At 44.4% G+C, this 144,179-nt stretch overlaps 2 protein-coding genes across 2 annotated transcripts in view; one reads left to right on the top strand and one right to left on the bottom strand.

Annotated features, from left to right (window-relative positions):
• LOC138672724 (cingulin-like) overlaps positions 1-10,717 on the top strand; it is a 24,759-nt gene extending 14,042 nt beyond the window's left edge. The window contains exons 7-9 of the mRNA XM_069761015.1: positions 1,248-1,320; positions 10,104-10,166; positions 10,400-10,717. Coding sequence (XP_069617116.1) covers positions 1,248-1,320; positions 10,104-10,166; positions 10,400-10,585 — 322 coding nt within the window. The 3' untranslated portion in view covers positions 10,586-10,717. The remainder of the gene's footprint in view (positions 1-1,247; positions 1,321-10,103; positions 10,167-10,399) is intronic.
• Positions 10,718-46,980: 36,263 nt separating this feature from the next.
• On the bottom strand, positions 46,981-142,833 carry DCBLD2 (discoidin, CUB and LCCL domain containing 2). The gene is made up of 16 exons (XM_069761014.1): positions 142,534-142,833; positions 110,371-110,598; positions 99,639-99,779; positions 89,460-89,511; positions 87,386-87,458; positions 78,068-78,201; positions 75,192-75,232; positions 74,881-75,096; positions 73,702-73,826; positions 70,793-70,940; positions 70,192-70,317; positions 68,153-68,246; positions 61,875-61,924; positions 60,448-60,573; positions 51,204-54,923; positions 46,981-50,181 (listed from the first exon to the last, which is right to left on the bottom strand). The coding sequence occupies exons 1-15, from the start codon at positions 142,625-142,627 to the stop codon at positions 54,487-54,489; spliced, it is 2,085 nt and encodes a 694-aa protein (XP_069617115.1). The 5' UTR covers positions 142,628-142,833; the 3' UTR covers positions 46,981-50,181; positions 51,204-54,486.
• Positions 142,834-144,179: the final 1,346 nt, after the last annotated feature.

Below are 144,179 nucleotides of genomic sequence, written 5' to 3'. Positions count from 1 at the left end.
CTAGCCCTAATTCCAACCCTAAGGCTATGTGCCCACGTTGCGGATTCGTGTGAGATATTTCCGCACCATTTTTGAAAAATCCGCAGGTAAAAGGCACTGCGTTTTACCTGCGGATTTACCGTGGATTTCCACAGTTTTTTTTGTGCGGATTTAACCTGCGGATTCCTATTGAGGAACAGGTGTAAAACGCTGCGGAATTCGCACAAAGAATTGACATGCTGCGGAAAATACAACGCAGCGTTTTCGCGTGGTATTTTCCGCACCATGGGCACAGCGGATTTGGTTTTCCATAGGTTTACATGGTACTGTAAACCTGATGGAACAGTGCTACGAATCCGCAGCGGCCAATCTGCTGCAGATTCGCGGCCAATCCACACCGTGTGCACATAGCCTAATTCTAACCCTAGTTCTAGCCCTAACCCTAGTGGGAAAAATAAAAGTAAATATATTTTCTTTATTTTATTATTGTCCCTACCTATGGGGGTGATAAAGGGATGGGGGGTTTAGTTCATTTACTACTTTTATTTTTTTTTTATTATTTTGATCACTGTGCACGGGGGGAGCGGACAGGACGACGGAGGGGAGCGGAGCACAAGACGGAGGACTGGGGAGGAGATCGGTGGCGGTGGAGGGGGGCAGATCAGGGTTTCCAGCCATGGCCGATGATATTGCAGCATCGGCCATGACTGGAGTGTAATATTTCACCAGTTTTCATAGGTGAAATATTACAAATTGCTCTGATTGGCTGTTTCACTTTCAACAGCCAATCAGAGCAATCGTAGCCACGTGGGGGTGAAGCCACCCCCCCGGGCTGAAGTACAACTCGCTGTCCCTGCGGATCGGGTGAAATTGGAGTTAACCCTTTCACCCGATCTGCAGTGACACTATCCCTCCATGACGCCACATAGGTGTCACAGGTCGGAATGGCACCGACTTTCATGACGCCTACATGGCGTCACAGGTCAGGAAGGGGTTAACGCACCCATTGCCATCCATTATCGTAACGCATGTCAAAATCTGCATGTGTTGACGATGGTACGTTACTTTGTGACCTTCGAACGTGGTCTACCGCATTTCGGGTACGTTGGGTCTAACACACAGCGAACACACGTGTTTGCTGTGCATAGACCTCCATTACGAACGCATGCCGACGCAATGGTACCATGCGTTAGACGGATGGCACTAACGCGATGTGAGCCTAGCCTAACAATGTGTTAAACATTGGTTGTCTGTGTTCTTTCATTCAGAACTCTGGCTTTGAAGGTGGGATCCACTGAGCAGCACGTCAAGGAGGTGCAGCATCGAATCCAGCAGCTAAAGGTGTGAAGTGGTTTGGTTATTCCCATTCCTTATTTATTAACTTGTCCGTATTAAAGGGTTTGTGCAGTGTTGTTCACTTCTGCAGCCAGATGCGAGGGCATGGTTGACCACAAGTTTTGATGTACCTGATGGGGAAGTGTGGACGATCCGTAAATACTGTTCACCGGTCGTGTTTAATAGAATTGGACGCTAGCGCAATGGCTGACAGTTGTGCATGTGTCCCGGCAAAGTGATAGACTCCCCTCCTGATGTGGGCATGAGACGCATTGGCCAAACCCTCTAACCCTAACCCATGAAACTAGAGGGTGCAGAGAGCTTTTACTGCACAGTTTAGAAGGCTGTATACTGAGGACAACCATGTCAGCAATTCGCTTTCAGCCAAAGGATACCCCCTATTAATACTGACTGACAGCAACTCACGATCCTGAGGGCAGTTAATACAGTAGGTTTGCAAAACTGGACTGAAAAGTGCCTTTTTTTTTTTTCAGTTTTACCGTGAAAACTGTACTGCCGTTAATAAACAAATTGAAATCTGCACCATTTACTGTACAATTGCATGTTGTGGTTTTTGGCTGCATAATTGCCATTCTAGGACCCCTTAACACGTGGCCATACGCCATCTGTAGAGAAGCAGTGAGGGTGTGATGCTGAGGTTCCAATGATGGCAAGGTCTGATATTTCATATGTAGGCTCCTCCTGTGCTACAGTCAACAATTGAGTGCCTTCAACCCATGCACAGTAAGGCCGGCGTCACTCAGCGTATGAAAATACGGTCCGTGTTTTACGGCCGTAATACGCAGTAATTGTCCCAAAACACTGTTCCATATTCAATGCGAGGATGCGATTTTTAGGCACAAATTTATCTGTGTGTCATCCATATGGCTTCCGTACGGCGTTTTTTTTTCTCTTCCACGCAGGCTTGCAAAATGGACATATCATGGATCCGTCAGCTCAAATATTCTTGAAAACCTATATACAGTATATAGATAGATAGCAGAAAAGCCGGTAATTCAATTGCTGGCTTTTCCTTTGCCGGCTTTTCCTATCTCCTTCACAAACCCGACAGGATATGAGACATGGTTTACGTACAGTAAACCATCTCATATCCCTTTTATTAGATATTCCTCTTTACTAATGTAACAAGTGTCTGTGTAAAATTTGGAGTCTCTAGCTATTAAAGGGTTAAATCCCAGAAAAAATTGGCGTGGGCTCCCGCGCAATTTTCTCCGCCAGAGCGGGAAAGCCAGTGACTGAGGGCAGATTTTAATAGCCTAGAGAGGGACCATGGTTATTGCCCCCCACCCCCCCGGCTAAAAACATCTGCCCCCGGCCACCCCAGAAAAGGCACGTCTGGAAGAGGCGCCTATTCTGGCACTTAGCCTCTCTCTTCCCACTCCTGTGTAGTGGTGGGATATGTGGTAATGAAGGGTTAATGTCACCTTGCTATTGAAAGGTGACATTAAGCCAGGTTAATAATGGAGAGGTGTCAATTATGACACCTATCCATTATTAATCCAATAATACAAAATGGTTAATAAAACACACAAACATTATTAAAAAGTATTTTAATGAAATAAAGACACAGGGTGTTTTAATATTTTATTATACTCTTAAGCCACCTGAAGACCCTTGTCACCTGAAACCAGGTAAAAAAACCCAAAACAAACAACAATATTCCATACCTTCCATCGTTCAGTCTTGTCCCACGCTGTAAATCGATCTGAAGGGGTTAAATCATTTTACACCCAGGAGCTCTGCTAATGCAGCTGTGCTCCTGTCTGTAAAACTTGGTGAATGAATGGAATGCAGGGGAATGTACTGTTGTTACCTCGAGTCGCGGTGATGCGCCCTCTGCTGGATGAACTCGTATGAACTCGAGCCTGGGAAAATATTCTGAAAAGTTCCCAGGCTCGAGTTCATATGAGTTCATCCAGCAGAGGGCGCATCACCGCAACTCGAGGTAACTACAGTACATTCCCCTGCATTCCATTCATTCACCAAGTTTTACAGACAGGAGCACAGCTGCATTAGCAGAGCTCCTGGGTGTAAAATGATTTAACCCCCTCAGATGGATTTACAGCGTGGGACAAGACTGAACGACGGAAGGTATGGAATATTGTTTGTTTGTTTTTAAAATTTGTTTCAGGTGACAAGGGTCTTCAGGTGGATTAAGAGAATAATAAAATATTAAAACACAATGTGTCTTTATTTCATTAAAATACTTTTTAATGTGTGTGTTTTATTAACCATTTCGTACTATTGGATTAATAATGGATATGTGTCATAATTGACGCCTCTCCATTATTAACCTGGCTTAATATCACCTTACACTAGCAAGGTGACATTAACCCTTCATTACCACATATCCCACCACTACACAGGAGTGGGAAGAGAGAGGCTAAGTGCCAGAATAGGCGCATCTTCCAGATGTGCCTTTTCTGGGGTGGCTGGGGGCAGGTGTTTTTAGCCGGGGGCAGGTGTTTTTAGCCGGGGGGGTGGGGGGCAATAACCATGGTCCCTCTCTAGGCTATTAATATCTGCCCTCAGTCACTGGCTTTCCCACTCTGGCGGAGAAAATTGCGCGGGAGCCCACGCCAATTTTTTCCGGGATTTAACCCTTTAATTTAATAGCTAAAGACCCCAAATTTTACAAAGAGACACTTGTTACATTAGTAAAGAGGAATATGTAATAAAAGAAGGGATATGAGATAGTTTACTGTATGTAAACCATGTCTCATATCCTGTCGGATTTGTGAAGGAGATAGCAAAATCCAGCAATTGTATTACCGGCTTTTCTGCTACCTAGCGCTGAATAAAAAAAAAAAAAATTATATATATATATATAATCTCAGACAGTCTCACTTCAAGAGACTGTCTGCTCTCCTCCCAGACTTCACCTCCAAGGAGGAGGAAGAGAAACTACCGATAATACGGGGGGAAGAGGAAAGTGCAGTGGCCGTAGCAGCGGAATATGTCAGTGCCTGCCACAGACTAAGAGGAGCCTGATATGTCATGGATTCCTGTACCCCAACACTGGACATATCCCTATCCCCCGACTAAAGAGCCTGATATGTCATGGACTCCTATACCGCACCCTGGAAACATCCCCTATCCTCTAAAAGGAATTTGATATTCCCTGGACCTCTATATGCCTCCCTCCCCCACCCCCGTATTTTTACCATATGCTTTGGCAATGCTAACATGTACTTAGTCCTGCCAATAAAGCTCATTTGAATTGAATTGAGAGCGGGTGTGAGAACACAGAGAGAGAGAGCGGGTGTGAGAACAGAGAGAGAGAGCGGGTGTGAGAACCGAGAGAGAGAGAGCGGGTGTGAGAACCGAGAGAGAGAGAGAGCGGGTGTGAGAACAGAGAGAGAGAGCGGGTGTGAGAACAGAGAGAGAGAGAGCGGGTGTGAGAACCGAGAGAGAGAGAGAGCGGGTGTGAGAACCGAGAGAGAGAGCGGGTGTGAGAACCGAGAGAGAGAGCGGGTGTGAGAACCGAGAGAGAGAGCGGGTGTGAGAACCGAGAGAGAGAGCGGGTGTGAGAACCGAGAGAGAGAGCGGGTGTGAGAACCGAGAGAGAGAGCGGGTGTGAGAACCGAGAGAGAGAGCGGGTGTGAGGACAGAGAGAGAGCGGGTGTGAGGACAGAGAGAGAGCGGGTGAGAGAACAGAGAGAGAGCGTGTGAGAGCGGGTGAGAGAGCGGGTGTGAGAACCGAGAGAGAGAGCGGGTGTGAGAACCGAGAGAGAGAGCGGGTGTGAGAACCGAGAGAGAGAGCGGGTGTGAGGACGAGAGAGAGAGCGGGTGTGAGGACAGAGAGAGAGCGGGTGAGAGAACAGAGAGAGAGAGCGTGTGAGAGCGGTTGTGAGAACAGAGAGAGAGCGGTTGTGAGAACAGAGAGAGAGCGGTTGTGAGAACAGAGAGAGAGCGGTTGTGAGAACAGAGAGAGAGCGGTTGTGAGAACAGAGAGAGAGCGGTTGTGAGGACAGAGAGAGAGCGGGTGTGAGGACAGAGAGAGAGCGGGTGTGAGGACAGAGAGAGAGCGGGTGTGAGAACAGAGAGAGAGAGAGCGGGTGAGAGAACAGAGAGCGTGTGAGAGAGCGTGTGAGAGAGCGTGTGAGAGAGAGCGTGTGAGAGCGGTTGTGAGAACAGAGAGAGCGGTTGTGAGAACAGAGAGCGGTTGTGAGAACAGAGAGAGCGGTTGTGAGAACAGAGAGAGCGGTTGTGAGAACAGAGAGAGCGGGTGTGAGAACAGAGAGAGCGGGTGTGAGAACAGAGAGAGCGGGTGTGAGAACAGAGAGAGCGGGTGTGAGAACAGAGAGAGCGGGTGTGAGAACAGAGAGAGCGGGTGTGAGAACAGAGAGAGCGGGTGTGAGAACAGAGAGAGCGGGTGTGAGAACAGAGAGAGCGGTTGTGAGAACAGAGAGAGCGGTTGTGAGAACAGAGAGAGCGGTTGTGAGAACAGAGAGAGCGGTTGTGAGAACAGAGAGAGCGGTTGTGAGAACAGAGAGAGCGGGTGTGAGAACAGAGAGAGCGGGTGTGAGAACAGAGAGAGCGGGTGTGAGAACAGAGAGAGCGGGTGTGAGAACAGAGAGAGCGGGTGTGAGAACAGAGAGAGCGGGTGTGAGAACAGAGAGAGCGGGTGTGAGAACAGAGAGAGCGGGTGTGAGAACAGAGAGAGCGGGTGTGAGAACAGAGAGAGCGGTTGTGAGAACAGAGAGCGGTTGTGAGAACAGAGAGAGCGGTTGTGAGAACAGAGAGAGCGGTTGTGAGAACAGAGAGAGCGGTTGTGAGAACAGAGAGAGCGGTTGTGAGAACAGAGAGAGCGGTTGTGAGAACAGAGAGAGCGGTTGTGAGAACAGAGAGAGCGGTTGTGAGAACAGAGAGAGCGGGTGTGAGAACAGAGAGAGCGGGTGTGAGAACAGAGAGAGCGGGTGTGAGAACAGAGAGAGCGGGTGTGAGAACAGAGAGAGCGGGTGTGAGAACAGAGAGAGCGGTTGTGAGAACAGAGAGAGCGGTTGTGAGAACAGAGAGAGCGGTTGTGAGAACAGAGAGAGCGGTTGTGAGAACAGAGAGAGCGGTTGTGAGAACAGAGAGCGGTTGTGAGAACAGAGAGAGCGGGTGTGAGAACAGAGAGAGCGGGTGTGAGAACAGAGAGAGCGGGTGTGAGAACAGAGAGAGCGGGTGTGAGAACAGAGAGAGCGGGTGTGAGAACAGAGAGCGGGTGTGAGAACAGAGAGAGCGGGTGTGAGAACAGAGAGAGCGGTTGTGAGAACAGAGAGAGCGGTTGTGAGAACAGAGAGAGCGGTTGTGAGAACAGAGAGAGCGGTTGTGAGAACAGAGAGAGCGGTTGTGAGAACAGAGAGAGCGGTTGTGAGAACAGAGAGAGCGGTTGTGAGAACAGAGAGAGCGGTTGTGAGAACAGAGAGAGCGGTTGTGAGAACAGAGAGAGCGGGTGTGAGAACAGAGAGAGCGGGTGTGAGAACAGAGAGAGCGGGTGTGAGAACAGAGAGAGCGGGTGAGAGAGAGCGTGTGAGAGCGGTTGTGAGAACAGAGAGAGCGGTTGTGAGAACAGAGAGAGCGGTTGTGAGAACAGAGAGAGCGGTTGTGAGAACAGAGAGAGCGGTTGTGAGAACAGAGAGAGCGGGTGTGAGAACAGAGAGCGGGTGTGAGAACAGAGAGAGCGGGTGTGAGAACAGAGAGAGCGGGTGTGAGAACAGAGAGAGCGGGTGTGAGAACAGAGAGAGCGGGTGTGAGAACAGAGAGAGCGGGTGTGAGAACAGAGAGAGCGGGTGTGAGAACAGAGAGAGCGGTTGTGAGAACAGAGAGAGCGGTTGTGAGAACAGAGAGCGGTTGTGAGAACAGAGAGAGCGGTTGTGAGAACAGAGAGAGCGGTTGTGAGAACAGAGAGCGGTTGTGAGAACAGAGAGCGGGTGTGAGAACAGAGAGAGCGGGTGTGAGAACAGAGAGAGCGGGTGTGAGAACAGAGAGAGCGGGTGTGAGAACAGAGAGAGCGGGTGTGAGAACAGAGAGAGCGGGTGTGAGAACAGAGAGAGCGGGTGTGAGAACAGAGAGAGCGGGTGTGAGAACAGAGAGAGCGGGTGTGAGAACAGAGAGAGCGGTTGTGAGAACAGAGAGAGCGGTTGTGAGAACAGAGAGAGCGGTTGTGAGAACAGAGAGAGCGGTTGTGAGAACAGAGAGAGCGGTTGTGAGAACAGAGAGAGCGGTTGTGAGAACAGAGAGAGCGGTTGTGAGAACAGAGAGAGCGGTTGTGAGAACAGAGAGAGCGGGTGTGAGAACAGAGAGAGCGGGTGTGAGAACAGAGAGAGCGGGTGTGAGAACAGAGAGAGCGTGTGAGAGAGAGCGTGTGAGAGCGGTTGTGAGAACAGAGAGAGCGGGTGTGAGAACAGAGAGAGCGGGTGTGAGAACAGAGAGCGGTTGTGAGGACGAGAGAGAGCGGGTGTGAGGACGAGAGAGAGCGGGTGTGAGGACAGAGAGAGAGCGGGTGTGAGGACAGAGAGAGCGGGTGTGAGAACAGAGAGAGAGAGCGGGTGAGAGAGCGTGTGAGCGGTTGTGAGAACAGAGAGAGCGGGTGTGAGAACAGAGAGAGCGGGTGTGAGAGAGCGGGTGTGAGAGAGCGGGTGTGAGAGAGCGGGTGTGAGAGAGCGGGTGTGAGAGAGCGGGTGTGAGAGAGCGGGTGTGAGAGAGCGGGTGTGAGAACACAGAGCGAGAGCGGATGACAAAAGGTGAAATCCAGAAGATGCTACACAAAGTCAAAGAGGAATATCTCAGCATCTGGAGGAACGACATAAACAAATCCCAGAAACTGACAATATACCGGAAAATACAGAGGGAGAAAACTGGCCCCATATCTAGAGACACTAGAAAACCCCAAAGATCGACAGATCCTGAGCCGGTACAGACTGAGCGCCCACAGCCTACTCATCGAATCCGGGCGGCACCGACAGAACTACAAGCCTCGAGAGAACAGACTCTGCCAGCAGTGCCCCCAGGAGGCCGTGGAGGATGAGGCCCACTTCCTGCTGAGGTGCCCCAAATACTCCGCAGTGAGGGACACTCACTTCAAGAGACTGTCTGATCTCCTCCCAGACTTCACCTCCAAGGAGGAGGAAGAGAAACTGCCGATAATACTGGGGGAAGAGGAAAGTGCAGTGGCCGTAGCAGCGGAATATGTCAGTGCCTGCCACAGACTAAGAGGAGCCTGATATGTCATGGACTCCCGTACCCCAACACTGGACATATCCCTATCCTCCGACTAAAGAGCCTGATATGTCATGGACTTCTATACCCCACCCTGGAAACATCCCCTATCCTCTAAAAGGAATTTGATATACCCTGGACCTCTATATGCCTCCCTCCCCCACCCCCGTATTTTTACCATATGCTTTGGCAATGCTATAATTAGGGTACCGTCACACTATACCATTTCGATCGCTACGACGGTACGATTCGTGACGTTCCAGCGATATCGTTACGATATCGCTGTGTCTGACACGCAGCAGCGATCGGGGATCCTGCTGAGAATCGTACGTCGTAGCAGATCGTTTGGAACTTTGTTTCGTCGCTGGATCTCCCGCTGTCATCGCTAGATCGGTGCGTGTGACACCGATCTAGCGATGCGATGCGTTCGCTTGTAACCAGGGTAAACATTGGGTTACTAAGCGCAGGGCCGCGCTTAGTAACCCGATGTTTACCCTGGTAACCCAGGGACCTCGGCATCGGTGGTCGCTGGAGAGCTGTCTGTGTGACAGCTCCCCAGCGACCACACTACGATTTACCTACGATCACGGCCAGGTCGTATCGCTGGTCGTGATCGTAGGTAAATCGTATAGTGTGACGGTACCCTAACATGTACTTAGTCCTGCCAATAAAGCTCAATTGAATTGAGATTAGAGAGAGGGAGAGAGAGAGAGATACCAGCTTTTCTTTAGAACACTGCTGTGTATTTCTCGCAAGTCACACTGCTGGTCCGTGTGTAATCCGTAATTTTCTCGGCCCCATAGACTTTCATTGGCGTATTTTTTTTTTTTTTTTTTGTGCAATACGGTGACAAACGCAGCATGCTGCAATTTTCTATGGCCGTACAAGACCGTATAATACGGATCCGTAAAATACGGCAGATAGGCCATAGAGAATCATTGGGCCGTGTGCAATGCGTATTTTCTGTACGTATTTTCTGCGCTCATACGTCCGTAAAACTCGCTAGTGTGACACCGGCCTAAAAGTGAGAATTGGCGGCATTAAGAGTATGCATGTCATGAGTATCATCGGACTCTTCCTGGGCAGCGTTCACACTGGTTGTAGGCCGTATGATAGAAGCTCTACAACACTTCTGCACAAACTAATACTACTCCCAAGTTTTCCTCTGAGTGCAGAATAACGGATGGCCCTTCAAGTATCACTAGTAGTGTGCATGTGACAATGCTGTGCGGCCTCCTTCACTTTGCAGGTTTCAAGACAAAACCAGAAGAGAAAATATATATATATATATATATATATATATATATATATATATATATATATATATATATATATATATATATATATATATATAAAATCTCATCTGTACTTTTTAGGTGATGGTTTTTATGACTAAGATGTGAGTTTCCAGGGCGGTTTATGAGTAGTCTTGACTCTTGTAAGCCTCCTAATGAAACGTCCTGAAGTCTTTTTCTGAGCGTGGTGTATATCAGTGTGTTTCTGTAATGGTTTGCTAATGTCATTGCTGCAGCTCCTCAATGTATTTCTCTTCTTCTACACAGGAAGAACTGATCACCCTGATAGCGCAGATCAAACGGGTAGAGGAAAATGAATCCGAATTACAGGCAAGTATCCACGCCTCTTGTTAGTCCTCTGTCTGGAGATACACATGTGTGACATCTCTGGATAAAAGAAGAATGTAATACACAATAGTGGAGATGGCGACGCCATTCATCTAGATTTGATATGGGCACAGATGTCATGGTGGCTTGGGTGTTGTACAGTAGGCCTGTCTGATCAATTAAATGATTTCTTTATTGCCATAGACATATAGTTATTTTTATCCCCGACTCACCAGGTGACTGTGCAGATGAAGAGACAGCAGATCAGTGACTGTTTAAAAAACGCAAACCGGAACATCGAGCTGTCTGAAGAAGAAGAGAGCGACACAATGAAGCGGAGACTGCAGAGGATTCTTCATAGGAAAGACAACTATCTAGAGCGAGAGCGGATCCTTCAGAGGCTGAAAGAAACCCTAAAATGACTCCAATAGCAGATTGTCTCTTACAACAGAGGTTTTCTCACTTATTGAGAACTGTATATGATTAATATAAAATACTAGATGGTGGCCCGATTCTTACACATTGGGTATTTATTGCCCAGCCACGTATGTAGCAGGTTAAAAAATACTTAAAATAAAAAATATACTCACCTTCCGAAGGGCCCCTTGCAGTCCTGTCTCCTGTGTGCGGTGCACGCGGCAGCTTCCGGTCCCAGGGTTGGTATGAGCGCAGGACCTGTGATGACATCACGATCACATGACCGTGACGTCATGGAAGGTCCTTCTCGCATAGCATCCTTGGCACCGGAGCCTGCCGCTTGCACTGCCGAGGACACCGCGCATGTCAGAGGGTAAGAATAACTTTATTTATTATTTGTAACATTAGATCTTTTTACTATTGATGCTGCATACGCATCATCAATAGTAAAAAGTTGGTCACACAGGGTTAATAGCTGCGTTAATGGAGTGCGTTACACCGTGGCATAACGCGGTCTATTAACGCTGCCATTAACTCTGTGTGAGGGCTGACTGGAGGAGAGTATGGAGCGGGCACTAACTGCGGGGAGGAAGGAGCGGCCATTTTGCTGCCGGACTGTGCCCGTCACTGATTGGTTGTGGCAAAATGCCCAATCAGCGACTTGGATTTCCATGACACACAGAGGCCACGACCAATGAATATCCGTGACAGAAGGACAGAGACTGAAGTGACCCTTAGACAATTATATAGTACTAGATTGTGGCCCGATTCTAACGCATCGGGTATTCTAGAATATGCATGTCCCCGTAGTATATGGACAATGATGATTCCAGAATTCGCGGCAGACTGTGCCCGTCGCTGATTGGTCGAGGCAACCTTTATGACATCATCGTCGCTGTGCCCGTTGCTGATTGGTCGAGGCCTGGCGGCCTCGACCAATCAGAGACGCGGGATTTCCAGGACAGACAAAAAGACAGACAGAAAAACCCTTAGACAATTATATATATAGATAGATATTGATTCTACTGAAAGTGGGCAAAACCCAGAAGCGTCACAGACGACGTGTCTTAGGTATACCTATACTGACCTATTTATCCCTGGGTTGTAAATGCTGAATTTTGTCCTCATGTCTTCTACTTCCTGCTGTGCATGGATTTATAACCACTGTAAATTTAATTAAAAAAAAAAAAATTGTAACTGAAATTGGTCCGGGAGCTGCTATCCTTGAACACTAACAATATTTGCATGAATTTTCACACCACCTGCACACAAACCAATAGGTTTAGACGAGTAATAAGCAACCAACAATCAGTCATGAAAGGCACTCTAATTTGTTGTAATTGACTCTTAATAAAATGGGAGGGGCATCTAATGAATAGTTCAATTAGTAATGTCAATTATGGCCCTTATTTAAAGGAGGGCAGCAAATGTACCTGCTAGTTTTAGCCCTTGCTCCATGAGCAAAATGGGCTGCAGTCCATCAGATGTCGTCACAGCACAGAGAGGTTAAGACAGTACATGAGTAGTTCAGCTTTCTTAACAATTATAGCTCTATCCTGGGGGGGATAGGACTGCTCATTAACTTACGAGAAGCCGTTCTCAGCTAAGCGGCCGCAGGGTGACAACACTGGATCTCGAAAAACACGTGTAAGGAGTCCGGTTTCTTGGGTCTAGTCATTGGGTGAATTGGGCAGATCAGCAGTGAGAATTGGTTTGTAACACAAGGGTACTGGGCATTGAATCATTCATGGGGGGGCCCTGCACACATTTTCCTTTGAGCAATCATACCCATCAAGTGGCCATCTCTAATTTGACTTCTATCTCTAGTACCTTCCTCTTCCAATTGCCTGAAAAACACTTATCCCACGTGTCAGTGTCTCATCTGTGGGTCTCCATACCCAAACTTGACAGCATTATAGACAAGTAGAAGTGAAGATGATGGCACTCACTATATCATGGAAACATTTAGTATTTCATAGCAAGCAATAGAAATCAGGTGGAAAGAGTACAAGCAAGCACTAGGCTATGGCAGTTTTGTGTCTTCTAACACCATTATGGACCCATCGACACACAACGGCTGTAGCCTGCTGCTGTTTGCCCATACTATCCTACCGTTTTTTTTTTTTTTGTATTACAATGAAATAAAGATTTTATTCAACATGGTGAATGCAGTCATCTTCACTTCTACTTGACTTTTTTTTTTTTTTGTATAAATCAAGTTTATTGAAGCAAATTAACAATACAGAAATGGAACAACGCTGAAACACAGTTAGTTAAAACATTAGGATACAACCCATAATTCAGACATGAAGGTAAAGTCCCAGCGGTTTCCGAGTGCTATTGGCCAATGCCAATGTTATCACTTTCGAAATAGTAATAATAACTTTCATTATTGTAACAGGTAAACAACAACGAAGAAACTATTCATTACTCACTATACTGAGTCATTTATTTTAATAGAGAATGTCACTAAATAGAAAAGGCAGTTAGAAAGAGAGAAAGTTAAAGAAAAGAAGAAAGGAGGGAGAAAGGGGAATGCGGGTAAAAATAGAAGGGTGCGATAAGTACGGGGAATGTGGCCCCCCTCTGGGGTGGGTCCCAGTCCCCATGTAGCAGTGGAGAAGCTAATATATTGTTGACATTGATTTCAAGCCATGGTAGGAAGTTGGGGTAAAGGGGCAGCATCCACATTATGGACACATCTGGAGCGGTTTCAAATGTAGGTTAGGATCTGGATAGCCACGCGTCCAGCTCTGGGGTCTCCCTGAATACAATCCATGGAGCCCAAACGTTATAAAATTTTTCGGGATCCCCAGTGGACTGGTTTATCAATTGTTCCAATCTGTAAATATCGTTCAGTTCCGCAACAAAATCGGAGCATGAGGGGTAGCAATCCTGCTTCCAATATCGGGGAATCAAGTTCCTGACTGCCGTGAGAAAATGTCTGAGAAGACTCCTTTTAAACCCAGAGATCGATAGGTCACACAGAGACAAAAGGGCTAGTTCTACCGTGGGCTGTATTTTGCGAATAGATAATTTATTATAAAGATCAAAGACTAACGTCCACAGTTTCTTTATAGGCGGGCATTCCCACCAGATATGGACATATGTCCCCTTTTCTGTTGCACATCTCCAGATATCTGGGAACATAGCATGAACCTGGCAAGGGCATCTATACCACCTCGACAGAATCTTGAAGCTCCTCTCCTGTGACACAGAAGACGAGGTCCTAGAAGTAAATAGAATCTTGTCCCTCTCCTCTTGAGACAAGGATATCCCCAAGTCACTCTCCCATCTTGAAAAAAAACGTTGGAAAATCATGTGTTGGGGTTTGACTCTCCTGAAAAAGGTTATATAACAGGGAGACCTTGCAGACCGGGGGCGGGACTCTTTATTTTCACAGCAGTTAGATGTATAATGACTACACTTGTGTGCAATTTTTTTTGGCATTTTTTAGCATCCTAGACATGATGCCGTTAAGATACAGGAAAGATATCTTGGTACCGTGTTAGCCAGTAGATAGAAAATTATTTAGAATTGAGAGTCCTCAGTGGTTGATACCTTTTAATGGCTAAATGAAAAGATGCTAACAAATGGCAAGCTTTCGAGACTACACAGGTCTCTTCATCAGGCAAAGACTAAAAGAAATTCTGAAGAATCACATAAAAACCATGGATTAGACAGGTGACATGAAGCAGAATTACCATGAGTGATATACAGTTATGTCCATAAGTATTGGGCCAGTTCTTAGATAAGGATTGTTTTATTGTCCTCTGATTAGGGTCTCTGTTGTGATGACCCCTTATAGTCTGAGGGGCAAATTCCTTAGCTGATGTAAAAAGACATAAATCCGTGTGACACATTCATTCCTGCATTAAGACTGTCAAAGGTTGTCTCTTCTGTCTCTCTGAGATTTGAAGCTACCTTTTAAGGCTATGTGCACACGTAGGAAATGTGCAGAATTTTCTGCACTAAATCTGCATCTCCTGGCAGAATCCGCAGGTGCGTTTCTTGTGCATTTTTTATGCGTTTTTTGTGCAGATTTTACCACTGTGGATTTCTATAACGGAGGGGTGCAGAAACGCTGCAGATCTGCACAAAAGTGACATGCACTTCTTTGAAATCTGCAGCGTTTCTGCGCAGATTTTTCTGCACCATGTGCACAGCTTTTTTTTTTCTTCACATTGATTTACATTGTACTATAAATCACAGTGCAGATCAGCAGCGTTTCTGCTGCAGAAAAATCGGCTGCAGTTCTACACTAAATCTGCATTGTGTGCACATACCCTTACACAAGTAATTTCATGTTATGATTTGGGAGACAAAAATGTATTGCCACAGGTAGATCCATTCTTTTTTCTCTTATTGTATGGCGATGAGAGTTTATCCTTGTTCTAAGCTTTTGCCCTGTCTCCCCCACATACAGACCCCCAGTTGGACATTTAGTACAAATAATTAGGTACACCACATTAGAAGTGATGCAGCTGAAAGTACCTGGTGTCTTGTAGTTCTGATGTGAATTGGGGATCTTTATCTTGTCCGTGGTCATTATAAATGGACAGGTTTTACATTTTTTCTGATTGCAAGGGAAGGTTCCTGCAGCTGTAGAAGAGGACAGGGAGCTTCTGACAATGATGCTTCTTAGATTTGGGGGCTGCCTAAAATACAGTAGTGGGGGGGGGGGGGGTCTGGGAAAATGGATTGTAAATGGGCATCTTTTTGTAGTAAAGGTTGTAATTCCCATGCAGCTCCCCTTAGCACCTCCAAATTCAGACTAGAGGTACCCGGTTATTTTCTTTTTTTAGCTTTGTAATGTAGCAGGTGATTCCTTGATATTCTGGTGGCTCTTGTAATCTGGTTTTCAATTGTTCTTGGATGGTAGCCCGGATTCAAAAAGGTCCAACAGCTGCAGGTATCTTTCCTTGCAATCAGAAAAAATGTAAAACCTGTCCATTTATAATGACCACAGACAAGATAAAGATCCCCAATTCACATCAGGACTACAAGATACCAGGTACTTTCAGCTGCGACACTTCTAATGTGGTGTACCTAATTATTTGTACTAAATGTCCAACAGGGGGTCTGTATGTGGGAGAGACAGGGCAAAAGCTTAGAACAATAAGAGAAAAAAGAATGGATCTACCTGTGGCAATACATTTTTGTCTCCAAACTCATAATATTATGGACCTGAAATTTCTTGTGTTAAAAGGCAACTTCAAATCTCAGAAAGACAGAAGAGTCTGGGACTATAAACTGATGACGACCTTTGACAGTCTTAATGCAGGAATGAATGTGTCACACGGATTTATGTCTTTTTACATCAACTAAGGAACTTACCCCTCAGACTATGAGGGGTCATCACAACAGAGACCCTAATCAGAGGACAATAAAACAATCCTTATCTAAGAACTGGCCCAATATTTATGGACATAGCTGTTTATCACTCATGGTAATTCTGCTTCATGTCACCTGTCTTATCCATGGTTTTTCCTTTTTTTTTTTCTGTGCTATGTTGTGCATAAATATGTGATTCTTCAGAATTTCATTTAGTCTTTGCCTGATGAAGAGACCTGTGTAGTCTTGAAAGCTTGCAATTTGTTACCATCTTTTCAGTTAGCCATTAAAAGGTATCAAACACTGAGGACTCTTAAGTCTAAATATTTGCCGTCAAGACAGTGAGTCTATCCAGGTATCATAGCCTGTACTGAGGCCACATTCATACATCTGTTTGTGTCAGGGACTAAAGGTAGGTTCACACAATAGTATAAACAATAAAATTGTTCAGCATTGCATCCAGAAAAGTCGGAAAATTTTTCTCGTAGGGGAAATAATGGTATGCACTCAGATCGGAAATACTCGAGATGCTGGTAAGACAGACCCGAAGGCCCGAATAGTCATATCAAAAAAATACAGCACTTAGACTTGATGTGATGCAAAAAGGTTTTTCAACACATTTATTGTAGCCAAAAAGAGGTAGTCATAGAAATATAGGAACAGATGTGTTCAAATCAGACCAAACCCAACGTTTCGACCCACCAGGGTCTTACTCATGGGGTTGCTGGGGAGATAAATAAACAGTGTAAATAGCTGATAATAGTATGGCCATAATACACAAAGTACAGTGCAGGAGGGTCAAAGAATAAATAAAATATCACCAAAATATATACATAAGTGGAACAAGTACAAAGACATAAAACCAAATATAAACACTATATACATTAGAAAAAACATGGAAGTTACTAATGAGGTTCAAGCAAGGTGTAGATGGATTTGGCAGAGTATATCCAAGAGGGGGTAAGAGGAAGGGAGAGAAAGGTGGAGAGCGAAGGTTGCAGAGTGAGATGATTACCTTGGTTTCCAGTGATATGTACATATACGGCAACTAAAGGAAGCAGAAGGGCAACTTCTCTAGTGCGAGTCCTGTCTCTGTGATAAACAAACTGGCGTTATAAAATTGTATACGCCTAGAAGTCCCAACCGTAGGTAGCTGAAGGGGGGGATAGAGGGTGGGATATCCCAATGGAGTGTAATGATGACGTACCCAAGTATGTAGTATAATGAACAGACTATGTAATATAATCAAGTTAAATATACCTGTAATGTCTAGGGAGGGCGCTCCAGTGTCGAAGTACTTGACTGCACAGTGTTGAAGTAAGTGGTAAGTGGATTCTATGTCTAAGGAAACTCAGTCTTACACACCGTGGTCCTGAAACACGAAGGAGCCATATAAGGTATACAGATTGAGATATGTAATGGGAAATGGGGAGAGTGGGGGGAGGGTGTTTACCTAAGGTATCCTGTAGCAGTGGTGTCGGGTACGGTCCAAAAGGGTATACGGGAGATGGTAGATCTATATGCCCTATTAGATATAGCCGGACTAAGCGTTCTGGAAAAATATGGAAATAAAAGAGGAAGCCTGTATGAATAGAGTGGAGTGTGAGATGCTGCGTATAGTAAATATATCACATACGGTACCTGAATAGTCCTGTAGAGACGGCGCACTAATGCCAAGTAGGTTAAGCCTCAATAGAGTGATGGTGGATGATGGACAGTTGAGTCCTAATGTTCCTGTGGAGCCTGGAGTACTGGACCTAGAACGATGTTATGTAGGGTGAGGGTCGGTGGATGGGAGACCCATGGTAGCGCAACGCATGGGGGCAGTATAAACACCTGTGGGGTCCCAGGTTAGCCGTGAAATAAGGCGGTGGAGCAGTAGCTCCTGCTATGTCTGGAGTACTGGGCCTGAAATAAGGTCGTACACAAAAAGCAATGTGGGTGGGAGACCAAAGGTGGCGCAGCGCAGTGGGGCGGCATAAAAACCTGAGAGGTCCTGGGTTCGTTGTGAGAAGAGGAGGTGGAGCGGCACTCCCATGCCTTGCTCAGGGCAGTGTGTCGGACTGGGACAGGTAGAAGCTTAAATAGCGCCAGCGGTCCAGGGAACCGGAAATGCGGCTGCCATACCGGAAGTGACGAATCGCCACTGAGTTAGTGCGCTGGCGCATGCGCAGTGGGCGCTGATGATAGCGTCTGAGTGAGGGCAGGAGACTGCCAGTAGAAGGTGGTGTGAGGGCGCATGCGCTGTCAGCGCTGGTGTAAACTGCTATGAGGGGGCTAGGCAACAAATATCAGAGACCTGGCGAACGCACCGCGGGCACCGCTGTAAGAGTAGATAAATGCAAGGTGATGGATGACATAATGTAAACAGGGGAGTACTATGTGTATGCGCGTGCGCAGGGGAGAGCACAGCTCAATGAGGGTAGGACTCTCAGGACATGTTGATGAATAGACGGCGCTACTAGAGAGCACAGAATGGTCTATGGTACCGTACGGGGATGTGAGAAGGGGTTGGGACAAACAGGGATAATTTGCACAGGGCACTGGAGTTTAATTGAGCAGACATAGATAGATATCAATTGGGCAGAGGACGGAGGAGGGCAGGATAGGACAGAATAATGGAAGGCTAGAATGTCTAGGTGGTGTGAAGAAGGTAATAAGAAGAGACTCACCTAGTGGAGTGTGGACTCAACGTGTCTGGAAAGAAAACCGAAATGATTAGGGCGGCATTATAGCAACCAGTTGATCTCCCTATTAAGACCCTTGGGGGCTAACGTCTCTAGTTTGTGGATCCAGTAAGTTTCCCTAATTTTGAGCAATTTGATGTGATCCCCGCCTCTCCTGGGTGTGGGTACCTGTTCAATGATCTGATATTTTAATTGCGCTATCGTGTGTCTGGATTTAATAAAGTGATCCGGAAAGGGCAGCCACGTTTTCCCACAGCGAATTGTAGATTTGTGGCTGGCTATTCTGTCCTTGACATGCTGTGTCGTCTCACCCACATATAGTAGGCCGCATGGGCATTTTATCATGTAAATCACAAAATTAGAATTACAGGTAAAATAGCCGTGTATGGGGTATGATTTACCGGTTCTGGGGTGAGTGATATTGTCAGATTTGATAATGTTGGAGGAGGAGGCACAGCTTAGGCAGGGAAATGTTCCGTGGCAACGTGTCGAGAGTACACTTTGATTGGTGGTGGGATGTGTGCTGCCCATGTCAGCCCGCACTAACCGATCTCGGATATTGGGTGCCCGCCTGTTACACATGAGAGCTGGACGGGAAAAACTGTCAATGTTAGGGTATGCTCTAGCCAACAAGGGCCAGTGCTTCTTGATGACCGCTTCGACCTTTGGCATAAAAGGATGGAAGGTATGGACGAAAGGCAAACAAATCAGTAGAGAGGTGACCCTGGTTATCTTTGCATATGAGGGTGTCAAGAAAGGAAATCTGTTTAGAGTCATATTGCATTGTGAACTGTAGTTCTGGGTATATCCCATTTAGAGACTCATGAAATGCTATCAATGTTTCTGTAGGTCCCTTCCAGACGAAGAAGATATATAAGGCAAGCCTTAGTAGGTCCAGGCAAAGATGTATGGAGTCAGTAGATAGAGTAGATGACTCTAGTAATGATTTGGTTGCTGTGATGCCCTTTTCATGCGAGATGGAGGTGTAAAGACTGTTGACATCCATAGTGACTAAGAGACTGCCTGGTGGTATGGTGTTTAGCTGTCTAATGACATTGAGAAAGTGGCCAGTATCCAATAGGAAAGATCTGGTAGTCTTAACGAGAGGTGTCAGAATCTTTTCTAAATAGACCGAAAGTGGCGAGAGTATAGAGTCAGTGGACGCTACAATAGGGCGACCTGGGGGGTTGCTTAATGATTTGTGGATTTTAGGGAGGACATAAAACACTGGAGTTACAGGATGGGGGTTGGAGAGAAACTTGACTGTCTGTTGATCAATAGTGCCGTTGTCCACACAGGTATTGAGTAGAGACTGGATTTTATTACGAATCTTAAAGGTGGGGTCCCTCGGGATAACCCTATATGTATTGGAATCCGCTAGTTGGCGTAGTATTTCCCCTGAATATAGAGAGCGGTCCATCACGACCGTGGCCCCACCCTTGTCCGCTGGTTTGATGACAATAGCTTTATTATTACGTAGGGATGTAAGTGCCTGTTTTTCAGATAGAGTAAGATTTGTACGTGTCGGAAAAAAGCCTAACCGGTGTTGGTGTGATAAATCCTTAATCTCCCTATCCACAAAAGAAATAAACGTTTCAGTGGCGTGAGACGATTGAGGTGGGTTGAAGGAACTAGGGTTCCTTAGTCCCAATGATGAGAGGGGAATCTCCGCAACAGAGACGTCCCCTAGGGGAGACACTCTGTTCTCGGAGTTCCCCGCTAGAGTCCCGAAATGAGTCTTAAGTCTCACCAGACGGTAGAATCGTTGTAGATCCCTCTCCAGCTGGAAGCTGTCCCAGTTGGGAGTGGGACAAAAGGAGAGTCCTTTCTGGAGTAGGTTCAATTCCGCAGGGGAGGGCGTATAACCCGAGATATTGATCACTAAGTTAGGTGTCTTACCTGTGAACGGGTTGTCATTCTTTCTTGCTCTTCTTGTCGGTCGGTACGCTGGTAACCTCCCCTGCAGCCTTTCAATAAAAAATGAGGTCTGGTGGAGCCTGTGGAGGAGTCGCTCTCTGTGCTGAATGAGCCGGCTTTGCGCTGGTATGGACGGTGCCAGGGATTGTTTCCTGCAGTATCGCTCCATTTGTAAACCCTGTTATGGGTGTAGTCGTTGTTATCACGTTGAAACTTCTGGAGTTTCCTCTCTTGTTGAAATTTCTGATGGTCCGCAAGGATTTTGTCTGTTTTTTCTTTGAGGTTGGTCCAGTCGGAAGATGCTAAAGTTGAGGACAGTTGAGTTTCGATAGCCTTAATCTTGTCCTTAGACTCCGTGAAGGATACTTTAGGACCACGGTGTGTAAGACTGAGTTTCCTTAGACATATAATCCACTTACTTCAACACTGTGCAGTCGAGTACTTCGACACTGGAGCACCCTCCCTAGACATTACAGGTATATTTAACTTGATTATATTACAGTCTGTTCATTATACTACATACTTGGGTACGTCATCATTACACTCCATTGGGATATCCCACCCTCTATCCCCCCCTTCAGCTACCTACAGTTGGGACTTCTAGGCGTATACAATTTTATAACGCCGGTTTGTTTATCACAGAGACAGGACTCGCACTAGAGAAGTTGCCCTTCTGCTTCCTTTAGTTGCCGTATATGTACATATCACTGGAAACCAAGGTAATCATCTCACTCTGCAACCTTCGCTCTCCACCTTTCTCTCCCTTCCTCTTACCCCCCTCTTGGATATACTCTGCCAAATCCATCTACAGTCATGGCCAAAAGTTTTGAGAATGAGACAAATATTAATTTTTCCAAAGTCTACTGCTTAATTTTTTCTAATGGCAATTTGCATATACTCCTGAATGTCAGAGTGATCAGCTTAACAGCAATTACTGTACTTGCAAAGTCAATATTTGCCCAGAAAATGAACTTTAACCCCCAAAACACATTTCAACATCATTGCAGTCCTGCCGTAAAAAGGAGCAGCTAACATTGTTTTAGTGATTGATCCATTAACACAGGTGTGGGTGTTGATGAGGACAGGGCTGGCGATCAATCAGTCATGATTAAGTAAGAATGACATCACTGGACACTTTAAAAGGAGGCTGGTGCTTGGTATCATTGTTTTTCTTCAGTTAACCATGGTTATCTCTAAAGAAACACGTGCAGCCATCATTGCACTGCACAAAAATGGCCTAACAGGGAAGAGTATCACAGCTACAAAGATTGCACCTCAGTCAACAATCTATCGCATCATCAAGAACTTCAAGGAGAGAGCTTCCATTGTTGTCAAAAAGGCTCCAGGGTGCCCAAGAAAGAACAGCAACTGCCAGGACCGTATCTTCAAACTGTTTCAGCTGTGGGATTGGACTACCAGCAGTGCCGAGCTTGCTCAGGAATGGCAGCAGGCTGGTGTGAGTGCTTCTGCACGCACTGTGAGGTGGAGACTCTTTGAGCAAGGCCTGGTTTCAAGGAGGGCAGCAAAGAAGCCACTTCTCTCCAGAAAAAACATCAGGGACCGACTGATATTCTGCAAAAGGTACAGGGAGTGGACTGCTGAGGACTGGGGCAAAGTCATTTTCTCTGATGAATCCCCTTTTTGTTTGGGACATCTGGAAAACAGCTTATTCGGACAAGAAGAGGTGAGCGCTCCCACCAGTCTTGTCTCATGCCAACTGTAAAGCATCCTGAAACCATTCATGTGTGGGGTTGCTTCTCAGCCAAGGGAATCAGCTCACTCACAGTCTTGCCTAAAAACACAGCCATGAATAAAGAATGGTACCAGAATGTCCTCCAAGAGCAACTTCTCCCAACCGTCCAAGAGCAGTTTGGCGCCCAACAATGCCTTTTTCAGCATGATGGAGCACCTTGCCATAAAGCAAAGGAGCTAACTTAATGGCTCATGGAACAAAACATAGAGATTTTGGGTCCATGGCCTGGAAACTCCCCAGATCTTAATCCCATTGAGAACTTGTGGTCAATCATCAAGAGACTGGTGGACAAACAAAAACCAACAAATTCTGGCAAAATGCAAACATTGATTATGCAATAATGGACTGCTATCAGTCAGGATTTGGTCCAAAAGTTGATTGAGAGCATGCCAGGGAGAATTGCAGAGGTCTTGAAGAAGAAGGGTCAACACTGCAAATATTGACTTGCTGCATTAACTCATTCTAACTGTCAATATAACCTATTGGTACTCATAATATGATTGCAATTATATTTCTGTATGTGATATAAACATCAGACAAACACTAATAAAAACCAGAGGGCAGCAGATCATGTGAAAATATAATTTTGCTGTCATTCTCAAAACTTCTGGCCATGACTGTACACCTTGCTTGAACCTCATTAGTAACTTCCATGTTTTTTCTAATGTATATAGTGTTTGACCCTCCTGCACTGTACTTTGTGTATTATGGCCATACCATTATCAGCTATTTACACTGTTTATTTATCTCCCCAGCAACCCCATGAGTAAGACCCTGGTGGGTCGAAACGTTGGGTTTGGTCTGATTTGAACACATCTGTTCCTATATTTCTATGACTACCTCTTTTTGGCTACAATAAATGTGTTGAAAAACCTTTTTGCATCACATCAAGTCTGAGTGCGGTATTTTTTTGATATGACTATTCGGGCCTTCGGGTCTGTCTTACCAGCACCTCGAGTATTTCCGATCTGAGTGCATACCATTATTTCCCCTATATGATTTTTTCTTGGTAGAGCACCGATCCACCAAATGTCGTCTGAAACCTTCGCATACGACACTGCAACCAGCTCAAGCATTCTTTCCCAAGTTACGAATTCAAGTGAGTTCCTCAAAACCCCTCTCCACGAACTGTGGACAAGGGACTATGAAAGGGAACGAAGGAAGCTAATTTCCTATGATCTACACAGTATTACGCTGGCAGAATACCACAAACAGGGCAAAATCCCCAGGGGTCTCAGATGCAATCTGCGCCCTACCCTTTTTTCCGAGAACACTGATTTCTGTGATAAGTACAAGAAGATTTTGAATAAATGTCACAAAATTGTCAGGGAGTCACAAAAACACTGAACTTTAGGAAGGCAAAGTTTGACCAGCTTAGAGATGCCCTTAATCTGGTAGACTGGGACAATATCCTCAGAAATAAGAATACAGATAATAAATGGGAAATGTTTAAGAGCATCCTAAATAGGCAGTGTAAGCGGTTTATACCTTGTGGGAATAAAAGGACTAGAAATAGGAAAAACCCAATGTGGCTAAACAAAGAAGTAAGACAGGCAATTAACAGTAAAAAGAAAGCATTTGCACTACTAAAGCAGGATGGCACCATTGAAGCTCTAAAAAACTATAGGGAGAAAAATACTTTATCTAAAAAACTAATTAAAGCTGCCAAAAAGGAAACAGAGAAGCACATTGCTAAGGAGAGTAAAACTAATCCCAAACTGTTCTTCAACTATATCAATAGTAAAAGAATAAAAACTGAAAATGTAGGCCCCTTAAAAAATAGTGAGGAAAGAATGGTTGTAGATGACGAGGAAAAAGCTAACATATTAAACACCTTCTTCTCCACGGTATTCACGGTGGAAAATGAAATGCTAGGTGAAATCCCAAGAAACAATGAAAACCCTATATTAAGGGTCACCAATCTAACCCAAGAAGAGGTGCGGAACAGGCTAAATAAGATTAAAATAGATAAATCTCCGGGTCCGGATGGCATACACCCACGAGTACTAAGAGAACTAAGTAATGTAATAGATAAACCATTATTTCTTATTTTTAGGGACTCTATAGCGACAGGGTCTGTTCCGAAGGACTGGCGCATAGCAAATGTGGTGCCAATATTCAAAAAGGGCTCTAAAAGTCAACCTGGAAATTATAGGCCAGTAAGTCTAACCTCTATTGTTGGTAAAATATTTGAAGGGTTTCTGAGGGATGTTAAACAGTTATTCTCATTGAGATAATCCAGAATAACTCCATATCAGCATGGGTTTATGAGAAATCGCTCCTGTCAAACCAATCAAATCAGTTTTTATGAAGAGGTAAGCTATAGGCTGGACCACGGTGAGTCATTGGACGTGGTATATCTCGATTTTTCCAAAGCGTTTGACACCGTGCCGCACAAGAGGTTGGTACACAAAATGAGAATGCTTGGTCTGGGGGAAAATGTGTGTAAATGGGTTAGTAACTGGCTTAGTGATAGAAAGCAGAGGGTGGTTATAAATGGTATAGTCTCTAACTGGGTTGCCGTGACCAGTGGGATACCGCAGGGGTCAGTATTGGGACCTGTTCTCTTCAACATATTCATTAATGATCTGGTAGAAGGTTTACACAGTAAAATATCGATATTTGCAGATGATACAAAACTATGTAAAGCAGTTAATACAAGAGAAGATAGTATTCTGCTACAGATGGATCTGGATAAGTTGGAAACTTGGGCTGAAAGGTGGCAGATGAGGTTTAACAATGATAAATGTAAGGTTATACACATGGGAAGAAGGAATCAATATCACCATTACACACTGAATGGGAAACCACTGGGTAAATCTGACAGGGAGAAGGACTTGGGGATCCTAGTTAATGATAAACTTACCTGGAGCAGCCAGTGCCAGGCAGCAGCTGCCAAGGCAAACAGGATCATGGGGTGCATTAAAAGAGGTCTGGATACACATGATGAGAGCATTATACTGCCTCTGTACAAATCCCTAGTTAGACCGCACATGGAGTACTGTGTCCAGTTTTGGGCACCGGTGCTCAGGAAGGATATAATGGAACTAGAGAGAGTATAAAGGAGGGCAACAAAATTAATAAAGGGGATGGGAGAACTACAATACCCAGATAGATTAGCGAAATTAGGATTATTTAGTCTAGAAAAAAGACGACTGAGGGGCGATCTAATAACCATGTATAAGTATATAAGGGGACAATACAAATATCTCGCTGAGGATCTGTTTATACCAAGGAAGGTGACGGGCACAAGGGGGCATTCTTTGCGTCTGGAGGAGAGAAGGTTTTTCCACCAACATAGAAGAGGATTCTTTACTGTTAGGGCAGTGAGAATCTGGAATTGCTTGCCTGAGGAGGTGGTGATGGCGAATTCAGTCGAGGGGTTCAAGAGAGGCCTGGATGTCTTCCTGGAGCAGAACAATATTGTATCATACAATTATTAGGTTCTGTAGAAGGACGTAGATCTGGGGATTTATTATGATGGAATATAGGCTGAACTGGATGGACAAATGTCTTTTTTCGGCTTTACTAACTATGTTACTATGTTACTATGGACATTATCATCTTAACTATTGAATTTCTACAAAAGGCAATCACGGAGTCTAATGACAAGATTAAGGCTACCGAAACTCAACTGTCCTCAACTTTAGCATCTTCCGACTGGACAAACCTCAAAGAAAAAACAGACAAAATCCTTGCGGACCATCAGAAATTTCTACAAGAGAGGAAACGCCAGAAGTTTCAACGACGACGACTACACCCATAACAGGGTTTACAAATGGAGCGATACTGCAGGAAACAATCCCTGACACCGTCCATACCAGCACAAAGCCGGCTCATTCAGCACAGAGAGCGACTCCTCCACAGGCTCCACCAGAACTCGTTTTTTATTGAAAGGCCGCAGGGGAGGTTACCAGCGTACCGACCGACAAGAAGAGCAAGAAAGAATGACAACCCGTTCACAGGTAAGACACCTAACTTAGTGATCAATATCTCGGGTTATACGCTCTCCCCTGTGGAATTGAACATACTCCAGAAAGGACTCTCCTTTTGTCCCACTCCCAACTGGGACAGCTTCCAGCTGGAGAGGGAGCTATAACGATTCTACCGTCTGGTGAGACTTAAGACTCATTTCGGGACTCTAGCGGGGAACTCCGAGAACAGAGTGTCTCCCCTAGGGGACGTCTCTGTTGCGGAGATCCCCCTCTCATCATTGGGACTAAGGAACCCTAGTTCCTTCAACCCACCTCAATCGTCTCACGCCACTGAAACGTTTATTTCTTTTGTGGATAGGGAGATTAAGGATTTATCACACCAACACCGGTTAGGCTTTTTTCCGACACGTACAAATCTTACTCTATCTGAAAAACAGGCACTTACATCCCTACGTAATAATAAAGCTATTGTCAACAAACCAGCGGACAAGGGTGGGGCCACGGTCGTGATGGACCGCTCTCTACAGGTCCTTCTCAAAAAATTAGCATATAGTGTTAAATTTCATTATTTACCATAATGTAATGATTACAATTAAACTTTCATATATTATAGATTCATTATCCACCAACTGAAATTTGTCAGGTCTTTTATTGTTTTAAAACTGATGATTTTGGCATACAACGCCTGATAACCCAAAAAACCTGTCTCAATAAATTAGCATATTTCACCCATCCAATCAAATAAAAGTGTTTTTTAATAACAAACAAAAAAACCATCAAATAATAATGTTCAGTTATGCACTCAATACTTGGTCGGGAATCCTTTTGCAGAAATGACTGCTTCAATGCGGCGTGGCATGGAGGCAATCAGCCTGTGACACTGCTGAGATGTTATGGAGGCCCAGGATGCTTCAATAGCGGCCTTAAGCTCATCCAGAGTGTTGGGTCTTGCGTCTCTCAACTTTCTCTTCACAATATCCCACAGATTCTCTATGGGGTTCAGGTCAGGAGAGTTGGCAGGCCAATTGAGCACAGTAATACCATGGTCAGTAAACCATTTACCAGTGGTTTTGGCACTGTGAGCAGGTGCCAGGTCGTGCTGAAAAATGAAATCTTCATCTCCATAAAGCATTTCAGCCGATGGAAGCATGAAGTGCTCCAAAATCTCCTGATAGCTAGCTGCATTGACCCTGCCCTTGATGAAACACAGTGGACCAACACCAGCAGCTGACATGGCACCCCACACCATCACTGACTGTGGGTACTTGACACTGGACTTCAGGCATTTTGGCATTTCCTTCTCCCCAGTCTTCCTCCAGACTCTGGCACCTTGATTTCCGAATGACATGCAAAATTTGCTTTCATCAGAAAAGAGTACTTGGGACCACTTAGCAACAGTCCAGTGCTGCTTCTCTGTAGCCCAGGTCAGGCGCCTCTGCCGCTGTTTATGGTTCAAAAGTGGTTTTACCTGGGGAATGCGGCACCTGTAGCCCATTTCCTGCACACGCCTGTGCACGGTGGCTCTGGATGTTTCCACACCAGACTCAGTCCACTGCTTCCTCAGGTTCCCCAAGGTCTGGAATCGGTCCTTCTCCACAATCTTCCTCAGGGTCCGGTCTCCTCTTCTCGTTGTACAGCGTTTTCTGCCACATTGTTTCCTTCCAACAGACTTACCATTGAGGTGCCTTGATACAGCACTCTGGGAACAGCCTATTTGTTGAGAAATTTCTTTCTGGGTCTTACCCTCTTGCTTGAGGGTGTCAATGATGGCCTTCTTGACATCTGTCAGGTCGCTAGTCTTACCCATGATGGGGGTTTTGAGTAATGAACCAGGCAGGGAGTTTATAAAAGCCTCAGGTATCTTTTGCATGTGTTTAGAGTTAATTAGTTGATTCAGAAGATTAGGGTAATAGGTCGTTTAGAGAACCTTTTCTTGATATGCTAATTTATTGAGACAGGTTTTTTGGGTTATCAGGAGTTGTATGCCAAAATCATCAGTATTAAAACAATAAAAGACCTGACAAATTTCAGTTGGTGGATAATGAATCTATAATATATGAAAGTTTAATTGTAATCATTACATTATGGTAAATAATGAAATTTAACACTATATGCTAATTTTTTGAGAAGGACCTGTATATTCAGGGGAAATACTACGCCAACTAGCAGATTCCAATACATATAGGGTTATCCCGAGGGACCCCACCTTTGAGATTCGTAATAAAATCCAGTCTCTACTCAATACCTGTGTGGACAACGGCACTATTGATCAACAGACAGTCAAGTTTCTCTCCAACCCCCATCCTGTAACTCCAGTGTTTTATGTCCTCCCTAAAATCCACAAATCATTAAGCAACCCCCCAGGTCGCCCTATTGTAGCGTCCACTGACTATACTCTCGCCACTTTCGGTCTATTTAGAAAAGATTCTGACACCTCTCGTTAAGACTACCAGATCTTTCCTATTGGATACTGGCCACTTTCTCAATGTCATTAGACAGCTAAACACCATACCATCAGACAGTCTCTTAGTCACTATGGATGTCAACAGTCTTTACACCTCCATCTCGCATGAAAAGGGCATCACAGCAACCAAATCATTACTAGAGTCATCTACTCTATCTACTGACACCATACATCTTTGCCTGGACCTACTAAGGCTCGTCCTATATGAAATTTTTTTTCTATATGAAGACACTTTTTACATTCAACAACAGGGGACCGCTATGGGCTCAAATGTCGCGCCCGCATACGCCAATGCATACATGAATGCATTTGAACTAAATTTCATCTACACGGATGTCAGATTCACACAACATATACAGTGTTACCATCGTTACATAGACGATATCTTCTTTGTCTGGACGGGACCTACAGAAACATTGATAGCATTTCATGAGTCTCTAAATGGGATATACCCAGAACTACAGTTCACAATGCAGCATGACTCTAAACAGATTTCCTTTCTTGACACCCTCATATGCAAAGATAACCAGGGTCACCTCTCTACTGATTTGTTTTCTAAACCGACTGACTGCAACAGCCTGCTACACTACTCTGGCAGTCATCCGAAGGCAACACGCAATAGCTTGCCCCGCTCACAATTCACCAGGGTATCCAAAATTGTCTCTGACCCCAATATCCTCCCCACACGTCTTGAGAGCATGTCAAATAATTTCAGAGAGAGGAATTACCCCCAACGTTTACTGGACCAGGAAAGACTAAGGGCACTCAATCCCCAACCACAACCCCCCAGGCAGACCAACACAGACAGGGTGCCTTTCGTCCATACCTTCCATTCTTTTATGCCAAAGGTCGAAGCGGTCATCAAGAAGCACTGGCCCTTGTTGGCTAGAGCATACCCTAACATTGACAGTTTTTCCCATCCAGCTCTCATGTGTAACAGGCGGGCACCCAATATCCGAGATCGGTTAGTGCGGGCTGACATGGGCAGCACACATCCCACCACCAATCAAAGTGTACTCTCGACACGTTGCCATGGAACATTTCCCTGCCTAAGCTGTGCCTCCTTCTCCAACATTATCAAATCTGACAATATCACTCACCCCAGAACCGGTAAATCATACCCCATACACGGCTATTTTACCTGTAATTCTAATTTTGTGATTTACATGATAAAATGCCCATGCGGCCTACTATATGTGGGTGAGACAACACAGCATGTCAAGGACAGAATAGCCAGCCACAAATCTACAATTCGCTGTGGGAAAACGTGGCTGCCCATCCCGGATCACTTTATTAAATCCAGACACACGATAGCGCAATTAAAATATCAGATCATTGAACAGGTACCCAGACCCAGGAGAGGCGGGGATCACATCAAATTGCTCAAAATTAGGGAAACTTACTGGATCCACAAACTAGAGACGTTAGCCCCCAAGGGTCTTAATAGGGAGGTCAACTGGTTGTTATAATGCTGCCCTAATCATTTCGGTTTTCTTTCCAGACACGTTGAGTCCACACTCCACTAGGTGAGTCTCTTCTTATTACCTTCTTCACACCATAGCCTCCCACCTAGACATTCTAGCCTTCCATTATTCTGTCCTATCCTGCCCTCCTCCGTCCTCTGCCCAATTGATATCTATCTATGTCTGCTCAATTAAACTCCAGTGCCCTGTGCAAATTATCTGTTTGTCCCAACCCCTTCTCACATCCCCGTACGGTACCATAGACCATTCTGTGCTCTCTAGTAGCGCCGCCTATTCATCAACATGTCCTGAGAGTCCTACCCTCATTGAGCTGTGCTCTCCCCTGCGCACGCGCATACACATAGTCCTCCCCTGTTTACATTATGTCATCCATCACCTTGCATTTATCTACTCTTACAGCGGTGCCCGCGGCGCGTTCGCCAGGTCTCTGATATTTGTTGCCTAGCCCCCTCATAGCAGTTTACACCAGCGCTGACAGCGCATGCGCCCTCACACCACCTTCTACTGGCAGTCTCCTGCCCTCACTCAGACGCTACCATCAGCGCCCACTGCGCATGCGCCAGCGCTCTAACTCAGTGGCGATTCGTCACTTCCGGTATGGCAGCCGCATTTCCGGTTCCCTGGACCGCTGGCGCTATTTAAGCTTCTACCTGTCCCAGTCCGACACACTGCCCTGAGCAAGGCACGAGAGTGCCGCTCCACCTCCTCTTCTCACAACGAACCCAGGACCTCTCAGGTTTTTATGCCGCCCCACTGCGCTGCGCCATTTTTGGTCTCCCACCCACATTGCTTTTTGTGTACGACCTTGTTTCAGGCCCAGTACTCCAGACATGGCAGGAGCTACTGCTCCACCGCCTTATTTCACGGCTAGCCTGGGACCCCACAGGTGTTTATACTGCCCCCATGCGTTGCGCTACCATGGGTCTCCCATCCACCGACCCTCACCCTACATAACATCGTTCTAGGTCCAGTACTCCAGGCTCCACAAGAACATTAGGACTCAACTATCCATCATCCACCATCACTCTATTGAGGCTTAACCTACTTGGCATTAGTGCGCCGTCTCTACAGGACTATTCAGGTACCGTATGTGATATATTTACTATACGCAGCATCTCACACTCCACTCTATTCATACAGGCTTCCTCTTTTATTTCCATATTTTTCCAGAACGCTTAGTCCGGCTATATCTAATAGGGCATATAGATCTACCATCTCCCGTATACCCCCCCCCCCCTCCCCATTTCCCATTACATATCCCAATCTGTATACCTTATATGGCTCCTTTGTGTTTCAGGACCACGGTGTGTAAGACTGAGTTTCCTTAGACATTTAATCCACTTACCACTTACTTCAACACTGTGCAGTCAAGTACTTCGACACTGGAGCGCCCTCCCTAGACATTACAGGTATATTTAACTTGATTATATTACATAGTCTGTTCATTATACTACATACTTGGGTACGTCATCATTACACTCCATTGGGATATCCCACCCTCTATCCCCCCCCCTTCAGCTACCTACGGTTGGGACTTCTAGGCGTATACAATTTTATAACGCCGGTTTGTTTATCACAGAGACAGGACTCGCACTAGAGAAGTTGCCCTTCTGCTTCCTTTAGTTGCCGTATATGTACATATCACTGGAAACCAAGGTAATCATCTCACTCTGCAACCTTCGTTCTCCACCTTTCTCTCCCTTCCTCTTACCCCCTCTTGGATATACTCTGCCAAATCCATCCACCTTGCTTGAACCTCATTAGTAACTTCCATGTTTTTTCTAATGTATATAGTGTTTATATTTGGTTTTATGTCTTTGTACTTGTTCCACTTATGTATATATTTTGGTGATATTTGATTTATTGTTTGACCCTCCTGCACTGTACTTTGTGTATTATGGCCATACCATTATCAGCTATTTACACTGTTTATCTCCCCAGCAACCCCATGAGTAAGACCCTGGTGGGTCGAAACGTTGGGTTTGGTCTGATTTGAATACATCTGTTCCTATATTTCTATGACTACCTCTTTTTGGCTACAATAAATGTGTTGAAAAACCTTTTTGCATCACATCAAGTCTGAGTGCGGTATTGTTTTGATAGGAAAATTTTTCTCAACATAATTGGGCAGGTGCTAGAGTGGCTTCAAAAGCATGGACTGAAGATAAAGCCCTGAAAGTGTTACCTGTTTTAGAGGAAGATTGAGTACCTGGGACATTTAGTCTCCAGTAAAGGTAGAAAGTGGCTGTCGTGCAGAGGTGGCCTAACCGCCTTGAGAGAGCAGAGAGCATTTTTGGGTTGGTCTAGTTATTACAGAAAGGTTCATAAAAAAGAAACTTTATAACTCACCAACTACTACACTCACCTCAAACAAAACAGAGTGGGACAGTAATAAGCTTAGTCTTTTCAGAGAACTTTTGTTCCTTTGTTGTTCACGATGGAACAGTCAAACAAAATACAGAAGTGTAGTTATGACATCTGAGTGCTTACTTCATGATTCAATAGCTGTTCTTTTGTTTAAAAAAAAATTGATTTCACTGATAAAAACAGACATCCTAATAAGTTAGAGCAAGGTCTACTACTTCTTGGATGGGTTTTATGCACCATATAAAAACTAGGAGAAACCTTATAAATGCATGCCATCGCAAGAAAGGTTTTGGAGTGGAAGCGGAATGGCACTTTAGGTTGGGGAAAGCTCCATGAAGCTCCTTACAGCTCGAGCTTGCCTCCAGAATACATATTCACACCAAATCTTAACAGCCATGGAACTTTTCAATTGAAACAAAAAAAATATTCCTAACCAGTTCATGTACTGTACAAACCAGGACTACACAGGAGAGGAGTTTGTTAACATCGGTTACAGGAAGCAGAAGTCATCAAAGGGACTCAGCCTTACTACAATGTCATCCCATGTACAAAACAAAAACAAGGATATTTTCTTTCATTTAGCAACAACAGTAAAGTTCATGAAGTGATTGAAGTGGCACAAGATTGGAAGTGGATTACATAAATGGTTATGTGGTCTGTGAATACGATCGGCACTGCTGACTAATGTACACTCCAGAGATTCTGATAATGAAGAATTGACTTTTCTGGTCCATCACCGTCCTTCGTGTATCCAAGAAAACCAGACTTTATAAAAGTAAACAAAAAATCAGATAACTCAAGTGGATCCAAACCTCATAAAAGCTGGACATACTAGTCTCTTACTAATAATGGCCGTTTCCTTTTGTGTCAGAGAATGCAGAAGAGATGAGATTTCACCCAGTAGAAGGGACAAATTGATAAAAAGGTCAGTGTAAAGTCTTACTATTAATTGTTTAAGACAAGTTCATATTTTATAGCTTCATGATTTAACCCCTTAAGCCCCGAGGGTGGTTTGCACGTTAATGACCGGGCCAATTTTTACAATTCTGACCACTGTCCCTTTATGAGGTTATAACTCTGGAACGCTTCAACGGATCTTGGCGATTCTGACATTGTTTTCTCGTGACATATTGTACTTCATTTTAGTAGTAACATTTATTCGATATAACTTGCGTTTATTTGTGAAAAAAACGGAAATTTGGCGAAAATTTAGAAAGTTTCGCAATTTTCCAACTTTAAATTTTTATGCCCTTAAATCACAGAGATATCTCACGCAAAATACTTAATAAGTAACATTTCCCACATGTCTACTTTACATCAGCACAATTTTGGAACCAAAATTTTTTTTTGTTAGGGAGTTATAAGGGTTAAAAGTTGACCAGCAATTTCTCATTTTTACAACACCATTTTTTTTTAGGGACCACATCTCATTTGATGTCATTTTGAGGGGTCTATATGATAGAAAATACCCAAGTGTGAGACCATTCTAAAAACTGCACCCCTCAAGGTGCTCAAAACCACATTCAAGAAGTTTATTAACCCTTCAGGGGTTTCACAGGAATTTTTGGAATGTTTAAATAAGAATGAATATTTAACTTTTTTTCACACAAAATTTATTTCAGCTCCAATTTGTTTTATTTTACCAAGGGTAACAGGATAAAATGGATGCCAAACATTGTTGTACAATCTGTACTGAGTACGCTGATAGCCCATATGTGGGAGTAAACCACTGTTTGGGCGCATGGCAGAGCTCGGAAGGGAAGGAGCGCCATTTGACTTTTCAATGCAAAATTGACAGGAATTGAGATGGGACGCCATGTTGCGTTTGGAGAGCCACTGATGTGCCTAAACATTGAAACCCCCCACAAGTGACACCATTTTGGAAAGTAGACACCCTAAGGAACTTATCTAGATGTGTGGTGACCACTTTGACCCACCAATTGCTTCACAGAAGTTTATAATGCAGAGCCGTAAAAATAAAAAATCATATTTTTTCACAAAAATGATCTTTTCGCCCCCAATTTTTTATTTTCCCAAGAGTAAGAGAAGAAATTGGACCTCAAAAATTGTTGGCCAATTTGTCCTGAGTACGCTGATACCCCATATATGGGTGTAAACCATTGTTTGGGCGTATGGCAGAGCTCGGAAGGGAAGGAGCGCCATTTGACTTTTCAATGCAAAATTGACTGGAATTGAGATGGGACGCCATGTTGCGTTTGGAGAGCCCCTGATGTGCCTAAACATTGGAACCCCTCACAAGTGACACCATTTTGAAAAGTAGACCCCTTAAGGAACTTATCTAGATGTGTGGTGAGCACTTTGACCCAACAAGTGCTTCACAGAAGTTTATAATGCAGAGCCGTAAAAATAAAAAATCTTATTTTTTCACAAAAATGATCTTTTCGCCCCCAATTTTTTATTTTCCCAAGGGTAAGAGAAGAAATTAGACCACAAAAGTTGTTGTGCAATTTGTCCTGAGTGCGACGATACCCCATATGTGGGGGGTAAACCACTTTTTGGGTGCATAGCAGAGCTCGGAAGGGAAGGAGCGCCATTTGACTTTTCAATGCAAAATTGACTGGAATTAAGTTGGGACGCCATGTTGGTTTGGAGAGCCCCTGATGTGCCTAAACATTAAAACCCCCCACAAGTGACACCATTTTGGAAACTAGACCCCATAAGGAACTTATCTAGATGTGTTTTGAGAGCTTTGAACCCCCAAATGTTTCACTACAGTTTATAACGCAGAGCCGTTAAAATAATTTTTTTTTTTTTTTCGCAAAAATTATTTTTTAGCCCCCAGTTTTGTATTTTCACAAGGGTAACATAATAAATTGGACCCCAAAAGTTGTTGTCCAATTTGTCCTGAGTACGCTGATACCCCATATGTGGGGGGGAACCACTGTTTGGGCACATGGCAGAGCTCGGAAGGGAAGGAGCGCCATTTGGAATGCAGACTTAGATGGATTGGTCTGCAGGAGTCACGTTGCATTTGCAGAGCCCCTGATGTACCCAAACAGTACAAACCCCCCACAAGTGACCCCATATTAGAAACTAGACCTCCCAAGGAACTTATCTAGATGTGTTGTGAGAACTTTGAACCCCTAAGTGTTTCACTACAGTTTATAACGCAGAGCCGTGAAAATAAAAATTATTTTTTTTTTTCACAAAAATGATTTTTTAGCCCCCAGCTTTGTATTTTTACAAGGGTAACAGAATAAATTGGACCCCAAAAGTTGTTGTTCAATTTGTCCTGAGTACGCTGATACCCCGTATGTGGGGGGGAACCACTGTTTGGGCGCATGGCAGAGCTCGGAAGGGAAGGAGCGCCATTTGGAATGCAGACTTAGATGGATTGGTCTGCAGGCGTCACGTTGCATTTGCAGAGCCCCTGATGTACCCAAACAGTAGAAACCACCCACAAGTGACCCCATATTGAAACTAGACCTCCCATGGAACTTATCTAGATGTGTTGTGAAAACTTTGAACCCCCAAGTGTTTCACTACAGTTTACAACGCAGAGCCGTGAAAATAAAAAATCCTTTTTTTTCCCACAAAAATGATTTTTAGCCCCCCAAATTTTTATTTTCCCAAGGATAACAAGAGAACTTGGACCCAAAAAGTTGTTGTCCAATTTGTCTCGAGTACGATGATACCCCATATGTTGGGGTAAACCCCTGTTTGGGCGCACGGGAGAGCTCGGAAGTGAAGGAGCACTGTTTTACTTTTTCAATGCAGAATTGGCTGGAATTGAGATCGGACGCCATGTCGCGTTTGGAGAGCCCCTGATGTGCCTAAACAGTGGAAACCCCCCAATTATAACTGAAACCCTAATCCAAACGCACCCCTAACCCTAATCCCAACTGTAACCCTAACCACACACCTAACCCTGACACACCCCTAATTCTAATCCCAACCCTAATCCCAACCGTAAATGTAATACAAACCCTAACCCTAGCCCTAACCCTAGCCCTAACCCTAACCCTAATGGGAAAATGGAAATAAATACATTTTTTTTAATTTTATTATTTTTCCCTAAGGCTAGGTTCACATTGCATTAGGGAAATCCGTTTAGCACTAGCGGATTGCGCTAACGCAATGTCTTTTTAGGTGTCGTGTTTAGTGGTCGCGTTAACGTCCCCGCTCTGGAAGATCGGGGATCGGACCTCGGGCGCGCCGCGGACGCTGCAAGCAGCGTCTGAGGCGCGCCACAAAAGAACGGCACCTTGCTAGCGCGAGCCGAAAATGGCACGCTCTAGCGATGCGCTACACCCGAAAATCACATTGCTGTCAATGGTTGTGCTAACGGACCCGTTGCACGGCGTTAATTGTGACATTTTCGCCGTGCAACGCTGTCCGTTAGCGTTAACCCATTAACGCAATGTGAACCTAGCCTAACTAAGGGGGTGATGAAGGGGGGTTTGATTTACTTTTATAGCGAGTTTTTTATATCGGATTTTTATGATTGGCAGCCGTCACACACTAAAAGACGCTTTTTATAGCAAAAAAGTTTTTGCGTCTCCACATTTTGAGACCTATAATTTTTCCATATTTTGGTCCACAGAGTCATGTGAGGTCTTGTTTTTTGCGGGACGAGTTGACGTTTTTATCGGTTACATTTTCGGACATGTGACAGTTTTTGATCGCTTTTTATTCCGATTTTTTGTGAGGCAGAATGACCAAAAACCAGCTATTCATGAATTTCTTTTGGGGGAGGCTTTTATACCGTTCCGCGTTTGGTAAAATTGATGAAGCAGTTTTATTCTTCGGGTCAGTACGATTACAGCGATACCTCATTTATATCATTTTTTTTATGTTTTGGCGCTTTTATACGATAAAAGCTATTTTATAGAAAAAATAATTATTTTGGCATCGCTTTATTCTCAGGACTATAACTTTTTTATTTTTTTGGTTATGATGCTATATGGCGGGTCGTTTTTTGCGGGACAAGATGACGTTTTCAGAGGTACCATGGTTATTTATATCCGTCTTTTTGATCGCGTGTTATTCCACTTTTTGTTCAGCGTTATGATAATAAAGCGTTGTTTTTTGGCTCGTTTTTTTTTTTTTTTTCTTACGGTGTTCACTGAAGGGGTTAACTAGTGGGCCAGTTTTATAGGTCGGGTCGTTACGGACGCGGCGATACTAAATATGTGTACTTTTATTGTTTTTTTTGTTTTTTTTTTATGTAAAGAAATGTATTTATGGGAATAATATTTTTTTTTTTCTGCTTTATTTAGGAATTTTTTTTTTATTTTTTTTTACAAGTGTGGAAATTTTTTTTTTTACTTTTTCACTTTGTCCCAGGGGGGGACATCACAGATCACCGATCTGACAGTGTGCACAGCACTCTGTTAGATCGGTGATCTGACATACAGCCGGGCAGGATTAGAGCTGCAGCTGCAGCCTGATCCTGACCCGGAAGTGCTCCCTGCAGGACCCGGATGCAGCCCGGCGGCCATTTTGGATCCGGGGACTGCAGGGAGAAGACGCTCGGTACACGGTGAGCACATCACCGTGTACCGATCGTCTCAGGGAAGCCCGCAGGGAGCCCTCTCCCTGCGCGATGCTTCCCTGCACCGCCGGCACACCGCGATCATCTTTGATCGCGGTGTGCCGGGGGTTAATGTGCCGGGAGCGGTCCGTGACCGCTCCTGGCACATAGTGCCGGATGTCAGCTGCGATAGGCAGCTGACACCCGGCCGCGATCGGCCGCGCTCCCCCCGTGAGCGCGGCCGATCGCATATGACGTACTATCCCGTCCATGGGAATTAAGTCCCAGGTCACCTGGACGGGATAGTACGTCATATGGGATTAAGGGGTTAACTACTGTACTATTTTAAGTTTTTTTTTTTAAAAAGCAAAGGATATTAGTGATGTAATAAAAAAATTTACATGTATATATAAAAAACATGTTAAAGTATTCTTTTAATTTAACACAGGGATTTTTGTGTACTCACCTTAAAATCCTTTTCTCCGAGCCAATAATTGGGGACACAGGACCATGGTGTTATGCTGCTGCCACTAGGAGGACACTAAGCAAATACAGAAAGAATAGCTCCTCCCCTGCAGTATACAACCTCCTGCTGGCTCTAAGTGAACCAGTTCAGTAACAAAGCAGTAGGAGCTTAACATTTAACAAGGATGAACTATGTCAAAACCAAGTCAACACACAAAACCAAAGCCAATAGGCTAATAGGGTGGGTGCTGTGTCCCCCAATGATTGGCTCGGAGAAAAGGATTTTACGGTGAGTACACAAATAGCCCTGTTTCTCCTACACCTCATTGGGGGACACAGGACCATGGGACGTCCTAAAGCAGTCCCTGGGTGGGAAACAATCAACTGCAATTGCTCCTTGTACCCACAAGTTACAGATGCGGCACTGCCGCCTGCAAAATTCATCTACCGACGGTCGCATCTGCCAAAGCCTGAGAATTTTGTAAACATATGCAGGCTGGACCAAGTCACAGCTTTGCAAACTTGTGCTGCCGAAGCTTGGTGCCGGATGGCCCAAGACACACCCACTGACCAAGGGGAGTGAGCCTTAATCCCTGCTGAGACAGGAAGACCTCTGACGAGGTAGGACTCCTGAATAGCCAAAGGAATCCATTTGGCTATTGTCGCCTTGGAAGCGGGAAACCCTTTCCTTGGTCCTTCCGGGAGCACGAACAGGGCTTCTGACCTGCAGAAAGACGCTGTCCGCGAGACATATCTCCTAAGAGCGCTCACTAAATCCAGTGTGTGAAGGGCCTTCTCGATGCGATGTACTGGTGCCGGATAGAGTGACGGTAAAACAATCTCCTCATTGAGATGAAAAGAGGAGACAACTTTCAGTAGAAAAGACGGGGATGTTCTCAACACCACCTTATCCTGATGAAAATTCAGGAACGGAACTTGAGAAGACAAAGCCGCCAGCTCGGAGACTCGTCTAATAGAGGTGACCGCAACTAGGAAAGGAACTTTCCATCAAAGAAAAGACAGAGAAACCTCCTGTAGAGGTTCGAAAAGAGCCTGTTGCAAAACTCCGAGGACCAGATTAAAGGTCCCATGGTTCCAACGGCATCTTACAGAGCAGCACCCTATGGGAGACTCCCTGAATGAACGTCTTCACTTGTAATCTGTTGGCAATCCTGCATTGGAACAGAACGGACAGGGCTGAAATCTGCCCCCTGAGAGAACTAAGGGCGAGACCTAAGTCGAAACCCGTTTGTAAAAATTTGAGGATGGAAGGAATGGAAAATTCAAGAGGAGAACGTCCCCGGTCGTTGCACCAGGAAAAGAAGGTTTTCCAAGTGCGATGATGAATGAGCATAGACGTAGGCTTTCTAGCGCTGATCATGGTAAAGATGACTTCTGGAGAGAAACCTGCCTGGGTTAGAACCCAGGATTCAACGGCCATGCCATCAAACACAGGGCCTCGGAGATCTGATGGTAAATGGAGCCCTGTGATAGCAGGTCTGCGCGATTCGGTAATCACCAGGGAACAACGGCGACTAGTTGAACTAGTTCCGCGTACCATGCCCGGGGCGGCCAATCTGGCGCAATCAGGATTACCGGTACCCTCTCTGCTCTGATCTTCTTGGCTGTCGGATCGTGGGACCGAGCTATGAAGTCGGGAACTTTGGAATTTAGCCGTGAGGCCATCAGATCAACATCCAGAATTCCCCAATGACAGTGGATCTGGTGGAAGATCTCTGGATGGAGAGACTACTCCCCAGAGTCAAGGCCTTGATGACTGAGGAAATCTGCCTCTTTTTGTCCACTCCCGGCATGTGAACTGCAGAAATCATTGAGCGGTTTTCTTCTCAGTCCATCGGAGGTTGTGGCCTACCTCGGTCATGGCTGCCTTGCTGCGGGTTCCCCCTTGGCGGTTGATGTATGCCACTGCAGTGGCATTGTTGGACTGAATCCTGATTGGGCGACCCACCAGGAAGGGATGGAATTGGAGAAGCACCAACCTGATTGCCCGAAGCTCCAAGATGTTGATCGTAAGGTGTGATTCCTGGAGGAACCAGCGGCCCTGAGCAGTGTGATGAAGGAACACCATTCCCCAGCCTAGAAGACTGGCATCTGTTGTCAGAACTAACCGATGTACTGGAAGAAAGGACTTCCCTTGACTCAGGGAGGATTTCAATGTCCAGCACCTGAGAGACTGTCTGACTCGCTGGGGAAGGAGGAACCGACGGTCGAGGGAGAACGGGTTCCTGTCCCAGCCAGGAGGGCATGCTGTAGGGGGTGGAGGTGTAATTGAGCAAATGGAACCGCCTCCATAGCTGCTACCATCCTGCCGAGAACTCTCATACTGAAGCGCAGAGTGAGTGCAAGGCTGAGAGCGCTTCTGAGCTCGCTGTAAGGCCTCTTTTCCACTTGCGAGAAACACATCCATGTCTCACATGTGAAAACCAAGCTGTGGCGCCAGCACTCCAGAGCGCAGCGTGCGGCCACATAGCAACACATGGAGCCGCATGCTCCGCTCCCAAGTGCCAGAGCTTGGTTTTCACATGCGAGACACGGACGTGTTTCTCGCAAGTGGAAAAGAGGCCTAAGACTGAGATCTTTTCTGGGGGAAGAACCACCAACCCCCTGGGATGAGTCGAGTATCATTCCTAAAAAGGAAATTCGCTGAGCCGGTACTGGGGAAGATTTTTTTTTTTTTTTTTTTAAGTTTATCTTCCAACCCAGGCGAGAAAGAGTATCTATTGTGATGTTCACAGCCTCCTTACAGGTGCAGAAAGAGGGGCCTTTGATGAGGATATCATCTAGATATGGTAGCACCACCACTCCTCGGGTGTGGAGTATAGCCACGGCAGCCGCCATGACCTTGGTGAATACCCTGGGAGCGGTGGAGAGGCCGAAGGGCAGAGCAACGAATTGAATGTGAGCTTCCTGAACTGCAAAGCGAAGAAAACCTTTGGTGAGAAGGTAAAATAGGAATGTGGAGGTACGCGTCCTGGATGTCTATAGATGCCAGGAACTCGCCTTTTTCCATGGAGGCGATGACAGAACGAAGCGATTCCATTCGGAACCGTTGCACCCTGACAAACTTGTTCGGCAGTTTTAGGTCCAGTATTAGCTGTACCGTACCGTCCTTCTTTGGAACAATGAAGAGGTTTGAATAAAAACCTTGAAACCTTTCGCTTTGAGGGACCAGAATAATAACTCTGTCGTTTCTCAGAGAGCCACGCGGCACTGAAGGAAAGTAGGCAGCCGCATACTTTGAGAGTGGCCCCCGAATACCACAGGGAGTCATTGTGTGGAAGATCTGCCAGTTCTGGAACCTCTGGATCCAGACTGCCTAGGCCTGCCTCTCCATGAAGGGAAGGTTTATAAGAGGCCTGGGAACCTCTGTCTCCGCATTGTACCTGTCCGGAACCAGGAGATGAGGAAGTAGAGGACCAGTTTGAGTTGTAACGAAAAAAAAAAAATCGGGACTGAGCCTGCAGGTTCCGAAAGAGCAGAGAGGGTCCCTGTTGTGGAAGAAATTTACTCCTCCCTCCAGTGGCGTCGGAAATTAATTGGTCGAGCTTTTCGCCAAAAAGGCAACCGCTCTGATATGGTAGAGAAGTCGATGACTTTTTGGAAGCAGAATCCGCACCCCAGTCCCTGAGCCATAAGGACCTCCGGATGGTGATGGCGTTTGCTGCTGCTTGAGAAGCACAGTTATCGGCATCCAGGGACGCGGTCACTACAAAATCTCCAGCTCTAGCTATCTCAGTAGCAAGGTCTGCTATCTCGGGGGGAAGATTGGTATCCAGCACAGCTGAAGACAAGACCTCAGCTCAGTGGGTCATGGCCATAGCCACCCACGTAGCGGCAAAAGATGGGGAGAGTGCGGCTGCTCAGGCTTTAAAGGCTGAACACGCCATATTGTCGATCCGACGATCGGTTGAAAATAGAAATTGAAAATAGTCGCCCTCCGAAGAGGATAAAACAGATTTAGTCACTAGGCGCAATACCGGAGGATCTACCCGGGGAGACTGCGACCAAATCTTTTCTTAGATCCTGGGCAAAAGGATATTTTGACTCCATGGGCTTTTGCCCTGTAAATCGTTTATCTGGACAGATCCTGTGAGATTCAACGTTTTATTTAAATTTGGGATGAGTTGCGAACACTCTGAGCTCGCTTGGTCCTCTTAAGACACAGCATGATCCGTTTTAGATAAAAGGTTCCTCCTCAAGATTCAAAGCCTTATTCACTGACTCAATTAGAGAGTCGAGAGTCTCCTGATCGTGATGAAATTCCTGATCTAGGGATGTGTCAGAATCATCCTCTGAAACAGGTTGAATGGAAGGGGAGCGAGAAAAGGAGCTCTCAGAACCCAAATCCCGGTGATGGTCTGGGGATATGGCATGAGTCCTTTTCCTGGAAGGGTGAGAGCTCCTTGGCAAGGTACAACCCCTGGAGTACGAGGGGTTCTGGCGATCGTAAGCGTCGTCCGTAATAGTGCCCTGGTTAGAGGAAGGGTCTCGGAACGAGTCTAATGCTTTGGGCAGGGATGCCATAGACCAGGTAAGGGAGGGAGCCCACTCAGGGGGACTAGGCTCACTGGGTTCAGTATCAGTAACAGGTGGTTCCTGAGCAGTCACCGGTTCACAAGCTGTGCACAATGCAGTATTGTGACCCCGGGGTTATGACACCTTACAAGAGGTACATGTAGCGAAGAACAGTGTGGGTTGTCCCAGACTTTTTGTGAGGCTTTGATTGAGGCATAGCATAGCATTGAGGAGAGTGCTTACTAGCAGGGGAAGGGTTAGGCTATGTTTCTGCAGCTTTCCCAGGTCCTGTGTCTTGAGTCCCCAGGGGAGGTCCGCAGTGTATCACAGAAATCGCTAGTCCTGAAGGCTGTGATTCAAAAACGGCTGGAGCAGCGCTGCAGCATCAGCCCTGTAGGTGTCCCAAGATGGCAACCGAGATCAGGAAGTGAGAGCACTTCTCAGGGAATGAGAAGCGCCAGAAAGAGTGGGCGGCGGTAATTGCCGGTGGGCGTGGCCAAAACTCTGGCCTGTATGAAGGAAAAGCCGGGGACTAAATTTTAAACCTGCGGTTGCGGCCTGCAGCGCCACGACCGCTATTAGCGCCATCCTTAAGCCACACTCCGTCATTGAACTGTCGCACTGCGGACCAGCCACGGACCAGGGCTTTAAGGAGCGGACCTCCCATACCCCGGGGACCAGGACCCCTCAGCACCTCGGCCCCCACAGTGTACTCACGGTAGATGCGGTGGGCCAGTGCTCAATCCACCGTCGCCATAGTCAGGGAGGGGGTGGAGAGCTTCTGCGGCGTCATCCGCTATAACAGTGGTGATGCAGTGGGGGGCTGCACGGACGCCATACATATTATGTCCGGCTATGCACCTGGCTCCATGAGAGGTAGATGGAGGGCTACTCCATGTGGTCGCCTGCTATGGAGGGGGGAGATAGGAACGCAAAGGAACCGTCGCCCTTAAGGTGAGCTCAGGGCTGGCATCCAACGGTGCAGGAAAGGATACGGGAGGGACGCTCCACGTACTTGCCTGTTGATTGTTCGAGGGAGATCGGAACCTAGAAAGGATCTGTCACCCCTGTTCGCTCAGTTAAAGGAAAAAAATAGAATAAAAAGTAAGAAACTAAAAAAGAACAACGGTGGGGTCTGAAGGCAGACCCAAGTGTTTCCTACAGCAGGGGTGTCAAACTGCATTCCTCGAGGGCCGCAAACCATGCGTGTTTTCAAGATTTCCTTAGCTTTGCACAAGGTGCTGTAATCATTATGTGTGTAGGTGATCAAATTATCACCTGTGCAGTAAAAGGAAATCCTGAAAACATGACCTGTTTGCAGCCCTTGAGGAATGCAGTTTGACACCCCTGTCCTACAGACACTAAGCAAGGACTGGTTTACTTAGAGCCAGCAGGAGGGTGTATACTGCAGGGGAGGAGCTATTCTTTCTGTATTTGCTTAGTGTCCTCCTAGTGGCAGCATTATAATACCCATGGTCCTGTGTCCCCCAATGAGGCGTAGGAGAAATTAAACATGAATAGAATAAGACTGTATTTAGAAAATCACGCTTTGAAGTATGATCTTAACTTGAATCCCTGCACAAATGTAACCAAGAACACATGCATTTTTTGAAAAATGTATAACCGGTTTCCCAAAATCGCCCATCAAAATGTAGCCTGTACAAATCTGAACAAAATGGTGCTTCACTCATCTTAATTCTAGTTCTAGCCAGATATATGATTAACAAATATAAAATCATACAAGCCCAAAATTCAGGCTTTAGAAATCCATAAAAAATGTTTTTAATGAAGTTTAGAATGTTTATCTTCTCTTAAATTCACTAAAGTAGCACTTCAAAAACACCAAAGAAAATAAATATCTTAAGATGTCAGGTGAAAAAAAAAAAAAAAAATCAGATTTGGATCAGTTGAAATGGAATGACCCTATCATTGACAGGACACACTATAGATAGGATATCAATATTCTAAGCCAGCAAAACCACATTAAAGCCGCTCTTTAACCCTTCCCACATAGGAGTGTAACTGTACGTCTGGCACTGGGGTGACTTAATGTGAAGGAGACTCCGGAGCGGAGCTCCCTCAACAGGCGGCTGATAGCAGCCATCTATTTATATAATTACTAGTGATGAGCGAATATACGCCTTACTCGAGAATGCTCGGGGGTCCGAGTATTTTTTAGTGCTCGGAGATTTAGTTTTCTTCGCCACAGGTGAATGATTTACATCTGCTAGCCAGCATAAGTACATGTTGGGATTCCCTAGCAACCAGTCAAACCCCCACATGTACTTATGCTGGCTAACAGATGTAAATCATTCAGCTGCGGCGCTAAAAACTAAAACTCCGGGCACTAAAAAAATACTGGGAGGACATCCAAGCGTGCTCTGGAAATCTCGAGTAACGAGTACATTCGCTCATCTACTATATAATTGTCTAAGGGTCACTTCCGTCTTTCTGTCTGTCCTTCTGTCATGGTTATTCATTCGCTGATTGGTCTCGCCAGCTGCCTGTCATGGCTGCCGCGACCAATCGGCGACGGGCAGTCCGGAAGAAAATGGCCGCTCCTTACTCCCCGCAGTCAGTGCCTGTCGCCCGCATACTCCCCTCCGGTCACTGCTAACACAGGGTTAATGCCAGCGGTAACGGACCGCGTTATGCCGCGGGTAACGCACTCAGTTACCGCCGCTATTGACCCTGTGTTGTAAAAAATGTAATGTTAAAAATAAAAAAACAAAACAAAACCTGCTATACTCACCCTCCGTAGTCGCACGCGCTGGCCGCCATCTTCAGTTGCAGGTTCCGGTGGCAAAGATGGTATGGGAGAAGGACCGGCCATGACGTCACGGTCATGTGACCGCGACGTCATCACAGGTCCTGCGCTCATACCAACCCTGGGACCGGAAGCTGCCATGGACTACAAGGGGCCCTCGGAAAGGTGAGTGTATGTTTATTTTTTAACCTGTGGCAAACCTGGCTGGGCAATATACTACGTAGCTGGGCAATATACTACGCGGCTCTGTGCTGTATACTACGTCACTGGGCAATATACTACGTGGCTGTGCAATATACTAAGTCACTAGGCAATATACTACGTGGCTGCGCAATATACTACGTGGACATGCATAATCTAGAATAACCGATGCATTAGAATCGGGCCACCATCTAGTCACTAATAATTACCTTAAATTGTCTGTCATCCACTTCTGTCTGGACGTCCTCGAATCCCACAATGCACCGCACCCGGAAGTACGCGACCGCCATACTGAAATACCCAAGTGATGGGTATTTCAATATGACACCCGCTGGTGGTACCAGTCTGTCCGTCGCTCCCTGTCTCCCTCCCGCTCCTCTCCGCAGCCCCCCCGTCTCACATCACTACTCCCGCCAACAATCCTAGCGGCGGCCATGTTGGCGGGACAGAGTGCAGATAACCATGTGAGCGGTGAAGAGCAGGTGTGGCAGATGGATCCCGGAGATGCTGCTCTCCACGCTGCTGATCTCGGGGCTCCAGAGTGCGGAGATGCAAGGAGCAGAGAGCGGCGGAGACAATGCCCCAGAGAAATACTGTATACTATGATGGAGGCCCGATGCTATAGCATCGGGAGGGTTGCTTTGCAGCATGCCCCCATCGGCACGTCACCACCCTCCCGATGCGATAGTATCGGGTCTCCATCTAGCATTCCATAACCAGCATCTGTCCCTAACTGCCAGAGCTGCGCTCCGGCTGCAACTGTTAACCATTTAGATGGCACTGTCAATGACTGTGGCATTTAAATGAAGTCACAGCCAGTGTGTGCTCCTACCCTCTTCAGCCCCTTCTGATGCAATCATAGGGAGACGATAAGTTCCTAGGATAGCCAGGGCTCTGCTAAATGCCTCATTTGCTGCCATCTTGGTCCTCCTATGAAGCTCAGTAAATGCAGAGCAAAATACATTTACAAAAGGTTTATACCAATTTAAAAACAAACACATTTCACAAAAGTTTTATTTTTATGTACATTTTTTTTTCTCCAAAAGACATAGAACTTTCTTCTTTTATACAATCTACAGTCTAACAACATATACAGATACAATGTGCCTACAGTACATGCGGATTTCAGACAAATTACATTCAGAGCACTGTGGATTTATATGAAAAATAGGAGAAGTTGTGTCCATTTTATGTGCCGATTCCAAGCAGATAAATAATACAAAAAACATCTAACATTTTGTAGCCATTATAAAAGTTATTACAGTGAACGCTTCTAATTGATGCAGTACCTGATTGAGTAAACGCAATCTATTCTGTTCACATTCAACACCAGCAGTATCGGATACAGTATTGTGATTGCCGATGACTGTACAGAAGTCCAGAGGAACCACATTTGCTTCGTTAAGGTTGCAGTACATTGGTCAGTGCTAAGTAGATGGGCTATAGAAAGCTGGCAAGGACAGGAAATGCATTTCAGCATGTGAACAAGAAAAGAAAAAAAAAAAAAGGAAAATTTTGGACTAAAGTTCAGAAAAGATATCAGATATTGTTCTATATTTGCATAGGTTACAATCTATTCTAACAGGACTGCAGATCTCTAAAAGCCAAAGTACTACGGTAAATGGATGGGTCTACACACAAGCACGACGGTCGTACCTGCCCATTTAGCCAGTTTGCTAGGATGGCAGCAATCGCCTATTTTTCGAGAATATCAGAATAGATCATTCTGTCCATAATCACAGCCAAAATGACTGGAGCTCGACAAGAAAAGCTCTGAATACCAGGTATCGTGTACAGGTAAGACAAAGTCATTACACAGTACACAGCTGGGACACATTTATAAGATTCTCAGCAGAGGAAAAAAAAAATTTCAAACATCCATTTCTGGAAAGAATTATGCAAAGGTCTATTGATTAAAATCAACTTTAAAATTAACGGTGTTCATTGGAAAACCCCTTTAAGCAATTTTAAAATGGTTTAAAATGAATCGTTCTCGGCAGCACATCTTCATGTGCGTCAAGGACATGTGCTGCCGAGCAGGACATGCGCGCAGAACAATCTATTATCGTTCAGTGAGTACAGGAAGTCTAAACAGGCTATTAAATCACATGTAAGAGGATCAATGTTCATTTTACGGTTGTGATTGTGTAATGTTAACGCACCCCAAGAATAGATTTTTTTTTCCTTTATCCAGGTCTCTGGGACCACTGACGAGGGGACAGTTTAGTAGAGGACAACCCCTTTACGCTTTTTTTGTCATGGCATTTTAGCTAAATTAACATACAATAAACACATTACAGTAACACGTACAGTATATCACGCCAGCACTTACCAGTGTTCAATCCACCTTCACAGAACTGTCCCGGTAAACATGAAGGGTCATATCATGTCAAGTGTGGGGCACAATTTGCATCATCTGCAAGCTTGATGCCCGGATTTGGGCATATTATATACCTTTACCTGATGTCCTAGATGAAAAGTATCCAACACATACAAATGTAATATAAGACATGGGTGTATGGATAAAGACCTTTAGTCCCGGGCTGGAATATCAGGTCCAGTAATAGTAGTTCAGGTATGTGCTTATCCGCATACACTGAGATCGAGACCAATAATAAAGGCATTCTTAACCCTAGAAAAAGCTTTACCAGTAATTTACTCAGGTTTAGTCTTCATTTGAGGGATCGTAATGTCCTTTTAAGTAATATAAGAAGCCCCATTTCCATGCATTACTGTAAATGCTGCTGTTCTCCTGAATCTGGCGTTTTACTTTTTTCAAATCGTATCACAGGGGGCTCTTGGAAGCCGTTGCGCAAAAAACAACAGCAATTGCGCCATTTAAACACTACTTTCAGAAGATTAGAGTGATGTTTAAATGGTTAACAGCAGTGATCGGTGCTCCGTTCCAGCTGCTGTTAACCATTTATCCCCCTCAATGACATATCTATATGTCAATTTGCTTTAGAGGTTTATTTACAGAAAAGGAGCCACATATCAGATATGGAAAAACTGAGAAACACAACACTAGTCAGGAGAACAGTGGCATTTACAACACGTTGTTATAAATATGTAATTTTTCAAGTGACAGGTCCTCTTTAAAAGAGTTATTCCCATCTCATCCCAGGTTGTCACTCAATATTGCACCTGCGCTCCATTCAATGCCTATACGACTGCCAAAGGTCTAATGCTGTGCTCTACTATGGTAGCTGGCAATCCCGCTGACAAAAGTGACCACTTGCTGACATAGGAAAGTGTAAGGTTTCTTCAAAGGGATTGTCCAGGTATACTCTGACATTTGCAGAGTTGTAACCATGTGCACGATGGTAAAGCTGCCAGGGGGACTTTTTGACGACAAGAATGTATTTATAAGTTGGACGCAGACCTGTCCCATGATAAGGGCTTGGTGTCGGCAACAATACCACCCAGCGTTGTGTCTATGTTGGAGAACATGCCTAGATAACCCCAGAAAGATTGGGCAACTGTAGTATTGGAAGTTTCTGAACTCACATCAAGTTTTTCTTTTGTACAGCCGTGATATACACTACTCACAAAAAGTTAGGTATATTTGGCTTTTGGGTGTAATTTCAGGATGATCCTAGAATGCACGCTAACCTTTTCAGGTGAACTTAATGTGACCATCTCTAAACTTTTGAATACACATGTCCAACTGTTCAATGTTTCAAAACTTTTTGCACAACTTGTAAATTTTGCCATTAAGCTCCTTGTTTGCGACCAAGAGGTGTTTGAGCCATGAATTGTGTAATAAATTTTGGGGTTCAATTAGAATTGGTATTAAACAGCCCCCTTCTTTGTGACGTTCACATTTTGACATCATGAGACCAAGATGACACCTAACAATTGATCAGCAGTACCTCGCTGTTGCGAGGCTTCAAGCTGGATGTCCTCAGACGGAAGTGGCCACTGATCTTGGAATCACAGTACGTCATTAGCAGGCTGCAACAGAGATTCCGAGAGACAGTCACAAAGGCAGAGACGTGAATATCCTTTAGCCGTATCCCTCACTGATGATCACTTCATGGTTAATGCTCTTTGGAACAGGATGATGAATGCCACACCACTCCAGGCATATTTAAAGGAGGTGAAAGGCACCCATGTGTCTCGTCAGACCATTCAAAACAGTTTGCAATCAGTGTGGTCTGTGTGATAAACGAGGGTACCGAACCACACCACCATGAGCTGGAGCATTGTCATCCATGAAGATGAAATTAGTCTTGCATGAAATTAGTCTTGTATGGGCCAGGGAGCATCTACGTTGGACAAGGGTCCAGTGGGCCTCAGTGCTGTTCACTGATGAAAGCGGATTCACGGTGAGCAGAAATAATGGCCGCCAATGATATTTGAGATGTCTAGGAGAGTGCTATGCATCAGTCACTTATCCCCAGGCAAGCCTTTGGTGGTGGAGTTAGTGTGGCAGGTGTGTCTAGTCAATACAGAACTGCCCTACACTCTGTGAATGGTGCAGTGACAAGCCACTACTACTTAAGGTACCGTCACATTAAGTGACGCTGCAGCGATATAGACAACGATGCCTATCGCTGCAGCGTCGCTGTTTAGTCGTTGTGTGGTCGCTGGAGAGCTGTCACACAGACAGCTCTCCAGCGACCAACGATGCCGAGGTAACCAGGGTAAACATCGGGTTACTAAGCGCAGAGCCGCGCTTAGTAACCCGATGTTTACCCTGGTTACCATTGTAAATGTAAAAAAAAACAAACACTACATACTTACATTCCGGTGTCTGTCGCGTCTCCCGGCATCAGCTTCCCTGCACTGTAAGCGCCGGCCGTAAAGCAGAGCGGTGACGTCACCGCTGTGCTCTGCTTTACGGCCCTGCGCTTAGTAACCCGATGTTTACCCTGGTTACAAGTGAAGACATCGCTGGATCGGCGTCACACACGCCGATTTAGCGATGTCAGCGGGTGATCCAGCCACCAAATAAAGTTCTGGACTTCTAGCTCCGACCAGCGATGTCACAGCAGGATCCTGATCGCTGCTGCGTGTCAAACACAACTATATCGCTATCCAGGACGCTGCAACGTCACGGATCGCTGTCGTTATCGTTCTAAAGTTGCTCAGTGTGAAGGTACCTTTAAACAACATTATTAATCCAGTCATTGTACCTTTGCATTAACAACACAGGCCTAATTTCATCTTCATGGATGACAATGCTCCAGCTCATTAAGGACGCATCATTATGGAACGGTTTGTGGAGACTAGATATCTCAAGTAGAGCGGCCATCACTTTCGCCAGACCTGAATTCCATAGAAAATCTATGGGATCAACTGCGTTGCCGTGTAGAGGCTCGTAACTCTGTTCCTGAAGGACAGGCCTCAGGTCATTGAGGTTCTGGGGGAGAGTGGGATGCCATGTCTCAGCAGACAATAACTCCACTTGTGAACAGCAGGAGACATTGTTGTCAAGCTGTAATTGATACTCAAAGCCACATGACAAGTTTTTGAGACGTCTTTTGTTGGGGTATTATACCCACCACTGTTGATGGGTTTTGTTTCAATAAATTGTTTGAGATGAGGAAATCACCATTTCTGCTTCTACTTAAATACCCTCGATGATAAAATATCACTGTAACGTGAACTTTTTACGTTTTATATAAATTTTCCCTGAAAGCAAATTATTCCTAACTTTTTGTAAGTAGTGAAAGTTTGTAGTGGCTTGGAAAAACTTAGGGCCTCATTTTTGAAAAGACACTTGATAAATCTGCCCCTTAGTGTTATTATTCTCACAAATTATACCACAACTTTTTTTTTTTAGTCAGGCCTATATAAAAAAAATAAATCAGATTTTATAATGACCACTGTGATATGAAACATCACAAACTGATTGCTGGGTAGCTGTGTTTTGGCCTCTGTTCAGGAGCACATCCACCAGGTTGCCTCCGATTACACAGCTCATGACAATTGTCCTTGCATAGAAGGAAAGGGCAAGAAGGATTAGCAGGACTCAGGTTATGTTCACATGCCACGAGACATCCACACAATATCTTCAAAATATGTGACCAAAATCCACGATTAATAAATGAGCTGCACTTAGACCCCAAACATGCGCGAAAATCTAAATTATTTCTGTAATGCTTGAATGGGATTTTTTAGAAGAACCATACTATGCTCCCCTCAGCCCTTATTGACATTTTGCCAAATACTGGGATTGCAAATTTTCAAGAAATAGATCTAGTGTGAAGACGATCACACCGTCCCTGAGGAAAATGGATTTGTATATACAGAAAGTTTTACCCAAAGTACGTAAATAAAAGTTTGGAAACGATTCCTTTCAAGTAAATGTCCTCAATATCCACCCCGCTCCGCACCTTTTTGTGCATTCTCTGCCGTACAGGAGCCATCTTTGAGCAGTTTGCTGGCCACAGGTTTTGCCCTAATTTTTAAAAGTGAATTTTAAAAAATTATCCCATAGAAACAGTGAAAATCCGGCTCTTATCAACCAGATCGCGATTTTCATTTCGCAACTTGATCAAGAAAAATGGCAGATGAATTTTGATTGGTCAGATGCCATTACCGGATATTGTGCAGTGATGGCGATTGGGCTACGGCAGAAGGAACCCGCAAGGATAAATTCCCAGAGGACGGTAGTTTTGATATATTGGAGCCATTTCTAAATTACTCTTCAGTGTTAGATGTCATTGCTGTGAATGGGACCACCTAATGTAATAGTGTGCAGTTCATAGTTGCACCATGTATTCCTTACATTACATTAGATGGCCTTCGGGTAAATTCTGGGACTAAACGATGGCTCAGATTAAAGACACCCCTCTACTCGCCAAATATCATCAATATAATTATTGCTGTTCTTATGCCAACTTATTGTAAAATGGGCCCCAGTTTAGCAAGAGGGGCATAAGCTTTGTCTAGCGCTGCCCAACAGATTCACTATCAATTGCTCCACAAAAGTGGCGTACATTTTAGCAAAATTGATTTTACTGCATGGGTTCCTGAAAGATACACCAAGTTCATGAAGGAAAATGTGTGGTCAGAAAAAGACCCACTGATTAAGTAAGGTTTTTGTTAACAATAGTGATGAGCGAATATACTCGTTACTTGAGATTTCCCGAGCACGCTCAGGTGTCCTCCGAGTATTTTTTAGTGCTCGGAGATTTAGTTTTCATCGCTGCAGCTGAATGATTTACATCTGTTAGCCAGCATAAGTACATGTGGGGGTTGCCTTGTTGCTAGGGAATCCCCACATGTAATTAAGCTGGCTAACAGATGTAAATCATTCAGCTGAGGTGAGGAAAACAATCTCAGAGTGCTAAAAAATGCTCGGAGGACCCCCAAGCGTGCTCAGGAAATCTCAAGTAACGAGTATATTAGCTCATCACTAGTTAACAAGTTTTTAAAAAATTTGTCAATGAAAAATAAAAAAAATTAAGTAATTTGGGAATTTTCCCACTGGAGATATTTTAGAGTCTTTTTCCTGTCCTTACTGGAAGAGTTTACAGCAGTTTCCTTATCCTCAGAGGCAGGATGACACTTCTATACACAGCTGATAGGGTCCACTAATCACAACAGGTGGACTCTGATCTCTTCATAAAAACCTTTGTCCACGATCATTAGATGCTTCAATACATAACAGAGTACGAGTCCATTCAATGTTGCTAATGTACATGTGAACTTCCTGAAAGTTCCTGGGGTCTAAAAACACCCCCAGTGGCAAAAATTGCAAAATTTAAAAATTTCCTCAAATGTGACCGGAATTTGCAAATTCTCGCCTGCTACTGTATCGCACTCTAGATTTTACCTGCACGTAAAACCTGCAGCTTTTCTGTGGAAGGGATACATAAGAGTTCAGTTCTAAAACCCGGACAATATTTTAAGTATGCACTAGCCCTGCAGACAATAAGGCAGGATCAGAACCGCTAAGAACTGACGTGCCACACATTTCATTCTTCAAATGGTTTTTAGCGGCCATTGTGGACAAAGCTGTGGTCACAGACTACATACTAACACCAGAGACGCAGAATGTAAAGCAAACCCCAAACCTATCACAGCATTTTTGAGTGTCGGGCGTGACGCGCACACTGGGGGGGCTGGCACAATTTCGGTGTCAAGCAGAGCTCAGTAGGATAAAACAGGCAGTAAATAAATATTGGAACGTCAGATACTGCAGCTGGAATAAAGATGACCTGAAGGCAAAAAAACCTACATTAAATAACACAATAAATGCTAAGTGGAAATCAGCACCAGAAACACGTTTTATAAAGCAGATCCCGTGAACTCCTCCATGAACCAGCGTTGCAGTCGCCCGCGCGCAGCTCTCGCCCGCTCGCCTTGCATATTCGTGCAGGAGATTTGGTTAAGTAGTTTAGTGTTTCTGTATAAAGCTCGTGAACAGTGGTTTGAACTTTTGATTTGTGACTACAATCTACTTATTTATGGACACACGATGCAACGTGCTCATAGAAAATAAAGCCATTTTGTTCAAATGAATACATACAAAAGTCTGCGCGCCTTCATTTACACTTCTGGAGGTACATCCTTGCTTGCTGTTGGCTGTGGCACCTGATAAACCGTCTCTTCTACTGCGCACGTCCCTGGCATCACTTTTGGCGTGTCATATAGTACCTGCGCGGATGAGGAACTGTCTGTCCTAGATACAAGCTTGTTGTAAGTCCCTACTAGGACAGGCGCCTGGCTTCCTGCCCCTTTAAAAGTAGAAGTTGAAGGCAAGCACATGGTCCCGGCAGGATGCGCTGACATTTCCATGATGATTGGTGTAGCATATTCCGGCCCACTGGTCGGCAGCGGCTCGGCGTAGGCATGGTAAATGTCCTTGTCTGGAGAGTTGTAGGAATCCAGATCGGCATACCCACCTTCTTTAATCTCCTCTGGTTTGAAGGTTGATCTCTGATGCAAGGTGCCAACTGCTCCCCCGACAAGGGGCTGGGCGTATTCTAAAAAAGTAAACAGTTTTTGGTTTCATTTATAAAGAACAAATTATTTTAGTGGAAATAAGGGCCTGTTCACATCATTTGGGCCACACATTTGAGACATCAGATGTTGCATCATATCCCTGGAAATTTGGGATTTAGACATACCCTGAACAGAACCATTAAAGTGGTATTGCCACCTCCAAGATCCTATGCCAATATGCAGTAGGAATAATAATATTAGCAAATACCTCCAATTGTTAGTAGTTGTAACCATGGATATCTAAAACTAATGTTTATATGCTCTTTACACTGTACTGAAACTGCCCTCACTAAAGTTTCTAATGTTTTACTAACCGCTAAATCTAATGGTCACTACTCCATGCTAATTCTCTTGGATCTCTCTGCAACATTTGACACTGTGGATCATCAGCTCCTCCTCAATATGCTCCGCTCCATCGGCCTCTAGGACACCGTTCTCTCCTGGTTCTCCTCCTATCTCTCTGACCGCTCTTTCACTGTATCTTTTGCTGGTTTCTCCTCCTCTCCCCCTTACTGCTGGGGTTCCTCAAGGATCAGTCCTAGGCCCCCTCCTCTTCTCTTTGTATACCGCCCCTAACGGACAAAAAAAAAAAAAAATCAGTAGATTTGGTTTCCAGTACCATCTCTATGCTGATGACACCCAATTATACACTTCTGCTCCTGATATCACGCCTGCCTTTTTAGAAAACACCAGTGATTGTCTTACCGCTGTCTCTAACATCATGTCCTCCCTCTTTCTGAAATTGAACCTGTCAAAAATTGATCTCCTCGTGTTTTCTCCCTCTACTAACCTTCCTTTGCCTGACATTGCCATCTCAGTGTGTGGTTCCACCATTACTCCCCAGCAACATGCCCGCTGTCTTGGGGTCATACTTGATTCCGAGCTTTCATTCACCCCCCACGTCTGATCATCGGCTCGCTCTTGTTATCTGCACCTCTATAACATTTCTAGAATTCAACAGTTTCTTCCTTTCGACTCTGGAAACTCTTACTGTTTCTCTTATTCATTCTCATCTTGACTATTGTGATTCTCTACTAATCGGTCTCCCTCTTACCAAACTCTCCCCTCTCCAATCTGTCTCGGCAGTTATAACATGGCAGTTAGACAGGGCAGGAGACAGGTAAGACAATCTAAATCTAATCCATATTCACTTGAAACAGCACAAATACTCACCATATTTATTTGTATAATCTATATCCTGGCTGCTGCATTCACTCACATTCACCGCCCTTGCATTAACTCTCTATACTCCATCCATATCGGCCCCTCTGTCTTTGCCTCTCCTATGTATAGCACTCATGCTCTATTCACATTGCTTAACAGCACAGATCCATTCAGTCCCACCATCCAACACAAGAGACGCTCTCACAAATCACTTAACCATCTGCTCACTCTTTCGATCCTCCTTCTCCTGGTCGCTGGAGACATATCTCCAAACTCCGGCCCCCCATGTTATAGCCAGTCAAACCTCCCAATTGCTACACCCAGAAACCCCTCTAACCTTATTAATATTCCCTGCATGCCTTCTGTCTCTTTGAATTGTGCCCTTTGGAATTCTCGCTCTGTGTGTAATAAACTCTCCTTCATTCGACTTCTTCCTTTCTAATTCTCTTAATCTCCTGGCTCTTACTGAAACCTGGATCTAGCAGTCAGACACCACCGCTGCTGCTGCTCTTTCATATGGTGGACTACACTTTTCTCATACCCCAAGATCAGACAACAGAGCAGGTGGAGGCGTTGGTCTGCTCCTTTCACCCAAATGTACTTTCCAAGTTATCCCCCAAGTACCCTCACTTGTCTTCCCTTCCTTTGAGGTCCATGTGGTCAGACTCTACGTCCCCTTCTCCATGCGAGTGGAGGTGGTGTATCGTCCTCCCGGCCCCTCTCATCAGTTCCTGGATCACTTTGCCACCTGGCTTCCACACTTTCTCTCTTGTGACACCCCCACCCTTATCATGGGTGATTTCAACATCCCCATTGCCTCTCCCCATCTGCTTCTCACCTTTTATCGCTATCCTCCTCTTTCGGCCTCTCGCAGCATACTAACTTCTCCAACGCATGAAGATGGAAACTCCCTTGACTTGGTCTTCTCCCGTCTTTGCTCAGTGGATGATTTCACAAACTCCCCTCTCCCGCCACAATATTCTTTCATTCTCTATCAAGAACTGCCATCCCGCTCAGGTCACCCCCACTTTCCACACTTAATGGCCTGTATGTTTCTATAACACCCAGAAACTTATGAAGAACTTGCAGTCCTCATTGGCCCCAATCTTCTCCATCTCATGTCCTGATTCTGCTCTGAAGCATTACAATGAAACCCTGCAAAGTGCTTTGGATGAAGCTGCTCCTCCTATACATAAATCAACTCGGCACAGACGGCAACAACCGTGGCACACGCTGCAAACACGTTTCCTGCAGCGGTGCTCCAGGTGCGCAGAACGTCTGTGGAGAAAATCTAATCTACCCAAAGATTTCATCCATTATAAGTTCATGCTAAAGACATACAATTCTGCCCTTCACCTCTCCAAACAAACCTACTTCAACACCCTCATCACCTCCCTGTCCAATAACCCTAAACGTCTCTTTGACACGTTCCAGTCCCTACTCAACCCAAGAGAGCAGGCCCCAACCACGGATCTCCGTGCTGACGATCTGGCCAATTACTTCAAAGAAAAAATTGACCACATTCGACCGGAAATCATCTCCCAATCTCTTCATACCATGCACTGTCCTCCCTCCCCCACACCATCTAGCTCACTCTCTGACTTTGAAGCAGTTACAGAAGAAGAAGTAAGCAGGCTCCTTGCATCTTCTCGCCCGACCACTTGCACCAGTGACCCCATTCCGTCACATCTCCTCCAGTCCCTTTCCCCGGCTGTCACCTCTCACCTCACAAAAATATTCAACCTTTCCCTCACTTCCGGTATTTTTCCCTCCTCATTTAAGCATGCCATCATACATCCATTACTTAAAAAACCATCCCTCGATCAAAACTGTGCCGCTAATTATAGACCTGTCTCTAATCTTCCCTTCATCTCTAAACTCCTCGAACGCCTGGTCCACTCCCGTCTTACCCGCCATCTCTCAGATAACTCTTCTCGACCCTCTTCAATCTGGCTTCCGCTCTTTACACTCTACTGAAACTGCCCTCACTAAAGTCTCTAATGACCTACTAACAGCTAAATCTAATGGTCACTACTCCATGCTAATTCTCTTGGATCTCTCTGCAGCATTCGATACTGTGGATCATCAGCTCCTCCTCACTATGCTCCGCTCCATCGGCCTCAAGGACACCGTTCTCTCCTGGTTCTCCTCCTATCTCTCTGACCGATCCTTCACTGTATCTTTTGCTGGTTCCTCCTCCTCTCACCTTCCCCTTACTGTAGGGGTTCCTCAAGGATCAGTCCTAGCCCCCCTCCTCTTCGTATACTGCCCCTATTGGACAAACAATCAGTAGATTTGGTTTCCAGTACCATCTCTATGCTGACGACACCCAATTATACACTTCTTCTCCTGATATGACACCGACCTTTTTAGAAAACACCAGTGATTGTCTTACCGCTGTCTCTAACATCATGTCCTCCCTCTATCTGAAACTAAACCTGTCAAAAACTGAACTCCTCGTCTTCTCTCCCTCTACTAATCTACCTTTGCCTGACATTGCCATCTCCGTGTGCGGTTCCACCATTACTCCAAAGCAACATGCCCGCTGCCTTGGGGTCATCCTTGATTCTGACCTTTCATTCACCCCCCACATCCGATCACTGGCTCGCTCTTCTTATCTGCATCTCAAAAACATTTCTAGAATTCGCCCTTTTCTTACTTTCGACTCTGCAAAAACTCTTACTGTTTCACTTATTCATTCTCGTCTGGACTATTGTAACTCTCTACTAATCGGCCTCCCTCTTACCAAACTCTCCCCGCTCCAATCTATCCTGAATGCTGCAGCCAGGATCATATTCCTCACCAACCGTTACACCGATGCCTCTACCCTGTGCCAGTCATTACACTGGCTACCCATCCACTCCAGAATCCAGTACAAAACTACTACCCTCATCCACAAATCACTCCATGGCTCAGCACCACCCTACATCTCCTCTCTGGTATCAGTCTACCACCCTACCCGTGCCCTCCGCTCCGCTGATGACCTCAGGTTAGCATCCTCAATAATCAGAACCTCCCACTCCCGTCTCCAAGACTTTACACGTGCTGCGCCGATTCTTTGGAATGCACTACCTAGGTTAATACGATTAATCCCCACAGTTTTAAGCGTGTCCTAAAAACGCATTTGTTCAGACTGGCCTACCATATCAACCTAACTATCCCTGTGTGGCCCATTCACAAAAAAAACAAAAAAAACTAAACCATAATCAGGTTCCTCGCATCATGTTCTCATGCACTTTATGCATTTAATAGCCCTCTGTGTCTGTACTGTTACATATTTAAGCTGATAACTGGTTCATGCAGCTTTACATGAACACCTGAGCCTTACACTATGGCTGGTCCGAACAATGAAAGCAATTGTTACCATCCACCTCTCATGTCTCCCCTTTTCCTCATAGATTGTAAGCTTGCGAGCAGGGCCCTCACTCCTCTTGGTATCGGTTTTGATCTGTGTTTATTGTTAAGTAGTAACGTCTATTGTCTGTACAAGTCCCCTCTATAATGTAAAGTGCTGCAGAATATGTTGGCGCTATATAAATAAAAAAAAATTATTATTATTATTGTCAATGTGCCCTGCATATGGGGTAAGTGACATAGTGAATCAGAAGAACTATGCTACATTTCTACGTGAAGATATTTGCCAATATCATTACACATACTACATATTGTGATAGGATAATAGAGATTGGAATAGCCCTTTAACTAATCACTTACAGTAAGGTTTTTTTAAAGCTTTTGTGTCCGCTTATGGAAACCACCAGAATTGAGGCTATAATAAGCATAAAGTGACTCAGTATGCTTTATTATAGTAAATAGTTCCCATGGGGTAGGTCTTAAACCTGTATTTTGGGGGTTCAAGCAGAACCCCTGATGAAATCACAAACATGTGGCTTGAACGTCAGGCCCCAACAAGAAAATAATGGAAATACTATTTGTCATGATTTGAATGCAACTTATCTCCTTCCTATGTAAAAACATTGAGGACATGTAATGGTCTTTTCTTAAGAATTCTCCGCTTAAGAACTTGGGTGAGATAATAATTACTGTGCAAAGAAACAAAAAATAAAATGTGACCAGCTATTGGCAAGGGTGCCCGTTAGAGAGGCTGAGGCCGTGTTGCAGTAATCTGGTAATTGCAAGGCTCGATGCCACAATACAGGCAACTGGAAGCCGCACAAGGCTATTTAGGAGTGTAATCCCACAAGATGGCCGGAAGCCTGGAAATCTAATTGCCACTTTTGCTCCAATTTTCCTTTATTCGCGTTTTCGAATGCCATATAATACTGTTATGTCTGGTGAGCAGAGAGACGAGGGGCTCTACCACCCTGCGGAGGGCGCTACCTGCTGACATGGTGGTCATCTCCCTTGGTCTCAGGCGGCTGACCTCACAGCTGCTGTACCTCACCGGTGTCTCCTCGTGTTCGGCCGATTTGGCAGGTAGGAATTGCTTCATCCCTTTCCACCAACCTGCAGAAAATGAAAACCATGAACCTAAATCAATAAAAAAACATCAAAATAAATAAACTGCACGATTTTAAGAGATTAGATTTTTTTTCTACCTTCCTTCCAAGGGCCATAACTTTTTTATTTTTCCATCAACAGATGTATGAGAACCTGTTTTTTTTATATGGTGAAGAAAAAAAAATCACCATTCTGCAATTGTTATTTAGGTTTTTGTTTTTTCAAGATTTTTTTTTTCTTCCTTTCTCCATTTAGATGTAAAAAATATATATATATATTTTATATGGTATATAAATTTTTTTATTTTTCATCTAAATGGAGAGAAAAAAAAAAAAAGTTTGAAAATTTGTACCGAGACCCGTCACGTTTTCATTTTTCAGTTAATGGAACTGTTAGAGGGTTTGTTTTTTGCATCCTCAGCCGACTTTATTATGGCTACCATTTTTACGTAGATATGACGTTTTAATCATTTCTTATTGCATTTGCGGAGTTGAGACATACAGAACACAAAAAAAAAAACCAAAAAAAAAAACCAAAACTATTCTTGTTTCGCTATTAACAGATCAGGTTAATTAATTTTATTTTTGAAAGACTGGGTTTTCACAGAGGCAGCGGTACCAAAAAATGGGTTTTTACTTTTCATTTCTAAATGGCAAAAAAACATGGTCATTCAAATTTTTTTCTTTAACAGCATTTTGTAGCCCCCTTATGGGACTTGAAACATCGGATCACTTACACTATAAACAGCAATACCATAGTAATAAATCACCGTCTGCGATGAAGCCCAACTGCAAGCTGGACTACGTAGGAGCACCGTCACAACAAAATGGGGTCTTCAATACACCTCCAGCCATCATAGTGACCATTAGTGGGGGTGGGGATTATGGGCACCAAGAATGGCACCCCCTAGTGAGCGTTCCATAAATGCTACCATCAGATTGACATTTAACAGCAGTAGGCGGCACTTGGCTGCACCCGCGGCTGATAGAGGCAGATGATGGCTGAATACCTCGGCCATCATCTGTCAGAAACATGTAGGCTCAGTTTCTGAGCCTGCTTCAAAGAAGGGGACCTGACATATGTATATGCACGTAAAATGTTGAGAAGGGGTTAAAATGTATATGAATATTGTAGACTAGATATAGATATTTTTATATATGGACATACTATATGTACATACTATATGTACAAAAATTATTTGTAAAAAAAAAAAAAAAATATTGAATCATGTAAGGAAATGTAATATTTATCAGCAGCTGAGACTATTAGGTAAAACACTGTGACGTGATGTACACATTTGTTTGTACCTGCACGGTCCCAGTAAGGCAAGTCATACGTTCCTTCAGTTTTCTTCTTTCTGATGTGAAAAAGAAAACATGGCAAGATAATTATACAGTGTAATAACGCAAATGTTTCTGAAAATAAATTCTTTATCTCTTGCTTCTTTGCTACATTAAATAATACCTTGTTTAATTTCATAAATTAAAAAAAAAAAAAAAGGTGATTTTTCGCTTTGAACAGTAAACATTCTAATGCTCATTGGGTTTGCTCTGTAATAGCTTGTTTTATCCAGCAGATGTCAGTAGTGCACTCACTGCTTGCACACAATGGTCTCATCTAATTATGTAGGTAACCACATTTATTTGTCTCCATATGTAGTAGAGCCAGGTTACCATCTTCAATGAAAATACAAAGTGTGTACATTATTAAATAGATATATCAGACCTGATGAGGCTGGTCTGCTTACTTTGAAAAAAAAAAAAAGATTATACAGCCATTCTGGCCTAGTTTTTCAAAGTTGTTCTGCATTTTCTAACACTAGCTCATGCTAACTGCTTATCAAAGAAATACACTGTGTGCAGAATTATTAGGCAAGTTGTATTTTGATCACATGATGCTTTTTATACATGTTGTCCTACTCCAAGCTGTTTAGGCTTGAGAGCCAACTACCAATTAAGTAAATCAGGTGATGTGCATCTCTGTAATGAGGAGGGGTGTTGTCTAATGACATCAAAACCCTATTTAAGGTGTGCTTAATTATTAGGCAACTTCCTTTCCTTTGGCAAAATGGGTCAGAAGAGAGATTTGACGGGCTCTGAAAAGTCCAAAATTGTGAGATGTCTTGTAGAGGGATGCAGCAGTCTTGAAATTGCCAAACTTTTGAAGTGTGATCACCGAACAATCAAGCGTTTCATGGCAAATAGCCAACAGGGTTGCAAGAAGCGTGTTGGGCAAAAAAGGCGCAAAATAACTGCCCATGAATTGAGGAAAATCAAGCGTGAAGCTGCCAAAATGCCATTTGCCACCAGTTTTGCCATATTTCAGAGCTGCAACATTACTGGAGCAACAAAAAGCACAAGGTGTGCGATACTCAGGGACATGGCCAAGGTAAGGAAGGCTGAAAAACGACCACCTTTGAACAAGAAACATAAGATATTTCTTGGCCCAGTCTTGACGTTTTATCTTAAGACTGACTTCTCAAAGGTTTTATGGACTGATGAAATGAGAGTGCCTCTTGATGGGCCAGATGGATGGGCCAGAGGTTGGATCAGTAAAGGGCAGAGAGCTCCACTCCGACTCAGACGCCAGCAAGGTGGAGGTCGGTACTGGTATGGGCTGGGATCATCAAAGATGAACTTGTGGGACCTTTTCGGGTTGAGGGTGGAGTGAAGCTCAACTCCCAGACCTACTGCCAGTTTCTGGAAAACAACTTCTTCAAGCAATGGTACAGGAAGAAGTCGGTATCATTCAAGAAAAACATGATTTTCATGCAGGACAATGCTCTATCACATGCCTCCAACTACTCCACAGCGTGGCTGGCCAGTAAAGGTCTCAAAGAAAAAAATAATGACATGGCCCCTTGTTCACCTGATCTGAACTCCATAGAGAACCTGTGGTGCCTCATAAAATGTGAGATCTACAGGGAGGGCGAACAGTCCACCTCTCGAAACAGTGTCTGGAAGGCTGTGGTGGTTGCTGCACGCAATGTTGGTCGTAAACCGATCAAGAAACTGAAAGAATCTATGGATGGAAGGCTGGTGAGCGTCATAAAGAAAGGTGGCTATATTGGTCACTATTCTTTGGGGGTTTTGTTTTTGCATGTCAGAAATGTTTATTTCTAAATTTTATGTAGTTATATTGGTTTACCAGGTGAAAATAAACAAGTGAGAAGAGAATATATTTGTTTTTTATTAAGTTGCCTAATAATTCTGCACAGTAATAGTTACCAGCACAAACAGATATCCTCCTAAGATAGCCAAATCTTTAAAAAAACAAACAAAAAAAAAAACACTCCAACTTCCAAAAATATTAAGCTTTGGGTTGATTGAGAACATAGTTGTTGATCAATAATAAAAATAATCCTCTATAATAAAACTTGCCTAATAATTCTGCACACAGTGTATATCTTGGTACCGTGTTAGCCAGTAGATCATCAGATATACAAAGCATTGTTATGATTATTTAGTTAAGTACACCAGCCTCATTAGGTGTAAAAGATCTACGGTAATTGTAAACGCATGCAGTTTGTATTATGAAAACTTGAGAAATAGTACAAAGCAAATCTTTTTTTTTTTTGTTCCTCCACTTACTTTTCCTGAATGCAAAAGTGGAATTCTTGGTTACCCCCCATTCAAAGTACATAAGATATTGGAAAGTTGTATTTTTTTCATGAAACCTCGTTGCAGTAGTATAATAGTATATTACAATTAAATGCTATGGACACTTTAGGATGCATTTCCCTTTCACATAAATCCATTATTTCAATAGCGCTTCATTATCAATGTTGAACTATTTGGTTTCTACAGCCTCAATGTATCATAGTACGTAGTAAACATAAAATGACTCAGTGAGCTCCTCTGACAGAAGGGGCTGCCTGCTCTTTTCCCTCTCTTCCCCTGATTTTCATCTCTTCCCCTGAATAACGTTCTACACCGATTTAGGTATAAATGAGCTTATAAGATGGTTGAGGAGATGAAAGAAAAGAATTACTGACTCCGCTGTCTTTGTGTCATTTGTGAATCTATGCACCATGAAACGTAAAGGCTGTAGAAGGCAGAAAGTCCAACATAGTTATAGAGTAACTAAATGGTAATTTTTTCATAACCCATAAAGTTGTAAAACTTTGCAAATCAGTTTATTAGGGTGTACTGCTGTGTACTGTGTAATGGCTGTGTCTGACCTTAGGGTACCGTCTCACAGTGGCACTTTTGTCGCTACGACGGTACGATCCGTGACGTTCCAGCGATATCGTTACGATATCGCTGTGTCTGACACGCAGCAGCGATCAGGGACCCTGCTGAGAATCGTACGTTGTAGCAGATCGTTTGGAACATTCTTTCGTCGCTGGATCTCCCGCTGTCATCGCTGGATCGGTGTGTGTGACACCGATCCAGCGATGCGTTCGCTTGTAACCAGGGTAAACATCGGGTTACTAAGCGCAGGGCCGCGCTTAGTAACCCGATGTTTACCCTGGTTACCAGCGTAAAAAAAAAACAAAAAAAAAAAAAACACTACATACTTACATTCCGGTGTCCGTCAGGTCCCTTGCCATCTGCTTCCCGCACTCACTGACTGCCGGCCGTAAAGTGAAAGCAGAGCACAGCGGTGACTCACCGCTGTGCTGGTGCTTTCACTTTACGGCCGGCAGTCAGTGAGTGCGGGAAGCAGACGGCAAGGGACAGACACCGGAATGTAAGTATGTAGTGTTTGGTTTTTTTTACGCTGGTAACCAGGGTAAACATCGGGTTACTAAGCGCGGTCCTGCGCTTAGTAACCCGATGTTTACCCTGGTTACCTGGGGATTTCGGCATCGTTGGTCGCTGGAGAGCTGTCTGTGTGACAGCTCTCCAGCGACCACACAGCGACTTACCAACGATCACGGCCAGGTCGTATCGCTGGTCGTGATCATTGGTAAATCGTATAGTGTGACGATTTGCTCCTGTCAAACCAATCTAATCAGTTTTTATGAAGAGGTAAGCTATAGACTGGACCACGGTGAGTCATTGGACGTGGTATATCTCGATTTTTCCAAAGCGTTTGATACCGTGCCGCACAAGAGGTTGGTACACAAAATGAGAATGCTTGGTCTGGGGGAAAATGTGTGTAAATGGGTTAGTAACTGGCTTAGTGATAGAAAGCAGAGGGTGGTTATAAATGGTATAGTCTCTAACTGGGTCACTGTGACCAGTGGGGTACCGCAGGGGTCAGTATTGGGACCTGTTCTCTTCAACATATTCATTAATGATCTGGTAGAAGGTTTACACAGTAAAATATCGATATTTGCAGATGATACAAAACTATGTAAAGCAGTTAATACAAGAGAAGATAGTATTCTGCTACAGACGGATCTGGATAAGTTGGAAACTTGGGCTGAAAGGTGGCAGATGAGGTTTAACAATGATAAATGTAAGGTTATACACATGGGAAGAGGGAATCAATATCACCATTACACACTGAACGGGAAACCACTGGGTAAATCTGACAGGGAGAAGGACTTGGGGATCCTAGTTAATGATAAACTTACCTGGAGCAGCCAGTGCCAGGCAGCAGCTGCCAAGGCAAACAGGATCATGGGGTGCATTAAAAGAGGTCTGGATACACATGATGAGAGCATTATACTGCCTCTGTACAAATCCCTAGTTAGACCGCACATGGAGTACTGTGTCCAGTTTTGGGCACCGGTGCTCAGGAAGGATATAATGGAACTAGAGAGAGTACAAAGGAGGGCAACAAAATTAATAAAGGGGATGGGAGAACTACAATACCCAGATAGATTAGCGAAATTAGGATTATTTAGTCTAGAAAAAAGACGACTGAGGGGCGATCTAATAACCATGTATAAGTATATAAGGGGACAATACAAATATCTCGCTGAGGATCTGTTTATACCAAGGAAGGTGACGGGCACAAGGGGGCATTCTTTGCGTCTGGAGGAGAGAAGGTTTTTCCACCAACATAGAAGAGGATTCTTTACTGTTAGGGCAGTGAGAATCTGGAATTGCTTGCCTGAGGAGGTGGTGATGGCGAACTCAGTCGAGGGGTTCAAGAGAGGCCTGGATGTCTTCCTGGAGCAGAACAATATTGTATCATACAATTATTAGGTTCTGTAGAAGGACGTAGATCTGGGTATTTATTATGATGGAATATAGGCTGAACTGGATGGACAAATGTCTTTTTTCGGCCTTACTAACTATGTTACTATGTTACGGTACCCTTACAGGGACATTGTCTGATCATATCACAGCTCCTGTGTAGGGGAGGAAGCAAAAGAATACAGACAAGACAACAAGGTATTTGCAACCGATTGTTTCTGTGAGGTAAAACATTTCTTAAAAACAGGCAGAAAAATGTTTTACCTTGCCAAAAGTATCAGTTGTGACCCTGTGCTGTTTTGTCTGTATACTTTTTTCCTTCCTTCCCTGCCCAGGAGCTGTGGTATGATCAGACACGGCCATTACACAGTACGGGCACATTTATAAGATTATCTCAGCACAAGGACATTTTTTTACCACGTCCAATTGTGGAACTTATTATTATTCCAAGATCTAATAATTAAAATTGTACCTTGTTTGTGTGAAAACCCCTTTAAGACATTTTTGCATCAAAAACTTGACAGGAAAAACAATGCATAAATTAGCATGTTAGGCCGGTTTCTGTGCGCAGCGTAGGCCTGCGTTCTTCTTTCCTTATGATCCGCATTCGTCTTTTGTACCTATGGTATATTTAACGTTGTGTACGCAGGAACATGTTGCGCTTGGCTGGCACGCCAAAACGACACACGGTGACGCATCCGCATACAACGCATGTCCCTACGTACACAATGTTAAATATAGGTACGCAAGACGCATGCGGATCCAGGTGGATCTTAAGGAAAGAAGTACGCAGGCCTATGCTGCGCACAGAAAAGCTAATGTGAAATTGATTTGTTTTTTTAATGTGTTTTTTCCCCATTTCATCAATGGGTGAAAAATGCTTCAAGAACATTGACATGTTGCAGATTTCAGAAATATCATTCACTTTGCTGGGTCCAAAATATGCGACATGTGAACATACATACGTATACGAAGTGAGACAAATGCGGAGCTGACCCAGTCACTGCCATCATCTGTACTCCAAATGAGTATGTTCTCGTATCAATGCAGGCAGGTAAACAGCAGGGGGGCTGGACGCTACTCTACATTTACAGGAGTGAAAACAAATTACCTAATAAAAGTGATTTGCAAAGTTTTAGAACTTTTCATGCTGGAAAAAAAAAAAAATATATATATATATATATATATATATATAATTTTTTTTTTTTTGTGTTACGCTTCATTTAAACCCTATGAAATCAACCTTAAATTAAACTTCATTTAATTACTTTGCTCATTCTTTTTCTTGCGTTCTTGTAAAATTCCAGATTACCTTGCAACCTTGTAAGCAAAACAAATAGTGGTTTATGTAATCCCAGATTACAGAGGGTTTACCATAGAGCCATTGCATCATCCAAACACATCCATGAAGAGGAAATGTTTATTACTGCAGTCCTGCAATCCTCTCTGTCCATTACCGGAGTTTACAGCAAAAGAGCAAAAGTGTGACCAACCTGTGTCTCCAGTGCCAGGCGCAAACCAGCAGCACCACGATGCTGGTGCAGACCATGACCAACGCGGGGACCAGGATTGCTGCCAAGGGTACATCTGTAATCCATTAAAAACAAGAGGAGCTTACACGCCAGTCACAGAGCACATTCTTGTGTAGGTGTTGGAAGGAGTAACCTCTTCCCGGTCACAACAATCCCACACCACAGTCAGCAAAACCACAGCAGACTAGGACGCATCCAGATAACATAGGAGAACATGGACGTGAAAGCTCAAAATCCTTGTATTAGTAAAACATTTGATGCTACTACTTCTAGGTTGGCAAAAATCAGTAAATCTGCTTGCTTCACATTGAATAGTAGCCATAACACCTATACATTATAACGCGGTAAGACTCGATTAACGTAGTCACCAAGTTCAGTTCCATGGTAGATCCCGCTGTGGCAAAAAAAAAAAAAGGACGGACTCCAATATCACAATAGAATCCATCATACCGGTCCATGCCTTAAGGCCAGAAGCCAGGAACGTAGTGTGAACAAGACCCAAGCCAATTCAGACATCCTTATAAATCTTTGATTTTGTTTGCATCTTTATCACAGTTTCTGTCATATCGCAGGCGTCAGCAGTGAACCTTGACTTATGTGGGAACTGTGGCCTTTACATTTTACATTATTAACTTGTACCAAGGCCCTATATCAGGATATTGATAGTGTTTGGGGATATCGCGGGTTCCCTTTAAAGTGAGCGGTCTAGCTTAGTTTAAAAGTTTTGAACACCTTTGACAAGGAAAAAAAATGTTTTCATATGTTAGTGGTTACCTTTGGTTAATAAAATTGCACTAAGCTTCTATCTGCATTCCTTACTTTCATACCCCTGATATCACAACCTGACTCAAATTTGAGTTTTTCTCTTGTGGGAGCGTCTCCCCCAGTAATATAGACTGGGTGTGCAGCCTTCGTATATAGGTTGCTGCTGTTGCAGCTGTTGCAGTAAATTCCTCTTCATATCTGTATCTATAGCCCATTTTCTCAGCCCTCCATAAGCCTGTAAATACTTTCTCAATTGTTGAGATCTGGCTACAACCCTCTTCCTCTGCTGCTATCCCTAATTCCTCATTTACACGATTTTATATCACGGTCTGAGGACAGACTATGATGCACATACTGGACGCACTACTTTCCTGACCAGAACTTGCCTAGAAAAAGGGCTAGGTAAAGGGCTAAGAGACATACTTTGGAATCAAAATGGTCGAAAATGAAGACCAGTTAGAAAGATGTTTAAAGGGAACCAGTTATGTGAAAAAAATGCTATTAGCGTGCAGATATTGGGATAATCTGCAGGCTATTAGCGTTCTAAAGCTGCACATTGCTGGCACTTAGACCCCCCGCTGCCGAGAAAAAAAAAAACTGGATTCTTCCCCATAGCGTTCGGGTTTCAGTCACGGTGGCGGTGCCGGAGGTCCGGTTGTCAGCGTAGGGGGCCCTCTCTATACATGGAACGGTGATTGATCCCTTCCTATGTCAGAATGAATGTGGAAGCAGTGATGGGGAGGAGTCGGGTCAAAAGGACGATCCACAAAACTTTGATAAAACGTATGATAATTATTTTACTGCATTGAAATTCAGTGTACAGACGATAAGTGAGCGAGTGTGATGACAACGGGCTTATAAACATGTGATTTATGGGACTGTAAGGATCTGTAACACCAAGACTGTACAGAACTGTGAGGACTGCAAACTACTGAAATGTACAAGCCCAGTCCTCCAGGGAATGACATAGTTAAGGATGATACATCGGCCTTGCCTGCTCGGGATGAGTCAGTGTTCTCGCAGAGTTCACGGCACTCTGATGTCAACCCCAGCATTCCTGAGCGGGAGGCAGGCAGCGCACCGCTGACAGCAACGCCAGCAAGCAGCACTTAGCCATAACCTTCCATGCTTTTCAGGTGCGTCACACTGCAAGCCAAACCCGCCAGAGCTGCGTACAAGAGGCTGAAAAGCCTCCTCAGCCCACGACCACGGTCTGTGCCACGCAAGAGCCGTACCTTTGGTGATATCCGGAGTCACAGTGGTGTTCTTAATCTCAGGAGGGGAGGTGGTCTTACCCACTGGGAGCGGGCGATGGGCACGCGGCACAAATGCTGGAGGAACGGTTAGTTTTGGAACAGGCGCTTGGGATGAAGAAAAAAAAAAAACAAACGAACAAAAACAATCATCAAAAGTTACACTTTCTTGCCCTGTTATTGTACACAGGATACAATGAACATCTATTTTATGCTCTTACATACAGAAATTAATGGTGATAATATACAGAGGCTGAAATATTTTACATACTTTAATTAGAAAGAAAAGTTTTGGCCAAATTTCAGATTTTGTAATGTATTATATAATTTTTGACTTCACAGAAAAAAAACAATCTGTATTAAAAAGGGAACTTCATACAATTGTCGGCCTGACAATATTTCCCTCCAGCAGTCATTGCATGGGGAAAGTCAATGCATGACATCACTACTGCCGGCTAACAAACCGGATTCCCGGGATTACTGAAGTAGGACTCCGGATCTCGGATCCTCTACTAAAGTGGGGAAGACTACTTGTGTCAGACACACTGATCACACACAGACACCAGCAAACGTGGGCCCCTACCAGGTATAAACTGGCACCCAAGCAACTCTACTTTCATGGCAATCTTCTGGTTCCAGCTCGCCGGCCTGATCTTCACAAACCTTGCCACTATGGGAGGAATTAAGTTGTTCCGGACTTCTTGGTAGTAGTCAACGTTTGCTTGAAATATCTGAAAATGTTATAAAAACGAGGAAGTTACTTTTAGGGTCTCGTTCACACGACTATTTATAGTTGGAATGATGTCCGTGCAAAAAAACAAACAAAAAACAGACAACACTCAGATCAATGGGGCAGTGCAGATGAGGATTTTTTTTTTTTTTACTGACAATTTTGTGGGGAAGAAAGAAAAAAAAAAGCACATAATAGTTTCGTAATGTCTAAGGGTACGCTAAAGGGAGGGAAGAAAAAAAAAAAAAAAAAAAAAAAAATCGGATAACATATGGAGCCACAGTATAACATCCACCTTTTGCGGATACATTACAATTCTGTAACAGGAAACTGTAAATGTTCTTTCAAAATGATCAATAGCTGCTGTAAAAAAAAAAAAAAAAAATGTATAAATAAAATAAACATATTGTACATGGATGACAAATGAGAAAAAAAAAATCGTCCAACTTTCCGGGATGAACCTCTGAACGATATTTTTTTTATATGCTTGTGTGAATCTAAACGTATTAAAAAAAAAAAAGTATCAACCATTGAAGGTTTTCTTTTTTTTTTTTGCGGTATTATCAAATTTTTCAAAAGGTCTCAACTGGTTTGTGAATTTTGCACAAAATAAAAAATGCTCTTTTTGCACTTTAGAATAAAAGGTCATATTTTCAGCTTAAATACCACCCAAAATTCAGGCATACAAAAATTTTCTCTAGAAAGGGGACTAGAGTACTCTTGCAGATAAATTTTGTGACTTTTTTAAAAAAAATTCAAATTTAATTTTCTGCAAACATGTTGAAAAACTGCACACATTGGCAAAAAAATATAGCAATAAATAAATAAAATATAGCAATAAATAAATAAAATAAACAAACAAAATTAAATTACTTTTAAAAATGTGCAAATTAAAAGAATTTGGCGTAGATTGATAACTGGCTAAAAATACCAAAAAAATTTACAAATACAATATTGAATATGGCCTTGATTTTTTTATTTTTTTTTATTTTTTTTTAGTAAATATACACACAAGCTGGAAAGACCCGGCTGATCAGACATTCCTGACCTATCCATAGATAAGTCATCAATTTAAAAGTAGTGGACCACCTCTAAGGCCCCCAAGTTTATTAGATACAAGTGGGCTCAACTAGAAGATTTTGGTGAGATCCCAGTTGGTGGCCCCCATACACATAAGACGGCCGAGCGCACAGAGCTGCTCAAGGACCCAGACACAACTGCAATTTGTGGATCACCGGCTGGTGTTTTTTACCGATACTGTGACAGCAGTCTAATACATGCCGTGTGTTTCCTTTGTTTTTATAAGTGTACCGTATATACGCGAGTATAAGCCGACCTGAGTATAAGCCGACCCCCCAATTTTGCCACAAAAAACTGGGAAAACTTAATGACTCGAGTATAAGCCTAGGGTGGGAAATGCAGCAGCTACCGGTAAATGTCAAAAGTAAGAATAGATACCAATAAAAGTAAAATTAATTGAGACATCAGTAGGTTAAGTGTTTTTGAATATCCATATTGAATTAGGAGCCCCATATAATTGCTCCATACAGTTCATTATGGCCCCATAAGATGCTCCATATTAAAATATGCCCCATATAATCCTGCATAAAGGTTAATAATGGCCCCATAAGATGCTCCATAGACATATTTGCCCAATATAATGCTGCACAAACATTGATTATGGCCCCATACAGACACTTGTCCCATATAGTGTTGCACAAACGTTATGGCCCCTTATAATGCTGCACAAACATTATGGCCCCATATAGTGCTGCACAAATGTTATGGCCCCTTATAATGCTGCACAAACGTTATGGCCCCATATAGTGCTGCACAAACGTTATGGCCCCTTATAGTGCTGCACAAACATTATGGCCCCATAGATGCTCCATACAGACACTTGCCCCCATTTGCTGTGATTAAAAAAAAAAAAAAAAAAATAAAATAAAAAATCACATACTCACCTCTCCGTCGCTCAGGTCCCCGACACCTTCAATATTCACGTGCTGATCGTTCCGGCACCGCTCCATCTTCAGCACTGACGTACAGGCTGAGGGAGCGCACTAACCACGTCACCGCGCCCTCTGACCCGAGCGCCACTGCTGAAGATGGAGCGGCACCGAAACGAGGAGCAAGTGAGTATCGCGCAGCGCTGCTCTCCCCTCCCCGTTATACTTACCTGCTTCCCCGGCGCTGCAGCTTCATCCTCTACCAAGTGGTCACCGTTACCGCTCATTACAGTAATGAATATGCGGCTCCACCTCTATGGGAGGTGGAGCCGCATATTCATTACTGTAATGAGCTGTACCATATGACCGCTCAGTACAGGAGGAAGCTGCTGCTGCCGGCGTCGGGGAAGCCAGGGACCTGCAGGGACCGCGCCAGAAGTAGGTAAGTATAATTAGACAGCCCCCGCTCCCCCTCCCCTGCCGACCCCGGGCATGACTCGAGTATAAGCCGAGATGGGGACTTTGAGCCCAAAAAAAGTGGGCTGAAAATCTCGGCTTATACTCGAGTATATACGGTAGATTATGAATGAATGAATGAATGAGACACTTGGAAACTGGATTATATTATCTCCCCCCCATTCTCCTACTATCCAATTCTGGACAAAAAAGGTGATACGAAAATTTGCAAAAAATATAAAAATGAGTTCTCTATTAAGCATTATACAAACGCTGCCATTTACTTATGTGATATATGGATGAACAGGAATTGTAGGGTTTAGCAGCGCTTTCTTTGAATCTCTTGGGTACATTTACCTTGTCCCTATCCACATTCGCCTCTTTATAAACCGTCCACTTCAGGCCGTCCTCGCTGTGCTCGATTCTGTAGGACGTAACGTAGTAATTGTAAGCGGACATGGTGGATCCAGTGGTTATGATTCCTGGCCGGGGAAACATTTCATAGGTTAGAAAATTTCACATACAACCCGAAATTAAAGGGCAGGTTCACAAAGTGCAATATGCTTTCATCAGCCTCTAAGCTTTGTGTCCTTCTACCTCTCTTTACCACAATGAAAGACATAATTAATTCTCTTCTACCAGCATCAATCTCTGATAAACTGCTGATAATGAGCGTCAGACAGACGTATAGGCAATATAAAAGGAGTTGTCCACAGCTTGGGTAGCGCCTTATTAAACGCCAGTGTCCCCAAGGAAAATACAATAAAAGCTCATTCACTTCACATGTTGCCCCAGAGGGGTCCGCACTAGCTCTCCTGGGGGATTATGTAATGTGAGAACTGCAGCCAATCAGTGGGCAGTGATTGGCTGCTGTTCATCAATATGTCATTACTGCAAACCCGCTGTGATGAAGTCGTAAAATCTACAGGCAATCAGCAACCGCTGACCGGCTGCAATGCTCGTGACAGTGCTCACATGAGCTTATTTAACTGGAGGGACTGCAATTTAAGAAGTGGAGTCCAAGTAGTGAACAACCCCTTTATCTTAATGGTGTTGTCTGGGATTTTTAAAAGTCAGCGTAATAGCTGGAAATGCGTTAAAAAAATGTAGTATCACTTACCTATTCTGCAGAGATCATCACTGGCCTGTGTGGACACAAACCCTACATGCCACGGTGACTACCAAGACCAGCGATTGGCTGCAGCAGTCACAAATGATGGATGTGGCATATCCAAACATTATTGTTTTACCACATTTTCACCTGTAACCCCATTTCTATAATTAATTTTTATACTGGACAGCCACTTTAAAAACGAGACCTTCCACCTTAGATTGAGGTCGGCCCAACATTAATGTGGCCTACAGCTCACTCTTCAGACTCATATTTTGTGCTTGTCGTGTGTTCACGCGGATTCCTTTGGGGAGAGTGGAGTCAACCACTGCCAGATAGCTCCTGTCAACCACTGCTGTATTGAAGGCTCCTCTGGGCAGAGAAATAAAACATTTCCAACAAAAAGTATAAAACCTCTTACAGACCTGAGACTTTTGTCAGCTTGTTCAGATCGATCTGCAGCCACTGGTGTTCATCGTTGAATGACGCGGCCCAGGCCGGCCCCAGTTTCTTCAGTCTGGCTCTCTCCGGTTTCCATATATTGATCTGACCTGCATGGTCTGTCCATTCAAGAACGGATGAGGCCGTTATTTGAGAATCAGGAATAGCGCCGTTTTCCATTCCCAGAAAACCATAGCAGCCTAAATAAAAAAAATCGAGGTAAAACATAAATCCTTACAACTCTAACTGATTTAATGCAAGTATAGTCCCACATTCCATCGCCTAAAATACATACCACCAGTCTTGAATGTGAAGAGTGTAGAGGACAAAGAACCCCTTTAAAAACAAAAAGGATAGATCATCAACACTTAAACCCCCCAAAAATCCTTTAGGCCAGGTGCACATGATCTGGAAGTAGCAGTACTTTGGACGCAGAGCAAGTTCACTGGCCCAAAGCGCTGCCGTCTATTGAACGCAGGTGAATCCGTATGTGATCACTGAGCCAGGCGGAATTACTGCGTCCAATACGTTGTACGGGTGAAATTTCTCTAGCGTCTCCGCAAGAAAAATTGACATGCTGCGATCTGGAAAGAAGCATGTCCGTCTCCGCCAGCGTCTGTGGACACAGTGGATGGGACTTCTTGAAATCCCATCCACTGTGCTGTAACATCTGGACGCTGCTGGTTGGATCCAATCCGCAGCGTTCACTGATCGTGTGTAGTGATGAGTGAGTACTCGTTGCTCGGGTTTTCCCCGCACACGCTCAGGTGACCTCCAAGTATTTATGACTGCTCGGAGAGTTAGTTTTCATCGTGGCAGCTGAATGATTTACAGCTACTGGCCTGCTTGATTACATGTGGGGATTCCCTAGCAACCAGGCAACCCCCACATGTACTCAGCCTGGCTAGTAGCTGTAAATCATTCAGCTGCCGCGATGAAAACTAAATCTCTGAGCAGTCATAAATACTCGGAGGACCCCCGAGCAACAAGTATACTCGCTCACCACTGATCGTGTGCACATACCCTTAAAAGGTTTATTCCCAGAATCAAATTTTTCACACAGCACAAAAAAATGCATAGTTATTGTTAATACACTACGCCCAACACGAACCCGTCATGTCATTTTCATCACCTAAACTGTCCCCAGTGTGTTGTTAAAGATGCAAAGTGCAACAATAACACTTTTTTTTTTATTAAAAACAGGGCTGAAATCATGTGCAAAACCCACTTTATGTAGTTAGATCTTACCTGCTCATTTAGCCATAGTGGTGCGCTTCAATTCATTCAGTCATGTTTGTCAGCGCCCACATAATATGAATGACCCGGGGTTGCAGCGATGTTACTGGAATCCATTTTACAATCCTGCCCTTGCACAGTGTGTACAGTGGAGCTGTTCTTGCGCAGTGTCTGGTGGGGAGCCGCGCGTGTGCCGTGATGAGCGGCTCCTTGTGCGTGCGTGCGCACTGAAACTATGTGTAGTACCCAGCTTCACTGTTTGTGGCCAGAGCTGCTCATCACGGCACAAGCGCGGCTCCACGGTGAACACTGCTCAAGCCCGGGAGTTCAAAGAAGATTCCTCTGTTAATTTTTTTAACAGGATTTCAGCGCCGTTTTTAATGAAAAAAAACACAAAGTGTTAGAAATGCACATTGCATCAATAACGTACTGGGGACAGTTTAGATGATAAAAATTACATGACAGGTTCCCTTTAAGAAGTTTCTTTCTTGTGCCTTTATGCTTTTCTCATCTCTGTCCTCCGTGCATCCAACTTCACATAGCTTCCTAAAACTATATATACAAGCAGGACTTGCTTCTTCTAAGTGCTGCAGACCCTACTCTCTCCTGTATGCTCCTGACGTGACTAGCCTCACATTTCTGAGTTCTCATCGAGCTAATCTAAGTGTAGATTTCACCTTATGCCTCTGTGCACTCTCTGTTCCTGGCAAGTACCCTTCCAGACTGATTTTATCTTCTGCATCTACCTCAATATAGCTTCAGCATGGTTTTATATCATTGGCTGGTTCTAGCAGAGCTCAAGTCTCCTGCCCTCTTCTATAATGGCATTGCAGAGTTGTGTTTGTTGCCTGCTGCAGACACATCAATGATGTGAAACTGAAAATGCTACTCAAATTATGTATACAGCAGAGGATAATCCTTTGCCATATGCATTAATAGAGCAACATTTGTCGTTTCACATCACTTAACTCTCAGCATCAAGCAACAAAGACAACTCAACTAATCTCATCCCTGCACACACAGCCCCATACTGCAGAATATCTCTCCTTTTTGTCCCCTATGTATACATCCCATCCTGCAGTATATCTCTCCTTTCTGATCAATGTATATACACAACCACCTCCTGCAGTACATGGCTCCTTCAAGCCCACTCCTGCAGTATATCTCTCCTCTCAGCCCCCTGTACAAACCGCGTATCCTGCAGTACATCACTACTCGCAGTCCCCTGTATACAGCCTATCATGCAGTGCATCGCTCTTCTGTGCCTCTGTATACAGCCCATCATGAGGTATATCTCCTTTCTGCCACCTATACACATAGCTACCAGCACACTAACGCTTCCTGGTATGACCTCTGCGCTGTATTGGAGTCCGCCCGTGACATCATCGCTCAGTTGAAGCTCCATTCTAGACAACACACCTATGCTAGCAGCAAGCCAGCTGACAAACTGCACTGCGCAGGATCGAATAGACCCCAGGAACTACTTGAAAGGTCCAACGACAACTAAAGAAAAACAGAGCCTGGAGGGGCATCCTTATGGTGGTGATATGTGAAAAAATAGGCAGATTTAAAAATGGGATATATGGGCAAAATTTTATTAAAACATTAGTGTAAGTCCATATTGCTATTGTGGAAATACACCTTTAATCATTTTATTATGGGCTTTAAAAATGTAATATGACTTCAGTAATCCAGATAACCTCATCATTATTCACCAGAAATTCTACCTTATTACTTATCCTGCAGCGCTCCTGCAGGTCAGGGACGGGAACTACAGCCACTCATACAGGAGAACAGTGTATTATAGTTATTATTATTATTATTATTTATTGTTATGGCGCCATTTATTCAATGGCGCTTAGTTCTAGTTACACAGTAATGAACTCAACATGTAAAAACAAGGAACATAAAAGGGAAGAGGTTTAGAATACTCACACTTTAGATGTAACATTGTTTGCCTGAGCAGTGTCATAATATGCAATGCCATTACTTATGACAATGCTTATTGGTCCTCCAAGAGCATTCGATAACACCCCTGCATGAATCCCCGCCATGCAGAGCAATGATGACTGAAAAAAAAATTCATTAATTACATTCGATAAATTAATACTTAAACTATAAAAAAGAAAAAAAAAAAAAAAAAAAAGTAGAAATATGTTAAATACAATGACAAACCTTCATATTATTTGGTCATTCCGCTACTCTATAAAGGAATTGGTCCAACACTCACGCATAAAAGTTTAAAGCCAGCAGTTTTGCCCATGCTCGGTTGCCAATACAACTCATGGCCAGGTTCAGATGAGCCAAGTGGAAATCGGGGCAGTTAGTCTGCAAAGTGGACAGGTGCCGGAGCGGCCTTTACATTGTATACATCATTTTAGACCGTAAAATCGGACCAGAATATTGCAAGCTGCGGTTTTCTTCCACGCGTATCTTTGCGTCCAAGTGGAAATTCAGCCATGTGCACTGGGACACTCGACTATAAAGTGGCCATGTGCGGTCCACAGCACACGCACTGATAATAAGCTGCGCTAAACGAGCCTCGACGGGGGATTTCGGAGCACAGTTCTTGTAGCTGTAGAGGCACCAACTGCTTAGCTGTCAAAACTGTTGCTTAGGTGCACAACACTAGACAAAATAAGTCAGTACTGAATAGAAAGCTTATACAGAGCCTTGAAAAAGTATTCGTACCATGTGAACTTTTCCATAGGATTTCACGTTACACCCACAAACGTAAATGTATTAAATGTATTTTATTGGGTTTTATATGAAATATCAGCACAATGTAGTAAGTATTTGTGAATTGTAAAGGAATTGATACACTGTTTTCTAATAATCGTATTTAGGGGTATCCGACTACAGGGGGCTGAATACAAATGCACGTCATAATTTTCAGATTTAGATTTTTAAAATAATTAGAAAATCATGTATTATTTCCTCTATACTTCATGTACTAGCTACTTTGTGCTATATCACATAAAACGCCAATAAAATATATTTATAGGGGTATCCCCATCTCCAAGATCCTATCCCAATATGTAGTAAGAATAATAATAATAATAATAATAATATTATTAATACCAAACGTCTCCAATTACAAATGTAGTATCGTTTTTCTGATTCGCTATGTCTCTTTCCCCATGTGCAGGCATTGCAGGACCTCAGGTATCCATGGTTACGACCACTGATATAATGACAGTTTAGTTGGTAGCGGTTGTAATCATAGATACCAAACGTTCTGCAATGCCTGCACATGAGGAAAGAGTGATAGCAAATCAGAAAATAGGGATTTTTGTGTACTCACCGTAAAATCCTTTTCTCCGGGCCATTCATTGGGGGACACAGACCGTGGGTGTATGCTGCTGCCGCCACTAGGAGGCTGACACTAAGTGATAGAAAGTTAGCTCCTCCCCTGCAGTATACACCCTCCTGCTGGCTTTCAGCTAACCAGTTCGGTGCAAAAGCAGAAGGAGATCAATAACATATGAGCGTACAGCATGTCACATTATATATGAGAGTATAGCATGTCAAATTATAAAACAAACACAAGCTAATAACAGGGAGGGAGCTGTGTCCCCCATTGAATGGCTCGGAGAAAGGGATTTTTGTGTACTCACCGTAAAATCCTTATTTCTCCTTCGCCTCATTGGGGGACACAGACCGTGGGACGTCCCAAAGCAGTCCCTGGGTGGGGACAACATCAGATCAGGCCCTGTGTAACCGCTATTTACAAGTGCGCCACCGCGGCCTGCAAAGTCCGCCTGTCCAGACTCACATCTGTGGAAGTCTGGGAATTATAGTGCTTTAACCCCTTTACACCCAAGGGTGGTTTGCACGTTAATGACCGGGCCAATTTTTACAATTCTGACCACTGTCCCTTTATGAGGTTATAACTCTGGAACGCTTCAATGGATCCTGGTGATTCTGACAATGTTTTCTCGTGACATATTGTACTTCATGACAATGGTAAAAATTCTTTGATAGTACCTGCGTTTATTTGTGAAAAAAACGGAAATTTGGCGAAAATTATGAAAATTTCGCAATTTTCCAACTTTGAATTTTTATGCAATTAAATCACAGAGATATGTCACACAAAATACTTAATAAGTAACATTTCCCACATGTCTACTTTACATCAGCACAATTTTGGAAAAATTTTTTTTTTTTGTTAGGGAGTTATAAGGGTTAAAAGTTGACCAGCAATTTCTCATTTCTACAACACCATTTTATTTTAGGGACCACATCTCATTTGAAGTCATTTTGAGGGGTCTATATGATAGAAAATACCCAAGTGTGACACCATTCTAAAAACTACACCCCTCAAGGTGCTCAAAACCATATTCAAGAAGTTTATTAACCCTTCTGGTGCTTCACAGGAATTTTTTGAATGTTTAAATAAAAATGAACATTTAACTTTTTTTCACAAAAAATTTAATTCAGCTCCAATTTGTTTTATTTTACCAAGGGTAACAGGAGAAAATGGACCCCAAACATTGTTGTACAATTTGTCCTGAGTATGCCAATACCCCACATGTGGGGGTAAACCACTGTTTGGGCGCATGGCAGAGCTCGGAAGCGAAGGAGTGCCATTTGACTTTTCAATGCATAATTGACTGGAATTGAGATGGGACGCCATGTTTCGTTTGGAGAGCCCCTGATGTGGCTAAACATTGAAACCCCCCACAAGTGACACCATTTTGGAAAGTAGACCCCCTAAGGAACTTATCTAGAGGTGTAGTGAGCACTTTGACCCACCAAGTGCTTCACAGAAGTTTATAATGTAGAACCGTAAAAATAAAAAATCATATTTTTTCACAAAAATTATCTTTTTGTCCCCAATTTTTTATTTTCCCAAGGGTAAGAGAAGAAATTGGACCCCAAAAGTTGTTGTACAATTTGTCCTGAGTATGCCAATACCCCACATGTGGGGGTAAACCACTGTTTGGGCGCATGGCAGAGCTCGGAAGGGAAGGAGCGCCATTTGGAATGCAGACTTAGATGGAATGGTCTGCAGACGTCACATTGCGTTTGCAGAACCCCTAATGTGGGGGGTTTCTACTGTTTAGGTACAAGTGACCCCATATTGGAAACTAGACCCCCCAGGGAACTAATCTAGATGTGTTGTGAGAACTTTGAACCCCCAAGTGCTTCACTACAGTTTATAACGCAGAGCCGTGAAAATAAAAAATCTTTTTTTTCCCCACAAAAAATATGTTTTAGCCCCGAGTTTTGTATTTTCCCAAGGGTAACAGGAGAAATTGGACCCCAAAAGATGTTGTCCTATTTGTCCTGAGTACGCTGATACCCCATATGTTGGGGTAAACCCCTGTTTGGGCACACGGGAGAGCTCGGAAGGGAAGAAGCACTGTTTTACTTTTTCAACGCAGAATTGGCTGGAATTGAGATCGGACACCATGTCGCGTTTGGAGAGCCCCTGATGTGCCTAAACAGTGGAAACCCCCCAATTATAACTGATACCCTAATCCAAACACATTCCTAACCCTAACCACACCTCTAACCCTGACACACCCCTAACCCTAATCCCAACCCTATTCCCAACCGTAAATGTAATCTAAACCCTAACTGTAACTTTAGCCCCAACCCAAACTGTAGCCCTAGCCCTAACCCTAATCCTAACCCTAGCCCTAGCCCTAACCCTAGCCCTAACCCTAGCCCTAGCCCTAGCCCTAACCCTAGCCCTAGCCCTAACCTTAGCCCTAACCCTAACCCTAGCCCTAACCCTAACCCTAATGAGAAAATGGAAATAAATACATTTTTTTAATTTTTCCCTAACTAAGGGGGTGATGAAGGGGGGTTTGATTTACTTTTATAGCGGGGTTTTTAGCGGATTTTTATGATTGGCAGCCGTCACACACTGAAAGACGCTTTATATTGCAAAAAATATTTTTTGCGTTACCACATTTTGAGAGCTATAATTTTTCTATATTTTGGTCCACAGAGTCATGTGAGGTCTTGTTTTTTGCGGGACGAGTTGACGTTTTTATTGGTAACATTTTCGGGCACGTGACATTTTTTGATCGCTTTTTATTCCGATTTTTGTGAGGCAGAATGACCAAAAACCAGCTATTCATGAATTTCTTTTGGGGGAGGCGTTTATACCGTTCCGCGTTTGGTAAAATTGATAAAGCAGTTTTATTCTTCGGGTCAGTACGATTACAGCGACACCTCATTTATATCATTTTTTTATGTTTTGGCGCTTTTATACGATAAAAACTATTTTATAGAAAAAATAATTATTTTGGCATCGCTTTATTCTCAGGACTATAACTTTAATTTTTTTGCTGATGATGCTGTATGGCGGCTCGTTTTTTGCGGGACAAGATGACGCTTTCAGCGGTACAATGGTTATTTATATCTGTCCTTTTGATCGCGTGTTATTCCACTTTTTGTTCGGCGGTATGATAATAAAGCGTTGTTTTTTTGCCTATTTTTTTTCTTACGGTGTTTACTGAAGGGGTTAACTAGTGGGCCAGTTTTATAGGTCGGGCCGTTACGGACGCGGCGATACTAAATATGTGTACTTTTATTGTTTGTTTTTTTTTTATTTAGATAAAGAAATGTATTTATGGGAATAATATATATATATATATATATATATATATATATATATATATATATATATATATATATATATATATTTTTTTTTACACATTTGAAATTTTTTTTTTTTACTTTGTCCCAGGGGGGGACATCACAGATCAGTGATCTGACAGTTTGCACAGCACTCTGTCAGATCACTGATCTGACATGCAGCGCTGCAGCCTTCACAGTGCCTGCTCTGAGCAGGCTCTGTGAAGCCACCTCCCTCCCTGCAGGACCCGGATCCGCGGCCATCTTGGATCCGGGGCTGGAGGGAGCAGGGAGGGAGGTGAGACCCTCGCAGCAACGCGATCACATTGCGTTGCTGCGGGGGGCTCAGGGAAGCCCGCAGGGAGCCCCCTCCCTGCGGGAAGCTTCCCTGTACCGCCGGCACATCGCGATCATCTTTGATCGCAGTGTGCCGGGGGCGGTCCGTGACCGCTCCTGGCACATAGTGCCGGATGTCAGCTGCGATAGGCAGCTGACACCCGGCTGCGATCGGCGGCGCTCCCCCCGTGAGCGCCGCCGATCGCGCTGGACGTACTATCCCGTCCATGGTCATAGGGGCCCACCCCACATGGACGGGATAGTACGTCCGATGTCAGAAAGGGGTTAAGAATGCATGCGGACTGGACGAATCCACAAGCTTGCAGGTGTGCTTTTTTTTTTTTGAGATTATGGGGAACCCATTCCGTTTTGTAGACTGCAGCCAAAAGAGATGAGGGAAGAACGATGCACTCATAACAGTAGGAATACAATACCACCTTGGTAAGAAGGGACGGGGATGGCCTGAGGACAACCTTGCCTTGATGGTAATAAGGAAAAAAGTCTGAAAGAACCGAGCGGCAAGCTTTGAAGACGCATCAGGATGACAAGATTGCAGAGAAAAAAGTGCGACCTTCCCAGATAGAAAAGTCTGTCCGGGTCAAAAGGAGTCTACTGTAAGACTCCCAGGACCATTAAGGTCCCAAAGATCTAATGGTATGCAATAGGGAAGAACAACATGTGAAAACTACCTCTTGCAAGAAGACTGGAAGATACTAGCTCCGCAAACAAAAAAAACTGACGTGGTCAGTGCGGATCCCCGAGGATCACTGGGGCCCTTTCCGCTTCCGAAAGGCTTTCGGAAGTAGTGAACAGGGGTTATGGAAACTGGTACCATGGAAGAACCAGAGCATGCACTGCGATGGCTCTTGGATCTCGAGGCTGAACCATGAACTCGAGTACATTGGCGTTCAGTCTGGACGCCATCCGATCTACAATTGGAGAGGTCCAGTGAAGGCAGATCGGATGGAAGACTTCCGGTTGAAGTTCCCACTCATTTGAGGGGAACCCTGACGGCTGAATGTCTGCCGCCCAGAGTTCTACTCCTGGGATATGTACTGCCGAGATCACCGAACGATAGATCTCGGCCCATCAGAGAATGTGAGGTACCTCGGCCATGGCACCTGACCGTGGATACCTGCTAGATGATTGACGTATGGCACAGCCGTGGCATTATCCAATTGAATTTGGATGGGATGACCCACCAGAATGCAGTCGACCTGCTTTAGGACTAGCCGTACCGTTCGGAACCCCAGAGCAATGATCGGGAGAAGACTGGCACTGGTAGTCACCAATAACCATTGAACAGGGAGAAAGGCCCTGGATGAGGAAGGAGCTCAGAGACTACCCTCTGAAAGCCTGATTGACTTGCTGAAAACGAGCGGAGTGAAGGAAAACTGCTTCCATTGTCGTCACCATTTTTTCCTCAGAACCCTCCAAGCAAATCGAATGAAATGAGGGGATGAGTGATCGAGTGCACGAGCACCCTTTTGAAGGGCCATGGCCTTGTCTCGAGGGATAATTACCATCCTTCTGGAAGTATGCAGGATCATCCTCAAAAAGGATCTACTGGGCTGGAAATGAGGAATCTTGTCTAAGTTTAGCTGTCAGCCCTGGTGAGAGGGTATCGCAAGTGATAGACGACTCAGTGTAGTCCTGGAAGACCGGCTAGGAAGTCGACCAAATAGGGCAGGACGACCACGCATCTAGGGTGCAATAAGAACATAACAGCCGCCATAACCCTTGCGAACACTCTGGGTGCGGTAGCAAGGCCGAAGGGCAAGGTCGTGACTTGAAAATGCTGTTCGTGAATGAAAAAGCGAAAGAACTTTTGAAAAGGGGAAAAATAGGAACGTGAGGGTAAGCAGCCCGAATGTCGATGGATGCCAGAAACTCCACCTTTTTCTGTTGAAGTAATGGCTGAGCGGAGGAACTCCATCCGAAAAAGGAGGACCTTGTCAAAGGTTGTTAGAAGTTTGAGGTCCAGGATCGATCTTACTTTTTGTTCCCCTTTTTGGAACCAAGATCCCTTAGATTTAGACTGTCCTGGACAACCCTTCCACAGCTGGTTGGGTCTGTAGGACACATACGATCCTTTGTTAGACTGCCGCTCAGAAGATTTGATTGTGTACTGTCTTCGGGAAAAGGTTACTAGTGTGAATCAAAGTAGTTAAGGTCTCTGACGAGGAGATCATTGCTCTAGCAACCCATGCGGCGGCTAAGGAAGGGTAGAGTGCTGAACCCAAAGCCGCAAGATGAAATGAACCAGATTTGCCATCTGACAGTCCGTGGTATTTTTAATTGATGATACATCGGGCAGGGATACTGGTAGGTATACCACAGGAGATTCTACCCGGTTAATCTGCTAAGTGGCAGAATGCGCGGATGCAGAAGAGGATACGTGGAGTTGACACTCCATGTGCTCGTCCGTTGAAGGTGTGGAGAGATCGGTGCCCTTGAAGGGGCCCGTCGCCCCTAAGAATCAGCTCAGGCATGGCATCCCACGTCGCAGGAGAGGATACGGAGAGGCGTCACTCTCAGTGCTCGCCTGTTGATGGTTCGGGGAGACCGGAACCTTGAAAGGATCCATCGCCCCTTGGTTGTAGAAAGTAAAATCAAAAATGTAAAAGTTAAAAATAAAATAAAGAGTTTTGGGTCTGAATAGCAGACCCGTCTCTGTGCCTCCTACGGACACCAAGCAAGAACTGGTTAGCTGAGAGCCAGCAGGAGGGTGTATACTGCAGAGGAGGAGATCAATTTCTTTCCATCACTTGTCAGTCTCCTAGTGGCAGCAGCATACACCCACGGGCTGTGTCCCCCAATGAGGCGAAGGAGAAAACTATATTACAATTTCTAATTGGAGGTATTTGCTAATATTACACCAACTACATATTGGGATAGGATCTTGGAGATGGAAACACCCCTTTAAGTTTGTGGGTGTAACGTGAAAAATTAATGGGGTATGAATACATTTTCAAGGCACCATATAAACACAGTAGGGTCCCGACTAAGGCTGTACACGTCAGGTGTACAAGCTTACTGAATGGATATGCACAGCCGAGATAACTGCATGGCCAGTTCCGATTTACCACATGACAATAGGCAAGATCAAGTTCTCCACCAGTATACTCAGTCCTCACTGTATTAAAGCCAATAGTACAGAATGTGGCGTCTGAGCTCACAATGATCATGAAATAGGAGCACGGAGTGTCAGGGGCTTGTGCACAGTGAAGCCACGATGGGGCCCACCATGTGTTTGTATGTGCTGCTGCAAGTAATGGTATACAGCCCTGCGCCATTGTATCTATGAAAGTACATACTGTACTGTAACAGCATGCAGTGATCATCAACTCAATGAACTTTTCAACTGTGAAATCTTAGGCTTAACACAAAGGCAGGCGAGTAATTCCATCAGTTTAATGAGTGTAAAGTGGCTGCGCGTGTGAAGGGCCCGGACGCTCCGCATTTCTAGACGCTTACAAAGGAAGCATGATGGAAAGAAAGCGCACAGTGCTTGACAGCTCCCGACCAAGACACTAATTGCTTTGATTAATAAGAAAAAACACACTTGTTATAGTTCATAAGTTCAATAATGTAGAAGATAAAACAAACCTTAAATTGGTTGTCCGCTACTCGGCCGACTCCTTCTCAATTACTATATTCACCCCCCCCATGTAACAAATTCAGTATGTACTCCCCTCTGATGCCTTTACAGCGGTGTTGGGAATTCCGGGGCTCATGTGACTTTATGCTATGCGATCTCAGTAGCCAATCAGCAGACAGTAATGGGCCGCTTCACTGTCACTTCCTTCACACAAAATGGATAACCCAAAAAATGAGAGCGCAGTTCTGATTACTTCTGGATGTCAGTTTTTGGCCTGAAGTGAAACGGACCCATTAGTGTTCGATGATCGGCTGCAGGAGTCGCATGACAATGTCACACAAACCCCGGCATCGCTAAAATGGTGCCAAAGGGGAGTACCGGCTGTTTTTATTTGACAAGGGGGAATATAAACTCGAGAAGGGGTTGTCCGTATAGTGGACAACCCTTTTAATGGTTTACTTTTAAGACATAAGTACTGAAAAGGTTGTCCAGGCCTATGATATCAATAATCTGTAGGATCAGATCAGTATGGATCAAACGCCCGACACTCCCACCTTTCAGCCAGTGTTACAAGGTCCCACACAGGAAGGAAGTACTAAGAGTACAACACCACAACATCACAGCGCCCCACACCATGCAGTAGCCATTCTTGGGTACAACAGCTCAGCTTTCATTCAATTCAGAGCAAAAAAATAAGGAAAAAGGTAAAACAATAAAATACATACATCTCGGTAGCCGATGGGGATAGTTCCTGAGATTTCTCCAAAAGGTGTCAGACAACCGGCTGGACAGTATTTCCTGCAGGTAAAGAGAAAATAAAAATCATGTAAGCAATTTTGATGCAAGTAAATTAAAATGACTGTCAGTCATCCATGCTGTTAAAGGGATGTTTTTAAGATGTATTTTAGGAGTGCATCGCTGCCCAGCTCCAGGCTTCCGGCTTTTCCACAAGCGCTGCAGTGCTGAAGATAAACCGTTCAGATCAGCAACGTGGTCACATCACTGCCCGGAACTGCAAAGGATTTCTAATCTTTAGAACAGGCAATTGATCCAGTTGTCATGTAGTGAGTGGGGTCTGTCCACCGTTTGGGACTTTTTTTTTTAATTTTATTTAAGAGCATGTATTTGTGGTTCTACAGTTTTGCTTTTACAGGCTCTGAGTGTTTTCCCACACATTCAACTTTTGTGTGGTTTGATCAGAAATCAGCGGATGGCTCAGAAAAAGATTCATCTCAAATACGACCCCACAGCACTGGTCACTGCTGAGCATGTGCATAAAGTGCAGCACAGATTCATCTTCACTAGTGATGAGCGTGTATACTCGTTGCATGGGTTTTCCCGAGCACCCTCAGGTGTTCGTGCTCGGAGATTTCGTTTTTGTCAGCGCAGCTGCATGATTTATGGCTGCTAGACAGCTTGATTACATGTGGGGATTCCATAGCAACAAGACAACCACTACATGTACTCAGGCTGGCTAGTAGCTGTAAACCATGCAGGTGCGTTGACAAAAACTAAATCTCCGAGCACTAACAAATACTCGGAGACCACCCGAGCGTGCTCGGGAAAACCAAAGCAACGAGTATACTCGCTCATCACTAATCTTCACTAAAAGCTCAGATCAGGAACAGAACAGAACTGACATTTATAGGACATTTCAGAACTTTCCCAAATTCTTAAGAAAACATTTACAGCACATCCTGCATTGAACTACCGGACCCAATGTATTCTATATATTTTAGGAGTCTCTCCATATTATACCAACTCCACCGCCCTCAAAACCGCACAAAATTAAAAAGGCAGAAAGGAAAGGTTCGCTGCCCTCCCAGGCAACAGGTTTCAGACCTACATGGTCCTTTGTTAAGTATGTGTTTAATTGGCTTGACAAAGGACCATGCAGGTCTGAACTGTTGCCTGGGAGGGAAGCAGACTTTTCCTTTCTGCCTTTTTTATTTTTTGTGCTGTTGTGTTCAACCTTTTTTTTGTGCATTTTATACTACTGGATCAATAAAGCAATTCTTTTAAGAAGATGTGAATGCTGGCTATTGTTTGGACAGTTGTTAAATTATCAAGTCCTTACAATAAAGGTACCGTCACACATAACGATATCGTTAACGATATAGTTGCTTTTTGTGACAAAATCGTTATGTGTGACAGCGATCAACGATCAGGCCCCTGCTGGGAGATCGTTGGTCGCTGGGGAAAGTCCAGCACTTTATTTTGTCGCTGGATCTCCCGCTGACGCCGATTCAGCGATGTCTTCACTGGTAACCAGGGTAAATATCGGGTTACTAAGCGCAGGGCCGCGCTTAGTAACCCGATGTTTACCCTGGTTATCGTTGTAAATGTAAAAAAACAAACACTACATACTTACATTCCTGGTGTCTGGTCAGGTCCCCGCACTGACTGGTGAGCGCCGGCCGGCCGTAAAGCACAGCACAGCGGTGACGTCACCGCTGTACTTTACGGCCGGCGCTCAGTCAGTGCGGGAAGCTGAAGGCGAGGGACATGACCAGACACCGGGAATGTAAGTATGTAGTGTTTGTTTTTTTACATTTACAACGGTAACCAGGGTAAACATCGGGTTACTAAGCGCGGCCCTGCGCTTAGTAACCTGATGTTTACCCTGGTTACCCGGGGACTTCGGGATCGTTGGTCGCTGGAGAGCTGTCTGTGTGACAGCTCTCCAGCGACCAAACAGCGACGCTGCAGCGATCGACATCGTTGTCGGTATCGCTGCAGCGTCGCTTAGTGTGACGGTACCTTAAGCCCAATGAATTTACTAGATATTTAACACACTACCTGTATTCAGGATCAGAAAACCGGATCGCCTTCTCCAAACAGGTGATAAGATCTAAGAAGTGAAGAAAGCCGTACATATTAGGAGCACGTCAGAAGAACAGAGTGAAAATATCTTGGTGCTAAGGAGGATCTCTGGGATACCACTGATCTGCTGACATCAGACTTGGAGGTCCACAGATCGCGGATAGGAAACACAGTGTACCTTCATTTTTTTTTTAGGCCCAGATTGCTATAAATCTCAAGTTAACAGGGCAATAAGGCATACACAGTTTGACTACAGAGAGACAACTGGATAAAGGAACGGTTCATAAAGAACTCGGGTTATAAATGGTGGCCATACACTGGAGTCCGCTGTAGGACGCTTGTTCTGCCATTTCCTGTCATTTTTCTGCCTGCCCTTTTGCAGAGTACAAACTGCTGTAAAATGTCAATATCGTCCTTTGCCCGTTTCCTGCTTTTCTCTTGCAGCTATGAGAAGAGAGTCTAATAATCTGTATATCCACAACTTTAACAAAGTCTGCTTTTCAACATCCAAGAAACAGGTGAGCCCATGTGAACCAAACTTTAAAAAAAAGTGCAAAAAGAATAAAGAATTGGGCACAAAACTAAATGAAAATTAAGTGCAACGGCAATGATGAATCACGGCAACTGTGACTAGTCCTTAACCCATCTCTGTCCTATTGAATTCCATGTAAGTCCTTTATCTTTTCCAGATTTTAAAGACCTTGGTACAAAATTTAGGGAAAGTAGAAAAAAATGTAAAGGGCATCGCTTGTACTTTAAGGCAATGTGCACACTTTCAGGATTTCTTGCAGAAATTTCCTGAGAAAATCCTGACATTTTCTGCAAGAAATCCGCATGCATTTTTTGCACGTTTTTGGTGCTTTTTTTGCGGATTTTTACGGACATTTCCCAACGCATTATATAGTGGAAAGTCCGCCAAAAATCCGCAAAATTAATGAACATGCTGCGGTTTTTACCGCAATGTGTTTTTTTTTGCGGAAAAACGCATCATGTGCACGAAAATTGCGGAATTCATTCTAAATGATGGGATGCTTAATGTAGGCTGTTTTTTTTTTGCGGTTTTATAGCGTTTTATCGCGAAAAAAATGTGAAAAATCAGCAACGTGTGCACACAGCCTTAAGCGTCCACTCTCCATGTGGCAATAGTCTTAGCCGCTCTGTGCCGGAGCCTTGGGGGACGGGTCGTGTTTACACTTTTATTTGAAGCAATCAGAAGAAATGAAAGGGAATTGATGTGATCTCAAGGGCATTGTGCAAACTCATCTAACCGGAGGAAATAAACAGCCCTGGACTTCTTGGCAGAGAAATAGAAGCAGAAGAAATTTCCATAGTTCTCTGGGAGAAAGGGAGGAAATAAAAAGGAACAGAAAATAATGGTGGACAGCAGTTTAGAGGGACGTTAGCATCAGAAAACAATCCATACAATATACCGTATATACTCGAGTATAAGCCGAGATTTTCAGCCCAAATTTTTGGGCTGAAAGTGCCCCTCTCGGCTTCTACTCGAGTCACGGTAGCGGTGGGGTCGGCGGGTGAGGGGGAGAGGGCGCTGAGGTATACTTACCTAGTCCCGGCGATCCCCCTGCCGTCCCACGGTCTCCGGGTGCCGCAGCTCTTCCCCTCTTCAGTGGTCACGTGGGACCGCTCATTAGAAAAATGAATATGGACTCCACTCCCATAGGGGTGGAGCCACATATTCATTTCTCTAATCAGCGGTAACGGTGACCGCTGATAGAGGAAGAGGCTGCGGCACCGAAGACCGTGTGACAGGCAGAGGGAGCAGGACGCCGGGAGCAGGACGCCGGGAGCAGGTAAGTATCGCATATTCACCTATCCCCGTTCCACACGCCGGGCGTCGCTCCATCTTCCCGGCATCTCTCCGCTCTGACTGTGAAGGTCAGAGGGTGCGATGACGCATATAGTGTGCGCGGCGCCCTCTGCCTGATCAGTCAGTGTGGAGAGACGCCGGGAGCTGCAAGCAAGAGAGGTGAGTATGGCTTTTTTTTTTTATTGCAGCAGCAGCAATGGCAGGGCTTTCTATGGTACATCAATGGGGCAATAATGAACGGTGCAGAGCACTATATGGCACAGCTATGGGGCAATAATGAACGGTGCAGAGCATTGTATATGGGGCACAGCTTTATATGGAGCATCTATGGGGCAATAATGAACTGTATGGAGCATTATATATGGCATATTTTTATATAGAGCATCTTATGGGCCCATCATGAACTGTATGGAGCATTATATGAGGCTCCTGATTCAATATGGATATTCAAAAACACTTAACCTACTGATGTCTCAATTAATTTAACTTTTATTGGTATCTATTTTTATTTTTGACAGTAACCGGTAGCTGCTGCATTTTCCACCCTAGGCTTATACTCGAGTCAATAAGTTTTCCCAGTTTTTGTGGCAAAATTAAGGGGGGGGGGGGGGGGGGGGGGGCCTCGGCTTATACTCGGGTCGGCTTATACTCAAGTATATACGGTACTGCTTCTTGGCACTTTGCTTTATTCTGCTCCATTACATCTCAAGTATAAGCTCGGCATCAAGAAATAGAGCAGCAGCCGATATCGATGCTCATTTAGGGGAAGATTAGAAAATCTTGGATCTTTTCGATTAGTATGCAAAAACGCAGCCCACTGTGGAAAAATCTGAATTTCCTTTGAAGTGAATCTGAAAAATATTTTTTGTATATAAATCCCATTTATTAGAAGGATTTTTTAAAATGTTGAATCCACCCTGGAAATCTGCCATGTCTTAACCTACAGTCATTTTTTCTGGACTAAATGGAAGACTCATTAGTGGTATATAATACGATACAGATTGCAGGATCAAGTCCCACATGGGGACTTAAAAATAGTGGTTTCAAAATAAAACAAAGAAAAATAGAAAGAAATCAATCTGGTCTATGAAGAGAATTGAATCCATACAGTAAATATATATAAAAAAAAATGCAAAAAAGTGTTCTGCCTACTGCACCTCCTAGAAAAATGCAATAAAAAAAGCTATAAAAATCATACGTACCAAAAATGGTACCATAAAAACCTACAACTTACCATAACGAAAAAAGCAAAAATGCATACTGATCCATCATCAGATTACAAAATAAAATAATGGGTCCAAGTTTTTTGTTTTTTTTTAAATTATAATACTTTTTTTTTTAGCTCACTTATTTTTTTATTAAAGCATAGGATACGCCATCAACACAGTCTGATACAATTTTCAGACAAGTACATTGGATACATGACCCGTTAATACATTTTCATTTTACTAAACCACCCTTACCCCCTAACGAACCCCCCTTTTATTAGAATACTTAAAAAGCAAAAATTGCACGTACATGTGAATAGCACCAAAGACTTCAATGTTCTATCCATGGAAATAACATGTATGTGATTTGTAGACATCTGAATGAAGAGTTTTCCATGTTTTTCAGTACATTAGGCGTTAAAGTGAATTCTTTCATTCACAATTACAACTTGTAACAAAAAACAGAAAAAAAGGCCTCATATGAAAGGAAAATTAAAGCTATGGCTCTCAGAAGAAAATAGTCTACATCCTTAAGGGGTTAATTACATGACCAAACAGGGGATGAAGATTTTTTTTTTTTTTTTGAGGAACTATTTTTTGGGGGGGCTACAATGTGCTTTAAAATAAACTGTGCGATCCTCACAGGTGGGCTTACAAGAACTAAATGTGTCTGCATGAAGACGTGCAGAATATAGGGATTTTTGTGTACTCACCGTAAAATCCTTTTCTCCGAGCCATTCATTGGGGACACAGACCGTGGGGTGTATGCTGCTGCCAATAGGAGGCTGACACTAAGTGATACAAAAAAAAGTTAGCTCCTCCCCTGCAGTATACACCCTCCTGCTGGCTCTCAGCTAACCAGTTCGGTGCAAAAGCAGGAGGAGATCAATAACAATATATGAGCGTATAGCAGGTCATATTCTAAAAAACAAGCATAAGCTAATAACAGGGTGGGAGCTGTGTCCCCCAATGAATGGCTCGGAGAAAAGGATTTTACGGTGAGTACACAAAAATCCCTATTTCTCCTTCGCCTCATTGGGGGACACAGACCGTGGGATGTCCCAAAGCAGTCCCTTTAACCGCTACTTACAAGTGCGCCACCGCGGCCTGCAGAGTCCGCCTGCCCAGACTCACATCTGTGGAAGTGTGGGAATTATAGTGCTTCAAGAATGCATGCAGACTGGACGAATCCGCAAGCTTGCAGGTGTGCCTTGCTGACGCCTAGGACCCTTGATAGACAGGGAGATAGGCTGACATCTAGCACGGAAGGACTCCTGGATGGTGAAAAGAATTCACCATGTTATCATGGTCGATGAAACGGCTAAACCCTTCCTGAAAATGTCAGGAAGCCTTCCTCTACCGTCAGGAAGCCCAAATAAAACGTCCAACCTTCAGAAGGACGCCGTCCTCAAGACGTACCTACTCAGAGCACTCACTTCGTCCAGAATATGGGGGATCTTATTCCATTTTGTGGACTGGAGCCAAAAGAGATGAGGGAAGAACTAAGCCCTTATAACAGTGGTAATACAGTACCACCTTGGTAACAAGGGATGGAGATGGCCTGAGGACAACCTTGCCTCGAAGGTAATAAGGGAAAAAAGTCTGAAAGAGCAGAGAAGCTAGCTCCGAAGACTCGTCAGAGTGAGAATATCGCAGAGGAGAACGGGACGACTTTCTCTGATAGTAAAGTCTGCCCGGATGAAAAAGGAGCCTACTGTAAGGCTCCTAGGAATAATAAGGTCCCAATGATCTAACGGTATGTGATAGGGAAGAACTACGTGTGAAAACTCCCTGTGAGAAAGTCCCTACTTGCAGTTGTGCTGCGATAAGGCGAGAAGATACTAGCTCCGCAAACAAAAAACGGACGTGGTCAGTGCGGATCTCTGAGGATCACTGGGGTCCCTTTCTGCTTCCGAAAGGCTTTCGGAAGCAGTGGAAGGGGAGTTATGGAAACTGGTACCACAGCAGAACCAGAGCATGGAGAGCGATGGCTCTTGGATCTCGAGGCCGAACCACGAACTCGAATACATTGGCCTTCAGTCTGGATGTCATCCCACCTACAACTGGAGAGCTCCAGTAAGGACAGATCTGATGGAAGACTTCGGGGTGAAGTTCCCACTGACTTGAGGCGGAACCCTGACGGCTGAATTTGTTTGCCGTTCAGAGTTCTACTTCTGGGATATATACTGCCGAGATCACCGAATAATAGACTTCGGCCCATCAGAGAAAGTGAGGTACCTCGGTCATGGCGCCTGACCGTGGGTACATGCTAGATGACTGACGTAAGGCACCGCCGTGGCATTATCCAATTGAATTCGGATAGGATGACCCGCCAGAAGGCAGTGGACCTGCTGTAAGACTACCGTTCGGATCTCCAGAACAATGATGGGGAGAAGAAGACTGGCATTGGTAGTTACTAATAACCATTGAACCGGGAGAAAGGCCCTGGATGAAGAAGGAGCTCAGAGACTATTGTCTGAAAGTCTGTTTGACTTGCTGAAAACGAGCGGAGCGAAGGAAACCGCTTCCATTGTCGTCACCATTTTTCCTCAGAACTCTCTTAGCAAATCGAATGAAATGAGGGGGGGGGAGTAATCAAGTCCTCAGAACTCTCCTTGCGCGAGGTCCCTGTTGAAGGGCCATGACCTTGTCTCGAGGAAGAATTACCATCCTTCTAGAAGTGTGCAGGATCATCCTTCAAAAAGGATATCTGCTGGGCTGGAAATGAGGAGAACTTGTCTAAGTGTAGCTGCCAGCCCAGGAGAGAGGGTATCGCAAGAGATATAGACGACTCAGCGTAGTCCTGGAAGGGCGGCTAGACAGACCAAACAGGGCAGGAGGAGCACACCTCTAGAGTGCAAGAGAAACATGACATCCGCCATGACCCGAGCGAATACTCTGGGTGCGGAAGCAAGGCCGAAGGACAAGGTTGTGACTTGAAAATGCTGCTGACGAATGGAAAGGCGAAGGAATTTTTGCAGAGGGCAAGCAACCCGAATGTCTATGGATGCCGGAAACTGCACCTTTTTCTGTTGAAGTAATGGCTGACCGGAGGAACTCCAAGAAGGAGGACCATGTCAAAGGTTGTTAGAAGTTTGAGGTCCAGGGTCGATCTTACTTTTCGTTCCCCTGTTTGGAACCAAGATCCCTTAGACCTAGACTGTGCTGGACAATCCTTATACAATCCTTTGTCAGTCTCCCGCTCAAAGGATTTGATTGGCCAGTTGTTACTGGTGTGAATCAAGGTAGTTAAGGTCTCCAGCCAGGAGACCATTGCTCTAGCAATCCATGCGGCCGCTAGGGAGGATAGAGCGCTGGACCCGAAGCCGCAAGACGGAACGAAACAGATTTGCTATCTGACAGTCCGTGGTATTTTTAATTGATGACCCATCAGGTAGGGATACTGGTAGGTATACCACAGGAGATTATACCCGGTTAATCTGCCCCATGGCAGAATGTGAAGCTGCATCCAGCAGGTCATAGTCTCTTGCCATCTCCTCTTTTCACGGTGCAGAGATAAAAATTAGGAACCCTCGATCCATCAACCTCTTAACAGGGAAGTGGAGAGGAATTGTCCGCCTTCTTGCATCATCCACTAAATAGTGGTGATGCAGAGGGGGGTGCTCGTACGCCAAAAAGGGTGCCTCTATATGTCCACAGAGTACAGGTCTCCAGGTGGACAGGACAGGTTGTCTGGCGTTAGGCCTGGATGCAGAAGAGGAAACATGGAGACGACACTCCTTGTGCTCGTCTGTTGATGGTGTGGGGAGATCGGTGCCCTTTAAAGGACCCGTCGCCCTTAAAAAACAGGCCAGACATGGCATCCCACGTAGAGGCTTCTGTCCAGTGAATCGCTTATGCGAATTGAATGGCAAATGCTCTCGAGGGAGTTTAGTCTCTGAAGCCCTGTCAAGCTCAGGCAATATCCAATCCATATTCAGAGCCTTGTTGTCATCAAATCATTGGTGAGGGAGCAGGAAACGAAAAACTTCCGTTTTCTAGATGCCTGTATGTTTCTAGACGCCTGCACGTTTCTAGAATACTTGCGGCCCCTGCTAGCCGACGGCTCCCATGTAGGATAGGGACCATGTATATTGGTCCTGCGAGCACTCCAAACACAGAGGGTACACAGAGGGATTCAATCTCTTGGTCAGAGAACCATGGATTGGTCAGTGAAGAAGTCCACTGAGGGGAACTAGAGGATAAAGCTGGGGTCGGCGGCGGAGGGCTCCTCGGACTGATCAAGCGCCTTTAAGACCAGGGAATACTGGTCATGCACCTGAAAGACCAGGAAATACTGGTCATGCACCTGAAAGACCAGAGAATACTGGTCATGCACCTTTAAGACTGGGAATACTGGCCATATGCCTTTAAGACCAGGAAATACTGGTCATGCACCTTTAAGACCAGAGAATACTGGTCATGCACCTTTAAGACTGGGAATACTGGCCATATGCCTTTAAGACCAGGAAATACTGGTCATGTGCCTTTAAGACCAGGTACTTCCTTACCCGGGTACTGATGTAGAGTCGATGTGCCCCTTTAATGCAAAAATACTGTCACCCCAGTGTGAGCTGGCCAGGTGGACCAAGATGGCCACCGGGAGCTGCAGAGTTGATAAAATCTCGCAGAGAGTGACAAGCGCCAATTTGGGGGGCGGAGCCACAGACACAATGTTGAATAGGCCTAAGCCGGGGCCTAAATTTCTGTAGCCGGCGGACGTCACCAGTGGGTCGTTCCAGGCAAGACTTCCAGGATGCGGCCTACAAATCGGCCGAAGCCGGGGACTAAATTTTTGCAGCCATCCAGAGCGTTACCTCAGAGGTGGGCCACAGGGATGTGGCTGAGGCTGCCTGTCAGCATGTGAATATTCCACTGAAGATGGATCCACTCACCATTGGTGCACGTCCCGGCATGGAGCCGCCGCGGATGTGGGTTTCAGCACTGTTCTGTGCAGCATGGACGGTGCAGGGATAAACCTCAATCCATCATCCGTTTGTTAGGGAGGTGGAGAGGAACCGTCCGCCTCCTTGTGCCATCCGCTATCACAGTGGTGGGACAGTGGGGGCTGCTCGGACGCCATAGAGAGGGTCCTCTGTACAGCCACGGAGTTCAGTCCGGGTGGACAGGGCCAGTTGTCCGGCATTAGGCCTGGCTCCAGGAGAGGATACATGGAGGCGACACTCCATGTGGTCACCTGCTGCTGGTGTGGGGAGATCGGGACCATGAAGGAACCGTCGCCCCTGAAGTGAGCTCAGGCATGGCTTCCCACGTCGCAGGAGAGGGTACAGGGAGGTATACTCGCCTGTTGATGGTTCGGGGGAGATCGGAACCTTGAAAGGAACCGTCGCCCCCTTCACTCCGTTAATTAAAAAATAAAAATTTACAGAAAAGTAAACAAAATAAAAACGTTGGGGTCTGAAACAGACCCATATGCCTCCTACAGACACTAAGCAAGAACTGGTTAGCTGAGAGTCAGCAGGAGGCTGTATACTGCAGGGGAGGAGCCGAGAGCCAGCAGGAGGGTGTATACTGCAGGGGAGGAGCCGAGAGCCAGCAGGAGGGTGTATACTGCAGGGGGGAGCTGAGAGCCAGCAGGAGGGTGTATACTGCAGGGGAGGAGCCGAGAGCCAGCAGGAGGGTGTATACTGCAGGGGAGGAGCTGAGAGCCAGCAGGAGGGTGTATACTGCAGGGGAGGAGCTGAGAGCCGGCAGGAGGGTGTATACTGCAGGGGAGGAGCTGAGAGCCAGCAGGAGGGTGTATACTGCAGGGGAGGAGCCGAGAGCCGGCAGGAGGGTGTATACTGCAGGGGAGGAGCTGAGAGCCGGCAGGAGGGTGTATACTGCAGGGGAGGAGCTGAGAGCCAGCAGGAGGGTGTATACTGCAGGGGAGGAGCCGAGAGCCGGCAGGAGGGTGTATACTGCAGAGGAGGAGCCGAGAGCCGGCAGGAGGGTGTATACTGCAGGAGAGGAGTTGAGAGCCAGCAGGAGGGTGTATACTGCAGGGGAGGAGCTGAGAGCCAGCAGGAGGGTGTATACCGCAGGGGAGGAGCCGAGAGCCAGCAGGAGGGTGTATACTGCAGGGGAGGAGCTGAGAGCCAGCAGGAGCTCACTTTTTTTTGTATCACTTAGTGTCAGCCTCCTATTGGCAGCAGCATACACCCCACGGTCTGTGTCCTCCAATGAGGCGAAGGAGAAAAAAATAAAAATTATATATATATATATATATATATATATATATATATATATATATATATATATATATATATATATATATATATATATATATATATATATATATATATATATATATATATATATATATATATATATATATCTCCATATCTCTTCCCAGACTTCATCACCATGAAGGACGAAGAGAAAACATATATCTTGCTGGGAGAAGAGAGAGCAGTGGAGATATCAGCGCGGTATGTGAGCGAATGTCATAGACTGCGAGAAAGAGAACTATGATGCCATGGACTATAGCCCCCAACCTGGACCTGCCCCATCCACCTCCCCTATGCCATGGACTATAGCCCCCAACCTGGACCTGCCCCATCCACCTCCCCTATGCCATGGACTATAGCCCCCAACCTGAACCTGCCCCATCCACCTCCCCTATGCCATGGACTATAGCCCCCAACCTGGATCTGCCCCATCCACCTTCCCCTATGCCATGGACTATAGCCCCCAACCTGGATCTGCCCCATCCACCTCCCCTATGCCATGGACTATAGCCCCCAACCTGGATCTGCCCCATCCACCTTCCCCTATGCCATGGACTATAGCCCCCAACCTGGATCTGCCCCATCCACCTCCCCCACAGCTCCTACCCAACATCCCCACAATCCCTATCGCCTCTATACACTTGCTTTGGCAAAACTGATGTGTATTTGGTCCTGCCAATAAAGCTTCTTTGAATCTTTATATATATATATATATATATATATATATATATATATATATCTCCATATATATATCTCCATATATATATCTCCATATATATATCTCCATATATATATCTCCATATATATATCTCCATATATATATCTCCATATATATCTACACACATATACAAAAATAAAGCGCTTTCCTCTAATGTAAGGCAACCAATACCTGTTTTATTTGTGGTGGAATAGGAAGCCAGAAAGCCTCGCCCGGAGATGTGGATCCCACTCATGAACAGCACGGTGACCTCATGGCTCTTGGACTCCACCACATCTTCTGGTTTTAGTGCCAAGCCGCAATACTTAGCCCCTGGCCAGAGAGGGAAAGACAGGAAATCTTTAATAGAGAGAAACGAACAACTTCCAGCATGGCTCCATTACTTTCTATGATGTACAGCAAGGTTTAATAGTGATTTCTTCGGCACACTTCAATACTGTGCACTTCAATGATGCCAAATGTGAACTGCGGTTTAGGTTTTACTGATATTCAGTCCATGTAAATGTCAAAGCTGACTAACCGCTTACAAAGCCTTCTGCCAGCTGTAACTGCACAGTTTCCAGGAATTGGTAGAGTATCCCTGCAGCAGTAAAGACCCCAAGTCCTCATTCAGACGGCCGGTTTTCTCTTACGAGTGCCACTAGTACCAGTGATAATCTATGGGGCCATTTACATGTCCGAGCGATCTGCGCAAAATCAAGGAGACATGTTCAACTTTGATCCAAGTGCTGGATCGAAATCAGCAAGGCAAATCTATAGGTCCACAAAAAAAAAAAAAAAAATTATAGGACAGCACTCGCATGGCATACAGTGGGGTCTGAGATCACACTGGAGATTTTTTTTTTTTCACCACCTATGAACAACTGATGGTACTTGACCTCATTCTGATGAAAGCCTGATAAAAAAAAGTCTGTTTTTCTTGTACATGGACTGAATGAGGCCTTAGGCTAGCTCCTTATGTGGCTGCAAAACCTAGCAAAAATTCATAAAATCATGCAGATTTGAGGTGGATTTTAGTTGTAAATTCACGACAAATAGAAATGTTGCATCTTTTAAAATCCAAACCATGGGTCAATTTCTTTGAGAAAATGCCACAGCACAGGGATGAGATCAGCACCTTATCCAGGGCTGTGGAGGCGGGAAGCCAATCTCGCAGACTCCTCCTCAATCTAGCAGACTCCTCAGCACTGGTCACTACTGAGCATGTGCATAAAGTGCAGCACAGATTCATCTCAACTATGACCCCACAGCACTGGTCGCTACTGAGCATGTGTATAAAGTGCAGCACAGATTCATCTCAACTATCACTCCACAGCACTGGTCACTACTGAGCATGTGCATAAAGTGCAGCACAGATTCATCTCATCTAAAAGCCCGGATCAGGAACAGAACAGACATTTATAGGACATTTCAGAACTTTCCCGAATACTTATGAAAACATTCACAGCACATCCTGCATTGTACTACTGTACCCAATGTATTATACTATATTTTAGGAGTCACTCGGTTTTATACCGACACCAACTAAATGGACACTTACTCCGAACTCCCCAGCCCTGACGTCAACGTAAGTCGGAAATGCTGCAAGTTAGGCTAGGGTCACATTGCGTTAGTGCAATCCGTTTAGCGCTAGCGGATTGCGCTAACGCAATGTTTTCTATGGGGCTGCGGTCGGGGTCGCGGTAACGTCCCCGCTCTCACAGATCCCCGATCTGCGAGAGCGGGGAACGGACCGCGGGCGCGCCTCGGACGCTGCAAGCAGCGTCCGCGGCGCGCCAGGAATCACCGGCGCGTCGCTAGCGCGTGCCGAACATGGCACGCGCTAGTGAAGCGCGTTCCCATTGCCTTCAATGGGCGCGTTAACGGACGCGTTGCACGGCGTTAATTTCGCCGTGCAACGCTGTCCGTTAAACGTGGTCCCATAACGCAATGGGAACCCAGCCTTATAGTGCCAGCAACAAATATCCACATTTAGAATTTTTCTGGACTTAATAAAAATTGACATGCTGCAGATTTTAATTAAAATGAGAATTTTGACAGCAGATTTCACCCTTTTCAGGGAGTGATTTCCCCAGGTAATGTTCATTATATGCAGAGGAAACTGCTGCAGAAAAATCCATTGTGTACTGGACACAGCCTGAAAATTCAAAGCAATGAAATACATGTATTGGTTTACATCCACTGAGCAAAGTACTGATATCTATTAACCCTCCATATATCTACATGGATTGCACAGAGCTATTCCTATAAATTTGCCATCATTAGAACTTGATAGGTGCTCGATTAAGAGATATGAATGGTTATAGAAAATCCATTTGTAAAATACAGTTGTGCTGAAAAGTTTACATATCCCGGCAGAATTTTTGCTTTCTTGGCCTTTTTTCTGAGAATATGAATGATAACACCAAAACTTTATCTACACTCATGGTTAGTGGTTGGCCGAAGCCATGTATTGGCAGACTACTGTGTTTTCTCTATTTTAATCATAACGACAACCCAAAACATCCAAATGACCCTGATCAAAAGTTCACATACCCTGGTGATTTTGAAAAATCAGCTGCAAATACACAATGTGTGGATATATACCTGTAGATTAGCCCCATTGCATTTATTCAGTATATGGATCCTTGGATTTATGGCTATTTTCTCTTTAAATCAGCATCTAGTTTTTTTCAGCACAGAAATCATATGCTCTCATCATACCAACACATACAGTTAATTAGATTACCACAATTAATTTTACAAAATAAAAAAAACGACAACTTTACAGTGAACAATAAAAAGGTCAAATAAAAAAATCATGCAAATATCACTGACACTTTTCAGTCTAAAGAAGCGAAAATGTTACATATTCAATATTCAGTAAATGGAGATGAGGAATATATTAAGGTTCGGTAACAGTTCATTGCGATCATCTACCGTGCGCGGAGACAACACTTTTAGGATCACAGTGCTCCTTTAAAATGTCCTTTAGAGAGTCGCGTGAAATTTAACAGAGCTTGTTGACACTGATAAACGTCACGTCTCCACTACACTGGTCTCGGAGATCGCTTGATCGCTTTTGCATTGCACATTCCTGAAACTTAAAAACAGACTATGCAAGAGGCATATCAGTGAGGGTCCAACACCCGGCACACCCATTGATCAGCTGCAACCAATGTACACACATTAATGGGAGCGGCATTGTGCAGCTCCATGCAATGTGTAATGGCCGCTGCCAACTACTGCAGAACAGCTATAGATGTACAGCAGTACTTGGCAGAAGCAACTACACATTGAATGGAGCTGACGCAATGCACCTCTGTTCAATGTGTCCATATCCAGCCACTACCAGAGCTTGTAACAGCTGATCGGTAGAGCCCGAGGGTGCACGGTGTCAGACCCACAGCAATTTGTAATTGTCTTCTGTCTGCCATGCTGAGCGGTCACATTACTAATGTCACCGCTCAGCAGTGCATCCGGATGTTGAAGCCGGGGATCGATGTGGGATGGATTTACGGTGGACCCCTTTGGGGTGTGGTGGGTCCCCAGGAGCGCTCCATTTTGGTAACTATATACATTACTTCTTATCATGTTTTGATATATATATATGAGTATACATGAGTAAATGCACATTGGCACTTGCCGGTTCAGATTGTTTTTACCATTGATGTTATTTATGGAATTTCTGCTCTGGGTTACCCACCTTCAGTTCTGTGTCCTGGGTGTTTTACCCGCTACCATCTACTTTTAATATGTATTGTGTCTAACAAAAGGTTATATGTTTTTTTACCTCATAGCCTTGTGTGAAGGTTGTTTCTTTGGTGTTATGGATTTTTCCTTCATGGCGTGGTATCAGGGATATTTGTAGGTGTTTATGACTAGAGTAGTAGTATCAGCCGATGCCTGACAGGCGGTAACTTTCACAGCTGGTCACAACCCCTGGCTCACACGCTGTCCTCTATGTGACAGCGGGGGAACCCACAGTGGTCAGCGATACCTAGTGGCTGTGACTTCAGTAAGGTTACTGCTGGTCAGAGCCGGTGTTTCCAAAGCTGTCACACAGAGGACAGTGTCGAAACTGCTGGACATTCTGAACCCCCATTCAAGTGAATGGTTCAAGTTTGGGTACCGGTTTGGTAGCCGAACCAAACTTTTTTCTTCTTTATAAAGTTTGGCCGGACATCCACGTGTCCACTCATCCCTAGTCATAAAAAGAATATCATAATGAAAGGTCGGGTAGTTTCATGACCATGAACTGATTCGAAAAAACATTCTGAGGTTTTGTGTGAATGAATACATTACTTCATAGGAAAACATCAGGGAATGTTGTGACACTAAATAGCTTGTAGAAAGGCTATATGCCTTCTCTAAAATCAGTTTCTTTTGATCCCTTCGCCAAGTGCCTGTAGCATGCTAGCATGCCTTGTTGGCGACTTGCATAATTCAATGGCGTCCATGATGTTGTGGGTAAACGACCAGCACACAGGATGATAACAGCAGTTGTTTTTCTGCTACCACTTATACACAGCTCATAGTCAGTTACAGTGTTCTATAAATTGTTCCAAGTAACGACCAAAGAAGAGGAAAGTCAGACCTGGAGAACATCACACGCTGTGATGAAGACGCAGATCGCTGCCGAGTTCCTTGCCATTTAAGGACCTGTGTGTTTATCACTTTTCAGCAGCCAGGATTACTAATTCTACACAAAGTTTGTTGTTTCAGTCGGCTGCCTAATAAAACGAAATGACGCCAACGTCCAATCACACCTCCAACACATCTACTATCCCCGCTACATAAAGTGTGAAAGTGGAAGCTCTAAATCCATGCAACAGCCAGGACTTCCTGAAGAAAAAAAAAAAGTAAATGACCCAAGCAAAATAAACACTTCAGGATATTGGCCATGAGATCTATGCAAAAAATGCACAGGAATAACTGAAAAGCGCTGTTAAACGCCAAGATTTAAACACTGGTACATGAAAAAAATAATAAAGCACAATGGTATGAAGTACCAAAAGGAGCTCCACTGAAATTACCAATCGGCCACCCCCTAATTGGGACAGCTTGACGCAACACCACAACGATGCACTAGGCTGATTAATCAAGAGAGTAGCTGGGGGTCTTAAGTAGGAGGTTGCGTGAAAGACTCCCGTCTGATGGCCAAGGACTACTAATATGGCCACTGGACCTCGGTCATGGCTGGGAATTCAATTGCTAATCTATAAAAAGGATAAAACCTGGTCCCTCATCATGCTCCAATGATGGCGTGTTTGTGTCCACATGTTGGGCATCAGTGAGGCGAGTATTTCTCCTTTTTAGACATTAGAAAATTAATTTACTGGACCCTAGTCCTGCAACCACTGTCAGACGAAAATCCTGCGAACCGCATCCTACCTGCCGACATCCCCAACTGCTCTTTAGATTAGCCAGCATAGGTCCATGTCATCGTTGCCGTTTGCCGCCTGCACTGCGTCGCACTGGCTGACTTGAGGGAGTGGCAGAGGATTGGCAAGATCAATATTACTCCTATGCATGCTTTACGCCATTGCACTTTTTATTAAAATTTTGGAGTTTGAAACTTTTGTGGCCATTTCTCCGTTTCTGCAGGTAGGAGTCAATTCTCCTGTGGCTGCCGGACTGGGGTTCTGTGAATCAATTTGCTCATTTCTACCTTTTTTTTTTTCTTATTATTTTAGACCATTTTAAGCACACACAAAAAAAAAAAAAAATCAATCATAGCATTTCACAGCCCCTGTAATATACAATGCGATGCGTCCCCCATAGGACTTAATGGCAGCGTTAACGGACTGTGTTACACCGCGTTATGCCGCGGTGTAACGTAGTCCATCTAACGGATGCCAAAGACGCAATGCGAACCCAGCCTAAGCCCCATGGGTGGTTTGCACGTTATGGACCGGGCCAAATTTTTACAATTCTGACCACTGTCCCTTTATGAGGTTATAACTCTGGAATGCTTCAATGGATCCCAGCGATTCTGGCACTGCTTTCTCGTGACATATTGTGCTTCATTATAGTGGTAAAATTTCTTTGATATTACCTGCATTTATTTGTGGAAAAAAAAACAGAAATTTTACAAAAATTTTGAAAATTTCGCAATTTTCCAACTTTAAATTTTTATGCCCTTAAATCACAGAGATATGTCACATAAAATACTTAATAAGTAACATTTCCACATGTCTACTTTATATCAGCACAATTTTGCAACTAAAAATTTTTTTAGGTTAGGGTGTTATAAGGGTTAAAAGTTGACCAGCAATTTCTCATTTTTCCAACACCATTTTTTTTTCTATTTTTTTTTTTTTTTTAGGGACCACATCACATTTGAAGTCATTTTGAGGGATCTATATAATAGAAAATAACCAAGTGTGACACCATTCTAAAAACTGTACCCCTCAAGGTGCTTAAAACCACATTCAAGAAGTCTATTAACCCTTCAGGTGTTTCACAGGAATTTTTGGAATGTTTAAAAAAAAAAAAAAATTTTTTTTTTTCTTCACACAAAATTTACTTCAGCTCCAATTTGTTTAATTTTACCAAGGGTAACAAGAGAAAATGGACCCCAAAAGTTGTTGTACAATTTGTCCTGAGTACGCTGATACCCCATACGTGGGGGTAAACCACTGTTTGGGCGCATGGCAGAGCTCGGAAGGGAAGGAGCGCCATTTGACTTTTCAATGCAAAATTGACTGGAATTGAGATGGGACGCCATGTTGCGTTTGGAGAGCCACTGATGTGCCTAAACATTGAAACCCCCCACAAGTAACACCATATTGGAAACTAGACCCCCAAGGAACTTATCTAGATGTGTTGTGAGAACTTTGAACCCCCCAAGTGTTTCACTACAGTTTATAACGCAGAGCCGTGAAAATAAATATTTTTTTCCCACAAAAATGTTGTTTTTTTTAGCCCCCCCAAATTTTTATTTTCCCAAGGGTAAAAAGAGAAATTGGACCCCAAAAGTTGTTATCCAATTTGTCCTGAGTACGATGATAACCCATATGTTGGGGTAAACCCCTGTTTGGGCGCACGGGAGAGCTCGGAAGGGAAGGAGCACTGCTTTAATTTTTCAACGCAGAATTGGCTGGAATTGATATCGGACTCCATGTCGCGTTTGGAGAGCCCTGATGTGCCTAAACAGTGGAAACCCCCAATTGTAACTGAAACCCTAATCCCACCCGACACACCCCTAATCCCAACCGAAAATGTAATCCAAACCCTAACCGTAGCCCCAACCGTAGCCCCAGCCCCAACCCTAACGGGGAAATAAATGGAAATAAAAAAAATTTATCTTATTATTTTTCCCTAATAAAGGGGGTCATGAAGGGGGGTTTGATTTACTTTTATAGCGGGGTTTTTTAGCGGATTTTTATGATTGGCAGCTGTCACACTAAAAGACGCTTTTATTGCAAAAAATAGTTTTTGCGCCTTCACATTTTTTGAGCTATAATTTTTCCATATTTTGGTCCACAGAGTCATGTGAGGTCTTGTTTTTTTGCGGGACGAGTTGACGTTTTTATTGGTAACATTTTCGGGCACGTGACATTTTTTGATCGCTTTTTATTCCAATTTTTGTGAGGCAGAATGACCAAAAACCAGCTATTAATGAATTTCTTTTGCGGGGGGAGTTTATACCGATCCATGTTTGGTAAAATTGATAAAGCAGTTTTATTCTTCGGGTAAGTACGATTACAGCAATACCTTGCTGTTTTTTTATGTTTTGGCGCTATAATACGATAAAAACTATTTTATAGAAAAAAAAATAATTTTTACATCACTTTATTCTGAGGACTATAACTTATTTGTTCGCTGATGATGTATGGCGGCTCATTTTTTGCGGCACAAGATGACGTTTTAGGCGGTACCATGGTTATTTATATCCATCTTTTTGATCGCGTGTTATTTCACTTTTTGATCAGCAGTATGATAAAGTGTTTTTTTTTTTTTTTTACGATGTTCACAGAGGGGTTAACTATTGGCACTGTTTTATAGGTCGAGCCGTTACGGATGCGGCGATACGAAATGTGTACTTTTACTGTTTGTTTTTTTATTTAGATAAAGAAATGTATTTATGGGAAGAATATATTTTTTTTCTTTATTTAGGATTTTTTTTTTTTGTACACATCTAAATATTTTTTTTATTTACATTATCACATTGTCCCAGGGGGGACATCACTATATAGTGACAGATCGCTGATCTGACACTTTGCACAGCACTGTGTCAGATCAGCGATCTGACGTGCAGTGCTCCAGGCTTACAGGCGTCTGCTCTGAGCAGGCGCTTGTAAGCCACCTCCCTGCAGGACCCGGAAGTAGCTCCGCGGCCATTTTGGACCCGGGGCCTGCAGGGAGGAGACGCTCGGTACAAGGTGAGCACATCGCCTTGTACCGAGGGTCTCAGGGAAGCCCGCAGGGAGCCCTCTCCCTGTGCGATGCTTCCCTATGCCACCGGAACGCTGCGATCATGTTTGACAACGTGGCCTGTTTTTATCAAAATCATGTGTCTATTCATTATTTGGTACGTATGTTTTGAATGAATGACTTTTGTGTTACCATGAAACCAAGAACATGGCCGATGCACCCATCAAATAAGGAATCCAGATGACTAATGTATATTCATACAGTCCATCTCCAATATTACTGTAAGTTGTGCAAACAGCCATGGAAGACCGTAAACATTCCTCCAGGAGTTGACTCTTACTCTGGTTGTAAGTGTATCTTGCAGTCTTGCTTGTTCTGATAGTACACATTTTTCCTCTCACACAAGGCAGGTATTTAGGTGGTGATCCGGCTCAGGTCATCAACTACAACTTGCAGTCACACCCTATACTGTACTGAACTTGTCCTCTGGACTAAGCAGAGCAAACTTCTTGACAGCTTTCCTCCAAACTCTGTCGACACTGTCTCTCAGGGGCTCACACAACACTCTTCCTTAATCAGAGTCCCACCTTGTCTCGTACAGGCTAGAAAATCTCTCACATCAGTGTCTACAGAACTTTGGTTCCACCTCCCTCTGCTGAACAGTGCAGATACACAACACTGTGATCTATGACAGAATCTCCATGTATAGTGAGCGCATCTGGGTGTTACAATACATTATCGCTTTGGTGCGTTATGCTGAAGATACTGTCCCCTAGAATCCATGCTTCAAGGCAGGAAGAACACCTCCGTGATATGGCACACGATGGAGCATGCCTCAAGATCAGTCAAATTCATTAAAATGTAAGAGAAATAGACCTCTGAATGAAAGATACCAAACAGTAAAGCTACACACACACTTCTACTGGTGCCCTATGGATAAAAATACAGGGCAATAATATGGCCATGAGAATTAATTCTGACAGATGTAGGGTTAATTTTCATTAAGTCCAAGAGGATGCTATCAGAGCGATTTTACGGGGGAAGGTAGGGGGCGTGTACTTCTTCCCCCTGTATAATGTTGCCCAATCATAAGTGGGCAGCAACACTCAGAAGGAAGAAGAACACACCCCTGAATGTAATGGCAGACACCCATGATCTCACTGCAGAGAGTACAAGCTGCTGTGAGCAGAGGCTTAAGTGTGATTATTGATATTGCTGGACAGGCGGTGTGAAGAGTAGGGTAAGTACTCCAGAGGCAAGAGTGCTATGAGAGGATGAGAGCTGGCAGAAGGGTTTGTAATGTGAGACTAAAGGTACCTTCACACTTAGCGACGCTGCAGCGATACCGACAACGATGTCGATCGCTGCAGCGTCGCTGTTTGGTCGCTGGGGAGCTGTCACACAGACAGCTCTCCAGCGACCAACGATCCCGATGTTTACCCTGGTTACCAGCGTAAAAGTTAAAAAAAAAACACTACATACTTACCTACCGCTGTCTGTCCCCGGCGCTCTGCTTCTCTGCACTCCTCCTGCACTGGCTGTGAGCACAGCGGCCGGAAAGCAGAGCGGTGACGTCACCGCTCTGCTTTCCGGCTGACCGACGCTCACAGCCAGTGCAGGAGGAGTGCAGAGAAGCAGAGCGCCGGGGACAGACAGCGGTAGGTAAGTATGTAGGGTTTGTTTTTTACTTTTACGCTGGTAACCTTGGTAAACAGTGGGTTACTAAGCGCGGCCCTGCGCTTAGTAACCCGATGTATACCCTGGTTACCAGTGAAGACTTCGCTGGATCGGTGTCACACACGCCGATCCAGCGATGTCTGCAGGGAGTCCAGCGACGAAATAAAGTTCTGGACTTTCCTCAGCGACCAACGATCTCCCAGCAGGGGCCTGATCGTTGGTCGCTGTCACACAGAACGATTTCCTTAACGATATCGTTGCTACGTCACAAAAAGCAACGATATCGTTAACGATATCGTTATGTGTGAAGGTACCTTTACCTGAAATTTGTTCTTCATCTGTGCTCTCCTCCCAGCACTTTGTAATCATGCAGGAGGTTGGACCAAGGGATCACGGCTGTCTGTCACTACATCTAATACGGAGAAACTTGACTAAACTATGGTGGAAACGTGTTCTTTTTCTGCTGTGTTGTTGCCAGCTTATGATTGGTAATCATCGTACAGGGGGAAGAAGTACAAGCCCCCAGTGAAAACACTCTGATAACGTCCAACCATTGAACTTAAAAATTAACTTATTATTAGGTGACAAATACTTGATGGCAAATATCTCCGGGAAAAAAAAAAAAAAAAAAAAAGGAAAAAAAAAACCGCAAAACTTTCTTATTCAGCATGAACAATTTGGTGAAAGGTCCTCTTTAAGCAATTTGCTTTAACAGAAACCAAATATACCATTGAACGAAAATGCTTCTTGCTATAGATCACTTTACAAATCACTAACTGAGTAAAGATTGGGCTTTCAGGTATCTGAATTTGATAGATACGTTAGGTTCCTTCTGCATTAAACAAATACCATTATGAAGACTTCTTACCTAGTTCGGTTCTCGAGGCTCCAAAGCCATCATAAATCCTCAAGTAACTGGAATGACACGAATCCACATCCTCAATATCAAAGTCTCCAAACTTCAGAAGAATCCTTTCACCGAGTTTCACTTGTATTTTCCATTCGCACACTGTGCTGTTTGGGTATGTATTAGGATAGTTCTTCGATGTAAAAGTTCCACTTTCTGGGCCGAAAAATGTATAACCACAACCATCACCTAAGAATAAAAGAATAAAGTTATTTTAAAGTTCTACGAGAAATGGTTAAAACAAAATCCCATCTGTCACAAGTCGGCATACATAATGCTCACACAGATCACCATGCATCAATGATCAGAAGTAATCTCCACTCTAAAGACCATAATCGCCAGGAAAGCTGGAAGGTAAAAAGGAGAAAAGTCTCTTCAGATGCTGAAACAGAATGATAATTATATGAAATTGCTCAGACAGGCCTGAGGGCAGCATTCTGCGCTGTTCTGCTTCTTTACCCACTCAGTTGCCACACGAAAAGCACTTACAAGAAATGCTTCAAAAATAATAATCGGAAACCTCAAGGTGGAAACACAAGGGCCATTCATGGAGTCACAACAGTCATAGAAGCTCATCAAACCCTAACAAACAGTATACATCAATATGTAATGCCATATGACACTTTTTCATCAATACAGTCATAATGTCACTAATTAGAAAAGTCAACTATTAGAGGAACTTCTTCGAAATGTGAATACTACATTCTTCCGAAATGTGAAAGCTGCAGGTGATCAGTGGCTGTCGACTTGCTGCAACGCTAATGTGACACCCACCACCGGATGATGATCCAAGCAGACCAGAAGGGGTAGCGGTGCTGAGTAAACAGGAGTTGTGCTAGTCCAGGAAGTCAGCATGAATTTTTTTTTCTCCACCACCTTGGGCCTTTTTCAGGCGAACGTACGATAAACAATATATATTCTATCAGGTATGGATCCCTCTTTGCGGGTCAAGAGGAAGGCGGCGGGTGGAAGAAGAACAAATTATTATTTTTTTTAATACAACTATATATTACGACTCATTCAATTGAATGGGCGAGTTTGAACACCACAAGTTAAAACCAGATAATTTTGCATTATTCTTATTATTTTTTTTTAAACTTTTTGCAGACAATCAATCCACAAAAGGTTTACAAATGCAGACAGCATGGAGGAAAAATGCTTAACATATTTAGTTTCTCTTATCAGTTGCTAGACTATTTGGCACCTAAATTTCTCATGGCATGAACCAAACAAATGTAGGATTAAAAACCTTTATTCCGGTATACACTGCCCAAGAGAATCTACGGAAGGATAACCTTTGCATTTATTTTACTTTTGTTCATAAAACAAACATATGAGACTTAATGGAAATAGAATTAAAAGTGCACCCTTTCTAAGCTTTACCAGTAGAGCGGGGCTTCCACCTGTGCCAGGAACTTCTAGCATGGCCACCACTTTGTGGCTGAGAAGATGATGTGCAGGAAACTATTGGATTCAGAGACATAAAAAGCAAAGAAAAAAAAACAAACAAAAACCTATGGACCTTTCACTCCAAAAATGAGTAGAGATCCCAAAGGTCAAAAAGCAATGGAGAATCCTAGCAATCTGCCATCAAGTAATGCTAATAACAAATGCGGCCTAGTCTGCATGAAGAAATCATCAACTATGGGGCGTTTTTTGTCTTTATCTTACGCGGTTCTGACAGCAATCCTTCATGGATAGTTTGAAAAACAGTACAAGTAATTAGGACATCAAGGTATTACGGTAAATGCCTGATCAGGCAGTGCTGAGACTTTTCCCTACTGTCAGGGTAAGGCCACACGACAGTCATCTCCACATAAGAGAAAAATGGTCCGATTACTCAGATAAGAGTGACAATTTTTCTTAGATGTGTAGGAAAAACAAAAAACACCTTCTCATTGTCAGTTTGCGAAAAATCGAATGTGGTTTGATTTTTTTTCCACAGACCCATATACTGGCACGGCTGATTTTGATCTGACACTGGAATCAAAAATCGGACAGGTCTCTGAGTTTTTCCTGTGCTATCCATCGAGTGATAGCCATGAAAACAGCAGATAGCACTCATCCGAAAAAAAAATTGGATATGCACACGAGCCCTTTGAAGTATACAAGGCATAGTGGCACTATGATAATCTTGTTAATTTGATTTTTATAGCGTAGGATCCCTTAAACATATCCCATGGTTTAAGTAGTATGAGCAGATTTATGGGTGGTCAAGAAGCAAAAAAAAAAAAAATAAAAAAAATAAAAGATAGGGGGACTGGACTGGGAGATAATGTGGCACCTCCTCAGAAACCAGATCAAAGGACAGGACATTCCTCTGCGTGACACTTGGCCATCAACTTTCAGCTAAACCACAAGTATGCTCTGAGAACATGTAACACTTCACCACATCAGCGACAGATACTTCCTTTACGCATGCTTTGCTTCTGCCCTTTCTGAGGGTCAAGACACAGTATAAATATAGCTGAAGCAGTGAGACATAAAATTTAGGGTGGAGAAGGCACCCACTGCTTCCACCATGAAATGCCAAACCTTTAGTATCCTGTGACATGTCAAAAGTGCTGATAAGACAATTTCTTTAGCTACATCCATTCCTACCAGTGTCGGTCTGGGTTGGCAGAGGCCCACCGGTAATATGGACCCTTGGGGCCCACTTTTCAGCTACATGTAAAAAATAACCTGACTACTACACAAATTTTTGCTTCCATTTGATATTAATTTGGCTAGGTTGTCTAATATATGATTAGATTATACCTTTTCTGCTAATTGTGAATCAAGTGTAAAAGGTCTACTAATTAGCACGCCTTCTTGGGGGCCTACCGGAGGATTCCCTGTGGGCCAGTCTGAGCCCGATTCCTACTCTAGCAGAGACGACAAAGACCCCAGAAAACAGTTCGGCTCACATCGTCATCACAGACTTCATTGTAAAATGTAAACCAAAAGGAGGCGGATCAGTCACATGAGACAGATCCCTGCACCTGAGGGACCCCATAGAGCAACACATTGGCCGTCACTTTGGCAAATAATCCGACATGCAGGGCATGGTGGCTTCCCACACTGATGTGAGTCTTGGGATACGGTCAGGTTTTTTTTTTTTTTTTTTTTAAAGCATTCAAAAACTATGCATTTTTCAAGCAGACGCCACTTAAGGACAAGATCCTCTTTTGGAGAGTTTGTGGATACGTTTTTCTTCTCCGTAAGTGGTTTATTTTTCATGTGACACTACTCAGAGCAGCTTCCATACGGATCGGCTTTAAAATAGGGACATTTTTTTCTCACCATGTATTTTTTCAAAACATGCTTGTGGCGAAAACAAAAAAAAATCAAATTCCTCATATGAACAGCAAAGTGGATTTCATATAGAAACGAAAAATCAAAAAGGAAGAGTTTCCAATTAGATTCCCTACAAAAGTTTGAACATCGTACTTTGCCATGCCTGGAAATGGTAAGACTACTGGCAAGCAAAAATGTGAACAGCTAGCCAAATAACTTACGGTACCTTTCCTCACCTCTGTCTGACTTTGAAGAGCTCTGAGAATGCTCTGATCCCTTCACTGAAATGTTCTTAACTTCCTTCAAATGATGTTAAAAAAAATTTAAAAAATTTGGGGCACAATGAAATAATTTAGTCGCTTTATTTCCTTCTTAGATATCATTATCACAATTTAACAAGCCCTCGTATTTTCCTCAGAATTCTCAACTATACTACCTTCAGCTGAAATATTGCTCCTGGGCCCCAAAACTTTAGGACAGATTTAATTGATGAATTAATGGTATTTTGACCTGCGATGAAGTGTTTAACATGCAGATACTTAATGTCGGGTACCTTGAACACTTCAGCACATCTCAAAAATACCATGCAGTCAGTCTTCACAACTTCTGCACATAGAATATCCTTGCTCCTCCAATTAACCAGGCCTGAAAACCAATTGTCATAAAAATAACTGAAAAATAAAAAAATAAATCACTGAAAATCTCCACTAATAATGCAGAAATGGGTCTCAAAGTCCTCAGATCAAGTTTGTAAATCTGTATCATCTAAAATGCCCACAATCTAATGTGCATGGGGTGTACCTATAGGTCCCTAACGACAGACAAGACTGTTGATCAAAATTTAATTTGTTGGTGAAAAGCTATCCTATATGTATGGTCAGCTTTAGCTAAAAGCCAAATGGATTAGTGCATCAGCAACAATAACTTCGACTTGGTGGGCACCATCTATGCAATAAGGAAAAATATTTATATCCAAGACAGCTCAGAACTGGCTCCAAAAGTAATGAAGCATATGCTCTTCACCGGTTCCATGCAAGTCTTCTTTCTGCTGCAAGAACATGTGACCGCAGCAGGCAGTCACTGGCAACAGCAGTGACCCTCTACTGCCGGTGACTGGCTGCAGCGGTCACAGGTCCCTGTGTGGGAAAATCAATGCTGCAGCAGGGAGTAAAGATTGGCAGAAGATCACGCAGCATTGGAATGGGAGTGGTGGGGATTGTTGAGGAGAGTAAGTTTGTTTTTTTAAATTTATGAAACCATTCTGAGAAATTTAGAAAAATTTCTTCTTTATAGGGGGCCAAGTGAGGGATATGAGAAGAAGTTGTCCAAGTAGTGGACAACAACTTTTTTTCCCCCATACAGTCAGTTAAGGCGTAGCTCAGCAAAACAAGTCTATGGAGGTCCATTGGTGTGGACGCGATCTATCGTGGCTTAGGGGCTTATGCCATAAACAGAATCCATTAGGATGATGGAAGAAAATCATTAGATTGTTGCAATTCAGACATTTAATATTACATGTAGTTTTCTTTTACGACTTGCACAATATCTCGCCAATGTCCTCGACAACGCAGCCATGGGCTGGTCTGCATTCCAATGTTCTTGTGACCTGGACATTAGGGGATTTAAAAGGCGAAATAACTAAACAATTGTTCTTTGGAACAACAACACGCTCAATTTTCATGAAATGAAGAACGGAGAATCGCTAACAGCATAACATGGAGCTGACCTCAAGAGGTCCACGGAGGAATGTTGGGCTGGTGCCAGATACATGGGCTTTCCTCAGGAAATTACATCACTTGTATTTCTGGATCACTGTTTTTCTTATCCTGAATGAAAGTTGGTTTTCTTTCGGAGCCCTTATTTATAGCCATTGTTTTCGCGTGTTGCATAATTATAGCATTCACCGAGCATTCTTGAGACATATTTTCAGCATCCTCGTGACAGGAAGGATCTCTTTCCTGAGATTCAGGAGCGGGGAGTAACAAGAACTGTCAATAGCTCTAGAAATGCATCGGAGCGGAGTCTTGGGTATCATTAACGCTAATGACTGCAGCACATGCCCAACGCCCTGGACGATAATGTACTTTGGCCTTTCAAATGTCAGACTTTTAGGCTCTACATGACACAGAACGCATTCTACTGCATTTTTCCACACAACTAAATAAGCCAAGTTATACGTTAGGATATATTTCGTTTCAGAAATTTGTTTCCCCATTTCTCCATAAATGAGAAAAATCGCATGAGAGTCTGATAAGAAACTGGTCGGTTTTCCTCAAAAGTGAAAAAAAAACAAAAACCAGGATATCTGAATGAGGCCTAACAGCCAAATGAGAGCCTCAAAAGGAGCAAAGCATGAGATCTGACATGGCTGTATTATTATTTATTGTTATAGCGCCATTTATTCCATGGCGCTTTACATGTGAGGAGGGGTATACATAAAAACAAGTACAATAATCTTAAACAATACAAGTCATAACTGGTACAGGAGGAATGAGGACCCTGCCCGCGAAGGCTCACAATCTACAAGGGATGGGTGAGAATACAGTAGGTGAGGGTAGAGCTGGTCATGCAGCGGTTTGGTCGATCGGTGGTTACTGCAGGTTGTAGGCTTGTCTGAAGAGGTGGGTCTTCAGGTTCTTTTTGAAGGTTTCGATGGTAGGCGAGAGTCTGATGTGTTGTGGTAGAGGGTTCCAGAGTAGGGGTGATACGCGAGAGAAATCTTGTATACGGTTGTGAGAAGAGGAGATAATAGGGGAGTAGAGAAGGAGATCTTGTGAGGATCGGAGGTTGCGGGTAGGTAAGTACCGGGAGACGAGGTCACAGATGTATGGAGGAGACAGGTTGTGGATGGCTTTGTACGTCATGGTAAGGGTTTTGTAGTGGAGTCTCTGGGCAATGGGGAGCCAGTGAAGGGATTGACAGACGGGAGAGGCCGGGGAATAGCGAGGGGACAGGTGGATTAGTCGGGCAGCAGAGTTTAGAATAGATTGGAGGGGTGCAAGAGTGTTAGAGGGGAGGCCACAGAGCAGGAGGTTGCAGTAGTCAAGGCGAGAGATGATGAAGGCATGGACTAGGGTTTTTGCAGATTCATGGTTGAGGAATGAACGGATTCGTGAAATATTTTTGAGTTGAAAGTGGCAGGAAGTGGAAAGGGCTTGGATATGTGGTATGAGAGGACTGACAGGTGGAGGCATGTCCCTCTCCATGAGGAGAAAAGTCACCCTTACACCTCTCTCCAAGAGAAAGCAATAACGCTTGGCCAAGCGTTCCTGTATATGGAGTCAGCGCAAATAGCTTAAATTATCACATGACCAAGACAGATTTTCATTCTTTACGATCAAGAGAAATTTATATGCAAGGTGTGTATGTGTTTATTTCCAAAATCTGATATACTTATTGTAATGCTTGATACTTTGTAGATGTGAACCTAGAATGTTACAAAGTATCAGTCTCACAATAATCAAGCACAACCAGTGGCTTGTCCTCCCAGTAAGGCCTAGATGAAAGTAAATCATTACTTCCCCAGTAAATGAATACAAGTCACTGGGGTATTTTATTAGGTGTACAGTAAATAAAGGAAACCACTTTGACAAGCGGTGAACACGTGAAATTGTATTTCTGCCCGCTGCCAATCGATCGTGGAACAATGAGCTCGGAGGCTGCGAAGCGCGGCTGGGCGCACCGGATCCTGTATGCTCTTCAGGAGCTGCCGGTCTTTACATGTCCCTTTGGTGCAATCAGCGGAAAGCTTCATTTACATGTTAAACCGCTATACAATGCCGAATGCTGATCAGAAGTACAAGATGCAGCATGGCAAATGAGAAATTATTTTTACAAATTAGTCCTAGGAAGTAATGTGCCTGATTAAAGAGGCAAGTCTATAGGAACGCTGCATCCCAACATTTACAAATGTGTGCACATTTATAGCTGTAACTATTAATATGCTATTTTATATATGTTAAAAGGGGCAAGACAAACTACGATCACTAGAAACACCCAATTATCACGAGAATGGGAGACGTGTGTCCCCGGGCTGCAAGAATGTGACCAGGAGTGGTTGAATGGAGGTCAAGCATCCTGACATGTCGTTCGAGTCTATGACACTGAGGAATATATCCGAGGGCAGTGCTACAGCATAGTCCCCAGAAACAGCACCACTCTTGTCCAGGGCTTGTCTCTGGTATTGCAGCTCAGATCCACTGACTAAAAAGGGATTATTGGGTGCTGCTCACTTCGATAATTGGAAGAGCATGGTACCGAAGACATTATGACCCCACACACCTTCTAAGGCCTGGTCATGGTAGGAGAGCATTGTGCACGATACCAGGCGATCACATCTCGGCAGATGAGTAGGATCACATCATGCAACGCAGAACCCACCTAAATAGTGATAACCTGCAATATAAAACATAGCCTATGTAAAGCGCCATGGAATAAATGGCGCTATAACAATAAATAATAATAATAATAGCCTATGGCCAAGAAAGGCAGAAGGTCCTTCGTTCTAATTTTGGAGAAGCCCTAAGGGCTTGTATTACAAGTGTTTTTGCTTCAGGAAAAATAAGGTTTTACAGCATCAGCAAAGTGAATGAGATGATGATCAAGATGTCAATCGTTTCAGCGTTTTTCACCCATTAAAATGAATTGGTAAAAGAAAATGCATCAAAAACGCATTTTTTCCTTCAAATTCTCAGCATGTGAACGTAGCCCATATACGGTATATTGGGGAAGATTCATCTATACTGTCTAATTCTTAGACAATGCAAACCAAGACAATCTTAAAATGCATCAAATGTATCAGTGATTCATGCTATTCGATAAATCTGGCGTATTTTACAGACCCTCTGGTCTAGGTTAACATGACTAGTTAGTCGGTTTACTTCAGGCACATTATATATTAGACCACGTACAACAGACCATGCCTCTTTTCCGACAAGCCATACTGATCTCAGCAAGTCCAAGTCTCTTCTTAGACAAAGTGTGTAAATCACAAAAATGGTGACGATTCAAGCTACTCCAGAATGTTGGCGCACTTAGCTTAATAAATCTCCTCCATTAAGCATTATGTCTATGCAGAAAAGCACAAGGCCTGAAGGGGTTGTCCACAATTGAAAAAATATTAATGTTTTCTCTCCAAAACAGTGTTACATTTGTTATTACAAGTCACTCAATGGAGCCGGGCTGCAGTACCAGCCACCACCATCTGACTCAGTGTGGCACCGCTTCTGAAAGAAAGCACAATCTTTTTGAATCCAGAAAAGCCACTTTACAAAAAACCATTAGGCCCCTAAGCATTAAAATGGAGACAAACTCACTATTTGGTTACACAAGCGACCATTTCACTAGTGATCAGTATCCCTGCGTCATGTATTTACCAACACACCAAACATGGCTGTATTCTTTACCCATCCCAGAGCGACGTATATGGTGGCACCAAATAAAGGATGTAGTCCGCGTCTTCTGTTCTAGTGCCAATGTTGTAGGTTACAGTGCAAAACGTTGCCCCGGTCGGACTGGCTCATAGGCTCAGTGTAGCGCGAGTCCTGACCACTGTGTGAACGAGCCACAAGGTGGACCCTATTCTTATTAGTTCCCACCCAGGAATAATAGGGTGCATGGTAGCAGGCTAATCTTTGCCCCATTCACTAGCTAAACATTTAGTCCAGGCAGAGAGTCAGTGGTGCACAAATCGTGAATGGATGTGTCCGGTGAGGTCAAAATTGCTCTTAAAGAGAATCTATCAGCAGGTTTTTGCCACCTAATGTGAGAGCAGCATAATAGAGAGACAGAGATCCTGATTTCAGCGATGTGTCTCAGCAGGAGATCATCATTAAGAGGACTACTTCGCCTGCTGCCAGATAGTCAAGCAAATTCACGACCTCTGAATAACCCCGTCCACTCCACAGATTGGCCGCTTTCTGTGTACACTGCCAATTAGTTGTGAGGGCGGGGGTTATAGAGCTCCATCCTATTATATAAATCGCCACCAGTTGGGACTTCCGACCGTTGTCCCCGAATTCCCATAAGGCACCGCGGTAGTGTCACTTGCACAGGTGCAGTTCGAGGCCGAAAGGCTCGGCTCCCCCGGTCCCGCATGGCTTGGCTCCCCACTTTCCCTGGTAGTATGGATGGCTCACATTAAAGCCCCCCCCCCCCCTCCCAGTCATACTAACCCTGCGTTGCTGCATCTCCGTTGTCCGGACACCGGTGGCTCTTCTCTCCTGTGCTCAGCGGTCACATGGTACCGCTCATTAAGTTCATGAATATGGAGGCATCTCCACTCCCATAGGCGTGGAGCGCATATTCATTACCTTAATGAGTGGTATCACTGACCGCTGAGCACAGGAGAGTAGAGCCACCGAGACAACAGAGATGTAGGTGTGGGGAGGGCAATGTGAGCCACGCATAGCAGGACAGGACGGGGGGAGCCACGCATAGCAGGACAGGACTGGGGAGCCACGCATAGCAGGACAGGACTGGGGAGCCACGCATAGCAGGACAGGACTGGGGAGCCACGCATAGCAGGACAGGACGGGGTGAGCCACGCATACCAGGACAGCGATGAGTGGACAATACATAGCCGGCTTATACTCGAGTCAATAAGTTTACCCAGTTTTACGTGGCAAAAGTAGGTGCCTCGACTTATACTCTGGTCGGCTTATACTCGAGTATATAAGGTAATTCATCTAATTTAATATTCACCAGTTGGGACTTCTGGCCGCTGTCCCCGAATCCCATAAGACACCGCGGCAGTGTCACTTGCGCAAGCACAGTTTGTGGCCGCAAGTAAGTGACACATTGCTGGAATCGGGAACTCTGCCCTTACATCATACTGCTTTCAGATGGGGCAGAAAAAAACCTTGTGACAGATTCCCTTTAATCTTTTCATAAATGGTAACGCCACAAGGAGTTGGAGGCTTTAAGAGGAGCTCATTAATAGCAGCACTCTCCTGTGGACTCCAAACCGGCATCAATCACCACCAACATCCAGAATAGTGCAGCTCATGGCTCAGCGCAAGAAGCAATGAGTAAGTGCATAAACAGCGAGGCTGGCAGCTCCTACCAGGGTTTACGGTTTTATGAGCCTGCACTAAAAGGTCACAGCAGCAAAAGTTGCATACAAGGAATCCTGCCATCCCAGCACTACAGAGTTCAATTCTCACTTTCACAGGAGCTTTCAAAACAGTGATATAATTCTGCAGTGACTGATAATTTCAAGTGTCATTACCATGAAAAGTAAAGTATGTCTAAGAGCAGCTCTCCAGCCCCCTCTCCCAGCAGGAAGTCCCAGCGTCAATGTTAAGCGGTTTAACATTCAGATTGAGATGGGGTAGTCTGAGTAGTGGACAATCCCTTTAATGGAAAAATGGCAACATTTTTGGGAGGTTTTCACCTTGTATTGAAATGATCAGTACCCTTTGAAATTCGTATCACACACTCACTCTCCTCTACATTAGCCTGGTGAGGGCAAAACCGCACCATTTATTGGGTCCTACACAACTGTAGATGTCAACATATGAAGTATGACCTAGTGCTCCAGTCTGTGTAATGGACAGGATCCTGAGGGGGGGGAAAACAAAAACATCTGTTATTACACATCAGGTGCTTTTCTTGGTAACTCAATCTGAATACAACCTAGCAGCACCCTTTATAATATACAGGTTATAATCACATTGAGCAGGGTAGGAAACTGGAGAACCCGGAGGAAACGCACACAAACACCGGGAAAACATACAAACTCCTTGGTGGGATTTGTACTCAGGACCCCAACGATGCAAAGCAACAGTGCTAACCACTAAACCACTGTGCTATCCATATGATCGTTCAGATTTAGCCATGACTGCGGTATTGTAGACGCTTCCAACCATCCCCTTTTATAGCATCAGCACCTGTCATAACTTGTCGGGTGACCCGGGACCAGGAGTTCCTTCCCTGTCCCTAACGCTAGGGGTGCCCTAGTTCACCCTATTCCCTGGATTACTTCTGAAGGTGAAGATGCCAGGGCCACATACCTTGCCTTATCTCCTGAATTCGCCCTCAGTCTGTACCCTTCCCCCACTCAGGGAAGAGGGGAGTAGCAGTGCACCGTATTACATCAAACAGACGAATCAAGGTAACACAAACAGGGGAAAATACCAGGCATACAAATATACTCACATATAATAGGAATGCAACGGGAAGTGAAGGATGGGGGGAAAAAAAAAAAAAACAAAGGAGAAGGAAAGGAAATCACTTACTAAACCAAGCAACAGTCACAGAAATCCGCCAAACGCCTACTCTATAACCACCAACTACTATCCTCCCAGCCATGCAGCAAAAGCTAGCTCTGACAAGGTGTGTCAGTCAGGACCCAGATTATATAGGGGAATGGCTAACCTTGGTCAGGTTTGAGTGCAGATTCCCAGAGCTCCATTTGCTCTGGATGCCTTGTGCCGGATTTCTAGCCCACACCGATTCTCAGACAGATAAACCCTGCTCAAATGTAAACATCCCCCCTTAAAGGTACCTTCACACTGAGCAACTTAACGATATCGCTAGCAATCCGTGACGTTGCAGTGTCCTGGATAGCGAGATCGTTGTGTTTGACACGCAGCAGCGATCTGGATCCTGCTGTGATATCGTCGGTCGGAGCAGAAAGGCCAGAACTTTATTTCGTCGCTGGATCTCCCGCAGACATCGCTGAATCGGCGTGTGTGACCCCGATTCAGCAATGTCTTCACTGGTAACCAGGGTAAACATCGGGTTACTAAGCGCAGGGCCGCGCTTAGTAACCCGATGTTTACCCTGGTTACCATTGTAAATGTAAAAAAACAAAACAGTACATACTTACATTCCGGTGTCTGTCCCCTCGCCGTCAGCTTCCCGCACTGACTGAGTGCCGGCCGGCCGTAAAGCACAGCGGTGACGTCACCGCTCTGCTTTACGGCCGGCCGGCGCTGAGACAGTGCAGGGAAGCGGAGACCGGGGGACAGACAACGGAATGCAAGTATGTAGTGTTTGTTTTTTTTTTTACATTTACAATGTTAACCAGGGTAAACATCGGGTTACTAAGCGCGGCCCTGCGCTTAGTAACCCGATGCTTACCCTGGTTACCCGGGGACTTTGGCATCGTTGGTCGCTGGAGAGCTGTCTGTGTGACAGCTCTCCAGCGACCACACAGCGACAAAACAGTGACGCTGCAGCGATCGGCATCGTTGCCTATATCGCTGCAGCGTCGCTTAATGTGACGGTACCTTTACTGTCCAACCCCCTCTAAAACTTCTGACCCCACAGAGGCTGGGCACATATTTATTTTAACCCCTGCTTGCCCTACAAACTAAGTCATGGGTCACTCAGCTCATAGCTTTGCGGAGGGCAATGTTTTTCCTTTTACACCAACAAGTAGCCCCATTATCCAAATTTGTGGTAGTTAGACCCTTTCCCTACTCGACCTTGTCTTTCAGATTTTTAAGCACGCCTGATCAGTCCTCTGACAAATGAGACAGATTTCAGTCAGGTTAGATGGCCATTTACACACACACACACAAATTCCCAGTGCCCCCCGTACATATTAGACTGTAGGATGAACTTACAGGCTCGGCCGACAATAGTCTACTGTGTATTTGGATCTTTATAGTGCAGTTATACACTGCATTACAAACACTCGTTCGTCGGGTGAAATGATCTTTTTAGTCTGCACATAATCCTGTGTAAACAGGAGCCGTGTCGAGAACAATGGCAGCCTACACGCACTGAACACGCCATTACTGATCAGTCTGTGCACATAACTGCAGTCTTTAGTTTTTACTTTAAGTGCCTCCCTTGTTCCAGCAGCACCATCACCGCAGCGCTGGACTTTTGGGTGTTTTCTCACATTGCACAGCCTGTGTTGTATAAGCTTCCTCCTCCATCACACACAGCCAGAAACTTGCGGCAAACTAACAAGGGAAATAAAAAAAAAAAAAAAAAAAAATGTAGGGAGAAATTCCAACATCAAGTGCAAAGGGCCTGAATCACGGGCCTTACCCAGAAGGGTGAGGAAAGGGGAACAAAGTCCAAATGCTAACCAGAAGAACTGGGCACAGCTGCCGTCGTGACTCCACAATCTGATGTGTTTCCCTTTGATATTCATGCTGAATAATGCCAAACCAGCTCACGACGAAGCACTGCGCTCTGCCAACTCCTTGCCTTTCTGACCCGAGTCAGCTGGTCCCAGGGCTCCCTCCATAACCGCTGAGTATGGAGTTTACTGCGTGTATTACATGACTATCACTCATAACACTCCAAATAATCACCAGGGTATGGGTTTTAATTATCTATTACTTAATTGGCCTCAAGCAATGTTCACACTGGGTGTTTTTTGCAGCTTTTTATGCAAGTTTTCAGCTGCTTTTTACACAGACCATCAGGATTTCAGCAACACAGCTTTTTTTTTTTTGTCATCAGGATTTTGTGCTCCGATTGTTTTTTTGCACAATGGAGCAGGTCACTGTTTTTTTTCAGCATTTTTCACCTACTGAAACAAATGGTTGGTAAAAAAAAATGAAAGTATCAGGTTTTGCTGCGTTTTTTGTGTCAAAACCTGATACTTTAGAATAGGACTTTTTTTTCCCCAACACTAAAGTTTACCAGCATGCACCAGTGACAAATCAAGAATGCCAAAAATCGCAAAACCCTGCTTTTTTCTGCAGCTTCTTTCCTGCCAAGAGATCAGGTTGTGTGCTTTTTTTTTTCTCCAGCAAAAACAAAACAAAAATACAGCCTAGTCTGAACTTACCCTACACGTCACTTTCTAAATCCGGCAATGTTTTTTTTCTCCTCTATTCTTTCTTTTTTGCTCTAAAATAGGTCCCCCCGCTTCCAAGGGTAAATGTACACTTCTTAGCCAAAGGGGCGGTCATCAATACTTCTCTGTAAGAGTCTTCGTGGGAATCAAACCCCCTTGTATAACAAGCTCACACGAGAGTCATGCCTCAGAAATGGAGAAGAGCAGGAAGAGAAGCAAAAACCATGGCAAGATGCAGAAGAACAGCAGCATTTACACCATATAAAGCAACAAAAGTAATAAAAACGTGATAGGTCTCCTGTAAAGGCGACCATTTCAGACATGTTTTAGCTAATACTGATGGCTAGAGATGAGCGAACCTGAACAGAAATGTTCAGCGTTCGTACCGGACAGTGACTGTTCGGGTTTGAACACCAACCATGGACTTTATGCTGACATTCGGGTAACCACATTTTTTAATGGGGTTTGGTTTCTAGTGGAAGTTCAGGTACTGTTCCAGTACCCAAACCTCCTAATGTTTGGGTCAGGTACCAGAACTTCAATCGGTCCGCCCATCCCTAGTGATGGGTCCTCTGCACAATTTTTTTTTCTGTAGATCAATCAACATTAGCCAGTCTCTATCCTGCAGAGAAAAAAAAGTAAATACCGTAAATCAAAACACTATATTTAGGTTCATGCAGATGTCCGTGGAAATCGGTCCCAGCACGGACTGTCCCTGTCTCTCCCGATCAGAGTATGACAGCCTCAGAGATTTGTCAGGCTTCGGCGACAACCGAAAGTTCTTGGATGCTGCTGAATACAGGAGCTCTGTCAAAACTATAGTGGTCACTGTGGAGAGTTATTGCAAGTCCACCTCGTATTCATCTGAATAAAGTGTCGATCTGCCGTACCGGGTTATGGCCACTGTAGAAATGTCGGGACTGCTATGTTCCACCAGATTCCGGGAACTTCCAATTGTCGCACTGCACTGATCAGGTATGGATGGCCGATCTTAAGACTAGGTCATCAAAAAAAAAAAAAAAAAAGGTAGTGGTCAACGCCTTTAATAAGCTCCATAATAATAAGCAGATCAATCATTATTGACACTTCGGCTACCGTAAATGGATGAAATTGTACTGTACTGTAAAGCCGCCGCAGAGCACAGCGGCCGCTCTCATCAACACTGGCGTTTATGGGCAACACTATATACATGTGTCTACTCATTAACTAAATTGTCCCTCAGGGGCCCTTGTACTAATTAGAAAGTGCGGCGCTCCCTATTTACACTGACTACAATGCAATACAGAGGGAGAAGAGGGAAGAAGAGGAGTCTTTAAAACAAAATCCATGAGTGACTAGATAAGTTGTAGGGGTAAGTAGGTGGAGGTAGAACAAGAGAAAGGGAGTAAATCTGCTAAACATTTTAGCTTGTGGGTTTTGTCCCCATTCAGATCCACGTTTTTAAGTATGTAAAGATGTGGCAGGTTTTCAGGCATGTATCAGAAAAAGTCTATTCTTGTCAGGCCAGATAATGAAGGTGACAGACGCTGTGGACATTCAAGTGATGGCTCTGTCGGGGGTTTCTGTCAGAAAATGTGGAGTATTGTATAACTGAATCTAGTATTTCACATACAGTATATAAAAATGGGGACATTTCTCAACCTTCTTCTAGCAAAACTCAGTGAGAACTGGACAGCACTAGAATGCAAGTGTGCGCCATCAGACATCTTTGTGGGGGGGAAAAAAAATAAAAAATAGTTCAGGGAAACATCCAGTCATCATGGTAACGATGGCCGTCCTGACCTTGGGTCTTGTGATGGAACTAACAGCATCATAGGTATATATGATGGACTTGGCCACGGTCGCGAGTTGGGTCTGAAATTGTGGACAAAATAATGGAAGAAAAATATGACTGTAAACAAGGTTTTTTGGGGCATATTAGGATCAGAGCTGGACCTCTTGCTCAGGACCACCGCTTTATGAGCCAGCATTAAGAGCGACTGTAGGAGATAGTCTCTGACTCTGGTGGACCTGGCTAGCACTGTATTACGGTATATACATGGCCATTCAATTGAGTAACCATCCCTTGAATATACGGTATTAAAAAAATAAAATAAAAATCAGCTGGTTTCCCCCCAGTTGGAGACGTTGCTTGACATGCTGGCTTACAAATAATGGGGCTGTCTCAAAGATGATAATCCCATAAGGGTCAGTCCTGAAAGACGTATGACCTGTTGCTGCGTTATTTTGAAGGACACAGAGGAGAGCTGCTGACCGGGCTGACTGTAGAAGTGAAGAAGCATCGTCTCTCCAGAAGACCCCTGTAAAGTGGCAGTCCCATGACAAAATGTGCTGTAAACTTACATCTCAAACACAAAAAAATGGTCAGAAAACAGTTTCTGTGCCAGCTGGTCCTTAAACTAAGGGATGGACAGATGGGCTAACGTACAACACCACAGTGATTATCCTCCTATTTACAAATGGACTAAAAGCATGGATGGGTTGCGAAATAGTCGCAGGGCCCATGGGACATGAGCACTGCAGGGCACTTACCACATTGAATTATCAATGTCAGGATGAAAATTCCTCCCCTATCTTCTTGTTCTCCAGCATGATGGAGGTGTTCTCCCCAGAGGCACTGCTTTCCAAATACAGACCAGCGGGAACCTGAAAATTGTTTATAAGAGCCCTTACTCAATAACTGTGGAAGAGACTTTGTGGCACATGGCAAAGTAGTGCTAAAAGTTATGACTTCACTACTTGACACTATGTAAGAGGTAGGGCCACCAGCATCAGTCCCTGCACTGATGGGGCACGCTGCAGATTCGAGAATAAGCCACCAAGCCTAAATTCAGCTGTCAATGGATTTCACCAAAACCCCCATATCAATGGTCCTGCATTTAGAGCCACAACACAAACACCACAATTCAACACGTTCTGGATTTTTTTTTTTTTTTTTTTACTGCCGGACACACACAACTTTGTACGTAATTCGAAGTGAAACCAGAAGGGACAATCTGTTTTGCATGAAAACCTGTCAACAATTTGGCAGTTCTTACAGCCAAGTTATAGGTTTTAAAATAGTGGAGTGACAGCAAATTGCACAAGTAGTGTTAGTTGTGCGACTTGTCTGTGCAGTCGTGTGGCTACAATTATCATGGAGCCCTAGCCTTGTGTATAAAGTAAAATCCAACCTGTTCCACAGCTGCGATCAATGGACGGGCATGCTGTAACGTAAGTGCGGTGTAATTTATAACCCTCACTCCGTCACTTAGGGTGCCGTCACACAGTGGCATTTTGATCGCTACAACGGCACGATCCGTGACGCTCCAGCATCGTAACAATATCGCTCCAGCGTCGTAGACTGCTGTCACACTTTGCAATGTACGACGCTGGAGCGATAATTTCATGACGTATGTCTGATGTAGAAGCCGTTGGTTACTATGCGCACATCGTATACAATATCGTGCACACCTTTGTTACACCATACGATCATGCCGCCACAGCGGGACACTAGACTACGAAAGAAAGTTTCAAACGATTTGCTACGACGTACGATTCTCAGCGGGGTCCCTGATCGCAGGAGCGTGTCAGACACAGCGAGATCGCTGGAACGTCATGGATCGTGCCGTCGTAGCGATCAAAATGCCACTGTGTGACGGTACCCTAAAGGTACCTTCACACTCAGCGACGCTGCAGCGATACCGACAACGATGTTGATCGCTGCAGCGTCGCTGTTTGGTCGCTGGAGAGCTGTCACACAGACAGCTCTCCAGCGACCAACGATCCCGAGGTCCCCGGGTAACCAAGGTAAACATCGGGTTACTAAGCGCAGGGCCGCGCTTAGTAACCCGATGTTTACCCTGGTTACCAGCGTAAAAGTAAAAAAAAAAAACCACTACATACTTACCTACCGCTGTCTGTCCCTGGTGCTCTGCTTCTCTGCACTCCTCCTGCACTGACTGTGAGCACAGCGGCCGGAAAGCAGAGCGGTGACGTCACCGCTCTGCTTTCCGGCTGACCGACGCTCACAGCCAGAGCAGGAGGAGTGCAGAGAAGCAGAGCGCAGGGGACAGACAGCGGTAGGTAAGTATGTACTGTTTGTTTTTTTACTTTTACGCTGGTAACCAGGGTAAAACATCGGGTTACTAAGCGCGGCCCTGCGCTTAGTAACCCGATGTTTACCCTGGTTACCAGTGAAGACATCGCTGGATCGGTGTCACACACGCCGATCCAGCGATGTCAGCGGGAGATCCAGCGACGAAATAAAGTTCTGGACTTTCCTCAGCGACCAACGATCTCCCAGCAGGGGCCTGATCGTTGGTCGCTGTCACACAGAACGATTTCCTTAACGATATCGTTGCTACGTCACAAAAAGCAACGATATCGTTAACGATATCGTTATGTGTGAAGGTACCTTTACATTCATTGCTAAGTACATTGCACAATGAATGCCAGAAATTGTCAGGCTAGCAGATGGACGTTTCCTGTAAAGTCTAACACTATCCCACTGACTAAAGATACAGCCACTCGGTCAGGCCATGAATAACGACCAAATGCACGGTGGGAGAACGGCCAATAATTCTAAAGCTTCAGCTTTTACATTAAAATAGCAGATGCTGGGCTGAGTTCACACCTGCATTCGAAGTTCTGTTTTTTCTGCTCTTGTTAAGGGAGAGAAAAAGCTTGGGGGGGAGGGAAAAACAAAAAACAAAACTGGATCCATTTTATTAATGACATAAATAGTGTCAGACAGACCCTATTGACTATAATGGGGTCTGTTTGGTATCCAATTGAGTGTCACTTGAGGGGGGAGGGGGAGAGGGAGTGAGTAGTATTATATAAAAAAAAAAAAATTAAAAAAAAAAAAAAAAACACCAGTATGCTGTGTTTTGTGGTAAAAATTTACCCCTCAGTAACCGAGCCAAATTATACAATTCTGACCAACGTCACTTTATGTGGCAACTCTGGAAAGTGTCGATGGATCCTAATGATTCTGAGACTTTTTTAGTGACAGTTTGCACTTAATGATAGCGGAAAAATGTGTTCAATATGACTTGCTTTTATTTGTGAAATAAACGGAAATTTGACAAAAAAAAATTTCAAACTTAATTTTTAAGCCCTTAAATCAGAGTCACATCACACAAAAATAGAATTAGACTTACTGGTAATTCGGTTTCTAGGAACCTTCCACGACAGCATAGGAGGATGTCTCCATTCCCTAATGGGGGACAGAAAGCAAAGAGGTTAAAAGGCCCCTCCTACCTCCGAATCGCCAGTGACTTATAACGGATACCATAGCACTAGCTACCTTAATAAACCCAGGATAAATCCAATGGAAGGGGGGGGGGGGGGAAATAGTGCTGTCGTGGAAGGTTTCTTGAAACCGAATTACCGGTAAGTCTAATTCTATTTTCTCTAGTCACCTTCCACGACAGCATAGGGAGTACCAACCAATTCTGCACTGGGGGGGGGGGTTGGGGGACAATAGCCTGGAGAACTTTCCGGCCAAAGACTAGATCCTGATTGGACAATAAGTTCAATCTATAGTGTTTGGTAAATGTATGTGGTGAAGACCAAGTCACGGCCCCTGCAGATCTGCTCGATGGAGGCGCCCGCTCGTTCAGCCCATGAAGTTGACGTTGATCTTGTAGAGTGAGCTCTGATTACAATTGGCGGTGTCAAATTTTGGGCTACATAAGATTCTTGTATAGCCCTCTTAATCCAGCTAGAGATGGTGCTTTTTGCCACCTTCTTCCCTTTTTTCTAACCTGACATATGGATAAACAGGTTTTGATCAATTCTGAAAGAGTTAGTCTGTTCAAGGTAGTGTATGATGATACGTCTAACATCAAGAGTATGGAATTCCTCTTCCTTAGAGTTTGCCGGATTCTGACAGAAGGAGGGGAGGATGATATTTTGAGATCGGTGAAAATCAGACACCACTTTAGGTAGAAAAAAGGATCCAGATGGAGGATTATGGAGTTGTCTGTTATTGTCGAGTAGGGTTCTTTTACTGAAAGGGATTGAAGCTCCCCTACACGTCTTGCAGTAGTTATTGCTACTAGAAAGGCAGCTTTGTATGACAGAAATTGAGGAGAGCAAGAGGACAGGGGCTCAAACGGTGCTTGAGTGAGACCCCTGAGGACCAGGTTTAGATCCCAAGAGGGAACAACGGGTTGTTTCCCAGGTTGCAACCTGAGAGCTGATACCATAAATCTTCTGATCCAACGATGGTTGGCCAGCTCCTGATCGAAAACAGCACTGAGAGCAGAGACTTGAACTTTCAACATGCTAGGTTTAAGCCCTAACTAATCCGCGCTGAAGAAAATCAGTATTTTTGAAATATTTGGATGGAGAGGATCAGGAGTACTAGGAAGACAAAAGGTGGAGAAGGTTTTCCACACCTTACTGTAGACTGCATTCGTAACAGGGTTCCTGGATCTTTGTAAGGTAAAAAAAAAAAAAAAAAAAATCACTGCATCCGATAGTCCCCCTGCCTTTAGGACCTGGGTTTCAGCATCCAGGCTGCTAGGTTCCATTTCCGGGGGTTGCAATGTTGAAAAGACCCTTGGAGAAGAAGATCGGCATCCACTGTAAGATGACTGGCCCGTCTACTTGCAGCTCGACAATGAGATTGTACCAACTCCTCTTCGGCCACACTGGGGCTACCAGTATGGTAGCCACCTGTTCCTCTCGTATCTTCCGCAGGACTTCGTCAACAAAGAAATTGGTGGGAAAGCATATGCTAGTCGGAAGTTCCAAGTCTGGACCAGGGCATCTACCCCTCTGAGATTGTCCCTGGGGTTTAGAGGAAAAAAAGGTTTTTGCCTGAGCATTCTGACCTAAGGCAAAAAGATCTACTTCCGGAAGGCCCCATTTGTCCACCAGCATCCTGAAAGTTCTTTTGTTCAGGCTCCACTCCCCAGGCTGAATGTCCTGACGACTCAGGAAATTCGCCTGGAAGTTTGATGATCCATGCAGGTGGACTGCTGTGAGGGAGAGAAGGTTCTTTTCTGCCCAGCAAAAAAAATTTGATTCGAGACGCCTGTCAAGCTGTTGAATTTTGAGCTCCCCTGATGTTTGAGATGGGCGACAGTAGTTGTGTTGTCTGAGTAGATCTGGACATGACTTCCTGAAATTAAGCCGTTTGCTGCTATGAGGGCTTCCTCCACTGCTTTCAGTGCCCTGAAATTGGAGGATCTGGCACTTATTGTCTGACTCCAGAGGCTCTGAAACGGAGTATGCAGGATTACTGCTCCCCAACCTCGCTTGCTGGCGTCGGTCGTGATTGTCACAAGGGGAGATTGTGAACAGCTTACCCCCCCATGTGGATATTTCTGGGGTTCAACCACCATGCAAGTGATGCCTTCACACAACCTGGAGTAAACACTCTTCTGTTTAGGGAACCCAGATTCCCATCCCAGTTTGCGAGAATGTGGGCCTGAAGGACTCTGGAAAGGGGGCCTGAGCCCATGACACTGACTGGATACATGCTGTCATGGAGCCCAGAACCGACATGCTTTCCCGTATGGTTGGAGATCTGCTTACTCTGAAATCTACCACCTTTTTTGTTAAAGGGAACCTGTCAACCCCCACCCCCCAAAAAAAAAAATACAATCGATGGTGAGGTAAGCCCACCGTCATCAGGGGCTTATCTACAGCATTCTGTAATGCTGTAGATAAGCCGTTGATGTTACCTGAAAGAGGAGAAAAAGACGTTATATTATACTCACCCAGGGGCGTTCCCGCTGCGGTCTGGTAAAAGTGCGTCTCAGGTCCGCTCCGGCGCCTCCCATCTTCATTCCATGACGTCCTCTTTTGGTCTTCTGCGCCGGAACCGCAGCGTGGGCGTACTTTGTCTGCCCTGTTGAGGGCAGAGGATGCAGCCAAGGAAGATTGTTCTTCACTTCTGACAAGCGTACCGATTTCTTCGAGCAGGAAAGGCTGCTCGGCTCTAACGATTTTGTCCGTGCAAGCTTGACATAGATTCTTCTCCCATAAGGAGAGAAGCTTCAAACTGCAGATTGCACATTTTGCGGTTTTTCTGGGCAGACTTGTCTCCCTAAAATAGAGGGAGAGTGGAGTCAGGAACTAAACGGGCCCCTATTACCCTGGGCTTGGACTCACCCCGCGACAGACTTACTGGAGCTGGGGCAGCGCTGGGATCTACAGAAGCAGAGCAGGAAGCACCATCCATACTGAAGGGATCAGTCTTACCTGGAGGTGTCTTGGGGCTGGTTTATGTAGCAATAAACCCAGCCCCTAGCACATGTGAAATCAGTCCCCTCCTCTTCCTCAGTTCCAAAGGCAGGCCTCCACGTGGGGCAGAGCGCCATCTGCGGTGTTGGGAGGCCGGAACAAGGCCACACCAGGAAGTGTGTGCGTTCCAGAAACCGGAAGTGACGCACGAGAAAAGCCAACGTCACTTCCGGGACGCCGAGACCGCAGGAGGATGAGGAAAATGGCAGTGAGCTCAGGAGGACACCGCCGGGGATCACTAGCCTGCTTTACCTCAATGAGGCGCGGGTGGGCCAGGACAGGTCTCGAGTCCAGAGGAGACGGGAACAGCGCATCATGTGGAGGAAGGCAGAACCCACGACCACCACTGCCCGGTTGGAAAAAGAGGTATACCGCGGTCACCGGCCACGCAGCATAGAACAACCTCTCCATGCCCCATGGAGGACAGGAAAGACACTGGCGATTCGGAGGTAGGAGGGGCCTTTTAACCTCTTTGTGCTTCTGTCCCCCATTAGGGAATGGAGACATCCAACGCCGTCGTGGAAGGTGACTTGAGAAAATAGATGATAAATAACATTTCCCACATGTCTACTTTACATCATATGCAAATTGCCTCTTCTGAGAAAAAAAAAAAAAAAAAAAAAAAAAAAGGACTTAAACTCTATAGAGCCACCTTTTGGAAGTATCGATCCTACAAGTCACAATCAACCCTTTAAAGAGTCGTGCAATATGACTTAGGATAAAAGCCAAATCAGTATCTCAATTCGCAGACACGGTGTTTCGGGCTGTTGGCTAGGTGAGAGGCTCTGGACTTGGGTCTTTACATCAGCAATTTTTGAAACAATTTTTGTTGTAAGGAAGTTAAGGGTTAAAAGATGACCAGTGATTTCTCATTTTTCCAACAATATTTACACTTTTTTTTTTTAAATTCTCGGACCACATCACATTTGAAGTGACTTTGAGTGGCCTATATGACAGGAAATACCCAATTAACCTTTCAGGTACTTCACAGGAACTGAAGCAATGAGGAAGTAAAAAACAAAAATAAAATTTTACAGTAGACCCAAGTTTTGTTATTTTCACAAGGGCAACAAGAGAAAATGGACCACAAAATTTGTTGTGCAATCTCTCCTGAATATGCTGATAACCCATATGTGGGAGAAATCTACTGTTTGGGCGCATGACAGACCTCAGAATAGAAGAGGGAAGCCATGTCACGTTTGGAGAGCCCCTGATGTGCTAACTGTGGAGACTGCCCACAAGTGACCCCATTTTGGAAGCCACACCCCTCAAGGATTTCATCCAGGGGTATAGTGAACCCACAGGTACGACACAGAATTTGATAACATTAGGTTGTCCTATTGAATAAGATGCATAGGGTGCTCAGGTATGCAAAGGGGGGGGGGGGGTCCGCGATACTTTGTGTATACCTGAGCACTCGATGCAAACTCAAGTAGCGAGCGATTGCATTTAACACTAGGTGTCTTTTTAACTTTTGAAAAAAAAAAAAAAACCTATTCTAATTCCAACCCTAACCCCAACTACAAAGAATGAAAAAAAATAAATAAAAAGATAATACATTTGTTTTATTTTAGAGTTTTTAACTAAGTTGACAAAGGGGGATTTTATTTACTATTTTTTTGTCATTTTGATCACAAGGAACCAACAGGGAAAAATTCCATATTTTTCCGACTGGCAGATCTTGGCAGGCGCATTGTGCTCTCCATTTTTTTTCCAGGAAGAGGACGTGGAGGGCCGCGGAACATTTGCATCCCACACTCTAAAGACATTCTGATCAGCGCTCATAATCTAAATTCCATCAGTGATGTACAATTAATGGTGCCGTTTAAGTGAGTAAAATCAGTACTTTTAAAGAGGTAATCTTACAAGAACCCCTGTTCCTACACATTACAAAAGTATTGGGACGCATCTCAAATCAGTGAAGTCAGATATTTTATTCAGTCCCATTGCCCCTGATGCATAACATCCGGCCCCTCGCCGTGCCATTACTAATATTTGAGAGAGAATGGATCGTTCTACAGATCTCACCGATACCAGAGCGGTCCTGTAATAGGAGCCACCGCTGTAACAAGTCAGTTCATAGCACTTCCTTCCTAAATATTCGACTATTAGTGACTTAATGAAAAATAGAAAGAAAATGCAACAACTCAGCTATAGAGTGGAGACCATGTAAAGTGACAGTGCGGGGTGACCGAGTGCATAAAGGTCACCAACGCTCTACTGAAAAATTCAACACTCCCTATGATATTAACATCGAGAGACTCATGGCAGGGTTTCCATGGCCAAGCAGCTGCATGCAGCCTTACATCACCAAGCACAAACACAAGTGTCGGATGAAGTGGGGTAAAGCTGCCACCACTGGTCTCTGGAGCAGCAGATACATGTTCTATGCAGTGACAGATCACACTTCTGGCATCTGATGGACAAGTCTGGTTTTGGTGAATGTCAGGAGAACGTTTCCCGTCTGACTACATTGTCTGAGCTGTAAGGTTTGGTGGAAGAGGAATAATGGCCGAGGGGTTGTTTTTCTGGAGTCGGTCAAGGCCTCCAACTACTAGTGAAGGGAATCTCAAAGTCAAGTCATTTTGAACAATTGTAGCTTCCAGCTTTGTAAAAAGTTTGGGGAAGGCCTTGGACAAGTTTGGTGTGACTGGCCACACAGCCCCATCCTAACACCTTTAGAATGACTGTGGATCACCAGCTGTGTGCTGTTGACATTTCTTCACAATGTAATGGACTAAATTTGCAAACATTAAGCTAAATCCTCTTGTAACAAAAAGGAGGGATCCCTTGACCAGCGCAGATCTTTATAAGGGACCCACACGGTGAATGTGCACATACATGGCAGGGCTGGGGCACATTGAGACGGACTGTGTGTGGTTTTTGTCTTTGAGACGCCCATGTTAAATAGAGTCTGTTATTTTGGATGGCTGATCCTGACCTATTTAAATGTATTACACATGCACAGAGTGTAAAGAAACGGACACATTGCTCTAGGAAATTAATGCTGCATGGATCGGATCTGGCCCTGTATACATTACAATAAAGTTGCTTGAACCCGATTTCAACGAGACCGGACGGACACCTAAAGTGTCATGTGAGCTACCAATGGTCAAAGAACGGATGATGTTTAGGGAGAAATGGATCAGATTTAAATTAGGGGGAAAAAAAAAAAAACAATCATGTTGTTCCCAGGTGAGAAAAGTCGCTGCCAAAATATTAAAAAAAAAATTCAACACTGATCAGCATCAGCCATCAGGAATGAGAGCTTGTGGATAATGTTATAAAAATGATGATGACAAAAGGAAATGTTTATTCTTTATTAATAAGATTAAAGGAAATAGAGAAATAGGGAATCAGCTTTTTTTGGGTGGACGGGGAGGGGAGGAATCGTTGATCAATAAAGAGGGACATTGTAGGTTATTAACTATGGGAAGTGCATCCTTACATACTGTAAGCATAAATCATGATAGGTGTTACCAATCATTATCCACACTACACAGTAAGGGCAATCAGTGCAGTCCTCCATCCGTGCGCCCCCCCAGTCCTCCATCCGTGTGCCCCCCAGTCCTCCATCCGTGTGCCCCCTAGTCCTCCATCCGTGCGCCCCCCCAGTCCTCCATCCGGAGTACGAGAACTCAGACTATCACAATCTGCGCACAGATACAATCAATACCGTCCTGGCCTGGAGAACATTAATTCTACTTTACTTGTTAACCAAGCTGACTGGCGACGATTCCTTGAGGGTCAGCACGTCTGCTACTAGAAGTCAATGACAACGAGCTGTGGGAACATTACAATGCAGTATACCGCTGTCACTTTATTCCTGTAACTCAGGCAGTATTTAATAAATCCACTTGAAACTGTCCTTAAAGGGGAACTCCACTTTGAAAAAAAAAAAAAATATTATAATATATATATATATATATATATATATATATATATATATATATATATATATATATATATATATATATATATATATTCTCACACAAATATATTTGTTTGGTGTTTAAGTAACATGTACCCCCATCTTGACAGCTCCAGGACCCCTTAACCACACAAAGCACAGATCCATCATCCCCGACACGTCATGATGAGGCCTCGCTGGGTCATACACATGCACTGAATTTGCTATGATCTGGATGATTTTACAATGGAAGCCTCATGTGACAGCAGTAAATTCCTGTACGTTTAATATTTCCTGAGCCCTATGTTGAACATTCACATTGGATGGCGGCTATAACAATGATGGTCAAGAGGGAGAAAGCAATTCTACAAAAAAAAAAAAAAATTTATTCAATATATCACTGAGCTTTGTGGTTATTCCCCTTTAAACACAGAAATCATTGGTAAAATATCCAAATATGAGTTACTTTGCAAAATATCACTCTTTATGGCCAGCAGAAAACCAAGCAATATTGCCTTACTGTGACGTGCTACGTCTGCGCTGGAGGCTCAATGACAAGACAGGTCTGCGCGGTGCAGGATCAGATGGGCCGGGATAACCACACCGTGCAACAAACATGGCATAGTAATGACAATGCAGATGCATGAACTCAGATTTTAGGCCTGAAAACTTAACAAAAGGAGTGTTCAGGCAGCACGGTGGCTTAGTGGTTAGCACTGCAGCGCTGGGGTCCTGGGTTCTAATCCCACCGAGGACAACATCTGCAAAGAGTTTGTATGTTCTCTCCGTGTTTGCGTGGGTTTCCTCCGGGTACTCCGGTTTCCTCCCACATTCCAAAGACATACTGATAGGGATTCTAGATTGTGAGCCCCATCGGGGACAGTGATGATAATGTGTGCCAACTGTAAAGCGCTGCGGAATATGTTAGTGCTATATAAAAAGATTATTATTATTATTTTTTTTTTTTTCATAAAATTGTCTTATATCCCAATGATCACAGGGATTAAGAGGTCAACGCTGCTGCACAATGGATGGAAGGAAAAAACAACAAAACATAAAACCACTGTTCTGAGTGGTCTTCAAAAATTTCATCAGCAGCAAGAGAGGAAAGGGTTAAAATGGAGTGGAAAGCGCAAATGATGAAAGTGTAGAAGACATTATACACATGGAACAAATATGAGAATCTGCTGCAGCATCGAACAGCGGTAGTGATATAGATAATATATACACACACACAACATATATACTAATAACTGCATGTTATACGCACAATATCCTGGACATAAATCTACACTATATATATATATATATATATATATATATATATATATATATATATATATATATATATTTTATTTCAGCTGCCACCAAAACAGACACAGAAACATAAGGGAAACACAAAGGATGCAATCTACAGAACACATTCCACATAGCTAACAGTATAACAGTATATAACAGTATGCTGCAGCGCAGAAAGTAATGGACTGGGATACACACAATGACCCATTCCTGAAAGATCACACCGATATATAGTCTCTGTACCAAGGATAATATATACATGTATCGCAGGCATGGAGACGGGATTACAGTCACCACTACTAAATGGAAGACCCTTGTTCCGAGGGGGCTTCACAACAGACCACCAAAGAGCACCAACAGACAACAAAGGGTTGTGAGTGAGGTATCCTATATTACTCCCATGTAACATATATCACAATATGCTGCGGTGTATGATAATAACTGCACAGAGGGTCTGTGCTGTGAGATACACAATAATCCCTGAAATAGATCACATCCACAGATCATTCACAACGTACAAACAGAGAGTGAGTGAGTGTACACACACAGTACAGACCAAAAGTTTGGACACACCTTCTCATTTAAAGATTTTTCTGTATTTTCATGACTATGAAAATTGTACATTCACACTGAAGGCATCAAAACTACGAATTAACACGTGTGGAAATCTATACTTAACGAAAAAGCGTGAAACAACTGAAATTATGTCTTAGGCTAGGTCACATTGCGTTAATGGGTTAACGCTAACGGACTGCGTTGCACGGCGAAAATGTCGCAATTACCGCCGTGCAACGGGTCCGTTAGCGCACCCATTGACAGCAATGTGATTTTTAGCTGAAGCGCATGCCATTTTCGGCACGCGCTAGCGATGTGCCGTTCTTTTGTGACGGACCTCTGACGCTGCTTGCAGCGTCCAAGGCCCGTTCCTCGCTAGCGCAGATCGGGGATCTGCGCTAGCGGGGAGGGTGAACGCCGACCCTCTAGAAACATTGCGCTAGCGGTATGCGCTTAACGGATTGCCCCAACATTATATTCTAGGTTCTTCAAAGTAGCCACCTTTTGCTTTGATGACTGCTTTGCACACTCTTGACATTCTCTTGATGAACTTCAGAGGTAGTCACCAGGAATGGTCTTCCAACAATCTTGAAGGAGTTCCCAGAGATGCTGAGCACTTGTTGGCCCTTTTGCCTTCACTCTGCGGTCCAGCTCACCCCAAACCATCTCGATTGGGTTCAGGTCTGGTGACTGGGGAGGCCAGGTCATCTGGCGTAGCACCCCATCACTCTCCTTCTTGGTCAAATAGCCTTACACAGCCTGGAGGTGTGTTTGGGGTCATTGTTCTGTTGAAAAATAAATGATGGTCCAACTAAACACAAACTGGATGGAATAGCATGCCACAGCAAGATGCTGTGGTAGCCATGCAGGTTCAGTATGCCTTCAATTTTGAATAAATCCCCAACAGTGTCACCAGCAAATCACCCCCACACCATCACACCTCCTCCTCCATGCTTCACGGTGGGAACCAGGCATGTAGAGTTCATCCGTTCACCTTTTCTGCGTCGCACAAAACACGGTGGTTGGAACCAAAGATCTCAAATTTGGACTCATCAGACCAAAGCACAGATTTCCACTGGTCTAATGTCCATTCCTTGTGTTCTTTACCCCAAACAAGTTTCTTCTGCTTGTTGCCTGTCCTCAGCGGTGGTTTCCTAGCTGCTATTTTATCATGAAGGCCTGCTGCACAATGTCTCCTCTTAACAGTTGTTGTAGAAATCTGTCTGCTGCTAGAACTCTGTGTGGCATTGACCTGTTCTCTAATCTGAGCTGCTGTTACCCTGCGATTTCTGAGGCTGGTGACTGGGATAAACTTATCCTCAGAAGCAGAGGTGACTCTTGGTCTTCCTTTCCTGGGACGGTCCTCATGTCAGCCAGTTTCTTTGTAGCGCTTGATGGTTTTTGCCACTGCACTTGGGGACACTTTCAAAGTTTTCCCAATTTTTCGGACTGACTGTCCTTCATTTCTTAAAGTAATGATGGCCACTCATTTTTCTTTACTTAGAATGTATATTATGGCAATAAAAAAGCAGGTAACAGTCTATTCAGTAGGACTATCAGCTGTGTATTCACCAGACTTCTGCACAACACAACTGATGGTCCCAACCCCATTTATAAGGCAAGAAATCCCACTTACTAAACCTGACAGGGAACACCTGTGAAGTGAAGACCATTCCCGGTGACTACCTCTTGAAGCTCATCAAGAGAATGCCAAGAGTGTGCAAAGCAGTCATCAAAGCAAAAGGTGGCTACTTTGAAGAGCCTAGAATATAAGACATAATTTCAGTTGTTTCACACTTTTTTGTTAAGCATATAATTCCACATGTGTTAATTCATAGTTTTGATGCCTTCAGTGTGAATGTACAATTTTCATAGTCATGAAAATACAGAAAAATCTTTAAATGAGAAGGTGTGTCCAAACTTTTGCTGTGTAATATATATATATATATATAATGTTGTAAGTGTATATTAGTGCATGTGTATATATTATATAAACAGTGATATGTATTTATGGTGTGAGTATATATTACACAGGGTGATAAGTACGTACATAGTAATATATGCAGTGATATGTACACATACTCCACACAGAGTGGGCAGTATATATGTGTGTGCATGTAATATATAGGTATACACACATCACAGAGAGTGGGGAGTATGCATGTAATATACAGTATATCGGTATATATATATATATATATATATATATATATATATATATATATATACACACACATACATACAGAGTGTGGAGCATACACGTGTGCGCATGTAATATATATATATATATATATATATATATACACACAAATACACAGTCATGGCCAAAAGTTTTGAGAATGAGACAAATATTAATTTTTCAAAAGTCTACTGCTTCATTTTTTCTAATGGCAATTTGCATATACTCCTGAATGTCAGAGTGATCAGCTTAACAGCAATTACTGTACTTGCAAAGTCAATATTTGCCCAGAAAATGAACTTTAACCCCCAAAACACATTTCAACACAATTGCAGTCCTGCCTTAAAAGGAGCAGCTAACATCGTTTTAGTGCTTGATCCATTAACACAGGTGTGGGTGTTGATGAGGACAGGACTGGCGATCAATCAGTCATGATTAAGTAAGAATGACATCACTGGACACTTTAAAAGGAGGCTGGTGCTTGGTATCATTGTTTTTCTTCAGTTAACCATGGTTATCTCTAAAGAAACACGTGCAGCCATCATTGCACTGCACAAAAATGGCCTAACAGGGAAGAGTATCGCAGCTACAAAGATTGCACCTTACTCAACAATCTATCGCATCATCAAGAACTTCAAGGAGAGAGCTTCCATTGTTGTCAAAAAGGCTCCAGGGCGCCCAAGAAAGACGAGCAAGCACCAGGACCGTATCTTAAAACTGTTTCAGCTGCGGGATCAGACTACTAGCAGTGCCGAGCTTGCTCAGGAATGGCAGCAGGCTGGTGTGAGGGCTTCTGCACGCACTGTGAGGCGGAGACTCTTTGAGCAAGGCCTGGTTTCAAGGAGGGCAGCAAAGAAGCCACTTCTCTCCAGAAAAACCATCAGGGACCGACTGATATTCTGCAAAAGGTACAGGGAGTGGACTGCTGAGGACTGGGGCAAAGTCATTTTCTCTGATGAATCCCCTTTTCGATTGTTTGGGACATCTGGAAAACAGCTTATTCGGAGAAGAAGAGATGAGCGCTACCACCAGTCTTGTCTCATGCCAACTGTAAAGCATCCTGAAACCATTCATGTGTGGGGTTGCTTCTCAGCCAAGGGAATTGGCTCACTCACAGTCTTGCCTAAAAACACAGCCATGAATAAAGAATGGTACCAGAATGTCCTCCAAGAGCAACTTCTCCCAACCGTCCAAGAGCAGTTTGGTGCCCAACAATGCCTTTTCCAGCATGATGGAGCACCTTGCCATAAAGCAAAGGTGATAACTAAATGGCTCATGGAACAAAACATAGAGATTTTGGGTCCATGGCCTGGAAACTCCCCAGATCTTAATCCCATTGAGAACTTGTGGTCAATCATCAAGAGACGGGTGGACAAACAAAAACCAACAAATTCTGGCAAAATGCAAGCATTGATTATGCAAGAATGGACTGCTATCAGTCAGGATTTGGTCCAGAAGTTGATTGAGAGCATGCCAGGGAGAGTTGCAGAGGTCTTGAGGAAGAAGGGTCAATACTGCAAATATTGACTTGCTGCATTAACTCATTCTAACTGTCAATATAACCTATTGGTACTCATAATATGATTGCAATTATATTTCTGTATGTGATATAAACATCAGACAAACACTAATAAAAACCAGAGGTCCGCAGATCATGCGAAAATATAATTTTGGTGTCATTCTCAAAACTTCTGGCCATGACTGTGTATATATATATATATATATATATATATATATATATACACACACACATATACATATATACACACACGCACAGTGTGCACACGCACATACATACACGCACAGTGTGCACACGCACATACATACACGCACAGTGTGCACACGCACATACATACACGCACACACACTCCCCCACACCGGGACTCCCGCCCCGCTCACCGTTTTGCGCCCCCGCAGTCCGGAGCAGCAGTGTTAGGACCCAGCTAGTGAGAAGCAGCGGCCGGCGGCAGCTCAGCATCCCCCCGGTGTCCATCCCAGCAGCCGCGGCCGAGGTGAATACATGCTGGGCAGCGGGAGAGCGGATCCCACACTGCACTGATCACAGCGGATCCTAGCAGATCCCGGGAGCGCGCACCACTTCCGCCGCCGGACTCCCGTTAACCCCTGATCTCCTGGAGCCACACAGCGCTCTGCAACAAGTTCTGTCAGCCGCCGCTGCTGCCTCTGTCCAGCGTGTGCGGGGTTAAGAGGAGCTCTGACGGGCAGATAATCCCGCCCCCCCCTGATCGCTGAGTGGGCTTTGTGGATACCCCCCCAAAATGGAAGACCCCCCCACACACCGTATGTGACTCCTCCCACTACACATGTCACGTCCACAACCCGGAGTGTTTACTGTGTGTATAGTCACACGTGTCTGTAATAGTGTCCCCGCACATGCTGCATGGGGTCCGTGCTGGAGGGGTCCGTGCTCTATGGGGGCAGCGGTGTATGGGGGCTGGGCGGGACTGTATGGGGGGAGTACGGTATGAGGCAGTGCTGTATGGGGTCAGTGTGGTATGGAAGCAGTCCAGTGTTGCATGGGGGCAGACAGTACTGTATAGGGCAATGCTGGAGGGGGTAGAATTGTATGGAAATGGTGCTGTATGGAGTCAGTGCTTTATGGGGGCCGTGCGGTATGGAAGCAGTGCTGTATGGGGCAATGCTGGAGGGGGCAGTATTGTATGGAAATACTGCTGGAGGGAGGCAGTGCTGTATAGAAACAGTTCTGTAGGGTGTCTGCGCTGGAGGGGGTCGTTATGTATGGGAGCAGTGCTATATGGGGCAGTTCCTGGGGAGGGGCAGTGCTGTATGGAAGTGCAGTGGGGGGCAGTACTGTATGGGGTTAGAGCTGTATGGAAGCAGTGCTGCATGGGGTCAGTGCTGGAGGGGGCAATGCTGTATGGATGCAGTGTTGTATGGAAGTGCTGTGGGGGTCAGTACTGTATGGAAGCAGTACTGTATGGAAGCAGTACTGTATGGAAGCAGTGCTGTAGCCTGTATGGAAGTAGTGCTGTGGGATGCAGTGTTGGAGGGGGGCAGTACTGTACGGGGTTAGCGCTGTATGGAAGCAGTGCTGTGTGGGGTTAGAGCTGTATGGAAGCAGTGCTGTATGGGGTTAGAGCTGTATGGAAGCAGTGCTGTGTGGGGTTAGAGCTGTATGGAAGCAGTGCTGTGTGGTGTTAGAGCTGTATGGAAGCAGTGCTGTGTGGGGTTAGAGCTGTATGGAAGCAGTGCTGTGTGGGGTTAGAGCTGTATGGAAGCAGTGCTGTGTGGGGTTAGAGCTGTATGCAAGCAGTGCTGTGTGGGGTTAGAGCTGTATGGAAGCAGTGCTGTGTGGGGTTAGAGCTGTATGGAAGCAGTGCTGTGTGGGGTTAGAGCTGTATGGAAGCAGTGCTGTATGGGGTTAGAGCTGTATGGAAGCAGTGCTGTATGGGGTTAGAGCTGTATGGAAGCAGTGCTGTGTGGTGTTAGAGCTGTATGGAAGCAGTGCTGTATGGGGTTAGAGCTGTATGGAAGCAGTGCTGTGTGGGGTTAGAGCTGTATGG

This window comes from Ranitomeya imitator, chromosome 3 (assembly GCF_032444005.1).
Source record: "Ranitomeya imitator isolate aRanImi1 chromosome 3, aRanImi1.pri, whole genome shotgun sequence".
In the NCBI taxonomy this organism is placed as follows: domain Eukaryota; kingdom Metazoa; phylum Chordata; class Amphibia; order Anura; family Dendrobatidae; genus Ranitomeya; species Ranitomeya imitator.
This window is presented reverse-complemented; position numbering and strand designations above follow the sequence as displayed.

Excerpts from the sequence above, each read along its gene's own strand:
- DCBLD2 (XM_069761014.1), bottom strand. The coding sequence starts at position 142,627 with ATGGACACCGGGGGGATGCTGAGCTGCCGCCGGCCGCTGCTTCTCACT. Across the intron at positions 110,599-142,533 it reads GACTGCGGGGGCGCAAAACG|GTGATGGTTGTGGTTATACA; the intron begins GTGAGCGGGGCG and ends TTTTATTCTTAG. Across the intron at positions 89,512-99,638 it reads TTCCACCACAAATAAAACAG|ATCTTATCACCTGTTTGGAG; the intron begins GTATTGGTTGCC and ends TTCACTTCTTAG.